We start from the raw sequence: 115,997 nt of genomic DNA on the forward strand, positions 1-115,997 counted from the left end.
GGTCAGTACAGAAATATTACACTATTATTAAAAGTAAAACCAAGGTCTTTCAAGTTTTTGTTTGAGTCACAACAAATGCATTGAGATGGAGCTGAAGAAGTTAAAAAAGTAGTGGAAAAAAAGCTTAAAATGTGCAATAAAAAAGCAATCTTTTAAGCCATTGGCCATTTTGTGATTAAGTGCTCCATCCTTTTGCTTTAAAACCCACTTTGTAAGAAGCAGGACAAGATTACCTAAGTTTTAATGTATTTTTTCTTTTTTATACTATGAAGATCTCAGAAGTTATGACAATTCGTTCAAGACAGCTGCGTCCTTTCTGCTGCAGCCTCTCCCACTCTGGCTGAAGATGATTGCACTCAAGGAGCTGAGATTTTAGGGCAAAGCGGGAAAAGTTTATGTTGCTTGAACAGTGAAATCTCAAAAACAGTAAAAGATATCTAAGAACAGACATACACATGAAGAGTGGAAAGATAGGTGAATATTTTAAAGTTTAAATGAAGTCTGTAAATGGAAGTATGAGGAGGCTGAAACTTCTCAAAGTTAAAAGAGATTTTTCAAGAGAAGCTGAAGTTTCCAATGCATTTCAGATGGAGAATTTTTTTTCAAAAAGCTAAATTATTCAAAAAGTTTAAGGGTTAAATATGAGAAAAGGTATAGTGCACATCTCCAGAAGAAGCTGAATAGTTTAAAATTTGAATGGTGAAAATGTGAGAAAATTTGAAGGAGTAGCGAACCAAAAAACATACGGAAGAATATTGAAGAAGAAGAATAAAGTCACAGGAGAACAAAATGTTGAAATGCTAAATCATCAGTTCAACATAATAATAGTGGAGTGAGTCATTTTAACTTCTTAAGGTTAACAATAACAGTTTACTCTGGATACAATTTATCAGATAAGGCTCAGAGGCTCAATTAGAGAGAACTCTCTTACATCTTTAGTAAAGATAGAACAGTTTACGTGGACTGAAACAGAAATCTAGGGTGGCTGCCTGCCACTGTTGTCATAGAATTCTTTAAAAAAAAATTGAATATTGAATATTACAAAATGCTACAATACTTTTATAAAACTTTTATACCCATCTTATGTAAAAAAAAAAAAAAGTACAATACCAGAAGAGTCCAATCCAAAAACCTTTAGAACAAATATGGAACAGCACTTTAATGCCATCTAGTGGCGCAACATTGACTTACTTTTGGGAAACAAACCAACAGATTTCAGAACATGAGCCTCAGGTGAATTATGATATATGGGTACATCAGACCTAACTTTACACATGTATTAACCACTAGATCCAGAAGATAACTTCTATTATGATAAAAGACCCTGAAGATGGTAACTGAACAGATTGTTAAGGGCTAAAGACTAAAGAGCTGTAAATTTACTGGATGCAACAGAAAAAATTGCATAATACAAAACAAAACAAAAAGAAAAAATATTTATTTATTTATTTATTTATTTATTTATTTATTCATTCATTCATTCATTCATTCATTCATTCATTTATTATTATTATTATTATTATTATTATTATTATTATTATTATTATTATTATTATTATTATTATTATTATTATTATTATTTTATTTTTATTTTTTTTTCATTTATTTTTATTTTTTCTTCATGCTGAAGGTCTAGAATGCTGGTGCTATGATAATATTGATCAACTCAGATTATTTGGGGGTTTTTTTCTGCCTTTGTCTTAGTGTTTTTTTTCTTTTCTTTTTATTGTTGTTATTAATTTTATTTTAATTGTAATTTTCTTTTCTTTTCTTTTTCTTTTTCTTTCCATGTGTGTGCCTGTTTGACACTGGATTATCTTTGTCAAGGAGTAAAGGAGATGCCACCTGGATGGCGTTAGGGATGGGTGTTGGGTTCACAACTCTTGTAAGGAATGCTTTAATGAATATGTCAGTGTTTTCAAGATGGAAAAATGAGAAATAAAGTCGTATAAAAAGTTGCATAAACTAACCAGAAAATGAAACTTAAAAAAAAGGACAAAAAAGAAAAGTGATGCTTTCCATCAACACAACAATTGCTTTTTGAGTGTGTATTTGTGGTATAAGGACTCAGTTTCTAAATTGAAGCTTAATTTTAGGCTAAGACAAATCTGTTCCACATGTTGGAGGAAAAGCTTTAAGTCGAGCACAGTTTTCTAAATCTAAAGGTTAGCTGTTGTTCTGTTTTAAATCCATGATTTTTTTTACAAACAAATCTTTAAATGTAAAATTTGGACAGAAATACAGGAAAGCTTTGAAGCCGCTGTGAAAAATGTCACACTTAAACCGAGCGCTGACCCCTGACTTCTCCTCAGCAGCTCCCAGGCTGGCAGGACAAACAGCCATAAATCGCCTCTGGCTGCTGCACCCAGAGGCCAGAGCTGCTGCGTGGCCTGCTGGCCAAACCGCCGCTCACCATCCCCACTGAAGAAGACGTGTTTATGCATAAAGCCTTCTCTGGAAAGAAAGAAAAAAACAGACAGTCAGATTTATCCCTGGTGTGGCGTAACAGAGACTCTGCATTCTGCTGAGCAGGGTACAGAACAGCAGGGGGTGTTGTTCACCCTATGAACATCAGCTGTAATCAGATCTGGGAGAAATGTTTGAAGCAGCAGTTGTTGATTTTAGAGTTCAGTCTCTGCTCGGATCACGTTACACGGCCCATGCCTTCACATTTTATGTCCTGCACACGCTTCCTAAAATACTGTCCCTCCTCTCAGGAGCTCCCAGAGTTCCTCCTGCCTGCGGCTGGAGCAGCAGACCAGCTCTGAGGAGGTGTCGTTAAACGCTGACCCTGTCGTGCAAAAGGTGCTGTTGTTGTTCGCTCTGTTGGTTTTACACATTGACCGTGACCGTCTGGCCCAGCAGCCCCTTTGGGCGTTCCGGGCCCACGGTTCAACATGTGTGGTGGGAGCAACCGCAAAGGGCGCAGGATGCAAAACAATAAATAAATAAACAACCAAACTCCCAAATAGCTCTCTGGGAATTTGCTAATGAGCATGCATCAGGCGTACAGGACTCCCTGCCAGGTCACAAAGTGGGTCTGAAGATTTTATCTCTGCTCTCCTGCAGCTCTGACACTCACTGTTTCCAAACCAGGAGCAGAACTCTGCTGCCACGCATGTTCTCGTTTATTCAACGTTGTGTCAGGATTAAAGACACTTTGAATCCAGGGTGTAAAAACATCATTTTGCATTGCTTAATGAGTTTAATGCTTTTCCAAAAGAGGGAGTATTTGAAAGCTGGGATGTGTGTGTGTGTGTGTAACTCCCACCTTTGCAGTGAGGCCCTCCACCGCTGCTGTTGGTGCGGGTCCACATGGAAGCGATTATGCCGTGCAGAGAGTGAAATTACAGAGAAAACCTACAGAGCTGGAGCCCTCCTATAACCACTCACTCATTCACTTTGGTTTTACACACATGAACACGAGCTCAGCAGCATGTAAGGCCAAGAAAACACACACACACACAGTCATAGAGAGAGATAGATAGGCACAGGAACACACATTACGAGCTCTACCGCCACCTTGCCTGAAGCTGTACATTTCCACTTCTGGCTGTGTTGGGACAAGGCCGCAGTGTGCCGTCCCACTCCTGGATGAAGTGGGACGGGGAGTGGGACGGGGCCAGGGCTGTAAATTCCTCAGAAAGAGCTGTTAAGAGCGCCTCCATTACAAAATGGGGGGCCTGCTCTCGCCAGAGAGGAGCCGGCTCAATAAGTCATAGAGGAAGCCTGAGGCCTTTCTGAGGCCCACAGGAGACTGGATTACCACCGCCCCCCCTCCCTGTGTAACTCTCTTTGTTTACCTGGAGATGCAGGTGCTCTGCTGCTTTTACAGGCTGATGTGAAACGTTGCTGCTACGTTCACAGCTGCTGAACTCTTCGCCTCTCATTCAGATTTTACCCCCTGCTGCCTGTTGTTGTTATAATAAATTATTTTAATCTTTCACTTCCTCCTTCCGGCTGTTTGGGCTGTAAAAGAGGAGAAACAAAACAATTCTACTGCCAGGTTCAGAAGCCAGAATTACCATTATAGTATTTTCATCCACTGCAAGGGTCTTCAGCCTGCGGCTCTTTGACTCCTTTACAGTGGCTCCTTGGAGCTTGAAAAAATATTATTGAAATAAAGAATTTCTATTTTTCTAATGTGCCAGCTTAATATACATGATTGATATGTGGCAAGACATTAGCAAACAACAAAAAATGAGGAGTAGAGTAATATTATTGATATATTTTAACAATTTCAAGTATTCTTTCCAATTTTTGAAATTTTTAAAATTGTTTTAAAAGTTTTAACTTTTAATCTATTGAATTTTTTCACATAAACAGTCACATTTTTTTTAATATTTCTGCAATGTTTGAAATCTCAAAAAGTTTTGAACTTTAAGCCAATTTTTGATATCCCAAAAAATGAATTTAGCATTTTTTTTTCTAAATTTCTTTTTTTCTGAATTTTTAATTTATTATTTATTTATTATTTATTTTTGTGCATTTTTAAATTGTTTTTTAAAATGTTTCCAAATTTTTGAATGTTCTGTTTTTTTTTTTTAATTTATTTTATTTTAGCATTTTTTATCTTTGATTAAAAAAATTATAATTTTTGCACAGTACTTAACTTTGAGTAAACTAATTTTTGACAAATATTTTGTCATTTATTTAATGCAATGCTAATTTCTGAAATGTATTCTTTTGAATATTTTTGATCACATTTTTTTTTATATTTCCGCAATGTTTGAAATCTCAAAAAGTTTTGAACTTTGAGCAAATTTTTAGATATCCCCAAAAAAATTAAATTTAGCATTTTTTTTAAACTTTTTTGGCACATTTCTAAATGTTTGATATATTTCTTTTTGTGCATTTTTACATTGTTTTTTAAATGTTTCCAAATTTTGGAAATTTCTGTTTTTTATATATTTAAGCAATTTATATTTTCAATTTAAAAGAAATTTAAAAATTTTGCAAACTACTAAACTTTAAGTTTTTTGATACCATTGCAAATTTTTGACAATTACTTAATGCAATTCTTATTTTTGAAATTTATTTTTTTTAATATTTTTTATAATTTTTTTTTATAAATTTTTGCAAATTTATTGAAAATTATTATTTAAGACTTTACAGACAAGCCATTCAATTCATGAATTTAAAAAAAAAAAACATTTAGATCTTTTTTCAATAGATTTTAACCATTTGCAGAATTCTATACACTTTAGTTTGAAAATAAAGTAGATTTTGTGGCTCCTGAATGACTTTTATCCAGGTGAGCTAAGGCAAAATGGCTCCTATGAAAGTAAAGGTCACAGACCCCTGATCTGTTGGATCAGTGGATCAATATTGCATTTTGAATCAATGGATTCATTAAGAGCTTCATGGATCAAATAAATGTGACACCTCAGGAAGAATAAGAAACATGAAGAAACATAAACAATGGTTAAAAGAGACCAATTGTTTGGCTTTCACAGCTGCTAAGATCAAACTCGACATCATCTTTTAGTAAACACACCAAACCACCAAACCACCAAACGTCAGAAACAGTGATTCAGCCAGCAGCTTCAGACAATCAGACGGTCCGTCCTCCCTCTTGTTATCTCTGCTACTTGTGCCGTCACCCTAACAGTTTACGAGAGTGGCATCATGTGTACACACTGTGGTGTCTGCAGGCACATTAACCATCCCTCCTCCCTCCCAATCAAGCCCATTATTATCCCAGGCGTGCTGCATGCAGGCTCCCAAAATATCTGTCACGCAGCTGTCGGCACCTCTCTGCTCAACAGCTGGAGAGCCTCTGAGACACTCCTTCGCTCTCTGCGCTGATAGCAAAGACACAACGGCAACAGAAGAAGAAAGAGACTCCTCTGGAGCCACCTCTGAGTGCTCTGTGCACTCATGAGCTTTAAAATGCCAGACAGTGGTATGCACGGGGCATGGAAATGAGCCACCAAGACAGTTACACCGCATAAAAACTACTATCTTATCAAGTGTTTTTGTCTTGTTTTAAGTCAAAATTGTCTTGTTATTCTTAATGTGAGCCCCGTTCAACTAATTAATCGAGAAAAATATCTTGTCTCAAGTCATTTTTAAGACAAAAATGAGGTCTAAATTGTTGATACAAGTTGAAAATCTCTGCCAGTCGAACAAGAGAAATTGCTGGAAAATTTGCTTGAAACTAGAATAATTTTTTTTATAAAATAAATTTTTCTCTTGATCCATTGTCAAATTTTTTTACTTGATACAAGCAATAAAGACCTCATTTGACTGTGGTGGGGAGTCAGAACATTTGCAAAAACTACAAAGAGCAAAAGACACGGATGCAAGAGCAAAAAGCAGGAACCCAAAAGCTTAAAAACAAGTGCAAGAGCTAAAGACACGAATGCAAAAGCTATAACACGGGTGCAGGAGCAATTATGAGTGCAAAAGCCCTAATACAAGTGCAAGAGAAAAATTTGTGACTGCAAGAGCAAAAATTACAAATGCAAGAGCAAAAATTACAAATGCAAAAGCCACAACACGAATCAAAGAGTAAAAAAACATGAGAGCACAAGCTACAACACAAATGCAAGAGCAAAACACACAAATGCAAAAGCTACAAGAAGAATGCAAAGGCAAAAAAACATGAATGCAAAAGCTACAACATGAATGCAAAAGCAAAAAACATGAATGCAAAAGCAAAAAACATGAATGCAAAAGCTACAACATGAATGCAAAAGCAAAAAACATGAATGCAAAAGCTACAACCCAAATCTAGGAGCAAAACACATAAATGCAAACGCTTCAACACAAATGCAAAAGCCACAACACCAATGCAAGCAAAAATTACGAATACAAGAGCTACGACTTGAACGCAAGAACAAAAACAGGGATGCAAAAGTTACGACGCGAATGCGAGAGCAAACATCATGACTGCAAAAGCTACAATGAGAATGCAAGAGCAAAAAAAACCTGAGACCAAAAACTGCAACCTGGATCACAGAGCAAAACACACAAATGCAAAAGCTACAACCTGAATTTAAGAGCAAAACACATAAATGCAAAGGCTTCAACACAAATGCAAGAGTAAAACACATGAATGCAAAAGCCACAACACAAGTTCAAGCAAAAATTACGAATGCAAGAGCTACAACTCGAACGCAGGAACAAAACGGGGATACAAAAGCTACAGTGCGAATGCGAGAGCAAAAAGCATGAATGCAAAAGCTACAACAAGAATTCAAGAGCAGAACACACAAATGCAAAAGCCACAACACCAGTGCAAAAGCTGCATCACTACTTCAAAAGCCAGAAACACAAATGCAAAAGCCACAACAAGAAAGCAAAAGTTACAACATGAATGCAAAAAGCAACAACATGACCGCAAAAGCCACAACACCAGTGCAAAAGCTGCATCACTACTTCAAAAGCCAGAAACACAAATGCAAAAGCCACAACAAGAAAGCAAAAGTTACAACATGAATGCGAAAAGCAACAACATGAACGCAAAAGCCACAACACAACGGAAGTGAAAAGTTCAGTTTTCCGAAAGGATACGGAAAAGTTGTGAAGGAAAGTTTATGATTTTCTTTTTTAAGTGTTGTAATGTCCTTCATAGTACTTATATTTTATATTTAGTGGTAATACGTCATCTCATATTTAGCTTTATAAATCAGTCATGTCATTACGTTAGCATTAGAGCTACGTCTATCCTAGCTTAAGTTATAAAAGAAAACAATCATGAACTTACTTTCTCAACTTTTCTGTGTCTGTTAAGAAAACTTAACTTCTGTTGTGTTGTTGCTTTTGCAAATCGTCTGACACCTATCAGCCACTGTATCATTTTATCTTTAAATAACTTGAAATAAGACATTTTTCTGGAGTCTAAATAGACAGTTTTTACTTCAACTAAGACAAAAACACTTGATAAGAGTCAGTTTTTTGTGGTGTAGGAAGCTTTGGGCAGAGCTCCTCTCCTACATGTCTTATATATCTGTTAGGATTCAGCCCACATGACCTGATTATCCAAGCAATGAGGTATGTGAGGCTGTTTACTGATTTTCAAACAGCTGGACGTCTTGTACAGGCTGCTGAAAGGGTACACAACACATCACACTTATAAAAACACAAACAAACTCTAAAGAGACATTTGTTGAAGAAAAGTGAGGCTGTTGAAACTGCTCTTCTCTAAGTTCTGAGGTTAAAGTCCAGCAGTCTAAAGTTTTTGGGCATTCATCATGTGTTTTTCTGTAAAATATGGCTGTGAATGGAGAAAAAAAAAGGGCTTTAGTGGACTGAAGATAAATGCAGAGCGCCGGACACCTCCTGGAGTCTGTCAGCAGCAGAATTTATGGCTGCAGGCCCTGAATCAAAGTCAGAGACTGAAACGCACATTCAAACGTTCAGTCTCCTGCCAACTTGTTACACTCCATCCCACTCACAGCTTGTGCCTCTGAAAACCATGATAGGAGGAGAAGGAACATATTGCACTTCCTGTTGAGATTTGAAGGGGGGAGACGGATAGATATAGTAGGAGCTCTGGAAAGTCTCTGCTGCTCTCCTATGGTTAGGATAATATATGACTGCAACTAATCCAGCGTTAGCCTTCGGAGTATGAGCTCCTCTTGAGCGTGTGCCAAGATTTGATTAGAAACAGGCTCTCTACATGTCTGAGGAGTTTTTTCCTCCTTTCTTCTTTTCCCCATTTTTCTCCGCTCCTGATTTCCTTTGTCTGTTTCAGGCCTGACATGATTCCTATAGAGCTGCAGAGCATAATGGTGCATTTATACAAACTCAAACAATGACTCCTTGGTAACACGGAGAGCTCTGGTGCTTGTGACTAACAACATGATCCTTCCCCGACATGCCAAGGCCTCCTTCTAATAAGAGCGACATCATAATATCAACTGGAGGAGCATTCTTCCCGTCTTATCCCGATCCGCGGCTTGTCCTTTCTTGCCTCCGAGCGAGCAGGAAATGGCTGCATGCAAGGTTTAAGATCTGAGATCAACAACATGGCACACAGCTGCCACCACAGGAGCAGGCGCCGACATTAAAGGAGGGAGGATTCATCACACAGCTACCACCTCCTGCACGGTTAATCCCAACAGTTTGATACAGTCGACATGTCAGGGTTGTAAACCTACATACCAGCTCTTCACAGAGCATCGCGTGTGAAGAGTTGGAGTAAACTCCTCCAGATGGGTCGTGCAACACACACATAAAGATTTAATGAGAAAAAATTACGTTGTGAAAACCCTCTTTTCCTGGCACCAGTTCTGTTCACAACATCTGATTCTGTTTAGTTTTGACAATCTGGGATCCAAACTTTTCCCTGAAATATCCACAAAATCAGTCATGTGTCTCCGCACTTCTCCTTTTGTCTTCCTCTTTGTTGTTCACTCCTGGAGGGAGACAAAAGCAAACCAAATAATACTGAAGTTTCCATCACGCTCTCCAAACTCCTCCTTCCCACAAAACCCTAAAACAATCCCACTCCCTTCCACCACCCTCACCCTCACCCTTACCCCACCCCACGCCGCCTCTCTTCATCCTCTCACTCTTCATTCGCTTCTCTGCTTCAGTGCAAAGCCAAACAAGCCAACCATTAAGGCGAGTTAAGCGCAGGAAGTGGGCCTTCGGGCCAGGCGGCACTGTTTACAAGGAGCTAGTCAGGTTTCAGCGGCGCTTTGAAGTGAGCAGCACACAGGAGACTGTCTGTCACTAGGCAAAGACCCAGCGCCGCTCCACTGACTCACCCGCATTCCCCCTATTCCTCTCAACACAGAGCAGGGTGGAGGAGGGAGGATTCATGCTTTTCTCCTCCTTAGAGGGTCTGTTCCTCCTTTTTATAACTCTGACCTGCCTGATTTCACCTGATTTAAAGAGAAAACTCAGCTTCTCCTTCTGCACCAGCTCCTTACAGTGATCTAACCTCTGCAGGACGCCATTCTCCTGCGCCTGTTCCTAGCCCAAAGCTTCGCTCCGAGGCAGGAGGATCAACTTTCCCCCCAACACACCCATCCACTTGATGACATCACCACAGACGAGGTTGAGTTTCAGCCATGCGTGGCTCGGGGGATTCCAACTTGGCACGAAGCAGAGAGGCTCCAGAGGAGTCCAACACCCTTGTTTTCCCCTCACCAAAACAGGCGAGCAGGAACATTTTCACACCTCTGCAGCGGCTCGGGCTCCTGTTGGTTTAACCGAGCCCCCCCTCTTTCCACAACAACAGGAGACGAAAGGTCCCTTGTTTTGTTAGTGCACATGTGTGAGGACGCTCACGGTGCATTCTCACAAGCTGGCACCAGATTCTCCAGCACAAAACATGCAGATGTGAAATATCTCAGAGCACAATGAGAGGGCTGTCTTTACATAAACTAATTTCTCCTGTTACCCACAGAGCTGCAGACTCCAGGAGCTATTTTCCCATTAAGGATTCCAAACATGTTTAACTGTTGCCTGCCAGTCTGAGGCAACAGATGTTCAGGTGTGACACATCAATCTACCCCCTGAGAAAACATCATGGCTGCTTTTTCATCCTGAGAAATAACTCCACACTGCAAAAACAGAAATCTTATCAAGTGATTTTGTCTTGTTTTAAGTAGAAAATGGCTTTTTAGGCCTAACATGAGCTACATTCACCTGAACAGTCCAGAAAAATGTCTGATTTCAAGTTATTTAAAGACAAAAATGAGGTCTGAATAAAAAAAAGTTAAGAAAAATCTGGCAAAGGAAGAAGAGAAAAGTTTGTTGTATTAAGACATTATTCCAGTTTTAAGCAATTTTTTCTTGTTCCATTGGCATTTTTTTTACACTACAAAAAATAAATCTTAACAAGTGTTTTTGTCTTATTTTAAGTAAAAACTGTCTTATTAAACTAGATATAAGCAACATTCTTGTTTTTTTTCTTTTCATGTTTGAACAATTCAGACCTCATTTTTATCATTAAATAACCAAAAACAAAAGATCTATCTAAAATGAGTGGTTAAATGGCTCATATCAACTGTAATTGGACAATTTTTACCTAAAATAAGATAAAAAACACTTGATAGCGTTTTTGTTTTTTTTACAGTGTACCTGTTAAAAGCATTTCAGACCTCATTTTTGTCTTCAAATAACTTAAAAAAAGACATTTATCTGGACTGTCTGGTTGAATGTGGCTCATATCAACTAAAACAAGACAATTTATTACTTAAAAAAAAAAAAATAAAAACACTTGATAAGATTTCAGTTTTTTACAGTGTTCATGCTATAAGAGATTCAGACCTCATTTTTGTCTTGAAATAACTTCAAAAAATAAATTTTTCTTGGCTGTTCAGGTGAATTTAGATCATATTAAGTCTTAAAAGAAATTTTCTGCTTAAAATAAGACAAAAACACTTGATAAGATTTCATTTTTTTGCAGTGTACTTGTCACAAGCAATTCAGACCTCATTTTTGTCTTTAAATAACTAAAAACAGGACAGTTTTCTGGACTGTCTGGTTGAATTTGGCTCATATCAAATCTAAAAAGACAATTTTAACTTAAAATCAGTTAAAAAGGCTTGATAAGATTTGAGTTTTTGCAGTGCTGAAGCTTCAACTTTGAATACACTGCAAAAACCTGAAGTGTTTTATCAAGTGTTTTTGTCTTGTTTTAAGTAAAAACTGTTTATTACAATCCATGTAGGCCACATTCACCTGGTCAGTCCAGAAAAAATATTGTGTATGAAGTTATTTTATGACAAAAATGAAGAAAAAAAAGGTCAAAATTTTACTTTAAACTAAAAGAATATCCACTGGCAATTTTTTTGGGCTTGTTACAAACAATTTGGACCTCATTTTTACTTGACCTCATTTTTTCATTTCACTTAAAATAAGATAAAAACATTTGATATGATTCCATTTTTTTACAGTGTACATGTTATAAGCAGCTCAGACCTCATGTTGTCTTTAAAAAAACTTGAAATAAGGCATTTTTCTGGACTAGTCAGGTGAATGTGGCTCATATGAAGCATTGTAAGACATTTTTTTTTACTAAAAATAAGACAAAAACACTTGATAATATTTCATTTTTTGCAGTGTAACCAGCAATTTAAACCTCATTTTCATCTTTAAGTAACTGAAAACATTTTCTGGACTGACTGATTGAGTTTGGTTCATATCAAGTATATTAATACAATTTTTTACCCAAAATAAGAAAAAACAACACTTCATAAGATTTCGGTTTTTTGTAGTGCTAAAGCTCAAACTTTAAATACACTGCAAAAAAATGAAATCTTCCCGTGTGTTTTTGTCTTGTTTTAAGTAAAAATTGTCTTGTTATAACCAATATGAGCCACATTCAACTGGTCAGTCTGGAAAAATGTCTTGTTTCAAGTTTCCTAAAGCCCAAAAAGGGGTCAAAATTGGTTTTTACACGTAAAATAAATCTGCCATTGGAAAAACTAAAAGACTACTAAAACAAAAACACTTGATTAGAGTTCAGTTTTTTTGCAGTGTATCTACTTTTTTCTTGACCATTGCACATTTTTTGAGTTGCTAATGAGCTTATAAGGAAAAAAAAACTTCTTGAATATCATCAAACAGACTTCTTTTAATCTATAAAGTGTAACTTATAACCAGAATTCATAAAAAAAGTACATGTCTTCTGTTTGTGGCGGTCTTACAGTGCAAAATTAAAGCAGGTATTGGCAGATACAAGAAGTACTGTCTTTAAATACAAATATATAACTTCATGTTTGTACAGTGAATATTTACAAGATGAAATGTTAACAGAGAGAAGAAACTTCCACTGCTCATGTGTCTGCTCCCTAAAGTCCTGGCTGCTGGAGCCGTCCTCCTTTAGAGTTTCTGGTGGCTTTAAATAAAGAGCCAGAAAGGGGGAGGAGAGCATTTCAGCACATGGCATCCATAGCCATGCTTGTTATTTGTTCAGACAGTCAGGTCCAGTCTTTGTTTATCCAGCTTGTCCTTCTGTCAAAGCCTGACCCTCAGCTGGGCATGCATGTGAGGCTATAAAGCTGAGGAGAATATAAAACGCTCTCAGAATCTAGAGCCACTCACCTCTAGACTCTTTAATAATACACAATCTAGTCCAGACGCTCCTCCATCTACACCGTGGTCTCTCCTTGTTTGCCGTTTGTCAGCCTCGTGTAGAACTTGTGCCAGGAATGTAGAGTTTTCCCAGACCAGATCCAGAAACCAGAGGTGATCCCAACTATGAGAGTCATCAGGTATTTGATCATGTAGACGGTGAAGTCCGGGGTCATGCGGGGCCCGGTCTGCAGAGGGCAAGGGATGGCCAGGCCCCTGCAGTTGTGGCTGACCCAGCTGCGCTCCCAGTGTGGGCGGAAGGCCTGCTCGTAAAAGAAGCAGGCGATGACGATGGTGGCGGGGACTGTGTAGAGCACGCTGAACACGCCAATCCGTACCATCAGGCGCTCCAGCTTCTCCGTCTTTGTGCCGTCGTGCTTCATGATGGTACGGATCCTGAACAGTGACACGAAGCCAGCCAGCAGGAAGGAGGTCCCGATGAAGAGGTAGATGAAGAGAGGGGCCAGGACGAAGCCTCGTAAGGGGTCCAGGTTGCTGAGACTGACGAAGCACACGCCACTGAGCACGTCTCCTTCGATCTGACCTATGGCCAGGATGCTGATGGTCTTGACGGCCGGTACCGCCCAGGCTGCCAGGTGAAAGTACTGAGAGTTGGCTTCTATGGCCTCATGCCCCCACTTCATACCTGCAGCCAGGAACCAGGTGAGGGACAGGATGACCCACCATATGGAGCTGGCCATGCTGAAGAAATACAGCATCATGAAGAGGATGGTACATCCTTCCTTTTTGGTACCTTGGACGATGGTTTTAAAACCATCAGGGTTGAAGCTCTCATTGCACACCACTTTGTCGCCCAGGAAGTATCCAGCAATGTAGGCGATGGAAACCATAGTGTAGCAGCCAGACAGGAAGATTATGGGCCGCTCTGGGTACCTGAAGCGCTGCATGTCGACTAAATAAGTGGTTACAGTGAATAAGGTAGAAGCACAGCAAAGCACAGACCAGACCAGAATCCATAAGCGGGAGAAGTGGATTTCTTTGTCGCTGAAAAACATGTTCCCACCACTCCTTAAAGGCTCACATGGTGCTGCACAATCCTTCTCCTCCAAGAACCTGTAGTTCAGATACGGGGGTACCCTGAGCACAGGGGGGCAACGGAAAGGCCTCTCCAGTGTAGGGGGCATGGGGGGCTCTGGGGTCCCTGGCACAGCCATAATTGGGGGAACAGTGGCTGCAGAGGAGTCATTCTGGCCCACACAGATCTGTCCATCCCCCAGCACAGGGAAGTTTTCACAGCGCAGTCGGTCCGGCCACTGAAAGCCAAACTTGTTCATGAGAGCCTCGCAGCCCTGCTTCGCTCTCTCACAGATTGACCTGCAGGGAGGAATGGCCTTCTCCAGGACTGTGCACACAGGCGCATACATGGAGCACAGGAAGAATTTCAACTCCGGCGAGCACTGTACCTTTACGAGGGGGTAAAACTGGTGCACTTCGAGCCCTGCGTCCTCCTGGTTGTAGTGGCCCACTAAGTTTGGCATGATGGTTTGGTTGTACGCTATGTCCGTGCAGAGGGGGATTGAAATCGGCTGACAAAATCCATGCTCTGGGACCACTATCCCGTTGTCCCCATGATACTGGGATGATATAAGCAGAGGTAGCAGGAGAGTAACAGATAACGACTTCCAAAAATGCATTTTCCAAAGTTGTAAACACTTCCAATGCGTAAAAAGTGCGGTAAAATCACTGCGTAACTAAAGTTTCATCAGTCCCGACTCACGATCCTGAACCAGAGGAAGTCAAAAAGTTAAAATCTGTTGGTGAAGAGCTGCACGCTGCTCTCTCGGCCCTTGTTCTCAGCTTTGAACACTGCTGGGTGACTTTTTTCTTTTCCACAACTCCCATTCCCTCACTGGGAGCGAGCCAGCTATAAGGCGTTCAGTTTCCGGAACAAGACTTTCAAAATAAAGTGCTTATTGACCGACTTACCAGCATACCATTGTAACCTATCTCTGAACTCAACTGGTTTACATAGTTACTCTTTTAAAACTTATAGATTTTTTCTGACCATATTTAATTCTTCCTTTAATTCTAAGCTACTGTAAGATATTTAATTCTTGTTGAAAAAATGCTATACAATAAAACTTATCATTTTCTGCCTTTTTAGTACATTATAATCAGGGGCGTGGCTACAATTAGGCAAACACAGGCAGTTGCCTGGGGCCCCCAAAGCATCTCTTAAAAACTGATTTATGAAGTTCTCTTCAATTGAAAGCATTTCTTTTTTCTAAATCTCACTTCACATGCTTCAAAATCCATCCAAAGGCTTAATCTGTAATGATGGTTTTGGGTCCCCGGTCCCCGGTCCCCCCCCCCCCCCCCCCCCCCCCCCCCCCCCTTCTTATTCAATGGGCTATTCCATGTTACAACACATCTGAACATTTGATTCAAGAAGAAAGTGGTAAAAAACACCTTTTTTTCCATATTTTTCTTAATTTCAACCAAGTTGGAAATAAAAACAATGTTGCGCTAAAATCTGAGATAAACATATAAGACTTTTAGGATTTTAAAGACTTTATCTAGCCCAGGAAACAGGATAATTTTCTCAAAATCAAACTTTTGGAGTTGGTGATAAACATTATTGTACAAAATCTCTTTTTTGGATACATAACTCACTGGACAGGGGGTAAAATAAAAACACATTAACTTAAAATATTAGTACAAAAAAGTATGGTAACTGTAAATATCACCTCTTTCGGTAGATTTTTTTTCCAGTTTTATGTTGTGCTTGATATTTACATATATTTTTCTTTACTAAATTATTTTTTTCAATATTCACCTATTGTAATGTTTTTCACTTCATCCTTTCTTGTTTGTTCCTGTTACTCTGTAAATTCCCCACTGTAGGACAAATAAGCTGTCAATTGACCATAAAAGATTTCAAATCGAGGACAAAGTGGACTAAATTATGTATTCACTTTTTTCTAAATCAAACTAAAGTACAGAACTTGAGGAAATGCATTTAGTTGCGTTAAGTTACCATGTACAAGATTAGCACTGTCTCATGCCTTGATTCTGGGAAAGAGACAGTGGACCCAGGGAAGGCCAGTCCAGCTCTGAGGAAGATGAGTTACAAGGACATGGAGGGCTCCAGAGACCGGGTTTGCTTTGGGCCCCCAAACGACTAAATACGCCCCTGATTATAATACACTATTCATCTTGTTTAAATTAAATAAGTTGCACTTATTTATTAATTCCATATATATAATAGATAATAAAACAAAAGAAAATCTTAAACACAGTGTCACAACAGGTTGAATTATAAGCTGAAAGCATCGCTAACTACAACGTATAAAATCATGCTTTTATTTAGAAAGTACAGCCATCAACAGGGATGTTATTCTGACATAAATTGACCAACTTGACTCCACAGCTGGATTGCATTGCCGAACCAAACTTTTGAGAGGAAAAAATAAATAAAAAAGGAAGAAAAAATGCTATAAATTACTTTAAAAAGTGTGGCAATTCTTAAACTTTATCCAACAATTCACAATTCGTGGAATTTAAAAATGTTTGACACATATCTTAAATTGTTTGAATTGTTAATAAAACTTAAATAACGTCTTTCTTATCAGTTCTTTATTTTTTTGAGACATTTATTCTGAATTTAATTTAATTTGATCCAGATATTACACAAACTTGGCATATTGTGAGTAATGTCATATCGCTTTGCATTGGGGCCCGAAAGATGAAACCTGTTGCTATGGTTGCTATGCGCTTTGATATTCTGCCTGAAGTTAATTGGACTAAAAATGAGAGTCATCCAGCTCATCCAATGTCCGTCCAGGCCGCGAGACGGTAAGATCGAACGTTTGTTAATATGCGGGGGGCACGAGCGCAGCCATCAACGGTCCTGTGAAAAAAGTCCCCAACTTCTCGATTCCTCCATTTTTCCCCAAGAAGGTGAGTTCAAGTCCCCCTGTGTTTCAGTTAAATATAGTTTTTTCGTAAACCAGACCAACTTGGCTGTCTTGAAAGTCATTTTTATGCGATAAAAATAAAGGTAACCCACATTAACCAAGGCGAAAAACTGTTAGCTAAATCTACTAACAGTAACGGCTAAGCTAGTCGATAAGCTTTGGCTCTTCTCAAGCAAAGCTGGTTAACCTTCGGTTCAGTTTATACTTCTTTCCCCCAGATCACTGACTTTGATGGCTTTAAGAATCTGACGAAAATCAGAAGAGTTCAGAATGGCTTTTGACCCGAGTACATCTGCATATTCACTATTTCCCACGGTCCAGCATCAGGTAAGCTATAACTTTGTTATTGGATCATTATAAAGCAAGAACAAGTACTTCCTTTGACTAAAAATACCGAATCACTTATTAAAGGCTTAAAGTTAGTTTGACACCCCGTTTTGATAGTCTTTTCACTTTGCACTGTACAAAACACACAGACGAGATTGTGTTGACATATTGTACTGTACGAAAGTCCTTTTTTCCCATTACAGACACAACACTCACACACTATTATCCTTGTCAAAAACTGTATACTGTAAAATACACAAGACTGACCCTCTATAACATTTAAAGGTCTCTTGGATGAAGTTAAATATGCAGTGCTTAACACATTTATTCGACAACCACCCAGTGTAAGGGTTTCTCCAGCGCTGCTAATTTTGTTTCTGTACATCAAAGCATTGAAAAATAGAAAGGCACGTTATTATTTTCTGATGGCCAAATTACGGTCATTAACTTTCATCCCTGAAAAGAACAAAAAGGATTTAGTGGTTGTTTATTATTCTTGATTAAAGTGTGACTTCTCAGAGAATCCCAGTGTGCTGGTGCAAATTTGAGAATAAAAACACAAGTTTGAAATTCCTCGTTACTGTTCAAAGTGGTGAAGTGCTGGAAACTCACTGAGAAGGACTTTGAACTAAAGCTTTTCATGATGCTGGGTTGTTTTCTCATTTTTATGACAGGTGGTCGGATACATTTGCAAAGCACTGTATATTCACAAAGTACAAAAAGTGAAATCAAGTCACTTTTCTGGGATCCACCTCAAAACATCCTGCTCTGGATTACTAATAAGTGACAATTAGGGGTCATTGTGTCTTTGGTGCCTATAATAACTGTAGTTTTTTGCCTCAAAGTGATTTTGCGTTTTTGTTTTCCAGGCCAGTGCAAATGGAGGAGTTGTTAAAAATGGCGGTGTGTCATCTCAGATTCTGAATCCTAGTGCCTCACTTCTGGAAAAGGACCCATCATCAAGTCTGCTCAAGTCTCACAGTGCCCATGAGGATCCGTACGGCCTGATCAGTTATGCTCAGAGCAACATCAAAATCCGGTAAACCATTTAAACTCCCTTTATTAGATCACCTTTTATAAAGATAAACACAGACAGTTGTTATATGATGATTTTAAAGTCATTTTTTTCCTGTCTATTGAAAGAAAAGCTACAGATAGTCCTGGCTGTGATGGGGAGACTGGTCTACAGAGACTCGTATCAAGCATCGTGGAAGAAGCAGAATCACAGGACAGCTTCTTCACTGACAGGTATGTCAGATTTTCAGGTCTGTCTGTTGTAGGTGGATCTTACAGTTTGATAATGAATCAAAAAATAAATTAAACCCTCTGAATTCTCCCTTTAGGAGCAGATCTTGTAATCCCCTCTGGTTCCAAACGACAGAAGATCTGCCAAAATACTCTCAACCAGAGATAAAAACAAAACAGAACCATATCCTTCCTCAAAACCATGTATTCCCCGAAGCTTTCGGTAAAACACGAGAGCAGCCTGTCAGCAGAGATTTTGAGGAGTTTTTCCAGCAGACCAACGGCACCGCTGTTAATCAGCAATGGCTTTTTAATTTACCCAAAGGGGACAGAGACAGTAACGCTCAAAATGCCCAGAAGCTGCCGTTGGGTCGGCCTAACAGCAGAGGCAGCTACATTCCTCAGAGGCAGCAAGGCAGGCCTGATAACACGTCACCTTACAAAGACGGAGTGAATGGTCAGCCTGTGAATCATTTCCCTGATCTCAGTGATGTCTTAGGCTCTGAAAGGGAAATGAGAGGCCCGTGTTTTAATCCTTTCTTCAGCCAGAGCGATGCACAGCTCATTGGTATCGAACAGTACACTCCCCAAGAGTTGAACCAGCAGGTCAGCAGCTTGCAGTCATTCATGGCTGGTGAAAACAACACCCTGAGTCAAGCAGACTTTCCAAACATGCACAGGCAGACTGTAGCTATGCACCATGATGAAACCATGGCTGAACAATGCAAAATCATCGCCTCTGCAATGCTATCAGAAGTGGGTCGAACGCTTGGGACTGAGCTGATGGAGCGAAACGGGGGCGAAAACAACCAAACAGTTAATTATCATGCCTTTCTAGATCAACCTGCATTCAGCCCTCAAAACTCCAACTACTTTGAGCAGCCAAAAGCAATCTTAGCATCTTTAAACTGCTCCAACCAGTACCAAAGCAAAGCAACCATGCAACAAAGAAACATGGAGCAGTTTCCAAAGCAGCACGTTCAGGAAGCCAAAGCACAGAGCAGGATCAGGGCACCTCTGCAGGACGACAAGAGGAGGATGCTCCTGCCCGGTTTTCCAGGAGAAGGTGTCCATGCAAGACCCCAAACCAACACTGACATGCTGAGAGGAGAAGAGAAACGGGGTTTCCCTCAAAACCTGTATTTTGAGCCCCTTGAGAACATGCAGTTTAAGAGAGGGGATGAAGAAAACATGATTCACGCAGCGAATGCACAGAAGCTCCTTCCTCACGCGTGGCCTCTAAATGACTCAAGAAGGACGCCTAACTTTACCTTTAACTCCTCCAACGTGAGCACAAGACCCACAAGGCCGTATGGGAGAGCTGCCTCAGGCGTGGACATGGGGGACATGAGGTCAGCTGTTGAGTCTGCAGCTTTTAACTTCTATGACAGGGGTGTGATGACCCGCCGAGGAGAAAGCAACTATCATGGCAGTGCTCCCGCCATGCCCACTTCAGTGATGATGAATCAAGGATACGCTGTGTTCCAGCTCAACTTCTGCTTTGACGAGTGCAACCTGCAGTGGAGATGTTTGGAGGCGGAGAGAGAAAAGGTACACCAAGACTTCTGTCTTACAGCGCTTTGCTAATAACACTCACATTTTAACAGCATCAGCTGTGTGTAGATTGCTTCAGTTTCAACTATCTGTTCAGACATCAAACTACTTCCTTATTGAGCTGCCAGCTTTCACATGCCTGGATATTTGATGATAACTTTTTCTCCTTTTGTCGTTTCCAGACGCAGGCCATCCTTTCTCTGACATTCCCCGGTAAAAAGAGTGCTCCAGTGACCAACACTAACATCTCCCAGACTCCACCACACCCTTCAAGAGTCGACTGCCTCATTGTTAAACACACCAGAGAACATGCCAGGGTGAGTGTGCTGACAAGTCATTGCTTCCATACTGCCATCTACAGGTGGAGTTTGTAGCTGATCTTAAAAAGGAAAGAGTTCATCCTTTGAGAGTGATTCTATAATTAGAGGGGGATTTTAAGTCCATAGGGATAACTTATCAATTTTACTGAATATTCATTTTTTGATCAGCATTTTTTAAATCAAAATAATCACTTAAAATTTATTCAAATAATCATTTGAGATAAAATAATTCACTTTGTGTGTTTGAGAAATCTGCATCAACTGTGTTACCTGTTGAAAAAAAAAAACCCTATAAATCAGCAATGGTTTGCTCCAAAGTCACATGACCCCAATCAGCTGAGGTCCCATCCTTTTTGGTGTGAACCTTGAAGAAAGTGTGTCATGTTTCAGCTCCTCCTCATCAATATTTCATCAGAATGATTGTCTGTACATGGGGCGCATTAACTGTTCATCAACTGTGTTACCAACATTTTCTGCTCTTCTTACTATAGATGTTAGAAAGACCAAACTGTGAAGAAAAGGAGCAGAAATATGAGCTGATGGAGGTCAGGTGGTGCCATGTTTGTTATCTAGAGCAGTGGTCTGCAACCTTTACTTTTATAGGAGACATTTTGCCTCAGCTCACCTGGATTAAAGTCATTCAGGAGCCACGAAATCTACTTTATCTACACAATAAAGGCTTTAAAGTGAATAAAATTCAAGGCAAAGTTAAAATGTAGTGGATAACTATCAATAAAAGAATCTTTTCTAAATGTCCAAAAATATACAAAAAATTATTTCAAAAATTAAAAAAAAAAAAAAATGTAAAAAAACTTTCAAAAATTAGAAAAAAAAATGAAACAACAAATAATGCAAAAATAAAAATTTATTTATTTCAAAAATGTGCAAAATTATTCAAGAAAAATTAAGAATTTGCTAAAATTTCAAAAACAATTTGAGTCTCCAAAGGGCAAAAAATTCAAGATTTTTTATAATTTAGAAAAATTGTCAATTTAAATTTTTTTTTTTCGTGATCTTAAAATATTAACAAAATAAATAAATAAATAAATAATGTCTGCAGTTATTACAAGGGCCAAAAAATGGAGGAAATGTTGACTGTGTTAGCATCACTAAATCTAGAGTTGTAGAGACAGGTTTCTCTCTCTCTGGGATTTTTGAGCCATAATTCGTTTACATTTTGTGTAAATTGTGATAAAAATGACGAGAGACATTTCAAGGGACTGTAGTCTGACATAGAAATGTTGAATTACTCTAAATTCAGTATAATATGGGTTTATGGTGGAAAATAGTCACGACTTTTGTCTGTAACACAGTCGACAAAATGATGCTCCAAATTTACTTTGCAAACTAATTAAATATGAAACAAAAAAACACCTTTTTTTTCCATTTTTGTGTAACGTAAATGTTTTTTTATTTTTCATAGAGTAGCTGATGTGAAGTGTGATGTGAAAGATTGTAACATTAATTCTTTGCAGGTAGCGAGCCTTCTGGATCGAATGGAGAGCCTGGGCAACTTTTCTCTCCGTACAGACATCCGCACAGCTCTGATCAGGCACAATATCGCTATCTGCTTCACCCACACCAGACGCAAAGAGGAGATAGCCAACATGTCCAAACACCAGTGCCAAAGCTCCCATTTCACCAAGGACAGAGGTAAAACACAGAGGTAGGCACACGCTGTCTCTCTGACTCTGCTGGCACTGACACGCTCCTGTTCCTCCTGTTCCCCTTGTTTCAGACACCCTGCTGATGGCTTTTGCTCTCAAAGACCTCGCTGCCACCACAAGGAAACTCCGCACGGCCCTGTGGTGCGCCCTCCAGAGGACTCTCCCCAAACCTGGCAGGAGGCAGGAGCCGGAGCAGCATGCTGCCAGGAGGAGCCCCTCTCCTTTTGGGGGTTACTCCTTTTTCTGCCTGGAGAGGCAGGAAGTGTGAGCTGCAGATCTGATGCTTTACACACGTGTGTCAAACAGATGATCTTTCTGTATCACCTACCTGAAACGTTTTACCTGCAGCTCTGCGATCACTGCAGAATACTTAACACGCCCCTCGAAGCTTAATGACGGCTGCACTCAGAAACTCTCACTGTAATTTGTTTTATCTGCATGAAATAACTTATCCAGCTGTCTCTTAACTTAATCTCATACAATTAGTGTTTGTTCTAAAAAACCCTGAGTTTAACAATCGTTGTATTTAAGAAAACTATTTATGAAGATGCATTCTTCTTGTTTAATGTTTGAGTAGTCAAAGGTAATTATAAAAACAGCAGCTGATTCAAGAACAACTTAAAAACAACACGCCTGTGTCTCTAAACGTTCCAGTTTCCTTCTGTGGGTTCAGTTTTTCTTATCTAACATAATACGCTGTGAAACAAATCTTATTATGTGAAATTTAGCCTTTTATTTCATACTCTGCTGATTCTAATACCTAAATTATCACAAGTTCAGTGTTTTAAATTGAAACGGTCTCTGAAGACTTGCTCTGAATTGGGATCGAATATGAGATAAATTATAAAACGGTTCTGGAAAGTTCATTTACTTCTGATGTGTGTATTTCTCATGTGTTTATGAGTTGATGGCTTCTGTTTTATCCACAAGTTTGCATCAGTTTGAGCTTTAAGCCGAGCATTTTAATTTTAAATTATTAACACCTACCACCTGATTATTTTAGCGCTGGAGTTACAGTTTGATTTGTATCAGTGGGACAGTTTGTCGCCAAGAGGCCAAAGCTTTAACCCATCACTTCTGCCTTCACGTTGAACAAATGAACTGCTGATTCCCTCATTGTAAAGTTCATGTTGTGTTCTCGATACTTGTTCTGTGACAGAAAAAGTGGAAATAAAGCGATCCAAGTTGCTGAAAATGTTTCTTTATTGGTTTAAAAAGATGATGAATCTCACCATAAACAGTCAAATTAGAGTTTATGTAGTTTGAGGTATAATTCAGGTTCAACTTCTTTGTTCTCTCAGTCAGATCTTTTTTTTTTTTTTCCAACAAAACAAAACAAAACAAAACAAAAAATAAAGGATGAACTCCTGACGTGATTTTTATAACCTCTCAACCTTCAGTTTTTGTTTCAGCTGTGAATAAAATTTGATTTGTTAACTGCGGTCGAAGCATGTTCACACTTCCTGACAAAAACATTTCAATCAATATGACTGACTTTACAGTCTTACCAAAATCTTAAATCATCTGCTCATGCAAGTGTCACAGAAAGATCAGAATTCAGAGCCTGCACTAGAAACTAGAGCATCATATTTTCAGGTTTTATAAGAAGAGGTTTCAGCAGGAAACTGATAAAAAGGGTCAGACGATGATGAGCGAGTGAGGATAGGATGAAGAGAGGTTCGGCTGTTGATCTTTTTTGTTTTTCGTCACGTACGAAGTGTCCTTTCTCTTGCTTTTATCTCTTGCGTTCACCTTTCTGTGTGCGCTTCTTCTCCTTCTCTTTCCTGTCCTGTTTGGCCAGTTTGTCCTTCTCTCTCTGCATCTTGTCCATCTCTTTCTTCTTCTGAGCGTCTTCTCGAGCCTGATCCCGCTTCTGCTTCTGTCTGTTCAGCACCTCCTCCACGTTGGTGTTTTTAAAGAGCGCTGACACACGAGTAAAGGACAAGTGAAAGTACTGCGCTCTGCTTAAATACAACATGACAGATAGTTTGAAACAGCTTTCAGCACTAAACGACTCAGGAAAGGATACATTTCTCATTTGTAGGAAAGTTATTTCCACTCGTTGGCTCTTCCTCTTCAGCTTCAGTGTCTTAGTCAAGGACAGAACAGACATCTTTATACGGAAGCGTATTGCATTCACTTGAAGAAAAAAAAAACTCAGGTTTTTCAGAGTAATTTATTCTTCGGTTTGTTTTTTTGTGAAAATTAATTTAGTTTTTCTGATTAATATTTCTTATTGGTTTGTTTTTTGTTATAACTATTATATTGGTTTATTTTTGTTATAATTATTTCTATTTTATGAGTAATTTTTTTGTGAAAATTAATTTCGTTTTTCTGATTAATATTTTTTTGTTGATTTGTTTTTTTGTTAAAATTATTTCTGTTTTTATGCGTACTTTTTTTCTGTTTTCAGATTACTTTTTGCTGTTTTTCGGAGTATTTTTTTCCGGAAGTATTGAGCTACTTAGAAATCCCGTGAGAACCTCCAACCTGCAGACGACTCCCGTGGATGTGTGGTGGCTCCTGTGTCCCGCACAGATCAGAGATCCTGTTCGGCACAAATATGCCTTATCCTTAACTTTCTACCGGCTTTCCAATGTAGAAGCAATGCATTTTTTTAATGCCACATCTTCTTCTATTCCTTAAGTATTATATTGAACAATAGGCTTATACAAAATATAAGGATAGAGTCGAAAACATAACAAGGGTTTCATACCCTGTGTGTGGCTAATACCTTACCTTTATTGACCCGGTACGGACCGGTAGAAAGTTAAGGATAAGGCATATATGTGCCGAACAGGATCTCTGATCCGTGCGGGACACAGGAGCCACCACACATCCACGAGAGTCGTCTGCAGGTTGGAGGTTCTCACGGGATTTCGAAGTATCTCGATACTTCAGGAAAAATTACTCCCAAAAACAGGAAAAAAGTAATCTGAAAACAAAACAAAAACAATCACTCATAAAAACAGAAATAATTATAACAAAAACAAAGCAATAAAAAAATATTAATCAGAAAAATAAAATTAATTACCACAAAAAATTACTCATAAAAACAGAAATAATTATAACAAAAATAAACCAATAAAGAATATTAATCGGAAAAACAAAATTAATTACCACAAAAAAATTACTCATAAAAACAGAAATAATTATAACAAAAAACAAACCAATACAATAATTATAACAAAAAAAATCTATATATATATATATATATTAATCAGAAAAACAAAATTAATTACCACAAAAAAACAAACTAAAAGATAAATTACTCTGAAAAACCTGAGTTTTTTTTTCTTCAAGTGAATGCAATACGCTTCTGTATCTTTAGGATTTTTCTGAATATAAAGATCATTACAACAACAACAACCTGCCTGTTCAGAGACAAACTCAGTGACAGGAAACGCTGCTAAATGAAGGATATTCCTCTTCGTCTGTGACGTTAGCGTATTGAGCGAGGAGAGCTTCTTTCCTCTTCTTGGACTCCTCGGACACCTCTTTGTGTTTCACCACAATCTGAGCCTGTTTTTCGATCATGCTGGCGATGGCCTGAACCTCAGCTGCAGAAACAGAAAAACAGAAGAAATCCAAACAGTGATAAAAATAGTTTTTCTTATGTCAACTCGCTGTAGGAGAACAAACTTCCCTCCCTCCTTATGAATATACGTTAACAGAAGGATTCACACGGATTCCCGTCTGAGCTCGAGGATCCAGACTGTCTACACATCCTTATGGTTATGTACACAGTAAACAGCCTCACAAACTTTCCTGTGGAAACACTGACAAAACACCAGGAGGAAACTTGAACAGATCACAAAAAGTTTTTGCGGTTAGGAAAGCTCCATATGAGGAGAAGATGTTGATTTCTGAAGTAAGCAGAAAAATCTTGCACTCTGCCCCAAACTTAGAGCAAACATCTCAAAACTCAAAGATCCAGACTCTCTGTTTACCTGGTGCTGACAGCGACTCCGGAGCAAGCTGTCTTTGCTATTTAATCAGGATTTAAATGAGTTGATGAGCCGGCTGACTCTCTGTCAGCTTCACTGTTGTTTATGTTTCTCTCATTTTCTCCTCAGAGATGCATCTATTGTTCGTGTCAGTAAAATAAGTGACTCAACGAAAAAGAAATACCGTCTGCATCTTTTTTGGCTGCCAGTTGGGTGCAGTGCTCCGTCCACCGTTTGATGATCTGTCTGCAGGTGTCTGCCACCGTGTCTTCATCCTGCACACATGTGACAATAACAGGGAAGAAATAAATCAGTTTTTTTCCATATGAACTTTGTTTTTTTTAAAGATTCAAATAAAAATTCTGTTAACACTCATTCATCAACAGCAGTACTCTGTGAGCCCAGAGGAAAACACAACACTACAGGAAATGAGATCTGAAGTCAACACCAACTCCCAATGACTGAAATTAGAGCCAAATAATGACAAATATTACCATCAGTGGAAGCTGGAAACTTAATCCATCCACAAATTAGAATGTTATTACTGATTAAAAAGAGAATTTAAATTGGCAGATTATTGAACAGTAATTAAAGAGCCCTTAAAGAGACAGACACTCACGAAACACAGACTGTCTGATCATAAACTGGCTGTTAAAACTGGTCGGTACAGAAAATAAGATCCATTTCCTCATCACTTATTCAACTTAAACAAATATTAGAGACAGGTTTTTCCCCAAATTTAAAAATTTAGCTTGACTGTTCAGCTGTCAGCCCAATGTGTGAGGGCTGGTAACAGAGTTAGACAGGCTGCTGTAAAAAAACAGTTAAAAATCTGTTATTAGGTACCAAAAAAAAACAATATCCATGTAAATATAGATCATTGTTAATTCATTTTTTGTTTTAATTTTATTTTTTAGTTTATTTTTGACTGATATTAATACTTTTTTTGTTTTTAATATGTGTTTGCTTGTTGAAAAGTTTTCTTAATCCACTTTTTGTGCACTGCACTGCAAAAAACTGAAATCTTATCAAGTGTTTATGTCTTATTTTACAAAAAAGTTGTCTAATTAGACTTGATATAAGCCATTCACCTTAACAGTCTAGAATAATGTCTTAATTTAAGATGTTAAAAGATAAAAATGAGGTCTGAATAGTTGTAACAAGTAAATAAAAAATCTGCCTATGGAACACGAAAAATTAGCTAAAAAAATAGCTTGAAACTGGTATAATGTCTTAATACAAGAAACCTTTCTTGTTCCTTTGGTAAATCTCATTTTTGTGGCTTAAAATAATTTAAAACGAAACATTTTTCTTGACTGGTCAGGTGAATGTGGCTCAAATTTAGTATTTTTTTTGCAGTGTGGCTTTGGCAACTTTTTTTTTAATAACTTTCATGCCAATAAAGCTTATTTTGAATTTAAATATAGGGTTAGGTGATTTCATGACCAGTCCAAGAACAACAACACGCCCATCTGATTAGTTTACAACAGGAGACTCATAAACAGTATGCCAATTGTAAAAACATACAAATGTCTTTAAGAGTTATACTTGTTTTTCGTAGCCGATTTAATCAAGAAGCAAATAGTTGTATTCTCGTTTAATTTCAAATCGTTCAGTTCCCTCTGGAGCAGATCAGATCACATCCAGGTGAAAGTCATAAATAATTAAAAGGGATTTGGTCTGATGAGTGACAGCAGCGCTGCTCTCTGCCTCTGGAGTCTGGACACAAGCTGTTGCTGAATTTAACATCGTTGAGCTACAATTATGACAGCTGAGACTACACCCTGCCAGACCAGACCAGGACCAGACTGACAGCAACACAGGGTTTAAAAAAAAAGAGGAGCCCTCAGTAACAGAGCGAGCCATGCCGCCTCAGATATTCACCAGAAATGCGGATAAAATCCCCTGAAGCGCGTCTTCTTTCTCCTCATCGCTCTCCTCTTCCTGTAGCACTCCTAAAATATACGCCCCGTACACCTCTCGGTCCACTTCTAGGGCGTCCAGTCGATCATTTAACCAGGTTTCAAACTCCCCGGTGTCCGCTGCGGGCGCAGCCATCTTGGCCCTTCGGGGTCCTTCGGTTGTGAGCGGCTGTCCTTCCTGTGCCTGTGGAAAAAGAGGCGCGTGCGTTTGAGTGGGCGAGTTTCCCAATGTAAAGGTGAAGTGTCCATCCAGGTAAGGCTAATAAATCACGATAACATCTTTACCACCTTATTAAAAAAGTAAATACAGTCACTGAACTTCCCCATTGAGGTTTTACGATAGAAATTACGTTTCATGCAAATTTACTTTTCCCGAATTGCTCCTAATTGCTCCTAATTGCTACATGACGCATTAAATATCAACCCTAGCCTAAGCTATCAAGGCTAAGGTTGATATCCCTCTTCATGACAGGCTGCAGTTTTAAAGTATTAATGCCTTAAATTGTGAACAGTATGCAATGCAGTGAGCAATACCTTATAGGTTATTTGTCCACATCACTGATAGGAAACAAATTAAGTTACAACAATTTGATTGAAAAAGCAAAATACTATTTTATTGTTGTTTGAGTGACTGAACGTTAAATACAAACATACACTCAATTTGAAAACATAAAGTGCATCAAGTCACTTAAAATTCAGTGACATTAAAATAGTATCCCAAAATTTATTGTGTGAAAGACATGGTCAGTTGGTGTAACTTGAGGAAAATGGAAAACACATTATATATTTCCAGTTTTGACAAGCCTAGATGTATGAATTAGACTCAAGTCCCTCATATTTAAGTGTTAGAAGCTGTTTTGCTTACCCGCTGAAACTCTTTGGATGTGACAACTTAACTTTTTACATATGAGAAAATGGAACTTTAACGTTTCATAAATTCTCAATCAGTGCCATTCAGTTACCTGCAGTTACCACCTGTTACATGTCAAAGCAGCATCACTTTAAAACATCATATAAAAGACAAACAAGTTAGTGAGATGGCTGTGAGGGTCTTGTAGTCTGGCTTACTGAGACAAACAGCCAGTCAGAGACAGTCAGTAGGGTAGCTGACAATAAGATGACTCCTGTTCTTTGATTTGTCTGCATGTGACTGTGTGTCTATCAAATTAATATGCTGATTAATTAAATAATAAGGAATGTGTTCTTGCCATTACTGCTTTAAATGTCCCTTTTGTAGTAGTTCAAAGGTTTATCTTTTCAATTTTTTCTCAAAAGCTCTGCTTTAAAATGACAGACTAGCTGACGCACATTATGTATAATACAGTTTTATACTAACACCATAAACTGGGATTTAATATCTATACAATTATAGTTTTTCATAGTTCTTAAAGTAGAGAAGGAAGTTAGATAAGATAAATGGTGACAATTTTTCTATTATTTTTCAAGATCTACCTGGGAAGCTTCAAAGATCGACCAGTCGATCGCGATCGACTGTTTGGCGACCTCTGGTGTAAATGTTTTTCATAAAAAAAACGTGATATTGTGTAAAAAAAGTTAAAATTATTATGATTTTATCAGTCTACTACACTGTAAAAATGAAACTTAAAGTGGTTTTAAACCAACTGACCCAAAAATACAGCCTATGGGTGGAGTAGATCTTCAGCACCATCTACCATACTGGAGATGAAGAAGTGATAATTACTTCCAACTCTTCCAAAATGTTAATTTTTATTTTCACTTTAAATATTGATACTCAGAGTTGAAATATTGATATTGTATCAGAGATAAATTGCTGTATCGATATTTTTTCACACCTCTTACATACTACAGGTTATTTATGTATGAGCTTAATTTGTGTGATTGTTTACACTTGTGCAATGACTTAAATGCAGTAGTTCATTGTGGTGTATCTTCATCAATATCCAACTTTTTTACTTGTTTTTCCGCTGTCATTAACTCATCTTGTAATCTTCACTATTCCTTTTTAATTATACAGAGTTTCCACTTCGACATTTTGTATTTTCAAAATAGACACTAGGTCTTGTGTTTTTTTATTTTATTTTCTAATCTTATTCTTTATTCACTTACTGACAGTTTGCATTTTTGTAATTTACCTTCACTAATTTTCTTTTTTTTTTTACTGTGGCGACAAAATTTCCCTCAGAATTATAAAATTGGATCGTATCTTATCTTATTATATCGGATATTATATTATCTCATCTTGTCTTTTAAAGAAATGAATGTAGACCTGAACTAGAACCTGTTTTGGACCATTTCTGATTTAAGCCTCTTTAAAATTCTGCGGACTTATCAGGTGTTTTTGTCTTATTCTAAGTAAAAATGGTCTTATCACACTTGATATAAGCCACATTCAACTTATTGGTCCAGAAAAATGTCTTGTTTTAAGTTATTTAAAGTCAGAATGAAGTGAGTTGATTCAAACAACCAGAAAAAATCAGCAATACAGACCTCATTTTGTCTTTAAATAACTAGAAATAAGTCATTTTTCTGGTGAATGTTGCTCAGATTAAGTCTTAAAAGACATTTTCTACTAAAAATAAGACAAAACACTTGATAATATTTCAGTTTTACAGTGTATATTTTGTTTCTCCCAGTCCCCTTGGATTTGACGGTCACCTTCGGTCACCTTCCCGATGCTGAGAATAGCGCTTTTCTTGTCAATCTGAGAAGTTTGTGAACTGCACCTTTAGGCCTAACACCTGTTTGTGAGCAGCACGGGTCTTGTCATCTGGCCATTTGATGAAAATAGCTGTGATAACTTTGTCATTCTCTTATCCTGGCCTGTTGAAACAGTTTCAGCTGCCAAAAATTTCAGTCGGCGCTAAGCTAAATGCTCGGGCATTGGCAGCCGAGCCAGTCCCCTGGGAAATTGCCACAAATCTGAAAGTTTTGATTGAAAATTAATGTTCAATGGTATCACAGTTTACAGAAGTACTTGTGCACTCACTGGAAGGCTTTGGGCGCGAGGCACGAGTGCTCTAATTAAAATGCTGATTTCATGATTATGAGTCAGAGCCCACTTTTTGGATTCAGTGGGTAGCTGGCAGAGAAATGTCGCTGGCTGAGCGCGATCATATTAAAAACATGTGAAAATAAAGTATAAATTTCAGCACATCAGGAACAGAAAGAGCTCTTCCACAGTTTTTTGTAACCAGGGTACAGAGGATCAGAGAGAAGGAGATAAAGTAGTTGAGGAAGCATTGTTGTAATATCAACTTCTGCCTCTCCGAGGACTCTGTGTGCAAACGAAGGCGCGGATTAAATACAGATGTGCCTCCATCAAAAGCAGCTCAAGCGAGTGTTTGATTCCCCGTTTGGCCTCTGGGTGGAGGTAGAGGACACACATTCACATGCTCCTCTCTGAGGTGGAGTCAGGAGATACAGCTGAGTCTTGGATTTAGCTGCCTGACAGTCGTTTGGAGCTTATTTAGTGTGTGATTCATAGCAAATCGCTCCATGCATGTGCATCAGACTCCATTTGTTAAAGTGTAGTTGTAAGCAGAGCCGCGGAGCAAAGAAATGTCCCGCCAGCTGTTTGTTCGTCCTCTTTCATTTGACACGGGGACAGCAGACAACACCTCCCAGCTGTTGGAATATATTAGACGATGTTTCCATGTGAATGGCTTGATCCTGCTTCCAGAAAGCACTTTGAGCATGGTGTGTGTGTGTGTGTGTGTGTATGTGTGTGTAAAGGGGGTTATTGGTTGCACATCTCATTCACCCAACACCCTGTTTACCCCGAGTACACGTGTGCAAACACACACGCCTTCCCCTCCTCACTGCTCCCACATAATGGCTTCACACGTCGCTGGCCTTGCAGTAATGAAGTGTGAAGCTTCTGTGACACCGCGGGAAGCTACCGTGCAGAACTGTACTCTCTATTTTAGTGCACCACCTTCAGCTCCTTGCAGCTCGTCTCCAGCTCCGTTTGTTTGTTCTGCGGCTGAGATTCAAACTTTTATTAAACATCCTCAGAGTTTGAAAGCACAGTCATCTGGTGACGCAGCGGTTACCTCCTGGTGACGGGTTTAAAACAGGACAGATTCAAGTGCAATCATGTTAACTTTTTACAGTAACAGGTGATCTAATTAATTAATATTTCAAATGTTATCGTCTTTAACAAAGAGCTGATGCTAAAGTCAACTTTTCAGTAACAGATATCACACAGCTACCTGTGAGCGTCTGTGTAACCTCAGTCAGAGACGATCTCATGCAGCGTCTTTGGACATTTTTCCAGGTTTGAATGTGAGGCACAAGAAGCCGACTTGAAAAAATATTAGATGGGGTTACGTCTACCAGAGTACTAAACGAGAGTCGCAGAAGTTTGTCTTTGTTTACAACACATTTAGATATCTGTCCCAGAGATTTTTCCTGACTTTGAACCGATTCTTCTCCTCTGCTGAGAGTAGACGCAACTTCATGCCATGAATCATTTGACACTCGGTTATCACGGTCATCTCTTTGTGAGGAGTCTTAGGGTGTATTCACACCCGTGGCTTGTTTCCTTTGTTACAATTCAGGGGCAAAAATTATACAATTGTAGCGGTTGTCACAAGGCAAAAGTTTGTTGCTCTCCAAAGTTGTAAACAAACACCAGGTGCAGTTATTTTTTCTCTCATTGGTCAGAAATGGTACCCGGAAGGTGGGGAGTTTCCTTGTCTTCATGGAGCATCAACAACGTGTGTGGCTAATTAGCATTACAGCATTTATGGCGCATGTACCAGTGTGTGCTAAATGATCAACATATGTCGTTTTTAAGAGCCCCGACTGCATTAAGGACTCATTTTCCTCAGTTCTTTGGTCTTCTCTTCTTCTGCTGCTGTGGTTGATTCTTCTACTCCTTCTTCTTCTACTGTTTTGACTACTACTGCTCCCATCACTACTAGAAGTTGAACGATATGGGTTTTTTGGGGGCCGATGCCGATGCTTTCCAAATTTGGGCAGCCGATGCCGATATGCATAGCTGATTTTTCCAATTTGATATTCAGGCCGATTGTTGAATAAATATATATTTATCACATTTTTGTGAAACGCAGCAATTTCTAAGCAACTAAAAGAAATCTATTACAACAAGTCGTGTCCAGTCCTCTGAACATTTATTCAGCTTTCAAAACAATTAAATATTTTGTCTGAGTAAACACACAATGTAACAAGCAGTAGTAAACATTCACACTCTTCTTAAAATGTCAAAAAAGAAATTTAAACTTATTAATATAATTTGAACAAAAGTATGTAATGTGTCCAAGTGGTTCCACAAGTTTGAGGTGCTCATCTTTTTTGTGCCTGATAAAAAATTGTGTCATTTTATACAACGGATCAAAAATCGGCTTTTTAAAAGAAAATACGGCCGATGGCCGATAGAGACAAATGTCCAAATATCGGCCGGCCGATATATCGGCCGGCCGATATTAGTCTACCTCTAATCACTACAGTGTGGGCCACAGTTATGAGTCAGTTGTGTCGGTTGTTAGGGCATTTGTGTTCTTACAGGACTCCACCACTCCACTGTGAATCCACCCTTAAGCCCACTTGGTACACACTTTGGTACGGGTTGGATCGGCTAAGCTTGATCCTGTTTGTGTTTCCACAGCCAACCCTGCCCCCTTGTGGTAGGAGGTGTGTGAGCTGGATGTTGATAGCTGCATCAGTAACATAATTCTGTGACACCATAGCAGTGCAACACAGTGTACCCCGCTTATAAATCCAACAAAGAAGAAAAATGTGACACAGTAAACAAAGAGCAACGATGGAAGACATCCAGCAATTCGTCCTCTTTGTGATTGGCATGTGTCTCTTTGTTACAAAGAACAATCAAGCTTTGTTTTGGTCTGCAGTGTTCTAACTCCACCTTCCGAGATGGGATCGGTTTCATCTGGCACCCCTATGGAAGGGTCCCAAAAAGTGGGACGGTTTGTCTCGGTTATTTGGGGATCTGTCCCGGGATTAGTCAATGCGTGCTGAGACGAACCGAAGCTGAAGTGCTTGTGGATGCCTGCATTTTTGTACTTTGACCACTAGGAGATCCTGTTCTTCTAGCGTCTGGTCCACACATCTCCGTACGGTAGGTTAGAAATTTTCAAGTGTATGGCGCAGAAATTTTCCACATGAAAAGGTGCAAAAATGATATCATTTGTCTGCACGAAGCCTTCAGCCTTGAATCGTAAGTGTTGTATCAGAAGAAGAACAGGAGCTGCAGATTCAATATGACTGAGTGCCAAGTGGTCTGTGTGGTTAAAACCGGCGTTTTCAGGATAGAAGTAAATAGACGCCACTTCAATATCATAGATAAAATAAGCCAAAACAAACATGAACATTTTGTCCCAGAGCAAAACCTGCTCAAAAACTGACTTCTTTAGCAAAATTGAAGGTTTTTTTTACGAAGTGACGCAAGAATAACTTTCACTAGTAACTAATTACATTGATGAAGGAGTTATTGAGTTACTAATTCAGTTTTTTTTTTTTTTTTTTTTTTTTTTGGGGGGGGGGGGGGGGGGGGGCAACTAACTTTAACTTATTACTTTATTTTTTTTTTATGAGTAATTTGCTGTAAGTAAGTCAGTAAAGAATTTTGAGACTGTTGCATCCAGCAGAGATCTCAGTCTAATAGCAGCAGGAATCCTGCTCGGTGAAATCAACAGATATTTTTTCACAATCCAAACCTGACATTCAACAAGCTTCCAAAGCTGCCATTTCATTTCTCTTCGTATTATTCTTGGCACTTCACAATTACAAGGTGCATTAATGTTATGTAAGCTAAGTGCCGGCAAAGCGCCCTGTTAACAAAATGTTTTGCAAGTTAGAGTGAAACTGCTCCTCTGACGGCTGCCTGAGTCGTATTTCACCATGAGGGCCGTGGGTCCATGCATAATGCCGTCGCCTCTCTTAGCTCTGCATCGCTTTAGGACGCCTGTCCTATTTATATTGAGGGGCTGTGGATTGATGCGAAATGACGAGGGCCGCGAGGCGACTGAGTGGGTGGGCATCCACATGCTCCGCTCCAAAGGCAGCAGTCTCCTTCTGCACACACACAAATACACACTTGTCTTCATGTCCCAATGCCACCAGCCTCAGAAAAGCCCTACAGCCTCGATGTGCAATGTCCTCTCTATGTCAACATCTCCTCTACCCCAGCGTTAATGTGACAGGATCCAACCAGAGCCCGGACGAGCAGGAAGCACAGGGCGATGAAGAGCAGCATATGTAGCAGGCATGTTTCCTCATCTTCCTCCTCGACCTGCTCCACGCCAAAGGTTTAAAACGCTGCTGAAGCGATCGGACGACGTTTTCTGATTGGACCACCTATACTTTGAGCCGTCAAGTGAACGATTTCCTTGTTGTGCATTAACTCGGAGACGTCTCAGTTAGATCTCTCACATTGTTGGTGATTAGTGTTGAAATCAAATGTGAAAGCCCATCTAATTTAATTGGAAGAACCATTTAGGTCTGATTATCTCTGAGAGCGAATGATAGATGATGTCAGACACGCTGGGTGGTTGAACATCCAATAATCGCTGTGGCTTTATAAATAACTGTTAAGTGATAGGTTTTATTTATTTTACCATCGTTTTTAAGATAATTACTGTTATCAAACAGTGCAGTTTTAATTACGCGTGCTTTAGGGGCAGGGGGTATGAAAAAAAACTTATCTCGATTTTTATTTTTGCAAAATCACAAATTAATCACTTTTTTTTAATCTATAATATTCAGACTACTCTGCTTTTTATGTATCAGTATTAAAAACAATTTACCTTTTTGAAACTAAAAATTAAAATGGAAAAGGATTAAAGACCGTTTAGGTTGAAATTGTTCGACCACTTTTTTTAATTTAGGTAAACAACTTAGCAAACTTGCGGCAAGTAAAATTAAAATCAAACAAAATGTTGACTAATTAACGTTCAGTTTTTAGTTTTAGTCGCAGTCTTTTTTTTTTTTTTTTTTGCTTGAATCAAAATAAAAATCAACTTGAGCACGGCTAGCTTATAAGGCAGGGTATCAGTTTAGTGGCTTCAGCTTGTTTTTTGAGGAAGCACACTCGTGTTTTTTAAATCCAATAAATATTAAAAAAGTACAATAAACAAAACCAAAAATCAAGAAAATCAAGTTTTAAACAACTCTCCTATCAAATAAAAAATTCAGACAATTTTCATTTAAAGCTGAGCAAAATATTTAACTTTCAGGTGTTAAAAAAACATCAACATACCAAATAATGAGAAAAATCAAAACGAAAATGAAACTTAAGTCACTGCTTAGCACTTAAAGTTCAATGTAATACAGAGGAACCACAAAAATCTGAGCAGAATCTGTTTGTTCACTGTAAAAATGAAAATACAGCCGTTGTTTAGTTTCAGCTCACAGATTTTTAGCCATGTTAGGACCACATCTTTTAAAGTCAAACGTTCCTGCTTCAGTCTCATCTTTACAGCGCTGACTTCTTGTGTCATACTTGTTTGTCAACTTGTTTGTTCTGGCTGCGTGGATGACGGTCTGGTCTGCTGCTGGTCTCCTGGGCGTTTTGTTTTGAGTGTTGTCTCTTCTTGTGGTTAAAAAGGTTGGTTGTGTATCCGTCAGGAGTACGAACTTTCTCGTTTCAAACTTTACAAACGACTGTTGTTTGTGTTGTGTCGCTTTGGGAGAACCCAAACCAGTTCCAAACATACGCTGTTAAAAAAATAGACGTCTTCTTGCTCCACTCGAAGTGAGGTTGACACAAAAAGTGCTCCCCCTGGTGGCTGGCTGCAGTGTAGGTCAAAAAATCCATCTACCCAGTCATTCCAGATGGGCTGTGATCAAACTTTAAAAAATTAATACACCTGGTAGAAATGTTTCTCACGTCTGATTGTTGTGGTGATTTGAAGATATTATTTAGCCGCCTTGTATTCAAGTCCTATTTTTTTTAAAGTTTAGTTTTCATTAGTTATTAGAAGTTAGAAACGAGGCTGCGCGTCACGTTCAGAAGTCGACATCAGTATTGTATTATTTCAAATGTGAACGGTACCCATCCAGACTCCTGGTGGGTTAATATGAGCTAAGACTCGTTATCTTGTCTTGATGTTGGGATTTTGCTAATAAAATCTTTTATCAACATTAACAGATCTAGACCTTTGATGCTCTTTGGAAAGTGTGTTGAGATGAGGGATGGGTACCTTTCACTTTTGAAACGATACAGTACCGATGCCCGGTACCTGGCAATCGGTACAGGTACTCAACGGTACCAATTTTTGATACTTTTTTGGTGTTTATGTGGTAAAAATATCAATTTGTTCAATATTAAGACATAAAAAGTTTTTAGCTTCATTCTTCATTGTATAACCTTGCAATGCTGTGTTCATGTCCAACATGGATAATCGCCTACTCTCCCACTCCCTCACAGTCACAAGGATGCATTTAGGTACCTAAACATGGTACCTTTTGGTTTTACGTGAATCGGTTCCTGGTACTTTTGGCATAATTTGGTCGGTACCTATAAAAGTACCTAATTGAGATAAGGTTTGTTATGATTTGGCGCTTTATAAATAAGGATTGATTGATCTGAGATCATCATATCACCCTAAGCATGCTTAACATCAGATCTGTCTCGCTAACATCAGCTCAGAGTAATAATTTAAGAACGGCTCAGGCTTCATCTCTAACTGAACAGTTGAATAAAAGCTGTCGGGAATAATGTTCAACACTTTTCTTCTAAATCTGAAGTGATCAGATTGTTGACCTGTGTCTGAGCTGCATGTTTCTGTCTAATGAGCAGATTTCAGTCATTAAATGAAATGTCTCTCCTCTCTGATTGGAGGATCTGCGCTGAGCTGTTGGTGTTTCACCCTGCGTGGCAGAGCCCACCGACTGCACGCTCCTTCAGAGGAGAGAGGAAGCGTGAGCTGCTGCTAGCGTGGGGAATAATCTGGTTATGTGTAATGAAGGCTCCTATAAGTAGTTATGCGTTTATCAGGTTAAGTGTTCAGGAGCTGGACTTCCCACCTCGCCCTCTCAGGAGGCTCGCCGCGCTCACTCCGCTCATCCAGCTTTTTAGTCTGAATTGCAGGCAATTAAAAGCCCGCCATGCGAGTGTGGAAAAAGGTTATGAATATGGAACACTGACTCAGGAGCGTCCGCAGAGACTCCTCGTCGAGTTCTGAGGGTTTCTGTCTCCAAATCATCGGGAAGCACAAAGACCGTTTGACAGCGTTTCTCTCCGCCCGTCCCTCACGCTCCGCGCGCATGTGACTCCCCAAATGTCGACCCTGAGGTTTTAAAAATGCAAAGCCCGTCCTTTCCAGGTAGTTGAACTTCCCTGACCTCTGGCAGCGAGGAGAAACTTTTTGTCTTGGCTTTGGCGCCCTGCCTGGCTGACCGTGCCAGCTCTCGCCGTGTCTGAGCAGAACAGAGGAGTGACGGGGAGGGGGCTGAGTGGATGTGTCTAGACAGCCAAGTGGATGAGGGCAAATATTTAGCCATGCCACTTGGGGAGGGGATCCAAGCCTCTTCCCCCCACCACGGCACGCCACTTAGCCACAGAATCAGGCCATGTCTCCATCCTGCTCCCCGCGCCGCTCCACGCTCTGTATTCAGGGTCACGGATCTCATTTCTTGGATCATATTTCAAGCTGGCCACAGATGGGGAATTAAATTGAAGAGCGGTCTTGGTATACGGCATAAAGGATGGATTTTGGGGGCTTCTCAGAGAGATGATATGAAAAGAAATCGGATACTGTAGATTTAGCTGTGCTTAGGCTACTTTCAGAGCCCTGAGTGAAGGAATACATGAAACGCTGAGTTGTGTGCTTACTGAAAACAGAGAATCCCCCACAGTCATCACTCATTATCCACAGTGACACATCACTCTCCTGCTCGTTTGAGTGATGTTTGACTGCGCTAGGTGCTTCCAATATTTCCAGTTTCTCAGCTCATACACAATCCATCCCCACGGGAGCTTCCTCTTTCATTTGAATAAGTCCCCAAACTGAAGAATCGCTGTCAGATGACAGCCTAACAAGGCTCCTCAAACCGGGATAAATATCAACTCAAGCGAATCAGCACATGTCGGTTTACGGCGACACCCCGCCTCCGCCGCTCCTCTGAACGGATGGTGACAAAGAGGAAAGTTGGAGCAGGCGGAGATGCTGATGGGCTGAGTCGACCCGGCTCGACTGGTAGCTGTCACTCCGCCGCACATCAGACGGCGTGCCGCGGTCTCACACCACCTGTGTCTATATGATCAGGCTCTCTGGCCTTTACTCCTCTTCTGGCCAATCAGAAGACGGAGTCAGACACTCTCATACACGCAAAACAGCGATCCATCCAAGGTTTCTTTTTTGATCTGTGAGCGGCGATTGATGAGAAAAAGATCAATGAGCGATTACCAATTAACCAATCTGACTTTTCCCGTCAGCTTTTCATTTTGATCTCCTGTTTGGAGCGTGTTCAAAGAGAGGATTTGCCTTGTTTGAGTTTTTGAGCTCAGTTAAATCTTAAATCTTTAAAATCATTTTTGTGTTTCTGTGGATAAAGCAGGTGATGGGGAAATATGATGCAGAGTAGAGGAGTAACTGCAGTTCTCCAAGCGACCACTTGAGGCAGGCTGCAGAGGCAATGAAAACCACGAGTCATGTTTTAATCTGGTTCAAAAATGATTTTTGGTCAGAAAAGCTACTACTGGTTCCTGGTGATACTTTTTGGCACCAATTTTAGATTACATTACACATTTCTGTACAAATCTTGAATCTTATTTTCTAGCTGCAATTTTTTACACCCTTAGCAGTTTTCTTATAAAAACAACAAAAACAAACAAATAATTACCAACTTACCAAGTGATACCCTGCAACTTAAATATTTTTATAACTGTAAATGAACTTTCTTCTGATTTTTTTTTAATCTTTAAAATGTCAAAATAATCCACCTCTATCCAGGGTTGGGACCGCCAAAAAACCCCAAAAGAGAAAAGTGTAAGCACATTTCATTTGCATGCCAACATCTCTTAAGGCTGTAGCAAATGCTAACTTTATCGCTAGTCACTTTTTTCCCCACTAACAAGATGCTAGAGGGGTGGGAGAAAAAAAATGAAAATAAATACATCGTGTTTTTTCTGTCTGGCAATATTAAAATCTGAAATCTTTGTCAGAAAACTTTTTTTTTTCGGAAAAAAGTTACCACTTTTCTCCAGCAGAGGGCGAATTGTTTCTCTCTGACTCATGTGATGTGCATTTTATGGGAAAATATGGCCCCTGATAAAGTCTGTAGACATTTTCATCATCATTTAACTTTTTCACATGGTCTGGTGTTAAAAAAACGAAAAATTACAAAAATTGTACTTATCGAAGAATTGCGGTTTAAATTAAATCGGCGCCCCAAAAGTCGTATTAGACAAGAATAGCATATCGTTCTAACCCTAGTAAATACATTGACAACTGCATGCATTATCAGACCTTGATCATGTGATTCACCCTTTGGGCACCGAAACTTGGCACCAAAAGACAAGGTATGTTCTGATACTTCGTACTACTGAAGCTTTTCAGTTGGTGCCATAAAAGAACCAAAGTTTGGTACCCAGCCCCACTGTTGGTACCAATAATGCTCGCTACGCACCAGGCGCTGGTACCGTGTCATTTCAAGGTGGTCATCTCTACTCAAAAGTAAGGATGGGAATCGAAAACCGGTTCCTGTTGAGAATTGATAAGAAGTGTTTCAATCCATCGATATCGTTAGCCTTTGTGCTTAACGATTCCCTTATCAATTCTTTACACTGTGCCTGAGCCGCCGGGCCTTACCTCGACTAGTCTGCTGCAGCTAGCTTAGCAGTTAGCTAATGTTTCCCAAGAAAACTCTGATTCAGGATTTTCAGCTTGAAGTTTTCCTGAAGAACTGACTTCATAAAGAAATGTACATCACTCTTTCTCAGGAGATTCTTATTCAGTACATTCAACATGGTATAAATCACCTTATTTACTAAAATAACAAAATAGCACAAGCTTGATGCTAACGTATATGGGAAACTGCATTGATATGCTAGCAGTTAGCATACGTCAGTATAACTTCAGCTTCAGGATCTCAGAAACATATCACATCAACTCTTTGTAAAAATACTGAGAATTTCAAATGTCAAAGCTAACAGGCTAATGAAAGGCTCATGGCTGACGGAAAGGTTCCAAACAACTTAAACTATTGCTATAACCACTTTGAGACACTAGATGGCCTACTTCAATTATTAATATATTACATCAACATTACATTGTATGAATTTTTTACCTGTTTCTGTTTAATTACGCCCAGAAATATCCAGACTCAGGGACCAATCACATTTTATTCACTTACAGTATAAACTCAATTAAATGTTGTTGACACAGAAAACCTGTAAAGCTACTTTTTGTACCAAGAAAATTCAGAACAGGAATTGATAAGGGAATGGATAAGGAGTCAGATCAATAAGCAGAATCGATAAGGGTTTAAAAAAATCTTATCAATTCCCATCTCTACCCAAAATAGATGTTTTTAAAGCACCAGTGCTTTCTGTCATCCCTCTGAAGGACATTTTTTACTATCACCAGTGTCATCACATGCAACATCTGATCTCCCACTGAGACTAAACAACATATCCTTCCTCTCCTTCATCTAGAGCGCTGTACTGTCCGTTTTCAGGGTGTGACCCAGCCCTGATGTCATGTGACTGTGAATTCAAACCCGTCATCGGTGTCTCTGTGATGTGAAGCCTCGTCGGGCTCCCCATCTGTCTGCAGTTGTTCTGTTACAGTGTGTCATCGCAGCGTACAGTAGCAGATTACAGCTTATTAGTACGGATACAAGCAGTGACAACATTTATCAGGGAAAACATCTCCTCCTCTCCCTAATTGTTCCCCTCTGGGCCCGCGGTTACGCAGACCCGTATCGACGGCGAGGCAGTCATTAGGACATCACACTCAAGCTGACGAGGAGACAATTTAGGGGACATGTCCACCCTGATTGGTTAATTTGAAGTGAGTAGAATGACACCTCGTCTGCAGCGGGCGGGGTATTTATAGTGCAGGACCCCACCGTGCGTTCTGGATCGCTGATATCTCGAGGGGCCGGGACATGAATAGAGGAGGAGGTGGTGAGGCCAGAGAAGTTTATATGTCAAAGAACAAGAGGGAGTCGCTGATATCTGACAATATCTGTCAATCTCTCCTGGCCTTTGCGGACGAGTGGCGAGGGGCGGAGGTCAGCCGGCCCGTCAGAGCGTCTTTGTGTCTTCCAACAATGGGATCTTGTCTAAAACAGATTCGTCCCTGTCTGTCACATTTTTCACCCGCTGATATTTTGTCAAGTCTGAGTGCACCCAGTGCTGTCCAGCCAGCTCCTGCTCCTCTTATGTGTGTGTGTGTGTGTGTGTGCTGAGATTACCATCTCCAGTGAGGTAGAATCGTCCCCTCTGCTGCCCCCGTTCATGGCGATACCTTCCGCCTGCCAACCTCCACTCCTGGCTGCTAACATCCTCAGGGAGTGACAGATAGAAATCTGAGTCAGGGCTTTCAGCAGCTCAGCAGCCGCTCGCTGTCTGCTCCCAAATGCATGGATACTTTAAAAGGGCTTTGCATCCAAACTGCTCTTCCTCCCTGGCTCGGTTTGCTTTCTCAGTCTCCTACTCGTCTTAACTGTAAGACTGCACACAGCAGAAAGTTCCCCCATCTGCTAGGCCTGGGCAAAAAATCGATTATGTCGCTCAATTTTAGATTGATTTTTTTTTTTGTGGATGATTTAAAAATCCCCTGCTATTGCACACCTCTTGTACCGTAGGAGGCGCTGAAACCGTGTTTGTGCAGCATGATTACAACAGTAACTGTAAGCTAACGAAACAACCGAAACTTGAATGTCATAAAAATGCTCTTGTGCATCTTTGACTCCCAGCATCCAGGGGTGGCGTCATGGGGGGCCCAACAGCCCCAAGCCCACCTCAAATTTTTCTTCCCAAAAAAATTGTTTACCTCCACCAAGGAGGTTATGTTTGTCTGTGAACAACATAACTCAAAAAGTAACAAACTGATCTTAATGAACTTTTAAGAAAATTTTCAAAACAGGATAAGGAAGAAGTGGTTAAATTTTGGCGCTGATCCGGATCACCGTCTGGATCTAGGACTTTCTTAAAGAACCCATTATTGTTGTGAGATAGGGCCGTTTTTCACCATATGTGTATATAACTCCACCATAAATGATGCTTTGCAAAACAAAACAAGACAAGGTCACCATAATTTCTGACAGATGTAAAAGTACGATCCAGATCCTGGAAAAATTCTGGATACTAAGATCCTGAATATGAAATATGTACTGGGTCATCATAACTTTCAACGCTGTCAGGAAACAAGTTATCGGAAAAACCTGCAACTAACACCAAATTGTAGCAGGCAATCTGCTGAAAGGGAGTATAACATTAAAGTCGGACCAAAGTGTTGGTGACAATCACAATATGCTTGGTGGAGGTCTGTGTTCTCTGAGTGATTTTCTATTTTTTTTTAATCAGTTTTAAAGAGGAAGATTATAAAATGTTGTCACTGTCTCTACAAAAAAGAGGTTGATGAGTGGTTAATGTTGCTGCTACTATAGCCTATAATACATGGAAAGTTGAGGTGGCGCAGCCCATTGGTGCATTAGAGCGCCACTCTTTGGCTGATACCATGGAGAGCCATTGCTATCTGTTGCACTAAATGTCTCAGCAAATATTGAAGGATCAAAAAGCAACAAAATCTACTTTAAAACATACATACGTTGCAAAAAACTGAAATTTTATGAAATGATTTTGTCTTATTTTCAGTAGAAAATGACTTTTTAGGCTAAATATGAGCCACATTCGCCTGACCAGTCTAGAAAAATAGAGTAGAATAGAAAATACTTTATCTTTCCCTGAGGGAAAATTCAGAAAGAGTCACAGCAGCAATCAAGAAAACAAAAGTAAGAAAGTGTATAGAAAGTGCAAAAAGCTCCATAAGAAAACAGATGCTGACAGCTTGTCCATCATTGTCCAGTCAGCCAGCCTCCACCTCCACAGGGTCCAGGACTGAGCTTCTTCAGCAGTCTGTTCAGTCTCTGTCTCCTGGATCCTGTCTGCTCACAGCAGGTAAAGTCTCTGTGAATAGCATGATGCTACTCTGCCTTCTTGTATTCCCTCTGTTGCTGGGTTAGCACGGCTAGCTCGTCCATCTTATTGGAGATAGATCTTACGTTCCTGATAGCGATGGATGGAAGGACAGGTCCATGTCGTCACTTCTTAGCTCACACCTGAGAACCAGCATGTCATCCTCACCTCCTTCTCCTCACCTTGTGAGGAAACATCTGGCCTAGCACCAGTTAGCATTGACATGCTACAGCCTGCTAACAGCTGATTTCACATGTAAACAATGCAGCCATGGTTACATGTAGGATCTCCAGACAAACACAGGAGAAAAAATAGTAAAAATATCACTGAAGACAAACCAGTTTGGTGTCCACGACCAACAAATGAGCCATACAAAGGAATGACCCACTCCAAATACAAAGATTACGAAAAAGGGACGAAAAAAATTACAAGGAATGGACAAACGAGATTTACTTAGCACAGCAATTCAGACCTCATTTTGTCTTTAAATAACTTGAAATCAGACATTTTTTCTTGACTGATCAGCTGAATGTGGCTCATATTAAGTATAATAAGACATTTTTTACCTAAATAAAGACAAAAACACATGATAAGATTTGAGCTTTTTGTCTCGTTCACACCTCCACTCTGAGGTTGTATTCTGTAGTTTTCACGCTGAACACGGTGCATGTCTGAAATGTAATCGCTGCAGCTGAGCGAGCTTTGATGTCTGTCAGTGCGATCGGTGAAGCTGCAGAAGCATCTTTCTTCGGCTGCCTCTTGGCGACCAAAGGCCGGGCTGGTGCTTGCAGAAGATAATCAGCCGTTCTCACAGAAACACGATAAAAAAGTGAGCGGATTTACTCCCATCCTGCCTGTCAGGCATCTCGTTGAAGACAGGGGAATTATTTTGGCAGCAGCACTAATGTGGTGATGCTTGTTGTTTCCTAAACTGATTTCCTTAATCCTCCACTTGTTCCACGCTTTGTAAACACGGGGGCTTGATTTTGTAATCTGGGAGGTTCCACTGACGCGCAGACACACACATGCACACACACACACCGATAAGTTGTCCCTCTAACCCCCTCCTCGTCAGCCGCTGCCCTAATTAGTCAGAATTAAGACGAATGCCTGGGCCTCCCACGATCAATTGGTATCGAGCGGACCTTCGCTCGGCGCTGCCTGGGGGCCTCTCTGGGCCGGCAGATCATTTATATCAATCGCTTTTGTTTTTCTTTCCTCCCCCCTTTCCCATTCTTCCGTCCACCAAGTGCAAGGTTCGGTCTATTGGCTGCAGAAACGGCAGAGCCGGGCCGTTAACCGCCGGTCGTATCGATGTCACAGAGGGACACGTTCTCCAGGAGATCTCGGACACAATGGATATTGTGTTGGTTTGTGGCCGATTGTTCCTGCACGTGCTCGTGGGTCCTGTGTCCTTTCCTTTTCTAACAAGCTCAGCCTTTAGAGCCAGGAGCTCCTCTTTTTATCCTTCAACCTTTTTATCTCTGGGGCTTTGTCTGAGGAAGGAAAGGTAACACGTGGCTGCTCTACGTTTGTATCTGCATTAAGGGTGTGCGAATAATCTGTAAAGTAATCGTTTTCTCCTTTTTAACAGTTGGTTTTCTTTTTTTTTAATCTTTTAACAGCGATTGATGAGAAATAGATCAATGGACTCATCTGACTTTTCACGTCAGTTTTCGTTTTGATCTTCTGTCTGAAGCGCGTTCAAAGGGAGAATTTTAAATCTCAAATGAGGGTCTTTAAAAATCATTTTTGTGTTTCTGAAATATGACGCTGAGCAGAGGAGTAACTGCAGTTCTTTAAGCGTCCACTTGAGGCAGGCTGCAGAAGCAATGAAAACCACATGCACATCCTTCAAAACAGAAAAAAGAGTCGTGTTTTTAGTCTGGTTTAAAATCCTTTTTGGTCTGAAGAGCTCAAAATTAAGGATTGGTACCAGATTAGGTACTTTTAAGGGTTCTGACTGAATTACGTCTGTGGTACCAATTCGCTTAAAATCAAAAGGTACCATGTTTTGGTACCTAAACGCATCATTGTGACTTTGAGGAATTGGGGGAGTAGGTTATTTTCCATGCTGGACATGAACACAACATTGCAAGGTTATATAATGAGTATGTTAAATTGAAAAAAAAATATACTTAATTATTAAACAAATAAATATTTTTTATCACATAAACACAATACAATTCGATATACAGGCGACCACAAGTTATGAATAAGTTTTGAATGAGTTCCGTTCCTACGACAGGTTGTAACCCAAAATTCTGCGCAAGTCGGACTTTTACCTTCAATACCCCTTAAATCTCTAAATAACTATCCAAACACATATTATACTTCATGTTCATGGGAAATGATTAGAGCTGGGTCTTGCTAAGAACCTCATGATTTGATTCGATTTCAATTCGATTCCATATTGATTTAAAAGCTTTGATTATTGATTTTCATGCCCCATGTGAACATATGTCGTATGTCACCTCACAACGGGAATAACACGCACACTCCTCATCTGCCAGGAGATGAATCGATTCAGAGGATTTGCTGAATCGCTATTGAATTGGGTGAGGAAATATTTTGATTCATCGATATTTTTACCCACCCCTAAAAAACGATGCAAAAAGGTGAGGATACAGAGAAAATGACCACAATCACGGTGTAGCTGTGTATTCGTACGCACTCCGCGTCAAAAACTAGTATGCTTTGTGGGAAGTTACGAACACGAAACCTTGTCTATGTTCTTACGTTCATAAATTTATTGGTGTTGTAAAGTCGAAACAACGAAAGTCATGAACCACTTAAGTCGAGGACCTCCTGTATTGAGAAATAAATATCAGGGCTGGGACAACATGCTTTTCTCCTAATCTGATTCTTTTATGTTTTCGAGGTGCTGATTCAATTCTATTTGCGATTCTCCGATATTTTTGATAATTCATTTCATTTTATAGGGCTTGGATGAATTGCTATTCTCACGGTTCAATTCTAACGATTTTTGGGGTGCTGATTCAATTTAAATTGTGATTCTTCGATATTTACGATTATTATGATTTTTAGTTTTCTTTTTAACAAAGGCGAAAAAAATATGAAAAAGTTAAATGATGATGATAACGTCTACAGACTATACCAGGAGACATATTTTCCCATAAAATGCACATCAAATGTGAGTCAGAGAGAAACAATTCGCCCTCTGCTGGAGAAAAGTGGAAACTTTTATCAAATCCAGTTTATTGACACATTTTTTGACAAAGAGTCCAGATTTTGATATTGTCAAACAAAAAAATCAAGATGTATTGGAATTTTTTTTCTCTAACCCCTTCTCTTTTAAAACCAGACCATGTGAAAAAGTTAAATGATGACGAAGATGATGTGTACAGACTGTATCAGGAGCCAAATTTCCCCCCCAAAAAGCACATTAAATGTGAATCAGTTGTTAAGATTTGTTCAGGGGATCTAACATCTCACCTTTTTCCGACCCAGCTTATAAACACAGACTAAAATAAAGAATTTGAATTAAAAAAAAAACAGTTTGAATTTGTTGAACAATAAATCCTGATTCTAAGATACACTTTTTTTTTCCCTTAGCCCTAATAGTGATGTTAAATTGAAGAACTTTGATTACTTATTATTGAAAAACAGTCTAATAGTCTGTAAAGTGATATTTTTTCTTTGTGTAACAGTACAGTATCCCTCCTCATTGATTCGTTTGGGAACAGGAAGCCGTGCCGCGGTGTAGCTAACCAATCATTACACTGATTGATATCCAGGTGAATAAATTATATCTGTGTGTAAAGCCAGCTCAACGTGGGATAGCAGTTTGTTTGGGATGGATTTTCGTTCCTTCCTGTGAGGCGTGATTCCTCCTTTCCTCGCTGCTTTCTGTCTCCTCCGTTTTCTTCTCGAAGGCTAAAATCTATTCTCGCAGCTCCCTGCGAAGGAGCTCGTGTGTTTACCCAACATCTCTCTGAGATCCACTCAAACTCCGCTCCTTGGGGGAATTCAATTACAGGACAAATTAAACACAGAAGAAGAAAGTGTTCAGAAGACGCTTTTATTAGTTCCTCTCTCCAAGGTCGACGGTGCAGCCATGAACTTCCTCTCACAACAAAGATCCGGTTTGTCCTCTGTGTGTTTGTCTCCACAGTTCAGCGTGCTTTGGTGTACGGCGGTCCGTGAGAGATGCTGACTGCTTCTCCCCCTGGAGGCGAGCGCGAACCTCCGGGGTCAGCTGCCTCTTCATGTTGCATGCTTTCTGTGCAGGCCTGCTCCACTTGTGATGTTGGATGCTACGCCACAGCCATCAATGAGCTGGCAGCCGCTGGTTAGCGACTTCTGTTCTGTGTGCCACGGCGTGCGGGAATGCGACTTGGAGCCCGGTCCAGAGGAGTAAACCTTGGCTGCTTGGTGGCTAAGCTAAGCCGGACCTCAGGCTGCACTTTAAGCTCGTGGCTGCGCGTTTGTGTGTCTCGTAAACGTTGAAGGGGTTCGGCTGTTTTTCTTTTTCTTCAGATCCCATTTCCTGGACTCGTCCTGGCGTATCGACCCTCTCCTCTCCTCTCCTCTCATACTCTGTTGTTCTCTGATTTCTTGCCACCTGCTATTTAGACTCAGGGGCTGACAGACTTAAACTCTGCATCCTCATTTCCTTCAGATGCTGGCGGAGAGCGCCCTCGTCTCTACAAACACAAACCCAGCTCTGTAGCTCTGTAGCTGTGCTTTGAGCGGTGGGTCAGCGGGGACATAAAACGAGGGGAGGAGATGGTTTGCTTTATAGTGTCTTCATGGATTAATGGAAGGAGAAATGGGACTATTAATCCTCCTTCCTCTCTCTGTGCTGAGGAGTGTTGAATATGATGGAGTGCCACGTAATAATAAGCAGTGTATCTTTTTACACTTTCTGCCCATTCACTGATTTTTCTGCTTATTATCAGCTTTATAATGAGTCACAGAGGAGGAGCACGCTCCCTCCTGCTCCTCTTATGTGCGTCCATGTGTTTGATTGGGTGGGATCTGTGCTCCTGCCTAATTTGCCATTGTGAATACTATTGAGTTAAGTGGCTTAAGTTTGTTTTGCTCCCCAGCTCCCTGCTGCGCTGGCGTTACTACACCACACGGGCCATGAGGAGGAGAAACTGGGATTTACGGGGACGGGGAGCGCAGCATCTTTGTGTTTTATACGTGGAGAGTAAAGTGATGCTGACGGAGAGGGATGTAGCGAAGGGAGACGAATGCCCGGGCCCTGAGGTGTTGTACCAGTCTCAGAGATGGTCCCTCTGAGGCCTCTCAACTGTGGCTTTCCTGTACTCCTGCCAAGCTCTCTGGCAGATGGCTCAGACAGCAGCTTTAAAGTAGCAGGGGACAAGTTATGGATGAGAAAGACACTAATATTTATCCTTCACATATTTGTGTACGTGTCCACAGACGGTGTCATTTATCAGCGCTGCCCTCCAAGAGATAAGTCCTTGAACAAAACTTAAGTACTCCATTTTCCTCTGATACTATTTACTTTCTCTCCATCTTTAGAGTTTAGATCTGTCCATTCAAACTGTGCATTTCACTACATAAGAGTCAGCCTCCTCACTTTAAGACTCAGGCAGCTCTACACTCTCCTACTTGAAGAGGACGCTGCGTTTGAGCACGTCAGAATTTAGGTTTAGAAATCAGGGCTGAACCACAGGATAAATCAACTTTTAACCAGTGAAAGAAAAACTAAAACTTCCCATTAACAAGTGTAACATAGCTACCCATCTCTGTGTGTCTGTGTGACCACAGTCAGAGAAGATCTCATGCAGCGTCTTTGGATCGAACCAACTACAGGAGATGGGAGTGGATTTTTTTGGATTTTTCAAAATAAGACGCAAGTGCAGGACTTGATTTGACTGAAAAATTATTAGAGATCACAGGAGAATACTTAAAATCGGGCAAAATCAAGAGAAATCACAACAAGTTGGGAGAACAATCAGCTCTCCTGATTGATAATGAGTTTATGCATGAGACAGATTGAAAACGACGAAAAACTTAAGACATTCTCTCTATAATTAAGTTTATTTTAGTAAGCTTCGTAGACTCACATTACAATTTTAGATAGTTATGGTAAGTAAAGCCTCGTTTTTTATTAATTATTTCGATGAAAGTGCATTTTTTAACTATTGAAACCCTGTTACTCTTTGCTTTCATTTTTAAAATATCTTTGTTGTCTTCTTTTAAAATTATATCAAAGAAATAACCAGTTTTGTCAGCCTGTGCATGTTGCAGACAAACTTCATATTTACAGTAAAATATTAAGCAAATATCATAACAAGAGAACCGTACCCCCAAAAACAAAAAACAGAACAAAAAAAAACAGGATGCGACCAACTGAGTAAGTTGGTTGCACCGGTGCTACCAGTGAAGAAGTTAGTATAGAAATAGAAATAGAAATAGAAAATACTTTATTTATCCCCGAGGGGAAATTCAGGAGTCACCGCAGCATTTAAGAAAACAAAAGTAAGAAAGAGTATAGAAAGTGCAAAAATGTCCATAAGAAATTAGATGACGACATCCCGTCCACCACTCGTCCACCACTCTCCAGCCCAGCCAGTCTCCACCTCCACAGGGTCCAAGACTGAGCCTCCCCAGCAGTCTGTTCAGTCTCTGTTTCCTGGATCCTGTCTGCTCACAGCAGGCGAAGCTCCTCCAATGTGTCGCGGCGTCCGATGTCTGCTCCGTCAGCCACGTCCGTAAACAGCACGATGCCGCTGGGTTAGCACAGCTAGCTCGTCCATCCCCCCGGAGCGAGATCCTACGTTCCCAACAACGATGGATGGAAGGACAGGTCCACGTCGTCACCTCCCAGCTCACATCCGAGAACCAGCACGTCGTCCTCACCTCCTCCTCCTCAGCTCGAGGGAAATCATCAAGCCCTACACTAGTTAGCATTGACATGCTACAGGCTGCTAACAGCTAATTTCGCATGTAAACAATGCAGCCATGGTTACATGTAGGATCTCCAGACAAACACAGGAGAAAAGTAGTAAAAAATACCGCCGAAGCCACAAAAAGTTTGGTGTCCGTGACCGACAATGAACCATACAAAGTGATGATCCACTCCAAACACAAAGACGACGAAAAAGAGACGAAAAAACCACAAGAAATGGACAAAGACGAGAGAGCTGCTGCAACAGGCAGCTACCCGGGTAGCGCCTAGCAACCGAAAACGAGATAGATAGTATAGTATCTCTATACGAGATAGTATAGAGCCCTGATCGACCTGAACGCTCCCACTGAAAAGTTGGACCAACCATAAAGCTAGTCTGTAGCTGAGTTTTGCCGGATGAGATGAGACGACGTACTAAATGTTGATTAGAATTTGAACTGGCCAGTGTTTTGGGGTTTCCTTTTCTCTCTGGTGTGGAGAGATGTTGCACTGAAACCGGCATCAGAATCCACCTCTGTATCAATGACTCTACTCAGATAAACTCTTACTCTTCAGAGAAAGACTTTATTTTCAGGCCTTTTGGACTATTTTATTTATAGAAGAGAAAACAAAGAATTTCTTTGAATATTATGAACTTTCACTCTTGCAGACAATCATAATTATAGATGGGGATGTTGGATACCAATTTTTTTCAGACCAACGCCATTACGAGTACTCTATGTAAAAGTCCAATTAGAAGTGACAGATCATTTCTAACAAAGACAGCACAGTCACTCTGACATTAAGTCGATTGATCTGATCAGTGCGGATTTCTTTACTTTTGGGGATCAGCAATCGGCCCATTCTTACATATCAAACTGATCTTATATTCCTCCAGGAAGGTCTGACAGCCAGACATTGTTTCTTTTTGGACACTTTATTGGTTTTTTAAGTTAAAACATAAAGATTTTATTGTTTCACAGGTATTGTTCAATGATTTCCAATAAAATAAGATCGGAACATTGAACATATTTGCTGTCAGTTTTTCGATATTGACGATTTTTGCGACTTTTAGTTTGCTTTTTAACACCAAACCATGTGAAAAAGTTAAATGATGATGATGATATCTACAGACTGTATCAGGAGCCATATTTTCCCATACATTGCACATCACATGTTCAGAATTTTTTTTTTCGCCCTCTACTGGTGGAAAGTGGAAACTTTTGTCCTATCCAGTTTATAGACAAAGACTGAAATGAAGAATTTGAGTTTGAAAAAACGATTTTTAGACAAAGAATCCAGATTTTGATATTATTAAACCAAAACATCAAGATATATCGTATATATATATATATTTTTTTTTTTCCACCACTCCTCCTCTTTTAAAACCAGACCAGAAATAAATCCTGATACAAAGACACTTTTTTTCTCCCAGCCCTAATAGTGATGTTAAATTGAAAAATTTTGAGATTTTATAAAAATAGTAGTTAAAAAAAATTAAAAAAATAAAAATTGGTATCAGCAGGACAGGCTTTTTAAAAATCGGTGATCGGACCCCTAATGAAGTCCAGAATAAAAGATGAACGACTCTTTCTAAGTTCATGATTTCTAGAAATGAATTGACAAAAGCACAAAATAAAACTAATAACTTTCAGAGTTAAAGTGTTTTTATAAATAAACTGGATTACAAATAAAACAGTTTACAGTTTACTCTCCCTGGTTCATTCATGTTGTCTGAAAAGGACCAGTGATGTCAAACTGCAGCAAGTGGCGGCAACTACTGGCGAGGAGGACTAACTGGACGTTTGATTTTTTTGCTTTGAGTGTCAGCTGCTAGTATCGGCCCGATACTGATACCAATATTCCTGATTAAGGATGAAGTAAAGGATTTGATCTTGAGTTTTTTGTTCAATTACTGGGTTTAAACAAGTGAAATGAAACCACTGACAAAACCTGTTTAACAGCTTTATTTGTGTGTCTGTTTATTTTTCAATTTATTTGCCCTTTTGATTCAAACCATTTTTGAAAACCTCAGTCACTGTCTGTTCTTTCAGATTTCTTTATGCAGTCCTTATAATAATGCTAAGAGTAAATCTTAAAGGTAAATAAATGTTACGCTTTTGCTTTTATAGCAGATTTCTGGAGCATCAGAATTAGCCGCTGTAGATCGTGAGTTTTCCTCTTGGCCCAAAGCTTGGTGTATTTTTCAGTATACATCTGCATCCTGCTGTATACAACTGTGAGACTTGAGCGTTCCCCTCTCTGTCAGGAGGACCCAGATGCCACAGCGGCTGGTTTCTGTCCTCCCACCTGCTCCTCCTGAGTCTGCAGGAGCCGAGCAGGAGCCGAGCAGGAGCCGAGCAGGAGCCGCACACCCGGAGAGGAACAAAGCAGCAGACAGCCTGTTCCCCGCGCTTCATGATGTATTCACAACCAGAACATGTTGTTTTGAGATCCACATGGCAGATTCTTGTTAGCCCCCATCCTGAATAATCAGTTGTTGCCGGGGCTCCCAGCGGCAGCCTGCAGGGCCACGGAGGAGACGTGCCCGGGGAACCTTTGGGGGCCCCGCCGGGAGGAGGAGGGGGCCGTTTGACTGCTGCGTCTGTCTGTCAGGAGATTTGTGGGGAGGCTCGGGGCACCGAGTGGAGACAGTGTCAGGGCGATACCCTTGACGGTGATGTGATTGAGTAGACAGCTGCGACCCGATCCTTTCTTTACCCGCCACCCATCTCCTCCCGACTTCCTCCCCAACCGCTCTTCCTTACACAACCTCTCCCCCTGCGTGAGCCATCACTTAAAACAGCGCTGGTTATTATACCTAAGCACATCCTTGTAATTTATGCATGATTGCCTGGCAATCTGAGGCCATTCATCATCCTCTTTCCTATCTTTCTTTTTTTAATCTGTTGGTGTCTTGTTCCTCTGGACCTTAATCTATAGGGCTATTAAGAATGCCTGTGTAATAATGGCTCAGCTCAGGTGACAGCGTGACATTGGCGCCGTCATTGCCGTGCAGGTTCGGGGTCCTGGAGGACTTTGAGCTTTAAAAGAGGCCGGATGAGGCTGGAAGCTGCGAGACTGAGCGATGGTCGGCGTTATTTTCATGTTTATCTCTGTTTATGTTTGTTTTCACACGTGTCTGGCATCAATACAGGGAGGCAGGCCAGCGAACATGTCTGTTTCTGTCGCCTCGCCGCGTGTGACACGGTGAATATCCAGTGTGAGACAGAGGTGTGATCAGCGGCGGCAGCACAGCCTGACCCTCCTGTTGTGGAGGAATCCATCTGTGACTTACAGGCATGTCTAATGGATGCCGACCTTGCTCCATGTTCTCCATCGGCTCCGTTCAGCATCCATCAGCCCAGGGATGCATCTTGATTTTCCCCTCTGTCCCTCTGCGAGGAGAGCCCAGCACCAGAGAGCACCTCCGCCTGGTGTAGGCCACTGTAATCTTCCCGGGCTCAGCGAAGGCTAAATTAAGAAGTGAACAGCATGAGCAAGAAGGAGACAACAGAAGGCGGCAGCTCAGGAGACAATCAGACGGGCCAACGGGCCAGCGCCGGTGACCCCGGCTTATCTTTATCATAATCTTTGCTTATCTAATTGGTCTGCTTTCATGCTATTTATTCACACTGCGGGGGCGGAAGTGTCTTGTGTGGCTGGTACTGTATAACATCAGTGAAATTATTCCTCAGCAGCCTGGAGCTCTTCTCTGAGAACACACAGTGCTTCTCACAGCTCTGAGGATCCTGAATGTTGTCCATCAAGTGTGATGGAAGGAGCAGGGATGAGAATTGGTGAGATTTTATTGAAAGTCCTTATCGATCCGACTCTTTATCGATTCCCTTATCAGTTCCCCCTGTGAATTTTCTCTGGACAGAAAGGAGCTTTACAGGTTTCTGTGTCAACATTCAATTGAGTGTTAAAGTAAATTAATATGAAATTGGTCACTGGATCTGGTATTGCTATGAACCTCACGATTCGATTCGATTTTGATTCTTTAGTAGGGCTGCACGATTATCGCAATCGCAATCGCAATGTCAGCACATGCAATTCAGATTTTTCTCCGTGATAACCAAGCAAGTCTGTAGACTCATCATGACACAACTTTTTTTATTAAATCGCAAGCACAATCGCAATTGCAATATCAGCTTCTCCCCTCTAGGCGGCGGTATATTGTTCCAAAGTGCAGAACCAAGCGGTACAAAAATAGTTTTGTCCCTGCTGCTGTTGCTGAGCTGAATAAATTGTAGCCGATTTGCACACGAGTATTTATCTGTTCATGCACTTGCACTTTTCTTCTACCTGCGCTTTTACTTATTCTTTTAGATTCTTATTCTTTAAATTCTTTAGATCTTTATTTCTGTCTTGATCTTAATGGAGGTTGCCTCTGCAACCAACACCCGTACTTCCTGCTTTGATGATAAAACATAGAGCACTTTAATAATAACACTAAATGTTTTATGTTCAATGATTACTTTTTAATTTTTATTAATTTGTTCTTATCTTGTCTTTGGTGTTTTATAATTGTGTGATGTTGATCTCACATACTGCAAAACAAATCTACCTACGGGTACAAATAAAGTAACCTGAACCTGATATTGTCCACCTAATCGCAAATCGCACCTTTTCCCCAAATCGTGCAGCACTATTCTTTATGTTGGGATTTGATTCAATATTGATTCGATTTGATATTGACTGAAATGCTTTGATTTTTAATTTTCATGCCCATGTGACGTTTATGTTTTTGGAGCAATAAAACAAACCTGACATCAGACTTTAAAGCTGAAAGAGCTGCTTTAAGCTGCTGCTGCTGCTTTGGCTGCCTTTTTGTTGTTGTTGTTTGGTATTGTGCGGCCTTCGTCCATACAATAACTCGCACAGCAAGGGATGAGAACCAAATTCGGTTCTTTAATAGGTATCGAACGAATGCTGTCTGTAGTACAGAGTACAGAGTACCGATTCAATTCAAGTCAAAAGGTACCATGTTAAGGTACCTCTTGACTTTAAAGAAGTGGAAGAGTGAGTGATTTTCCATGCTGGACATGAACACAGCATTTCAAGTTTATATATGTTAAAGAATAAATACGTTAAATTAGAGAAATTTTAGATTTTATTATTGTACAAATGAATATTTATTACCACATAAACACGCACAAAAGTACGAAAATTGGTACCGTTAAGTACCGATATGGATTGCCATGTATGGGCATCAGTACCGTATCCTTTCAAATGTGAAAGGCACCCATCCCTACACACAGCGCCCCCCATCTGCCAGGAGGTGAATCAACTCAGATGATTTGCTGAATTGATATTGAATTGGGCAAGGAAATATTACGATGCATCGATTCATCAATATCTTTTCCCACCCCAAGATATCTCTGCACGTGAAAAAATAAAAAGTAAAAGTTGCATGTCAAGAGACGATGTACTGCTTTGTAACATGTTATTGGCTGAAGGAGGCCATCTAGTGTCTCAAAGTGGTTATAACTAAGCTACAAGATGTTTGGAACCTTGCCATAGATACGAAGCCTGTGAGTTTTTTGACATTTGGAGTTTTCAGTTTTTTTTACAAAGACTAACTGTGAGATGTTTCTGTGATGAAAGTTGAAATTCTATCCTGAAGCCAAAGCTATACCGATGCTTGCTAACCGCTAGCATATCAATGCAATTTCCCAAATACAATAGCTCCAAGCTAGGGCCTATTGTTTATGTTGTGTTTTCGGGATGGGAGAAAAAAATTATTGTAAAGTGGTATCGGGATTTTTTTATTTAATGATTTTAAATTGTTTAAAAAAATTTTTTTTACATTTCAAATTTAAGTTTTCATTTTAGTCTTTGTTTTTAAGCTGGGTTGGGGAAAAGTTGTGATGTCGGATCCCCTGAATAAATCCTAAAAACTGACTCACATGTGATGAGCATTTTTCAGGAAAATATAGCTCCAGGTATGGTCTGTAGACATCATCATGTAACTTTTTCACTTGGTCTGGTGTTCAAAAAGCAAACTAACAGTCATGTGAATATTAAAGAATCGCAATTCAAATCAAATTGGCAAAAATCGTAAAAGAATCGTTGAATGTGTTGATTCTGAATCTGGTGTGAAAGAGTAATGTTCAGTAAAACTTCAACCTGAAAATCCTGAATCAGAGTTTTCTGGGGAAACTGTTAGCTAACTGCTAAGCTAAGATAAGCAGGAAGGCTAGTTCTCAACAGGAAGTGGTTTTTGATTCCCATCCTTAGGATAGAACTGAATCCAGTAAAACCCTCTGAAAATGCTGACTTTCACTGTAAATAATGATGTCTTTAATATTTTTATGTGACGTCTTCCTGATCTGTTTTGTTCTCCTCATAAGGCTCGTTTCCTCCTCTCCGCTCCCCTCACCTCCTCGTCTGTTGTTTACGTCTGTTTCCTTTAGTGTAAATGTGTTTTAAGGCCATATTTTCCCTCCATTACATCTACCTGTGTACGTCTTATTTCTTGTCAGGGATTGACACAGATGGTTGGGGTGATGTGAGGAGCACCCAGATGGTATTCAGAAATCTATGAGTCATATTTCAGCGGCTGTGTTACAGTAGAGAGCTGCAGCTCCTCTGGCGAGCCGGAGACGCAGGCTCCTCAAAGTCAAACCAAACAGGTAACACTTCCTCCTCAAACTTTTTCTGGGAGAAGTGATTATCTTTGGATTCAAATGAGTTTCTTGGGAGATCTCTGGCGATGAAGTAATCCTCCTCAAAGACCCCCCTGGTGATCGGTGTCTCGTTTGATCGCCTGTAGATGTGTGTGGCTGACGGTTTGGCTCCTCATTTGCTTCTGTCTGAGTCTGAAGCCATGTGGGTGCATTTTTAGACTGTAACGCCAAATATTTCATCAACACCACAGCGGCAGTCAGAGCATTGATTTCCCATTGGTCGATGCTCGCTGCGTTTAAAGAAAGAGTGTGTTTATAAATGACTCCTCTTTCTTTTTCTCCTGACTGCAGCTGTTGCTCTATTTTTAACTTTTTCCAACAAAGACAGAAAGAAGTCTTGACTTAAGCTGCTTTTCAACCAGAAGAACTTAAAGTACCAGGAACAATTTTGGTAGTCTCAAGGACTATATGGTTCCTGTGGCTCATTTTGTTTGTGTTTTTTGTCACCGTGAGGATTTTCCATATAGAAGCATTTAGAGTAACTGCAGTACGCTGCCAGTCCAGTAGGAGGCAGCGAGAATTAGATAAATGTTGTTCAACAAAGATGAATCTGTGTAACATCGGTTCAATTAATATTCAATTATGAATCAAAAACAAAACATTTAAAAATGTTTTTTCTATTTTTTTCTTTTTTGAAATGAAAACACATAAATGAAAATTAGTTTGTTTTCCAACTTTCCATTGGTTAATATTGATCAAATAAAGGGAATTTGATGTATGGGCCTCGGGCTGATTTGGATTTTTTAAATTTTATTTCTCTGATAATCGTGACCCGGAAATTGTTGCTTCTCTGTCAAGAGAGCGTAGATGAAGCCAGCTTGATGGTAGTTGGATGATGCGTGATGATGGGCAGCCATGTTTTTTTTAAGGACTTAAAGGAGCAGCTCTTAAAGATGACGACATGACAAACCAAAAAAATCAGTACTATCTTTTAGGTTTGTTCATTTTCTTCTAAAATACGCCACAATCCTTGTATAGTTTCTCGCAAACCAAAATCAAATAGTTTTTCAATGTTTTGTTTTTTTTGATTCATAAATAAAAATCAACTGAACAAATGATACAGGGATAGGAATGGGTACCAAATTAGGTACTTTAATAGGTATCCTCCAAATTCTGTTAAAAAAGTACAGAGTACCGTTTCATGTAAAATCAAAAGGTACCATGTTCAGGTACCTAAATACATCCTAGTGACTGTGAGGGAGTGGAGGAGTAGGAGATTTTCCATGCTGGACATGAATAGAATAGAAAATACTTTATTTATCCCGAGGGGAAATTCAGGAGTCACAGCAGCAATCCAAAAAAAAAAAAAAAGTAAGAAAGAGTATAGAAAGTGCAAAAATGTCCACAAGAAAATAGATGACGACATCCCGTCCACCACTTGTCCACCACTCTCCAGCCCAGCCAGTTTCCCCCTCACAGGGTCCAGGACTGAGCCTCCCCAGCAGTCTGTTCAGTCTCTGTCTCCTGGATCCTGTCTGCACACAGCAGGTGAAGCTCTTCCAATGTGGCGCCGGCGTCCGATGACAGCTCCGTCAGCCACGTCCGTGAACAGCACGATGCCGCTGGGTTAGCACGGCTAGCTCGTCCATCCCCCGGAGATACATCCCACGTTCCCAATAACGATGGATGGAAGGACAGGTCCACATTGTCACCTCCCAGCTCACACCCGAGAACCAGCACCTCCTCCTCACCTCCTCCTCCTCAGCTCGAGGGAAATCATCAAGCCCTACACTAGTTAGCATTGACATGCTACAGGCTGCTAACAGCTAATTTCACATGTAAACAATGCAGCCATAATGACATGTAGGATCTCCAGACAAACACAGGAGAAAAGTAGTAAAAATATTACTGAAGCCACAAAAAGTTTGGTGTCCATGACCAACAATGCAGCCATACAAAGTGATGATCCACTGCAAATACAAAGATGACGAAAAATATTACGAGAAACGGACAAAGAAGAGAGAGCTGCTGCAACAGACAGCTACTTGAACACAGCATTGCAAGGATTTTATATTAAATAATAAATATTGTCAAATTGAAAAAAAAAGATCATTAAACAAATTGATATTTATTACCACACAAATATAAAAAAGTACCAGAAATTGGTACCATTGAGTACCAGTACAGATTGCCAGGTACCGAGCATTGGTACCATACCATTTCAAATGTGAAAGGTACCCATTCCTTCTGTGGTCACATTTGGTCTGGACTGAGACCACCTCTTATGGTCTTACCAAGATCCGGCTGTTTGGTCTGGATCAAGGTCCAGGAAAGGTTTCACACCTGTCATTTTGGCTCAGACCAAACAGGAAGGTGGTAAAGTCCGGACCAAACAACGTTGGTGTGAAAACCGCCTTAAAATGCAAAATTATAGAAAGAAGATGGATTTGAAATGTCATGAAAGAAATCGCACAGTGTTTTTTTTGTTTCGGATTATTTGGAAATACTCATCATCGGAGTACATTTTGATCTTTTTTTTTTTTTTACTTATTGTTTGCATTTGTCCAACATTATCTACCAGAAAGCCCAACAAAACACAATCATCTCAATATCTTTGATAGTTTTAAATTCTTTGTTAATGAAGTCTACGTAGCAGATGCCTCTACTCGTCTTTTTATTCTGACAGTTCATTTTTTCCAGCGTTGATCTTGGTTCGAGCTTTAGTCTGTGAAGCGTTGCCTCAGTTTTTCCATGGATTATGATTCTTTCTTGATGGCCAACCACTGTGTTGGACTTGGAGGATCCTTATCGAACCAGTTCCTTGTGATGGCCTTTCTTTTTACCAGTGAGACTCAGGATTTTGAAAAGTTGACATCTTCTTCAGTAATCAAGTCTTTAGGGATCTTGCCCAGATTCACAGTGATACACGAAGCACTGAACTAAGGGTCGACTGAAAACCAACGAGCGTAAATGTTGCATGAAGTTTCGTAGAGAAATACATTTCTGGATTCAGGACCCATTGGATTTGTTTGGTATAACGACCTGAGCGTGCTGGAAGCCGGAGGGCGGTGTTGTTGCTCAGCCCTGTTGGGATTTGGCGTCCTCGTTGGCGTTGCCTTCAGAGCATGGCGGCTCCTCAGAGGCCGTGGTTATGTGGTCCACATGGCGCACCAAGCCTCCTGGACATATAGTCGGCCCCGTGAAGACCCGCTGTGACATTTCCCTTTCATCTGTGTCCTGCCTCGTCTCCTTTCAACTCTCTCCTTCTCCACTTAGGGCTCTCGTGGTTTCTCAGGAGGAGCTCGGAGATGGTTTCAGGGTTTCAGGGTTTCAGGGACAGAATTTATAGGTTTTATTTACAGCTGTGTTTCCTCTTCATGGTAGGCTGCAGCTGCTGTAATCTTCAGTTTGGGTGTCGGAGACGGCCTCAGCGTTGTAGGTGTAAGTGTTTGTGACAAGCTGACAAATTCAGGGGCTCGGTGTCACAGCCCGTCTGATCGCACAAATCCTTTCCAACAATCTCCTGATAGCCGCTTTCCTGGGACGGATGGGACGCAGACGGCCTGGCAGACAGCTGTGTTTAGGGCTTAAATAGGAGACAGATCGTACAGAGGAAGGGGCGCAGACATGCTGTAATCAAGGATGGGAGAATGTTGTCAATCACGCTGTCTGGCGTGGTGGTGGAGGAAGGAGGATGGATTCGGCCGGAGTTGAGGGATCTTCGGTGTCAGAGCAGGAGCCGCGGCGTTCCTCCTCAAACGCTTTTTAAAGAATCAATCACCCCTCATGATAGATGCCCTCACCCTCCTCACGCCGTTCATCATCAAACTTAATCTGTCATTGCTTCCTCTTTGACCTGCTCCCATCTTCATCATCATCATCAGAGGTCTAACTACAAAGTGTCTGACTCTAAGAGTGAGACTTGTCATTTCTCTTTTACAAACTTCCAAACATTAGCGGAGTTACACGAAAGTTTTCCACTTCTCCTCAGTCCGTCTTAAGTGGTCTCTCGAAGTCGCTGGTGTTTCTGCGTCATGTTTAGATACGGCATCCTAAGGAGGGTTTAAAGTCAGTTTTCTGTAGAATGCTGTAAAACCTCACGATTTGATTAGATTTTACATCTTTAGGTTGTGTATCGATTTGATGTTGATTTAGATCAGGGAAGTTCAATACCACTTTTTTTTCAGACCGATATCAGTACGAGGACTCCGTCTTGAGCGCTCACTGATTTTAATTCACAGTGAGGGATCATTTTGCGCCCAAAATAAAAGACAAACCACTCTATCCTAGTTTACGATTTGTTTTAAACATTTTTTTGTAGTTTTTTTACGTTGGCATATTGTATTTACCCCAAAACAAAAAAAAATCCTCCTGTTTTAACAAGATAGTATCACATAAAAACAGGAAAATCACAAATAAACATTTTCTGTTTTTACGAGATAGTAGCAGTGTTTCCATTACAGGAGAATTGAATTGTACAAAACGTAAACATCTCAATGAAAAAAAGTTCATGGAACACATTTTTGAAAAATCTCTTGAATTTGGATAAAAAGTTGTTACACTTTCTTTTTTCAAAAACGTCACGTTGCCATAACAACGCACCTCCTGGTGCAGATGTTTGTGTTTCTGAGCGTCTGTAGTGACGGCATCAGGACGGCGAAGATGATGAGTTTCATTTTGTGTTTTTTCTCTGTTTTGAGTTGGTGAAATCACAGCCGACAGTTTGAGCAGAGAATAAAAACACTTATGTCCATAAATCAGCAGCATCATAAGCACAGCGTCCGGGCAGATGTTGCTTTTTATTTGACTCAAGTTGTGCACAATTCTAGTAGAAATGGAAACACCAGCAAGGCGATATTGTTCTATATCAAAATTCAGAAAGATCGCTTTTATTTTCCGAAAAAGTGAGATGGAAACACAGCTCCAATTTCATAAAAACAGGAAATAAAAAAACAAACAAACCCTGTTTTATGAGATACTACCCTGTAAAAAAAGGAGGACTTTTTCCAAATTTTGGATAAATGCAATACCCCACTTTATTTATTTATGTGTTTGTTTGTTTGTTTATTTACTTGTTTTCATTTGTTTTTGTTTTGAAATTTTTTTGAAAAAATTATTTTAGATAATTTTTAGAAATAGCCTTCATAGAGATAGGAGGAAAATTCAATGTATTTCGGTATCAGGATTTTTTGTTTAACAATTTTAATTTGCAGATTTTTTTTTTTTTCAAATCTAAGTCCTTCATTTTCATTTTTTTTTTTTTTTAGTTGGGTTGGAAAAAAAGTTGAGATGTCAAATCCCCTGAATAATTAAAAAAACTGGCTCACATTGTGAGCCAGTTTTTTTGGGGGAAATATGGCTCCTGATAGAGTCTGTAGACATCAAAATTCAACTTTTCTTAACAGTCTGGTTTTGATAAAAGAAAAATTCCCAAAATCGGAAATATCAAAGAATCAAAATTTAAATCAGTCAGCACCCAAAAAAAAGTTAAATAATCAAATCGGGAGAAAAGCGTGTCATCCCAGCCCTACAGATTAGCAAAATTGCAAAAAAAAAAAAAACTTTCAGTGTTTTTTTTTTTAATTTGTTGAACTATTTGCTCATGCAGTCTCTCACCAAGTAGTTGAACCTCTTCCCATCTTTATTTCTGAGTTTTTTTTTCCTCACTTGTTGCAAATTAAGCTGATTTGTTGGTTTCTCTTGTTGTTCATGAATTATTTTGGGGTCATCAAATTTTGAATAAACACATTTTTTCATGACATCATTTTTCAATGATTTCAAAAACATGAATTTCTGTTTTTATTAATGTTTCAGAGTGTCTCAAATCAGGGTTGTACTTATCTCACACACACGGGATGACAGCAGGCAGCCACACAAGTTCATGGACACACACACACACTCACTAATTGCTAAAAGGAAGTGATGCATTTTGCATTATAGCATCTGCTGTGATACAGTTTAAACTCTGAAATCAACCTAAGAGGAGCAGAGGAGGAGCCGCAGTAACGAACTGGACTTGACACTTTTTTGTTGATGGATCTCTGATTTAAGCCCCGAAAGAGAAACAAACTGAAAAACAACCTCACAGATAATTCGACAAAATGGCATCCACGTTCAGGCGTGACGCCGTGTGTTTGTCAGAGCCTCTGCAGCCCCGCGTCTCGCTCCTCAGTCTGCGGGACTCAGGAATAAAAGGGAATGTGATTTCAGACAGGTGTTTTACCCGCGATCCTCCCAGGACTCTCTCCTGACTGTGCTACTTCAAACCCCCCCTGCAGAAAGAGACGAGGGGCTGTCACCAGCCCGTCCCCCCGCTGGTGTGTCAGAGAGCTTCAAACTTTTAAGGGTTTATTTATTCATCCATATCTGTTTGTGTGCATATTTCATCGTCTGCGCGTCTTCACTGCAGGGCTGAGCCGGGCAGCGTTTATAATCAGTCAGATCAGCTCCTTTGAGTGATTTCCCAGAAGACGCTGGTGCGACTCTGAAACTGGATTCTGTTGGGGGGTGTTGTCCTTTTGTGCTTTGACTCGCTGTTAAATTTACCCTGAAATTAATCAAAGCATCATAATTCAGCTAAAGCAACCACAGCTTCATTTTCTCCTGGTAATGTCCTCTTTTTGCTTTTACGATCACGCTTTTGATTTGTTCGTTTGACGGATCGGCCTTTGGTGCCAGCCGGTCTCTCTGCGGCGACTGTGTGGAGTAATTAATCATAAACACTGTACTCATTCAGATTATTGATACCTTAATAATAGGCAGTCAATTCTTATATTACAGACAGGATATCCTGATGATTTCTGAGTCATTCTGCTTTAAGATATCGACTGTCTTCATCATATTTCATCAGGCTTTTAATCTTGTTTTCCTTTAACTCCCCGGACTTTCATTTCTCCGGTCATAAATATCAGCTTTTTGCTCTTAATTCCCCTCACACAGATTCGACTTCAGTCAACAGATTAGTTTCCTCCTCCCATTTTTTCTGCCCTTCTTTCATTTTTCCAAAATTGTCTCTCGCTTATGCTTCCTCTCTGTGTTCGCGCGATCAAAAGATCTTGATGGTTTGACAGGACGGGCCCTGGAAACTGGCTGCCTCCCTCCAGACCCTCCCAAGTCTCTGCTCCCTCATTGAACTGTTTTCTGCCCCATTTCTGGGTTTTTTCCATGGCAACTCGGAGCCAGCGAGCGTGTGAGCGAAAGGAGTGAGGTCTCCTGTGGAAGCAGCATCTCTGCCTCAGACAGCTGTCTGCTAAAAAGACAAAGGAAGGAGGAAAAAAAGATGGAGGCAAAGTTTGGGAAAGTTGTTTTTTCACCCTTTAACATGAGAAACAACTTCAGCAGCTGCAGATGGCAGCATGGTGATCTACAGCTGCATCAAGTCCTGGACTTTGGGTCTTTTTTCTCATCACATTCATTTCTAAAGCTGCAAGTCAAACAAAATTTCTACCAAACATTGGTATTAACTAAAATAATCCACACATGAAAAGAAATCACAACGTTCAGGTCCATGAATAATGTTTATGGTGAATTAAGTACGATAACACAGGAAAGAAGTATTGAACACACCATGGAAAGGCTGTATACTTTGGACTACTTGGACAGGAAATGCACCATTCCACCTGAAATCTGTCAGTAAAATGTTTGTTTTTTCACCAAGCAGTTAAATATGACACACCTCATGATGGGTAAAGGCAAAGAGCTCTCTGAAGACATTCACAACCTGATTGTTGCTCAGCATCAGAATGGAACTGGTTACAGACTTATATCAAAGCACCTGAATATTCCAGTCAGCACCGTTGGGGCCATTATTCACAAGTGGAAGAAGCACCACCTTACCATCAACAGGCCACGCACAGGAGCTCCTTGAAGATTTCTGACCAGGGAGTCAGAAAGATAGTCAGAAGAGGACTCAACCAGCCAAGGACCACCCTGAAAGTGCTCCAGAAAGACTTGGAGGCAGCAGGTATAATTGTTACAGAGAAAACAACAGGCAATGCACTCCACCACCATGGTCTCTATGGACGCTCAGCCTGCAAGACTCCATTCCTCAAGAAAAGGCATGTTGAAGCTGGTTTAAAGTTTGCTAAACAGCATCTTGACAAGCCTGTAGAATACTGGGAGAATGTTGTCTGGTCAGATGAGACCAAAACTGAACTTTTGGGCTGTCATACTACAGACCATGTTTGGAGGAGAAATGGCTCTGCACATCAGCCAAAAAACACTACACCAACAGTGAAGTTTGGAGGTGGAAGCATCATGGCATGGGGTTGTTTCACATCTCATGGTGTTGGCAAACTTCATATAACTGACGGAGCAATGAATGGAGCCATGTATGGGGAAATTCTTGATCTGAATCTGCTGCCATCCACCAGGATGATGAAGATGAGACGTGGCTGGACCTTCCAGCAGGACAACCATCCAAAGCACACGGCAAAGTTGACTCTCAAATGGTTTCAGAAAAAGAAAATCAATCTGTTAGAACGGCCTAGTCAATCACCTGACTTCAATCCAACTGAACATTTGTGGAAAGAAGTAAAGAAAAGGGTTCACCAGAGGGCACCAAAGAATATTCCAGATTTAAAGACAATCTGTGCAGAGGAATGGGCCAAAATCACACCTGAGCAGTGTCACTATTTGTGGACCTGAACGTTGTGATTTCTTTTCATGTGTGGATTATTTGAGTTAATACCAATGTCTGGTAAATAATTTTGTTTGAATTGCATCTTTGGAAATAAATTAATAATACTTATTTCCCCCACTGTATGTCATCGTATCTTCTTAATGAACGTCGGCGTGCGTCCGTCTTGATTGGTTTCCAGCAGCCCACTCACTCCACGTCGTAGCTTCTGACTGACAGTCCTCTCAGTTTTTCCACGGGCCTTCCTCAGTGGATGTAACCCACATTTCTCTCTATTTAAAGTGTCAGATCGACGGCCTCTCATGTATCAAACAGGACCTGGTTCCCTGGAAATCCTACATGTACTCTTCATCCTCCTCTTCTATCCAGTAGCCTCTCCTCTGCAGGTTTTCCTCTTGAACGTGGAGCGACAGGGCAACTTTAAAGTCGGGTTATGCCCGCTCCTTCTGCAGGATTACACCAGAATCCCAATAGTTTTAAACAGTCACACTCTGCCACTCAAAGCCCGACGTTTCCGTTTATTAAAGGAGCTTGGGAGTCCGCGTTGACAACTGGAGCGTTTTGTAGAAACAGAGTAAAGGGGGGAAGAGGAGGCTGGGGTTTTCCTTTTTTAAAAGTTTCAGGCTTAAGACTCTCAGCGCCTTTGTCACTTTGTTCAGAAATAAAACCACAAACGTCTCCAGGGATACGGGTCCTCAGAGGACGGGGAGGAAATGAGACAGTTAGAGGCCGTCTGGGAGCTGTGATGGACGCGGCTTCAGGGGAAGATTCACATATTTGTGTGTTCAGAAATCAGCAGCAGTCACTTCTGTGCTAATGAAAGGTTGATGATTGCTTTGGCTTTGAATATGTAGAATTACCAGAGGGTGGAAAGAGCAGAGTCTGGTTAAATAAGAGAAAACACATCCCTGATGATAGGACAGCTTTAAAGACAGGGACTTTTTGAAGACAGAGCATTTTTTCTTTCCTTATCTATTCATGCATGTCATTATTTCAATCATTGCAGCTTGAAATCTGATTGGCTAGAGGTACAGACACACACTGACTTAGAGGCTGTTTTCCAAACCACCTCCTTCACCAGCAGCGCCTGTTGTTTCGGCCCAAATCCAGTCTGTATTGGTCAGTATGCGAAAAATTGTCAAATCTGCAGAATGAAAAAAAAAACATCTGGCATGCTGTTTCCCACACGGCGCTAACGCTGTTTGTCTATGCAGGTGGCAGGTTTTGGTGAATTACCACCATCTACTGGAATGAGTTGGCATTACAACTACAATACAACAACACTAACGTTAGACTATTTAATTAAAAATTCAGTCGGGCTGGTTTTTCAGACCAAGGACATGAGCTGAGCACATTTTTAGCAGCAAAGTTTCTCCTGAGCTGTGCTAGTCTGTTTTCTGGTTGTAAGACGCGTCAAACTCTGAATTTTAGCCGCCCTCTCATGAGATCACCCGGGAAAGTCTGTCCAAAACACGTTATGTTTTTCAGTGTGTTGTCTTCAGAAATTATAATCATTAAGCACCGCAGCACAATCGTTGCAGAGCAAACACATTAGTCTGGTTTCTGGACTTGGTGGTAAAATAAATTAATAAATAAATACAGGAGGTCCTCGACTTATGTGGTTCACAACTTACATCGTTTCGACTATAACGCCAATAAATAAATGTATGTAAGTGTTATATAATTTAAGAATAACAATGCTGTGTTCAGGGTTGATGCATGTATGTATGTAAAACAGAGAAGGTTTCAAAGTTACGCTGCTCTGTTCGTAAACTCCTATGATGCGTACTAGTTTTTGACGAGTACGAATACACAGCTACGCAGTTCAATGTGGTCATCATGTAGATTGTCTGTGTTTGAGCTCTGTAATTTTCTCGGTGTCCTCACCATTTTCACATCATGGACACACAAAAAGGAAAGCAGGATCTGTTTCCCCATAAATATGAAGTATTAAACATGTATTTGGATAGTTATTTAGAGATTTAGGGGGTGTTTAGGGTAAAGATCTGACTTATGCTGAATTTTGGTTTACGACAAGTCGTAAAAACTGAACTCTTTCGTAACTTGTGGACCGCCCGTAAATAAATAAATAAACAAATAAATACACAAATAAATAAATAAATTAAAAAAAAAAAAATTACCTTTTCAGACGCACCTGCTCAATGACACAATGCATCGTGGGTTAGTTGCTTAGGTTACGATAGGTCCTGCAGTCAATATTTGTGATAATGTTGGAATATTTGTAAAAACTAGTCAGTGTTAGTAAAAGATGTTTTCCTCCTTGGACCCGAATCGTGATCACTTGGCAGCTGCTTTTAGCCGCATGTGGCCCATTAGACGCTAATTGAATATCGCTGATTTAGACGGTTTGTGAGATAGACGTGAAGTGATGGGATAAAAAAATGGTAAACCTTGTCATTTATTGTTGTAAAAGAGGTGTTTTCTTCTACAAATTCATTAAATCCCTTTATGCTGTCTTCGCAGCATGTGTCGTGAGTGCAACTAGACAGCTAGCAAACAGGGATCTACACTTTTCAAAAAGACACAGGGCTCGCTTTTCTTAGACTTTACTTCGTGTTGAATCTACCACTGTAAAACTGTAACATTACAAAAAATAAAACCAAATCAGTATAAAGTCTGACAAACTAAAGTAACATTCCAGATAACAAAATTTGGATAGCTCAACATTTGTAGAATCAAGCAAAAACAAGCTAACAGATACGTCAGAGATCGTCTATAGAACAGAGTGCGTCAAGAGCGCTCACTACGATGCAACTTTAGAGAACCAAAACATTAACAAAAACAGAGGAGTCACTCTGGCACTTATTTATAAACCGAACTGAAACTGCTTAAAATCAGCACAGCCTTAGAAACCAATAATTACCTTTTGGAAGTGGTTTTTCCTTCAGCTGTAAAACGTAAAAGTTGATCCCTTCCAGATTTGTTTTCAACAAATGATATAACTTTTGGTTGAAGATTAAAAATCAAAGATTTTGCCATGATATGTTAAACAAAATTACTAAAAAGTCAAGATCTACCCACAGTTTGTTTTGTACATTTAAACTAAAGGAAAAAAAAATCTATCAGCTTTAGTTCTGCTTTCTGAAACTGAAAACCAAAGTAGCCAACTACAAAACAGACCCGACAGACCAGCCAGAGACTTAAAATCGGTTTGGTTCCTTCAAAATAAAAGCACTTATGTGTTGATATTCTGTTTGCTCACATGAGAGTTCTTGTTGTCATCGCTTTTTAATTTAGATTCAGCTTTGAAATGTGTGATACCTGATGGTTAAAGAAATCCACATTGCATTTTTGAAAGTCTGCACCATCCATGTCAGGATCTGGAGTTAGCAGCCGTTTGTCTCCACGTTTGATGGTTTAACCAACAGGTTGATAATAAAAGCCTGTGTATACGGCAGCGTGCGTCACCTGACAGAAATAAGCCAACAAAGACGGACAGCCATGTCCTCTCCTCGTCCGTGTTTCCTCGCTGTAATTGACACCACATTCTCTCCGAACTACGTCCTCCGTCAGCGTTAGCGTGTTTATCTTCCAGCAGTCACTCCCTGCAAATATGGATCCAGTTCATGACAATCCATCATTTCTGACAAGTCCACACAGTAATCTATTTTAAACAGCAGGCTGTGATGCTGATGATGCATGGCAGAAGAGGCTGTACTGTGCACACTCTTATGGCCGCGCATATTGATAATCGCTTTTTCTTCATTTTAACCACCGCAGAAAAAAAAAACACGCTCTGTGCAGCACGGCCCGGGTACAGTGACTAATACACACAGTCATTTTCAGTATTGACGCCTCTCACTGCTTACAACACTGCAAAAGTGACAAGAGCTAAATTGAAACATGATGCTTCTAACAGAATGCATTTAGTGGACATCCATCCTATTAGTGTGAGCACAACAGACTGCGCGTAAGTGAAACAGGTAATGAAGCAAACACGCTCAAAGTTTGATTGTTTATTGATCGTTCAAAGCTGCAACAAGCAACAGGAAGAAGAGTTTTACCTGCAACGAGGAGCCACATGTGATCCAGCACAGAGGTCTGTAACCTCTGCTTTCAGAGGAGACATTTTCTCTCAGCTCACCTGGATTAAAGTCATTCAGAGCCACAAAATCTACTTTATCTTCACAATGAAGACAATAAAGAGTATTAATTCTAAACATAGTTGAAAGTTAGTGATAAAATATATAAACAAGAAGTTTTTGAAATTTATGCAGTTGTACATGTGACGCCTTAATTCATAACTTTGAAAAGCAAAAGCAATTTTTCAAAACATTTAAATTATTTTATAAATTTGCAAACATATTGAAATTTCCAAAATTTGACAATAATTAAATAATAATAATAATAATAATTATAATAATAATAATAATAATAATAATAACAATAATAACAATAATAACAATAAAAAGTAATATTATTATTATAAATAGTAAAAATAATACTAATAATAAATACAGAAATAGTCAAACAATTTGGAAATGTCCAAAATTTGATAATAATAATAATAATAATAATAATAATAATAATAATAATAATAATAATAATAATAAGAGAAATTGCCAAAAAAAATGAAATTTCCAAAATTGTAAAAGATGTTAAAAATTTTGAAATTTCAAATATTTGCAAGATTAACAAAAAATGCAAAAGACTAAAATTTGCAAAAAAAAAAAAGAATTAAAATCCAAAATTGTAAAAAAAAAAAATTGACATTTCCAAAATGTGCAAAAAAATTGTTTTTAAATAATTTGCAAACATTTCTAAAAGATTTGAAAAAATGTCAAAAAAGTCAAAAGAAATAAGTTTTTCAAAAATTTGCAAGAACTTTAAAAATTTGCTTAAATGTCTAATTTTTGCAAAAATTAATTTAAAATTAAATTTAAAAAAATGAAAAAATTTCAAACAATTTGTAATTCAAAAAATCTTAAATAAAATTAAATTAACTGCAGAAATTAAAAAAATAATAAATAAAAATACTTGAATTTGATAACATCCTGATAATACTGGCAACTCATCATTTTTAGTTGTTTGCTTATGTCTTGCCACATACTAACGATGTTTATTAAGCTGGCACATTGTCAGTTGAATGAATCCATCTACACAGAATTAAAATCAGTATTTTCTTCCAGATTAGTCTTTTTATAGATGTAGTTATCTTCCCAGGGCTGTAAAACTTGAGGTTAGCCACAGGTGCATGGAAAGTTGGTGGGCTGTTGATGTTGTAGGAGGTGAAGTAGAGCGGTGGCAGGCTTTATTGACAGATGGGATGAAGATTTAGTTCAACTAAATGTTAACACAGGATTATATTTAGTGTCAGTGTCTTTAATCATCAATACCCTCTGTAAGAAAAGGAGTCAAAGAGCTGCAGGTTGAGGACCTTTGTTCCAGCTTGTCCTTTGTGTGAATATCTGTGACGACTACAGGAAGTCAGAGTGAGTCGTGTGATCACAGAATTAACCGTCTGCGTCACATTCAATCCTGGGAGTGTGGATTTAAGCCTCTCTGTGCTGCTCTCCTCGATTTCCCTCGGACTGATGAAGGAAGTGGCAAATATTGCCATGGCAATGTGGCAACTGTCCAACTCCTCTGAGCAACAGTTCTGCTTGTTGCCCACGATGTCTCAGATTCTAGATGTGTGTCGTTTATGTTGAGAGAAAACATCTATAAGCTTTTTTTCTATGATGAGTAACGTCCTCATCCTCACTCCCTCGTCCTGCGGCTCTCTGTGGCAGAACGCCGGTGGATTCCAGACCATTCTGTGGAGATATCTGTGCTCTTTCTTCCTGCTCCCGGCCCCTGTTGCGACAGTTTCAATCTGCCTGCCGTTTTGAAGGAGCTGCCAGGTGCTTCTGGCTCCACCGTCTGTCCTGTGACACTCCGTCTCAGGGACGGGAGTGAGGAGGGGTTAAAGAGGAGGCTCTCTGGAGCTACCTCTGAGAACTCCTCTCCCTCAGACTCAGTCGACTGACACGTGGCAGAAACACAACCACCAAAACTAAAACCTGTCCCTGACTCTCTCCCTGCGCCGGCTCAGATATATGGATGGCAGGGAGTTTTTCTCTGGGTCTCCACGGGGTCGGGGAAACAGATCCTATTTCCGTGAGCCAGTTGGCTTGGTGTGGCGCAGTGACCGCATCGCCATCTCCTTCTAAGAGTCTGTCAGTCAGTCACGGTCGACTGGGCCGCGGATACAGTGGTCAGGCTGGAGTTCATTCTCCTCTGGTGTCTTTGTCTGAATGTGTCTCTCACTGCCAGACTCTTCTTTCAAGTCTGAAACCTCAGTCTGGTCCTCTGTCTCCGTTTCCGATCCAGGTCTGTGATTCTGCGCTGAACCGGTCACACCATCAGTCCAGCTGCTCCTCCTGCCTCGAGGTGCAGCCTGTGAGCCCGCTGATAGTTCTGCTTGCACAAAGGCGCCATCGTAGCGCACACAGAGCATTTCTGCTCAGATGCATGCACAACAGAGCTGAAAGGCCTCTACAGCAGGGCGGCCGTGCAAACAAACACTAAACGTCCCTTTGGTTCCCGTCCTAAAACTCTGCACTGCATGATGATGAGATCAGAGCTGAACGAGGAGCAACCTGAGATTTTATAATGAGGGGAACATTCAGGTTTACTAAAAAGTGGAAAAATCTGAGCTTTTTTTGCTTCATATTCTGTTTGTTTGCAAAGTATAAACCTGGAATATACTAAATTCATTAATTAGTAGTTTTGTCAGCTGTGTTAGGGACAAAAGTGACTATTTTTCTGCATAAATCCATTTTATACTGAATTTAGAGTTATTCAACATTACTATGTCAGATTACGCTCCCTAGAAATGTCCCTCATCATTTATGTCACAGTTTAGACAAAATTTAAAAAAATTATGGCTCAAAAATCACAGTAACTCAGCTGACAGGTCAAGAAGAGAGAAACCTGTCTCTACAACTCTACATTCACGCTTACACAGCCGACACTCCCTCCATTTTTTGGCCCTTGTACTAACTGCAGACATTTACTTATTTATTTAATTATTTATTTATTTATTTATCATAATATTTTTGAGATCACAAATATTTTTTTTAATTGTCAAATTTTCTAAATTATAACAAATCTTGATTTTTTGCAAAATTGTGAATTTTTTTCTGGTATGGTTTTGCAAATTTTTGAAATTCATTTATTTTGCAAATATTTTTTTATTTTTGCACATTTTTGTCATTTCATTTTTTTATTATTTTTTTGCAAGTTTTTTTTTAAATTTGGGAATTTTTTGTAATTTAAAAAAAAAAAAATGGGTCATGTGACTTTGGTGCAAACCATTGCTGATTTATAGTTTTTTTTTTTTTTTTTGAATGGGTAACAAAATTCATGCAGATTTCTCAGACATACACAAAGTGAGGGTTTACAGCTAAATAACTCTAAGAATAATATTCTGAAAAGACCCTTGTCCCCCTGAATATCCTCAGTGGATTAAAGAGATTATGCAATATGTCAAGTTTGAGAAGATAAGATGCTCTCTTCAAGGGTCTGCCTAAAGATTTTATAAAACATGGATGCCTTTCTTTTTCAACAGAGTTTATATTTAACTTTTATAGTACTGTACAATCCATTAAACGCCCCTGACTCCCACCCCCCACCCACAGTAACGTTGAGGAAACCACTGAATATCAAAGGACATTTAAAAAAAGAATTAAAGAATTTACAAAAAAAATTACAAAATACTTCTGGAAGTCTTTCTTGGTGTTTGTTGAGAAGGGTAGAGAGTGTAATCCCATAATTTATTGTACTTTTTTTGTGTTGGCTAGTGTTAATGTGGGATGACTGATGAATATATTATCTGTCCAGTGGGTGGGGCTTTCTTTGATAGTTTGTCGGGCTGAACGATTTTGAAAATAAAAAATGTACTACTTACTTTATTTTTAAAATAATCTTAATGCAAATTTTTGGACTAATTGTGATTGAGATTTAGTGTATGCTTTTTTAGATTTTTTGACTCAACCACTAAAATATGTGAATTGCACTTTTTAAATTCACTTTGAAATTTTTTATTTTTTATTTTCTATTTCAGCCTTTTCCATTTGAAAATTGCAATTCAATTTGATTAATTGTTCAGCCCGAGCTTATATTAGTGTTTTTCTATTTACTTTTTTTGTATTTTGCAAAAGCTTCAATAAAGAGACCTGGATTAAAAAAATAAAAAATAAATATATATATATATATATATATATATATATATATATATATATATATATATATATATATATATATATATATATATTTATATTTAGATTGTTTTTAAAACAGCTTTGTCATGTTTTAATAATTACTTTGATGAAAGAATGCTGAAAATGATAAACAGAAACATTTATTGTAGTGTTGATTTTGAAGGGCAAACTTGACATTTAAAAAATCAGATGGCACAAAAACTGCAAATTCCAACACATGATTTACATTTTTTGCTTAATAAATGATAAAAACTGTTTATTTCCTGTATTAAATGAAATTGAAATATCAGGTCTTGAATGTCCCCCTAATTACCAAACCCCTCCCTTATTAACAGTCCGCTGTGCTCTTTGTCTCTGTCTCCCAGAGGTCTGGGCGGCCCACGCTGTCCTGAAGTTCCAGCGCTGCAGATGTATTGTGACAGACTTTAAATGTGAGGAAGAGGAGCCCTCATCACCCATCACCTCTGCCAGATGAAAGGCCCCGAAAGCAGCAGCAGCCACCCTGCTGGACACAGCTCAGCTGTTATACCAAGTGTTTGACAGGAGTGGCAGGTACTTGACCTTCTCCCCGGCTTTTTCTCTCCCTCGCTTCTTCCTCTCCTTCTTCTTCTTCTTCTATTTTCCCTGCACTCTCCTGCTCCGTGTCACTGCCTCGCCACAGGCTGACCGCTCTCTGCTGCTGTCAGAGAGCTAACAGTCCCAGCGCTGCAGCACGCCTGCTTTCCGTGTTTGTTTATTCGCTCCTTTGTTCGATAAATACAAGATCTGCTCTTGTGCTGGAGCTGTCTGCCTCGCTGTTTCACGCGGCTCCAGGTGTGAGCAGAGTTAGCAGCTTGAGGTCAAAGGTCAAAGAGTCAGGGCGGTTAAAGGGGACATATCATGCTTGTTTCTCCTTTTCACTATGCCAGACTAGGATGCCTGTAAAGCATTTCTGCCCTCAGTACAAGTCATTTAGTTCCTTCATTGCCCCACAATAGCGTTCTCAATATCCTCATTTTAGGCCATTCTGAAGATCTCGTTGAAACGCTCCGTTTGGAGAATGACCTCCAGTAACCTCGCAACGTCACAGCCCTTTGTGCTCTGATTGGTCAGTTCTATCAGAGGGGCGGAGGAGGTAGAGCCAGGGGGGCGGTTTTTGCTGCATGGCAGTATTTACAAAATCGCCATATTGAATGGAGCAGACCGAGTGAGTTTGCTGTTTGCCAAAACTTCACCGTAAGGCATTGATAGCACTAATAAAATGGCAGAGTGTAGGATACGTCCTTTTGTATTGGACCCCGAGTCAGACCCGGACGGTTCTGCAGCTCAGGAGGAAAAAAATCCACCTGGACACAGATCATCTCAGGACGCTTCAGTGTGGTGAGTCAAAGCGGTACTGTAACATGTAGAGTTTATACGTGGAAATATAGGCAGACTTCACCAATAAACTATTTCTATAACAGGGCTCCATCCTGCTCCTTCACTTTTCTCCGTCTGTTTTATCCATCATGCTGAAAGTGTAGTCTAAAGATCGCCTCTACCGTCAGTTCCTCACTATGTTATTACCGCAGCATTATTGTGGTCCAGGTTCACAGTGCATGTCAGAACAAGCATGCAAATATCACAGTCTCACAAGTATTACCACGTCTGCTAAAACTACAGTGTTTTAACTGCTAATTCACCATGTAAAGCCGAGCTGCTCAGCAGAGCAGAGTCCCTGCATCCAGCACTCAGTCAGTTGGCTCTTGGTGGGTGTATCCCTCGGTGGCGGTTGTGTGACTAACTGACATCACAGAGGAGGAGCTGCTTTATCAGATTGCTCCAATAAGAAGAAAGGATCCTCGTGTCGTCACAAAGGTTGAAATCTCGCGGTCATACCGCAATGACCTATTTTCAGAGGCATCAAATCTCGTTCTAGGATATCAGAAAAAATACAATATCTCTTTTTTTGAAAATTCAGGGGGTGAAAGGTCTTGTTTTCAAATTTATTATATTATATGTAAATATTAAATCAGGGAGCAGCATGATATGTCCCCTTTAAAGAGAGGAGGTGCAGAGTGACGCAGGAGGTCTTTCTTTCTGTTCTGAGGTGAAGTCAACACAAAGATTAGCAAATCAAAGGAGACGTCCAGCTGCATCCTGCTGTACTCTGAGTTTACATCTGCATGTCTGGGGCGGAGAGGCCGCTGAATTTTTAACATCCTTGATGCACATTTCCATTCCTGCGGCAGACACTGTCCCATGTATTCATCTCTCCTAACAATGGCGAAATGTCAGCGTACTTCCAGGCTGCTCTAAATTAAACATTCATCCCCCCTGAGCATGCAGCTATAGGACTCTCCTGCAATGCTATTTTTCTGTTTGCACAGCGCAGACGACCACCAAATGAAGATCAGGACGCTTCCTCTCACTTTGCAGCAGATATTAGGAGCATAAATCTACATCCTCTGGTTTGAAGTGTGGTCGCATCCCAAACGTCTGCGGCGTTAATACGTGCAATGGCCGAGAAAGTTGAAGACAAGACTTAAGATGGGGAGGAGGATATTTTATTAATGGGGACTATTAATATTCCATCGCAGTGGGACGATGGTGTGTTTCTTTTTGCAGAAGCATAATGAATAACTGAGCGCCTCCATGGTACCCGATTCCTCTGCATGAATATTCAAGCGTTTGGTGGAGCATCATGGGAGTGTTGAGAGCCTCTTCCCCACCCTGCAGAGCATCTCGCCTCACCTTCCTTATTTCCTCGTTTGCACACTCAGGCATGCAGCGAGGGCTGGTGGCACCTGGGGACCGGCACCTATAGATCTGATCCCCGGCTCTCGATATCGGTTCTCCACGGAGGCCGGATTGATTGATTACGCTGCTGTGGCTTTGTGTGGGTTTTTAATTGATTGATTAATTGTGGGTTCGGGCTGAGATGTGATTGATTATGAGTAGCAGCAGCGGGCTGGAGTCGAGGGGTGAGAGGTGAGCCGGTGCGGCTGCTGTAAAATGCTTTCAATGCTCGCTACTTTTTGTGTCCTTGGAGCTCCTATTTCCCTCCTTCACGTTTGGAGCTTTGTGTGTCCCGTTCCTCGCTCAGGAGCGCGCTCAATAATGTCAGGTCTCTGGCATTCAGCAGATACAACAAATGGCTCCTTGCAAACCTTAAAGACTTATTTCTCAAGGAGCCCACGCAGGGAAGGAGCAGAATGGAGTCGACAGAGTTCAAATATAAAAAGAAGTGGGACAAAGAGGGGTGAATAATGGAGAATGCATGTGACGGCGCGGAGTGAGAAAGAAGAGCGTGACCCCACTCAGGAAAGTCTATTCAGATGTGATGGCGAATAAGAAAGGAAGAGGAATGAGAATAAGACGGAGAGAAGGAATCAATTTGATAATACAGAGCAGAAGGAGTGGAAAGTAAAAGCAGGGACAAACAAACATCTCAAGAGTAGATGTGTCTGTGTCTCAACCGGTGATTTAGCGTCCCTCTGGAGCCATGAATAAGAAACCGCTCTGTCGACCTGTGCTTCATTTAGTCAGAGATTAAGGACAGTCTGGGTGTGATGACCGAGACAAAACGCCAAGCAGCGTCTCCTCCAGCTCGCGTTGAGTCACTGTTGTTTCAGGATGTGTGACAGATTAACAGATGAATGAATTAACAAAAGAACAAACAGGAAACAAATGAATCAACAAACAAAAAACAAATGAGCCAACCAAAACAAAGGAGCAAACAAACAAAGGCGAGAATAAATGTCTTCATGAATGGACCTCAGAGTCTGGAACAGAGACCAGGTTTTATCAGACGCAGATCGACTCGTCAGAGGAGCATGAGCCTGATCCGCTCCACGCGTCACCGCGGGAACATCAGAAACAGTCAGGAGGACGCCAATGATGTGTTTTCTAATAAATACCCCCAAGCTGGTGTGGATCCATGTTAAAGGTTAAGGAATAATCTTCAACAAACACAAACACTCGATGCATAAAGAGCTTTTTAACTGATGAGACCTGAGGCCAAATCATGAAAAGGTCACGCTTCAGTGTCTTATCATGAAAGGGAAAAGAGAAAAAGTTTTCTTTCCCTCGATTGAAGCCGCAAAACTTTGAAACATATTTTAACCTTAAGGCACTGATACAAAGTTCAAAGTTCATAATTATTGGGTTATAATTTTTGCTCGAGAATCACCCAAATTTGATCCAAATGACACACTAGACTAAAGAGGAAGCTGCGTTTAATGACATGTTAGCGTGTAGGGATGGGTATTTCAAGCAAAAGATTTGTTCAATATTCGCTCATAACTATCAAAGATCATGCTCCTCCCAACAAAATCAACTTTATCTTCATAATAGAGACAAAAAAGTGTATAAAATTCTAAACATGGTGAAAATCTAGTTAATAATTATCCAAATGCAAAGTTTTTTCATGTTTAAAAAATTGTACATGTGATGTCTTAGTTTCTTATTTAAAAGAATAAGTTAACAAATATTTGGTGAAAATTTGAAAAATTTGTAATGTCATTATTTTACAAAATTAATGAAATACTAATAATACACAATCCACAAGAAATCCCTAAATGTTAAAACTACAAAAATTTGCCCAAATTTCACAATTTTGCAAAAAAAAAAAATGTAATTCAAAAATTTAGCAATTTTTTTAAATTGGGTTGTCTTCTCAATTTACAAAAATGAAAAAATAAAATACAATTCAAAAACATTTGCAGAAAGTAACAAAAAAATGAAAGCTTTTTTTGACAGAGCAAAATCAATGCAATTCCAATAATTTGCAAACTCCGGAAATAAACAATAGAATTAAGAAATGTTCCAAAATTTTTAATAAATCCCTCAATATTAAAATTACAAAAAATTGCCGAAATTTCATACATTTGAGGAAAAAAATAAAAATTTCCAATTAAAAAAAAGTTGGCTTCTTAATTTACAAAAATGAAAAAAATGAATAAAATAAAATTCAAAAACATTTGCAAAAAGTAAAAAAAAAATTGAAAGCTTAATGAAATTCCAATAATTCGCAAAAACCTAAAATAAATAAATAAATAAAATTAACAATTAAATTGAGAAATGTCCAAAAATTTACACAAAAATGTCTGAATGTTAAATTTACAAAAAATTGCCTACATTTCATAAATTTGCAAAAATGTGCTTTAAAAAAAGTTGGACTGTCTTCTCAATTTACAAAAATGAAAGGAAAAAAAATCAAAAACATTTGCAAAAAGTAAAAAAAAAAAAAATAGAAAGCTTTACTTACGGAGCCAATGCGTATTTAGTCCAACAAAATGTGAAAAAATGATTAAAATTTTTTTTTGTATCTTTAATCATCAATACCTGCTGTAAGAAAATAAAAATTCTTTATTTCTTTTTTTTTATCATAAGCTACAAGGAGCCACTGCAAAAGAGTCGGAGCTGCATGAGGCTCCAGAGCCACAGGTCCAAGACCCTTGTGCTAGCCTAACCTCGCAGAGTTTGCACTGCACCTCATTTTCCCAAAAAACCCCACAAGAACGTCAGCTGTGAATCATTAATAAATGTGACGTAAAGAGGACTTGGATACGAGGCAGCCAAATGATATCTTCAAATCACCACAACGATCAGATGTGAGAAACATTTTTAGGTCATCTTGAATGACTGGGGAGACAGAGTTTTTGACCTATACTGCAGCCAGCCACCAGGGGGAGCAGCTTTTGTGGGGACCTCACTTAGAGTTGAGCAAGATTACGTCCAGTTTTTACAGTCCATGGTTGAGTCCTGGTCAGGATCCGTTTATTATGGCGGTTTGTTGCTGTAGTCAAGTTAAATATGATCTGGTTTGCATTGCAAGCATTGCCCATCTCTGTTAGCACGCATATGAAAGCTACCACATGTCCCCTGTATCTGATACCTGCATAAGCTGAGCATGTTCTCAGATATTTATCTAATGGGGAAGCAAGACACAGAACAATGAGAAAATGTCAAAAAGAGAAGGTTATTAATTAATTAAAGAGAGATTATCCACAGTTCATGGTAGAAATTTGACATTGAACCTTGCTCTCTGCTGCGCCCCCTGGAGGTATCCTCCAGTAAGACTTCTGGTGCTGATTTCAGTGCGTGTGATTATACGGGAGCTGTGTATGCAAACGAAGGTTAAACAGCGAGTGTATCTCCACAGACTGGCGGATGCAGCGCGTCCCCTGGTTTCTCATTGTCTTTCACAGCCGTTAAAAGGACGTCCGCTCCTGCCTCCTCGTTCTTTGCCCTTTGAAAAGTCAAAAGGGAATTATTAGACATTTGCACTCTGAGCACCTGGCTCCTTTTTGCTTTTTTTAATTGAGCATTTAAAAGAAGGAATGAGTCCTCAGACAATTAAATCTCCCTCTGTGTGGGTCTAACTTCTGCTGATCTCAGTCTGAGCGAGGCTTCGGATTTAACCGACTGAAAAATAAACAGCTAAGTTTCCATTTCCTGCTGGGGAACAAACACAATGCATGAGCATTTATGTTTCATACAAGATGGTTTTACATGAAACCCAGATAAACCCGTTCACTTATCATGTAAAGCCTGATGGAGCTGATGAAACTGTTGGAGGAAGAAGACAGAGACGTGAGAAATGAGGTTAATGATACTGATCAACTTTCCCAGACCTTCAGAGTAGCGTCAGCACAGCGGTCTGAGCGTTGATGGAGACGATGGCCTCAGCGTGCTGCTGATGACAGCCCTGACCCACTCTCCAACCCCGTTCCTCACATTGATGTTTCATGGGCTGCGACCGGACATGCTTCCACGCTGCAGACAGGAGCGGCTCCTTTTAAATCAACACCATGAACACATCGCCTCAGGTCTGCGCTCAGACGGATCTGCTGCTTTAATTAACTCAGCGTCTGTCTCAGAGCTCGGACTTCCATCTGCAACTAATAAACAACCTTCAGACGGTTATTGGTACTCGTTGACATTTCCTGCGTTCTAACTGGAGGCCAAACTTTAACTTGAGTTTTTTTAAGTGCTTCTTGTTGAGTTACAGCGTGGACAGCGTCAGTTGATTCTTGCATCATTAGCTCTTTGGTTGAAGCTGCTTTGCTGCTTTCTTTATAGCATTTTCAGTCCTCTTAGGTCAGCAACAGATTAATCGCTGCACGCTGCACTCAAAAAAATAACTTGTTATTTGAGCGTGATAAAATTATAGATTAGAATTTCGATGTAATTAAAACACTTTCATTTAGCAAGAGCCAAATTTGTTGAACCACTAATTGTAAAAATGTTGTGTGAACATAAAGTATTGAGGGGTACTTTAATAGGTACTGACCAAATTTTGTCAAAAGTTCCAGGTATTAATTCACGTAAAATCAAAAGGTACCATGTTTAGGTACCTAAATGCATCCTTGTGTCTTGGAGGGACTGGAAGAGTAGGCAATTTTCCATGCTGGACATAAACGCAGCATTACAAGGTTAAATATTGAAGAATTAATATGTGAAATAAAAAAAAAAGGAGGGTCCACATTTGATATAAAACCTTGCTGTACATTGAGCTGTTGGGGAACAGGCAGTCTGTGCACCACAGCATGGACCAGCTGTGTAATCTTCATTACACTTCATTTAAAGGGACTGTGAGGAGTTTGCCAGGGCTACCAGCTGTGCTAAATATAAACAGCTACTAAACTACAGTACAAGAAGATGCATATTGCCAGTACTGCTCTGTTTGTTTTATGTTCTGTTACTTTTTGTTTCGGATATTTCTTTTTTGTTCTTGTTTTTTTTTGTTCAGTGTTTTGTTTGTTTTCTTGTCTGTTTAGTTTTGTTTTTGCTGAGGATTTACCTTAATTATGAAGTTGAACTGGTGTATAACTTGTATAAAAATCTTTCTTGTTTGATGAACTCTCGTTTGTGTATGTACCCCTATACTTGAATTTTACGGGAAAGTATAATTGTACTCTTCAGCTGTAATGCCAAGGTTATTTAGATCGACAAAATTTAGGTTTATCCTGTGTACACTCTTAAAAATGCAAAATAAAAAGTATATTTATATTAAAAAAAAACTATGGTACAAATTGACTGTGTTTATTTGTTGTCATGTTAGCTTACAGATACGTCAGAGCACCAGGCTAACATATAGCTGGCTGTTACAATGTTTGCTTGATTTCACGTTTCAAACTGTAGCGCTACGTAACTGTACCTTACTTCAGTGCATTGTATCCAGTAAAAAGTTGACTTGAACAAAAAAAAATGTTTTGATTCGATCTCCATTTAAGTCCAAAACAAACACATGCCTCGTAAAATGTCATTTATGTCAGTGTGCGGAGACTCAGGGCCACAAGGTGGCAATCAAAACAGACTCTCCTCATAGCATCTTTAAAAAGATTAGCCAACATGGCATAGCCCATCAGCACATCTAGTTTTATCAACATAAAACACACTGTAGAGATCCTTTGGTAGCTACATGGGCTGAGCCATTTGGAGTACAAACATGCAGGTCTGTGCTGTGGAGCACAGACCTGCATGTCTGTGCTGCAGAGCACGGACATGCACGTTTCCACACCATGTCAATGCACAGCAGACTATCATATGCACTGCGCTCCCTCCTCACTCATGGTTTCAATGAGCTGTCACAACAAAAATTACTCACTTAGATTGTACCAATTATAAAATTTTTTTTTTACAAAGTTTGTCCAGACAAACCTCTGGCAACACGAAGTGGATTGTTCCCCAGCTCTTCGGGAATTTACACCCTTAGATGATGCAGACATTATCCAGGTTATCCTCTGGCTCTGCTCTCTGGTGAATAGGACCTACTGCTCATTACTGCCACCTCCTGCTCTGGAGAGGTGTTGCAGATGAGATTCTTACCTGAACCTATTAGATTAAGTTTACATAAAGCAATCCTGCAATTTTTATGATTTTGTTTTACCTCCTAAACATGAAATAACCTAGAAAAAGCTGCAACTTTGGGCACATGAAGGGATGAGATCTGTGAGGTAAAACATGGATTTCAAGGCTTCTTCCACCACATTTAGAGTCTGACAGAGTCAGAGAGGTGCACCAAAGTTTAGAGAGTCTGTTTCCTGCAGATATCGGCGTGTAGCTGTGCTTTGTGCTTACGGTGCAGGATGTGAGATCCTGCATAGATCTGCTCAGTTTGCATCACTGCTCTTTGGTACCTCTGCCCAGAACTTGCCTCAACAACAGCTGAAGTCACACGCGAGTCCGACCCGTGGTGTTATAAGACGCTGTGGATCAAGAGGTGCATCAGGCTTCGGCTCTGGACAGTCTGAAGGTTCCCTGAGGGGCCTGGCAACAAACACAGAAACACAGCGAATGCTACCAACCCTTCCTGCTTCCATTAGAGGCAGAAACTAGAGGATTACTGCCAGGGGCAAGGCTAATGACTGTCATGGCCACAGAAAGCCGATTTAGGAAAAACCGTGGCAGGGAGGCGTGAAGCCAAAATCTCCCTCTAAGACCCGATGTGAGGGGCCTTAATAGAGGAGACACTCGGCTCTGTCGCTGGCTTTTTAAGGAAAAGTTGTTCAAATCCCAAAGAGTCTGAATCCTTTACGCTCCTCTCCAGCTTACAGTAAAACATCTGCATTTAGAAGTTAAACCATATTTCAGCCGTATCTCCTCGGAGGAAAAAATAGTCCCATCATGAGACATAAATCACCTGAAGTGATAGTGTGAGGTGTGTGGGAGCACGCCGACAGTCGCCGACAGTGAGGCCGGTCTTTGTTGTGCTAACAATGAACGACGAGTGTGATGGATGTGTTTAAATGTTAATGCTGCTTCAGGCTCCACACGTTCACGTCTCCACTCTGTGGTTTTACGAATAAAAGCCTTAACTAGGACGTGATGGTTGAAGAAAGAGGACGATTTGATGGATTTTTGTTCTTCTCAGGGGGAGCAGGAGCAGGGGATGCAGCCGGAGTCGTCCCTATCGCCAGGACGCCTTTGTATTCCACACGACGCCATCCGGAGACACTTCAGCTCGGTGACATTTAAGAATATCTGATCTGAGGAGTTTCTTATCGTTCACCGCTGCTCCTCTCATTCCCTCCGTTTTCTCTTCCTCTCGCCGCCCTCACAGTTGTCCTCCCCTGCTCCCTCTTCTGTCTAAATAACATGCACACACAAACACACATGCGGCGGCATTGATTCGGCGAGTTCAGAGAGTACAGGGGCCAGGGAGCGCACTCATGGAGAAGTTTGTACAATTGATCTCTGGAGGGCTGGAGACGCTGGACCTTTTCTCTCCTCTGTCTCAGTCTGGCTCTCGTGTAACCTCTCACGCTCCCTCTCTGCGCCTCCTCTCCCGGCGCTTTGTTTCCTCTGGCTGAATATGCATTTTCAGGGGAAAGTGAAGACAAGTACAGGAGGAGGGAAAGGAAGGACTTAGAGTTTGGGTAAAGGATCTCAGCTGTGAAGTTTGTACTAAAAAAAAAAAAAGTATCTTGCTTGACTTGGCAGCAGGACTTAAGGATGTTACACAATGTGTGTCAGCGAGCAGATTAGCGCTTTTTTCCAGCAGCTCCTCTTTGAGGAAATCCAGGGTGCTGTGAGATTAAAACAAGTGAGACTTTATGTAATTTAGTTAAACATGAAATGAACCTGCTCCGTCTGACTCGTCCTGAAATGATTCTTCATCCTGAAACCTTCACTTCCTGAAGCTGAAGAGTGTATTTTTATTTTATAGATGAATCACATTACTGCGTCCCTGTTAGACGGTTTATTCAGCGTGATAAAAGCACAGACAGTTGTTACCTGACTCTGCAGTTCCTCACAGCCGTATTGGGCTTTAAAGCGTCTTATGGCTCATTGTTCCCGAGCCAAGCCTGAAACTGCGCTGAATTGTTTCTGGCTGCAGGAGCAGCAGCGTCTTTTCGCTGAGCAGCAACCTCTGAAACCCTGACACACACCAGCAGATTACACTAGAGGACATTTGGCGAGCACAGACCAAAATCAGGGACTTTAATGAACATAAAGTTTGTTTTTATGTCACAGCAGGACTCCTACTGGAGGCTCATATCTCTTCTTTAACTGCTGGGTGTGCACATCTGTGTTTAAAGGTCGCTATGGCAACAGAAATGTGACATAAAGGCAGTTTAAACTGTTTTTTTTTTTTTAAATGTTGCTCTAGAGATGTAACGGTGCATCATAAGAAAGTTAAAACTGATACAAAAGTGTAAAAATTCAAATTTGCTGAAATAAAAAATAAATTGCAATGCCATGTTTAAACAGCAGGGGGCACATTTAGTTATTTTAACGTAATATTTGTTTAATTTTTTTAAAATTTATTTTTTTGTTATTCACGATAAAATATGATTTTAAGTAAAGGCTATACTTTGTTTTGCACAGTTAATCCTACCTCAGAGAATTAAAAAGGAAATTCTTTAAATTTGTTTAAAATAAAAAAAATAGATTTTATAGTTTTTAAACCATTGAATATATTTGTGCTTTCATTTCATGGTTGCAGGAATAATTGAATTTTTTGTCTGAATACAGAAGCGTATTGCATTCACTTGAAGAAAAAAAAAAATCATGTTTTTCAGAGTATTTTATTCTTTGGTTTGTTTTTTTTGTGGTAATTAATTTTGTTTTTCTGATTAACTTATTTTATTAGTTTGTTTTTTGTTATGATTATTTCTGTTTTTATGAGTAATTTTTTGTGGTAATTAATTTTGTTTTCCTGATTGATATTTTTTTATTGATATGTTTTTGGTCATAATTATTTCTGTTTTTATGAGTAATTTTTTGTGGTAATTAATTTTGTTGTCCTGATTAATATTTTTTTAATTGTTTCTTTTTTTTTAATAATTATTCTGTTTTTATGAGTAATTTTTTTTCCCGTTTTCAGATTACTTTTTTACTGTTTTTATGATTAATTTTTTCCTGAAGTATTGAGATACTTAGAAATCCCACGAGAACCTCCAACCTGCTGTTTTTCGTGGTAATTTTTTCCTCCTGTTTTTAGGAGTAATTTTTTTCCTGAAGTATCGAGCTACTTTGAAAATCTTGCGAGAAACTTGTTGTCGAGTTTTTGTTTTTCAAGTGAATGCAATATGCTTCCGTAGTCTGAAAGCTCACTCTGTTAAAAAAAAAAAAAATTGCAAGAAAATCCCATTGTTAACCCAGGATCGGAAATCATATCCAATCGTGAGTTGAGTGTATCGTTACATCTCCTTTTTGCTGCAATTTGCATATCGGTGCATCCCTATCTGTTAAACATATTGTGATAAACATCAAATATATTTCGAAGGAATCAAATATAGCTCTTGTTTCCAGTGATAGATCCTGGCCCAACTCTCCAACCCCAGAAGGTGAAGCTAGAAACACTGCTGTCCATTGATTGGTCCAAGGAATTGTCTCTTCCTGTGTGACAGCGGCTGAGAAACACTTACTGATCCAACCGGTACCAAACTGAACTGATCCAAACCGGACCACTTAGTGGAAACGAGGCTTTATTTGAACCAAAGGAGGAGGTCGTGGCTTGTTTATGTCTCTGATTTCTTGTTTCTCTGTGATGTTTAATTTATTCAACAACATATATTAAGCCGTGTGTCATTATAATTTCAGCAGCTCGATAAATCTCGTCTCGTACATTCTGCTTAAATGTTTCATGCTTGCACATGTCGAGCAAAGTAAACTCCGAGTCAGATTCCTCCAGCAGGCCAACAACGCTGATCCTGATCCTAAGAGAGCGCTACCTTGTTTTTCACTTCAACTCCGTGTCCTCGAGTGAAGACGCTGACTTTTTAACACTTTTAAAAACTGTATATCACAAGCTGCAAGGTTTTCTGCGGCCATCTGATGTCTGACTGCTTCTTCTTCCTCGTATATTTGTGAAGGAGGAAAGTCTGGCAAAGGATTAGGGGAGAACAGCAAACTGCCAAAATCTGCACAGCCTGTCAGAGTTTGGAAAAGAAAGAGACAGGAGAGGAAAAAATGTCAAGAAGGAGACTGCAAATGAGGCTTGTTTCAATAAGGGGATCGATGGGGATGCAGGAAAAGATGTTGTGTGCATCAATGATAAGTGTCCACGGGCAAACACGGGGGGAGGTTATGGAGGAGGGGGTGCGTGGTGTGTGTTGTGTGTTGGGAGGATGTTGTCACTATCTGCAGTGCAGAGAAACAAAAGGTGGAGGCTGGAGGAGTGTGTGTTTGTGGATGAATCTAACGAGGAGGAGAGCTGGTTGGAAATTGGACGCAGTGTGAAGAAAGTGACGGAGAAATTTATCAACAGATTTTTTAAAAGTCTGCTCCAGCGCCGTTTCTTTCTTTCTTTCACATCGTGTTTCCTCAGATGTGAAGCCTTGATGGTGATCGTTGGTGGCTACTGTATGACGACGGGGATCTCCACAGGCTCTGGCGTTATTTTTAGGCCGCTGCCCTTTGTGTTACTCTGTTCCCTGGTCTGGCTCTTGTGCTGGAAGACGTGATTGTTGGGGACAGCCCTTCAGCAGCTGTGCATGTCACGGAGCCTTTTGGGGGGGACGCGCTTTTCACCAGGGGCCCATCACGACAGAAGCAGTCACCTTATTGATATGAGCCTCCGCTCCAGGACTTGATGATTCCTTTGCTCTGACTTCAGCGTGTTTTTCAGACATGCATCTGTTGGGTGTCTTTTGAAGAAGAGGAAACCTTTGTTTTTCCTGCTTCCAGCTCACATGTTGAAAGGTGCTGACCCTCAGAGCTGCTCGTCTCATCTGCTCATGATGCAATTAGTCACTGACGGCCTCTGGAGGTGGATGTAACCACGGCTAACTGTTGATGATGAGAACAGTCTTCAGGCTCCGACATCAAAGAATTTCTCTCACCTCTAAAAGCGCGTTGTGGTTTTCTATTATGATGACGTTAAGACGAGGGTCTGCGGCTCGTTTAATTCCTCTGCAGTGGCTCCTTGTAGCTTAAAATAATATTATTGAATAAAAAATTCTATTTTTTTTTATTGATGATTAAAGACACTGACACAAAATAAAATCCTGTGTTAACATTTAGTTGAACTAAATCTTCATCCCATCTGTCAATAAAGCCTGCCACCGCTCTACTTCACCTCCTACAACATCAACAGCCCACCAACTTTCCATGCACCTGTGGCTAACCTCAAGTTTTACAGCCCTGGGAAGATAACTACATCCACAAAAAGACTAATTAAGACTTATTAAATTGATAAGAATATCTAAATTTATTAATTTAATACATTTAAATTTTTCCCCAAAATTATCCATATCATAAATTGTATTTTTTTTAATTTATATGTTTTCTAATTTCTCTTTTTTTAATTTCAATTTTTATATTTGCAACTGTTTGAAGTAAAAAAAATGAATTTTTGCAAGTTTATACAATGACATTTTGCAAATTTTAACAAAATTGAGATCTGCATTTTTTGGCAAATTTATGATTTAAAAAAAACAGCATTTTTTTTTTCAAATTAAAAGAAAACATTAAACTTGCATATTTTTTATTTTACAATTGTTTGAAAATTTGCAAATTTCTTCAATCCTTTTTTTTTATTTTTTTTTGCAAATTTTCATTAATATTAATTTTTTTTTTAAGTTTTGTAAATTTTGAAATTTGCAAACATTTTAAACTTACATAAAACATGAAAGTTTTGCAATTTTAATAATTTCCAAATTTTGTGAAATTTTTGCAAATTTATTAAATCATTTTTTTTATTATTGGAGAAGTTTTGTTTTATTTTAAAATTGTTTAAAATTTTTGTAAATTTTAAATTTCAATATTTGCAAAAGTTTTCAAATTTATCAAAAATATGAAACTTTTGCATTATCTAAGTTTAAAAAATGTTTGAAATTTTTGCATTAAAAACTTTCTTAGAAAATTTCTTTTATTTTGAAATTGTTTTAAAGTTTGTTTACTTTAAATTATAAAAAAAATGTTTTAAAAAATAATAATTCTAAATTTATATTTTTTGTTATTTGTTTTTAAAAATATTTTTTGGCTTCTTATTTCTTTAATTGGATAGTAGAGAGGACAGTGGATAGAGATGGAAACAGGCTTAGAGTTGGGAATGACATGCATTAAAGAGGCAAACCTCATGGAGCGTGGCCTAAACCCATTTGGACATCTCTCCTCTGATTTTGTATTTTAGTTTTTTGTTTTTGCAAAGTTACGGAAATCAATTTTTTTTGACATCTCATATACAATTTTAGTAATTAAAAAAACTCTTTGTTTAGTTATTCCCTTGATTTTAACAATGTATAGAATTTTTACTTTCTTGTCTTTATTGTGAAGATAAAGTAGATTTTGTGGCTCCTTAACGACTCTAATCCAGGTGAACTGAGGGAAAATGGCTCTTATGAAAATAAAGGTTGCAGGTTCCTGTGCTAATGGATCAAAGGGGCAGCACGGCACACATGTTAATCGTGCAGGTACTCAAATCCTACCTAACCTGTTCACTGAATACTACAGATTAGTTCCCACTGAGGTTTTAAAGTTTCTTCAAGTTGTATTCTGATAAAAGATCTCCTCAGAGTATCTCTCCACATGCCATCCTGTGTGACACTGAGCCAACATGGCATGTCATCTCTAGGATCCGCTCTGTGCTGACGTCTCATCATCGTACAGAGGAGACACATCGCTCGTCATCGTCTGACGCTGGTCGACCAGGTGTGTGTGGGTGTGGTGCTGTTTTTTGATACAGACTGTGTGAGCAGATTATGAAACTTGTAGTTTCAGTTAACAATGGAAATCCATAAAGAAGTTACGCCTCTTTACAAACAGTGGAGAGGTCTGTAGCTACAGATTGAGAGTCAGAAATGAGGAAAGAGATGAGTCACACAAAAAATAACCTTTCCTCTGCAAAGCCCCCCCCCTGCAAATAATGCCTCTAACGATCTAATGTAACACCCTAAACCCATCACAGCTCCCCGCTCCGCTCTGAACGATAACTCTACAACAGCAAATCCACGGCTGCCTGAAGAGGGAACAACGGGATCCTTTGAGACACTTTTTGCTGAATGAAGATGGAGACAGCAAAAAGCTCCATCACCCAAAGGTGCTCTCTTCTCCGTCTCCTGTCTGCAGCAGCAGCAGGGTGTTCACACACGGCCACATCCATCTTCTTTGGAGCCCAAATTACCGCCTGCCTTTGACTCTCCCGCCGTATAAATGAAGAAGGTGTGAGGAGGCGGGAAAGCGGTGCGCCTGGTGGATCCTATTAAAGGTGTTGCATTGATAATCAGGGAGGAGACAACAGAGATGGAGGGAGAGGAGGAGGAGGAGGGGGAACAATAGAAACGCCTCGATTCCCAGAGGGAGCTTGGACGCAGAGAGCTGGAGAGAGGCCGAGGAGGAGCTGGAGGAGCTTGTTGAGCCTGCTGAGACGAAGGAGCGATGTCACTTTGGTTTATCTCCATCAGTGCGTCTCGCTGACCGAGGAGGCAGCGCCACATGTGAGCTGAGTGAATCTCCGTGTTTATGAAGGGATAAACGTCTCTCACTCCTCCTCTCCTCCGTCTCTTTAGGAAGTGAGGAGGTGCACATCTTTATGCATCAATAATGGAGCTCCCATATCTTCCACTTGGCCTGTTTAGTTACAATAACCTCATGATTCCTCTGACTCCCTGTGGGCTCCTCTGTCACCACGGAGGAAGAGGAGGAGAGCAGGTTGTATATTCCCACCCTGACTTGTTTATCCACACGCTGAACGCCATCACCAGCTCCACGCTGAAGGTTTCTGTGGGTTATGCCTCAGCGCCGAGCAGAGCCGGCTCTGACAGGGGACCGGTTGCTTGGAGGGGGCAGGCTGTCTGTCATCCCTCCATAGGATCATCTCCACCTGTTTACCTGTTTGGCCTGAAGGAGGAGCACAGGGGAGGAGGAGTGAGGAGAGACGGAGGATTGTGATGACAGACGACTCAAAAAAAGAATAGTTTGTGTTGTGTGAGAAGGCCAAACTGGATGATGTTGTTTTATTATAGATAGAAAGAAATCCTCAGGAGTTTTAGTGAAAAATACCAAAGATGACTGCTCAGTCAATGGAAACATCATATTTTTACCTTTCCTTCTTTTATTTCCTGGGGTTTGTAAATTGTTGCGCTGACAAACAACCAAAACGCATATTTAAAGGAGCTGTGAGGGGTTTCTTGGTGATCTTGAAAAAGTCTCACTTCTAGTTATCTGCCTTATTAAAATGAGATTATCAGCACCAATAAAGGTTTTTTCAAAATGCTACTTCCTAGTTTCCTGATCAGGTCGAGCAAGACTGGATTGATTTAAGTCTCCATGACAACACAACACTGGATGACCAAGTTTAGTAGAGAAAAGAGTGATCTGTGTTTTTCTCTGCTGGAAATTATTTCTGTGATTAATTTTGTAGTGATGGTGGACACTGGAGCCTAACAGACAGAAAAAGGACAGAAGAGCAGAAGAAAGATAAACAGGAGAGAGATAGAGCTTGAGCTAAAGGCTAAAATAGGAGCTAAATGCCAAAACACAAGCTAAAGGTTAGTACAAGGTCAAAAGGCTAATAAAGGCAAAAGACTCAAACATGGGCTACAGGCTAAAACAAGGGCTAAAAGCTGAAACAAGAGCTAAAAAGGTTAAAACATGAGCTAAAGACCAAAACAAGGGCTAAATGCTTGAACATGAGTTAAAGGTTTGAACATGAGCTAAATCTAAAACATAGGCTAAAGGCTTATACATGGGCTAAATGCTACAATACAGGCTAAAGGCTAATACATATGCTAAAGGCTAAAACATGGGCTAAAGGCTAATACAAGGGCTAAAGGCTAAAACTTGAGCTAATAAAGGATAAAACATGAGCCAAAGACCGAAACAAGGGCTACATTCTAAAACATGGGCTAAAAGCACAAGCATGGGCTAAAGGTTTAAACATGAGCTAAAGCTAAAACATAGGCTAAAGGGTTATACAAGGGCTAAATGCTAAAACACAGGCTCAAGGCTAAAACATGAGATGAAGGATTATACAAGGGCAAAAGACTAAAACATGGGCAAAAGGCTTGTACATGGGCTAAAGGCTAAAACATGGGCAAAAGGCTTGTACATGGGCTAAAGGCTAAAACATGGGGCATAGGCTAATACAAGGGCTAAAGGCTAAAATGTGAGCTAATAAAGCACAAACATAAGCCAGAGACCAAAACAAGGGCTAAATTCTAAAACAAACAAGAGCTAACGCTAAAACATAGGCTAAAGGCTAAAACATTAGCTAAAAGCTAATACAATGCAAAAGGCTAAAACATGGGCTAAAGGCTAATTCATTGGCTAGAGGCTAAAACATAGGCTAAAGGCTGAAACAAGAGCTAATTAAGATTAAAACATGAGACAAAAACCAAAACAAGGGCTGAATGCTAAAACATGGGCTAAAAGCTTAAACATAGGCTAAAGGTTTAAACATGAGCTAAAACATAGGCCAAAAGCTTATAGACAATCTAAAGCTAGAACACAAGCTTAAGGCTAATACACAAGCTAATAGCTAACAAAAAACAGGCTAAAGGAATAAACACGGGCTAACACGTGAAACAAACTTTTAGCTAAAAAGGTGCTTAAGGCTAAAACTTGAGCTAAAGGCTAAAACTTAACCTGATGGCCAAAATTGGGTAAAACTGTTTGTGATAATGTTCGATCCAACCCAGGGATGGGTACCTCTCCCATTTTAAATGATATGGTACTAATGGCGACTAAACTATGGTACAAACTGACTAAGTTAGCTTGTTGTCACGTTTCAAACTGTGGCTCTGCCTAACTGTTGATAAATACCTTACCTTGTGGAGTTGGATCTGGGGACAAAAATATCCTGAGCAAAGAAAAGTAGAGTTAAAAAAAAGATCTGATTTCCATTCATTTCCAAAACAAACACACGCCTTGTCGCCCTTTTGTTCACATGTAAACAATCATTTGATAAAAACATGGATGGTAAGAGCTGATGATCTCTGCATCTCCTGTTTTCCTTCTTTCCTGGATACTCCTCTCCTCCTCTCTCCTCTCTCCTCCTCTCTCCGTGGATTAAAATAGCTCCCATGAGGCTCACTTTCCTTGTCGAGAAGTTGACTTTGAGGTGATGTGGGATCAGGGAGGAAGAGGCAGCATTTGGTGCTTGTACAGGAGGTATTATCCACACCCCGGTACACTGCATGCTAGAGGAAACACACTGAGCCCATGAGCTCGGCTTTATTAGATGCAGGCATAAAGGCTTTATGTAATCAAACGGGCTGAGACAGTCAGGCAGCTGCAAACACACACACATACACACACAGAGGAGCACACACACTTTAATATTTACTGTTAGGGAAATTTTCTGTTGAGTTTTTCAGACTGAAATCAGAGTTTACAGGGAGAAAAACTTCTTGAAACCTTCATCACACACTCTCACGTCTCAGTTGTTGGACTCAGCAGCTGCTGTTAGAGAGTGAAGACACACTCAGGGAGCACAAAGGAGAGAGGAAGTGTACAGACAACAACAATGTGACATTTAAGTTCCTCTCACATCATGCGGCTCCGCGCTGGATCACCCAGGCACCGTTACAATGCTGTTTTCTTCTGTAAATTACACATGAGGACTCAGGGTCATCTCGTATCCGCAGAGCGCACAAACATGTCACTCTGAATTAAACACACTTTCACTGTGCTGCTGCTGCCTTCCTCCTTTTTCTGCTGTTTCCACCTTTTGTCTGAGAGGCCGGCACCAGGGACTCATTGTGTGGTTTAAACCGTCATAATTATTCCTGATGATGACTTAAAAAGCGGCGAAATGCAGATTCTCCTGAGGCAGAGGCGTTGAATGAAGACGTCAGGCGGCTTTGTTTTGATGAGCCAATCTTTATTTTACAGATTTCTTTTCATTTTAATTCAAAAGTGGAATCTCTTTATTGTGAATCAGGGACTAATTAAAGATATGTCACCTCTAAATTCAGTCAGAAGTAGAGAAAAGTGATTTATTTTCAGGGTTTAATGATCTGTTTACACTTTTTAGAGGTTCACTCAGGGCTTCACATTAACTTGTTTTCCCTATCAGCCACAGGGGCTAGTAGTTTCCTAGGGTTACTAGCCACTCAGTGTTTTTACTAGCCATAATTTTGTTATTAGATGATCATGTTTAAAATGTTTAAAGCTGATGATGTCATGCTAAAGTTTACCTAAAGTGAATTTACAACTTTTTAAATGTAAATAAGCCCAGTGTACACCCAGATCAAGACTAAATGAGTGTTTGACGCTACAGGTCGTTATCAGGTATTCAGTCCTGATCAGGTTGTTTTAAAGCTCATTTAGGCTTTTTGATTCTTTAATATTTAAAAATAATGTTCAATGCATCAGACAGCAATTGCTCTCAATGGTATCTGCCAAAGAGTGGCGCTCTAACGCACCAATGGGCTGCACCGCCTCAACTTAACAGCAACATTAACCACAGTTAAAAAAAAACACAAAAATTCTCTAGTCTGATTCATAACTTTTATACCAACAGGCTCAAAGTTTGCCAAACGTGGCTCATTTCATAAAGACAGTCTATCTAACAGTAAAAAAAAAGTGTGAAGTGATACATTTTATTATATCTATCTTTAAAACCAATTTAAAATAAAATAATAATAAAAGCAAAATAAAAAAAAAAAATCTAATTTTCTTACAAGGAAAAGTTTGAGGTGGGCCTGGGACTGTTGGGCCCACCCATGACGCCACCCCTGCTATAGGGTCATTCTCATAGACTGTAAATAAAATGGACGTCTGTTTACTCAGGGTGTTGTGGAGTGAGGTCTCCACAAAAACTGCTCCCCCTGGTGGCTGGCTGCAGTAAAGGTTTAAAAATACAGCTTTCTAGTCATTCGAGATGGGCTGTGGTCAAACTTTAAAAAATTAATACACCTGGTAGAAATGTTTCTCACGTCTGATTGCTGTGGTGATTTGAAGATATTATTTGGCTGTCTTGTATTCAGGTCCTCTTTCTGAAAAGTGTCATTTTTATGAGTTATTCAAGGTTAAAAACGAGGTTTTACGTCACGTTTATCGATGATTGACAGCTAACGTTCTCGTGTATTTTTTTTTCAGGGATTGTAAAATATGTCTGGAGGTAGAGTCAGGAAGTGATTAGACTCTGGAAAGAAAAAAAATATATATTTTTTTTTTGTCACCCAGCTCCACTCAGATTCTCCCAGAATCCCTCACAGTCTCTACTGCACAGACTCTGGCTCCAAACTGCTACAATGGTGGCGCCTGAGACGGCGGTATTTTTGCTTCAAAACCGTACAATGATAAATGGCGGAGCCACGCTGTCCACTCTATATACAGTCTATGGTCATTCTCCTTTTATCTAAAAATATGCACTCTATTAATACAAACTCATAAAAGTAGGATTTCATTATTGTTTTCAATGACAGTGATGAAGGTAGAAGATGAATTGAAAAGATAAAAGCTAAACTGGAAGAAACTTGGCCGGAAAAAGTGTCTGCCTAAATATTTATTTACAACAGTCATTTTACAGTTATAAAGTAAGTACCAAACTTTCTGGACTATAAGTCACTCTGGAGTATAATTACACATTTTTTGAAGTTGTATCAGTCAAAAATGTGTCATGAAGACAAAAACGACACATATGAGTCACACTGGACTATAAGTTGCATCTATTTAGAGTTATTTTTTTTTTTTTTTTTTTTTACAGGATTTCCAGAGAAAACTGTTTTACATAGTGTTGCTAGGCCCCTCTTTGTTGGTTATGGCTGCCTGTTGCAGCAGCTCTCTCTTCTTTGTCATTTTTGTATTTGGAGTGGATCATTACTTTGTATGGTTCATTTATTGGTCGTGGACACCAAACTGGTTTTGTCTCTTGTCTACATGTGAAATCAGCTGTTAGCAGCCTTTAGCATGTCAATGCTAACTGGTGCTAGGCCAGATGTTTCCCCACAAGGTGAGAAGGAGGTGAGGACGACGTGCTGGTTCTCAGGTGTGAGCTAAGAAGTTACGACATCGTTATTGGGAACGTAAAATCTATCTCCAATATGATGGACGAGCTAGCTGAGCTAACCCAGCAACAGAGGGAATACCAGAGGGCAGAGTAGCATCATGCTATTCACAGACATGGCTAACAGAGCTAACACCAGACACCAACACCACATTGGAAGAGCTTCACCTGCTGTGAGCAGACAGGATCCAGGAGACAGAGACCGAACAGACTGCTGAAGAAGCTCAGCAACAAACTTCTGGAGTGGTCCAATGAGCAATCACCGTGGCAGGCAGTGCTCATGGGAGTTGTAGTGTCGAAGTCTCAAAAACTACAATTAAATAATTCAACCTGCCAAAGAGGCTAGAAGGAGTGATGGTTTTACCCACCACTGCTGGTCACTCTTAAAAAACTTCTTTATTTTTATTGTTCATTAAAAGTCTTGTCATAAATGTAAAAGCATAACTCCTCATGTGTCGTCATCGTCCTGTGTAATACGTCTGCCTCATGCATATTGTTTCTGTTGGTTAAATATCGATGCCATCGGACAGCTCCGTGTCTTTAAATAATGGAACAAGGTGTCATCTTAAATCTTTCAGCGTTACTGTCAGCGTTTGCCGCTCTGAATAAGTGAGTCACAGATCGTAAGCATTTGACATTTCCTGCCTCTTGGATACAAGGACTGTGATTACAGAATGATACAGCTGATAACTCCGCGCCACTAAAATATCTCTTTAAGTAGATTAATGAGCCTTGTGACATTTGTGTGAAGTTGATCGTCGAGACTGTCCTCAAACATTTATGGATGAAAATGTGCGTCCGGATTGATCGGCCTCATTGATTTTTACGCCGGCCGCTCCTGGATGTCTCCAGAAGTCGCCCATTAGCTGAAATGTGAGGAGATGTATGTTTGACTCCTCCGGGTGTGACTGTAAGTTTCCCTCCTGCCCCTCCTGAGTCGGTGGAGCGTGATGCATGTGTACGGCGCCGAGCTGTGCCTCGGCTCTGACACAAACGCTGCGACACCCTGCTCTGCAAATGTCACTCCCGTCCAATTAAACGGTTGAGTGATGCCGTCTCCCACGAGGGAATCCCAGCGATAAAGTTCTCCGTTTGTTATCGGGCCCGTCTCTTGTTTTAGCGTCGTGTCTGAAGAGACTTTATGGACAGGATTTGTGCTGGAACATGCCCCTACAGTACATGGACGACAGAGAGGATCCGTGAGCTGATACAGTACGGCGTCTCATGGTGGAGGAACCTCAGCATGTTCCTCTGACTCTCCTGGGTCACGTCTGTGCTCGGTGTTCATTTGCAAGTAGTTTTGACCACCTACACACGGCTATATTTACCACAGTGTCAGTCTGAAGTCTGCAGCGTTGACTCCTCTTTGATTATTGGTTGCTCCGCACGCTGTCGAGCACCCACATGGTGCTGCGCGGCCGCGGTGATGAGATTCATCCCTACAGTATTAGCTCTGCTGCCTGTTGATAGATATTGAATATCACAGACAATATTCCTCCTCACTATTTTTATGCTCATTTTTGCCGTCTGATGCTGCTGCTGATGCTGGTGATGTCTTTTGTTTCCTTGGTGATTGAGATAAAATTGAGTTTAACATTTGCTTCTGTGGAGTCTTTGGGTGCAGAGAGTTTCTCCATCTCTTAGTTTACCCTTAAAGGGCAGATGCAGGTTACATTTTTCTGTTATTCAACTAAAAAGGACACAAATTCAGAGGAAGAAGGCGTCTGTTTTTGTTACAGCAGTTTAAAAAGCTGCCTTTAGCCAATGTGAATAACAGGTGGTAGTGAGTAAGATCGACATTTCGGGTCATGTTTAATGTGTTTTTCCAAAGTTTTGTTTAATTTGACCGTTCATACAGATGATTCAGATGCGTTTGTATAGATGGAAGCAGAAATACTTGCTTAACAAGACATAGAGTCCACTTTTTTTCAGACTTGATGGACTTAGCTTTTGAGCTTGGTATCGTTTCATGCAGGTGACAAGACGGGACTTTATTTCTGCATTGGTCACAAAAAACGCAGTTGTCCATGGCGCCCACTTCTCTAAAGAAAGATTGATTTGATGGGGTCTATTTTATACAGTCTAAGGACGGAGTTCAGGATGGGATTCTTGAGCCAGGCCCGGATGAAACTAAGAGAGATTCAACCTGACAGAAACCTGAGCTGAACACGTAGCTAAGTCTTGGTTTTCTGACTCTGGATCAGTGGATAGACTCTGATAGACCTCTCTGTCTGTCTCTCTCTTTGGGCTTCATCGTGACAGCTCAAAGCGCGTTGCTTTATGATCAGCACTTACTACTTATTTTTCAATGTCAGTGTATCTGATTTCAAACTGTAAATATGTTGACGTGAACACAGCATTAGCTAACAGCGCTAGCTCACCTGAGGACCATCATATGGATATAAACACAGACTTTCTCCCTCTACATTGACAGGAGAGACATTCTGATCCATGTGTATTCATTTTAAACAGAAGCAGAAGAAGACGCTGCTCTGTGACGTCACCTTCAAATCACAGTTTCTGATGAAGAAGCAAAAGGAAACATACTAAAATGTCACCAGGAGACCCAACAGAAGAGGCTAAGGGCCACTGTTAAAAAAATGTCAATTTTTTTTCTTGTTAAATAATATTGTTTTCTGAAAAAAAAAATCAGGATTCTAAAAGTAAATCAGAAAAAGTATCTTTTTTCTCAGGATGCACAGTTTTGTCTTTATTCTAAGAATTCAGATTTATAATATTAAAAGAGTATTCTGAGAAAATAGTCAGAAAAGTGACTTGTTTCTCAGAACTATAACTTTAATCTCAGAATTCTCACTTTAATCTGTGAAGTCTGACTTTTAACAGAATTCTGATGTTTTTTTTTTCCCTAGAACTCTGAATTTAATGTCAGATTCATGCCCTTAATCCCAGAACTCCATCTTGAATCTCAGATTTATGACGTTAATCTCAGAATAATGACTTTATTCTATGAATCCTGACCTTGATCTCAGGTTAATGCCCTAATCTGAGATGTTTGACATTAATCTATGATGTCTGACTTTAAACTCAGAATTCTGAATTTAATTGTAGAATTATAATTCTAATCTCAACTTTATGACCTTAATCCCAGATTTCTGACTTCAATCTATTACCACAATCCCAGATTTACTGTCTTTGATCTTTAAATTCTGACCTTTTTTCTCCAAACTCTGACTTCAATTTCTGATTCGGAATTCTGACTTTAATCTCAGATTTCTAACTTTAATCTATGAATCCTAAGACTTAATCTCAGATTTAAAACCTTAATCTCAGAGTAATGACTTTAATCTTTGCAGTTTGACTTTTTTTTCAGAATTCCGGCTTTTTTTCTAAAAACTCTGACTTCAATTCCAGATTCATACCTTAAATCTCAGAATTCTGACATTAATCTCAGAATTCTGATTTTGTTCTCAAATTTATGACCTTAATCCCAGATTTATGACTTTAATCTATAAATTCAGACTTTTTCCCCCAAAATTTACTTCAGTTTCAGATTCATTACTTTAATCCCAGAATTCCAACTTTAATCTATAAATTTTGACTTAAGTCTCTGAATTCTGACCTTAATCTTAGAGTTTTGACCTTAATTTCTGAATTCTGACCTTAATCTTAGAGTTTTGACCTTAATTTCTTAATTCTGACCTTAATCCCAGAGTTCTGACCTTATTCTGAATTCTGACCTTAATCCAAGAGTTCTGACCTTACTCTGAATTCTGACCTTAATCTGAGAGTTTTGACCTTAATTTCTGAATTCTGACCTTAATCCCAGAGTTCTGACCTTACTCTGAATTCTGACCTTAATCCCAGAGTTCTGACCTTACTCTGAATTCTGACCTTAATCCCAGAGTTCTGACCTTACTCTGAATTCTGACCTTAATCCCAGAGTTCTGACTTTGATCTCAGATTTCTGACTTTAACCTCAGAACTCTGACTTATAACGTAGAACTCTGAGTTGTTGCTCAGAAAGTTAAGTGATAAAAAAAGATTGGATCTATATGTATGTTTTTTTGTTCAGTGGACCTTACTCTGTTTTGTAGACCCTGTGTTTTGTTTATTTCAGAATTTCCTTTAAAATATTATTTTCACTTTATTTTCCTATCAGTTGCTAAACTGCTGTCTTTAACCTGCTGAATGCCCTTTGAGAAACTTTCTTCTGAAGACGTTTGGAAATCCTCGGCACGCTAAAACTTTTTGTTAAACATCACTTCTGTAGAGACGTGTGTGTGCGTGTGTGTGTGTGTGTGTTTGTGTGTGCGTGTGTGTGTGTGTGTGTGTAAATACCCTAGGAGCCAGGTCAGCTACATGAAGTCTGAGAGCACACTCTGTGAATCCACTGATTTTTACGAGGAGGAAATCATTCCTCTCAGACTCCAAACTATAGCATTTTGTTCTTGGCTGGCAGTCAGAGCAGAGAGGGGTTATTGGCTGAGGAGAGATGTGTGCTTGTGTAAATCCCTCATTACCCACCACAGCCATTTCCACATATTAATTAAGCCAAGTTAAAAACCTGCTGCTGGTAGAAACTGTGCCAATCTGCCACTCTAACAACGAGCAGATAAGGCGGGGGAGAAATGTGCAGGCTGTCTGCGTCTCCTTCCACTCAGGTTCTTAATTGGTGAACTTACATAAATACTAACATGTGCTGCTTGGATCTGGAGGCAGATCCTACAGATGCTAAGCTCGGTCCTGCCCTTCTCTGATGGAGGAGGATACACGTTTCACACCCCGCACTAAACTCATTAGCCGAAGTCCTTCACACTTTGGCATGAAGACGCTCTGCAGGAAAGTGATCTGAGCGCCATGTTGAGCTTTTTTCCCACACTTGGCACTCTCAGCTCGCCGTTTATTCCCTTTGAAACTGCGACTTAGAAATAGATTCAGACAGTCATTAAAAAGGGACAGGCCATTATGGGAACATTGGAAGTTTTTAGCTCCCTAAAAGGAATCTGATGTTCAGTCCAGCATGTTAACAGTCCCCCTCTCTGAGAGGCTGGAGCACATTACAGGGAGTGTTTGGGAGAGGGGCTGCTCTATGGGTCAGTGGGTAATACACAGGAAATGTTCAGACATGTATTCAGGGCATGTCCTCCACCTCTGAGTGCTCTGCTGCCGGGGGAGTAAGGAGGCCACTGTTTAAGAAACGATCCTGCACCGTACGACATATTTACATGAGCGTTTGTTGGTTTGATGAATCCATTCAGAGGTTTTATTGTGAGACTGTGCTCAATGAGCCCAGCCTGGAAGACATTAACAGTCGAACGCTGTTATATTTCTCTGTCTGACTTATGAAATGTTGGCTAATTGACAGAGCAGCGGCCTTGCTCCAACACCCTGGGACGACTTAGCTCTGTGCTAGAAACAAAATGACAGCAGTGTTTGTTTTTTAGCCTCATCATCAGAGGGAGGAGGGGGGAAATGATTCAACCATCATTTCTACAGAAAGTCAGGACGCTGAATTATGTTTCTTCCTTTTAATATCAGTCTCAAAGAAAACACAATCCAGATGCTGGCGACATATCTTGAACACATACAGCGTTACATGTGTGACTCAGCGTTTTGTCTTGGCCTAACTGAAGATACGAGGTAGAAAAATGAACAGGATAAAAACTTATGACTTAGACGCAGATATTAAACTTGTAAACCACAGAATAACTAGTTCAATGCTTAACTAGCCCCTTTGGCACGTCATTGTGGTGAAACCAGAGTGGAGAAGATTAGCCTGCTAACGGCCAAAATGCTAACTGGAGATTTGCTCCCATTAAGTTTTGTGGAAGGTGAAGGCTTCAGAGAGCTGATGGAGTTTGTTGAGCCAGAGTCGACGCCACCTATAGGCATCTACGAGAATGGAAAAGATGGATTTAAAGTCTTTAATTATGGTCAGGGAGGTCTGTGTCCAACTGTCCCTATTTTTGTTTACGGTTAAAACAATTAATAGCTTGCGAGTGTCAGGAAAACTTAATTAAACCCAAATTTTTTCAATTTTTTATTACAATAGGTGGAAATAAGATGAATAGTGACATATAATAAAATAGGTATCAGGTAAAAAACAAATAAGCAATTACGTATCAGTAAGAAACCAGATAACTATGTACATAAGGAGACAGACAGAGCAAGATGAACTATTCTGTTACTGCTCGAAGTGAAGGTATTAAACAGAATATAGTGTAAATGAACACGAGAGACAGGTATTGCAGGTATTCGAGTATTCATTCATTAGATTTTTATTTTTTATTTTATTCATTTATTTTTTTATTGTGCAGCTTTACAAGACAGTGACATATTTAGGCTAAAGGGCTGTAAAGTGGCGATGGCAGTGATAGTTGTGGCAATAATGTAAACAGAATGGCAAAGAAAAAAAAATAAGACAAGAAAATAAACAAAAAAGTTGATGATAACAGTGTTGACAGAGTTTTGTAATGCTATTGGTATTTATGATATTGTATTGACAGTGAAATTGATAACTGGGATATTATTGTTAAAAGCAAGAGCAGTAATAATAGCAATAATAATAATGATAGCTAATGAACAAATGATATAATATTACTATTTTTATTACTACTACAACTACTAATAACAACAACAACAACAACAAAATTAAAAAATATAACATTCATAATAAAATGAAAAAAAAAATGATAAAAGTAATAATAAAAATGTAATCACAAATTTTAAAAAGTACGGTACTGACAGAACTAATAATCCAATCCAAGTGTGTTTGTTAAATACTTTAAAAACAAACAGTTGACCAAAGTGAAAAGAAAAACAGAAAAATTAAATAATTAAAATCAAATTAAAAAAAAATAAAATAAAATAATATATGGGGCTAATATGGGACAATATGTACCCCCCCCCCAAAAAAAAAAAAAAAATAAAATAAATAAAATAAAACAAGTAAGAATAAATAAGAATAAATAAATATGAAATAAAATAAAATAAAATAAAATAAAATAAAATAAAATAAAATAATAAATAAATAATTGAAAATAAATCATAAATAAACATTAATAATTTAAACACAATTGAAAGACACAGAGAGGAGCAATTAGATAAAAAGAAAATAATAAAAATAATAAAAATAAATAGAATGTGGGATTACTGTGTGTTAAAAGCCAGAGAAAAGCTAGAGATGGGTTTTAAGAAAAGATTAATAATGGTACCTTAAATAAATAAAAATATAAATGTTAATAGAACTTTATTGGAGGAGAACTAGATATTTTGAGTATGCAAAGAAATTACTGTGAATTCCCATTCCATAATATGTGCTAACATTAAAACATGATATGGCTCTAAATGAGACCTTACTGTGGTCTGATTTTTAAACCTGTTCCCTCAAAGTTGATGTGATGAAAATGTAATTACTTTCTTTCAACTTTCCAAATTATAAGAACAGCAGAGGACAAGCTGACCTGAGTGAGCCCTCACTGAGGGAATAAATCCATTTACAGAAAAGTCCAGACAAGGCTGTTTTATGCTCTGCCAAAAGTGTTTCTGTGATAGAGGAAAACGGTCAGAGCAAACCTGATATCGAGTGCACGAGAAATCTTTGAGGTGGTGTTTAATGTTTCCATCTAATGACATGAGTGAGTCTTTGGTCTATACTTCGACACAGCTCCAATCACTGCTGAGCATCTCTGGGTTCATTTTTAGTGAATGTGTCACGTTAGCGCCACGCCACCAACAATAGTTTTATCTGAATTCAAGAAGAAGCTGAAAATCTTCAGCCCAAACATTACCGACGTGCTCATGTGTAGAAACATTAAATTGATGGTCCTGCAAAGCTGAGATTGAATGAAAACCACATTAGGTCTGACTTTCAGATTAAAAAGCAATGACTTGTACAGCGAGCTGAAGTAGACAAATGCAGCGAGTCCCCGAGGGGTTAGCAAGTGTCCGTCAGCTGTCGGAGTGTGCCTCAGCCTGCAGCTTTCCTCTCCTCTATCAACTCCACTGCCTTCAAAGTGTCACGTCAGGGGAAAGTTTCTGGAGAGTTTACTTCTGGGTGCAGCAGGAGCCTGATTTCTGGAATGATCCGCAGCCAAATCTTCCTGATATTTTCTGGTAATCACCTCAGTGTTTTAACGCCAGGCCGCGCTCACTCCTCTACTTTCTGAAAGCGACAAACAAAAGCTGTTTACAGGTTTTAGTCAAACTCATCTCTGCAAACCGTCGCCCTTTGGTCAGTTATGTAAGAGCCTTTCATTAATCACCGAGTTTGGATTGTATTCATGAGTTTCCCGTCGAGACAAAGACGGTATTCAGCTTAAAGTTCCCTCAGTTTAACAAGTTCAAACAGACCAACAGCCTCGAGGTCCTTTCAGCCATTTCACGTGGCCTCATCTGAGAGCTCAATAGCACTCAGGGAGATCTTCAGCGTCTATTTCTAGTGGAGTGGCTCCCCACTCCTCCGTACACAATTATTTGTCTTCAGCTGCGGGAGTTTAATCCTTGAATTAGACCCTTTTGATAACTGAAGTTTGGAGCGGCATGAAATTTAGCGGGGAGATACTTTAGCTTCTTTGGTGTCAAAACAGTTGATAAGACTTTTTTTTCCAGACGCGTGTTTTGTCACATGTCCTTCCAAGAAAACTCTGCTGTTGTGAGAAAATCGGTGCAGTGTGAGGGACGGTGAGACAATACTTTGAACTTACAGAACATCAGGAAAGTATTCACAGTTTGCTGTGAAGCTCTGAGCTCAGGTGCATCCTGTTTCCATCCTTTAGATCAGAGATCCCCAACCCCTGGGACGTGAGTCACTTGGCACTGGGCCGCACATTAAAATACTCAACTTACACTTTCTCAGTTTGATTTATTAGCTGATTCTGAACAATGTTTTAATTTGAAAAATGACTCGTTCTTGACGCCAAACTCCCAAGCAACATCTTTGGAAAGTTTCTTTAGGCGGTGAGGAGAGAGAAGAAGAGGCGGACCGTGAAAATATCGTCTGACATTAAACCGATCGGTGGTGCAAGAAAGGTTGGGGACCACTGCTCTAGATGTTCCTGCAGCTTAACAGGAGTCACTTTAAACTCATCTGATTGTACCTGTTTTGGAAGGACACACCTGTCTATACAAGGTCCCACAGGTGACAGAGTATGTCAGGGTACAAACCAAGCGTTAAGTCAAAGGAACTGTCCGTAGACCTCGGAGCAGGATAGATCTTGAGGCACAAATCTGGGGAAGGGTCGAAACACATTTCTGCTGCTTTGAAGGTCCCAATGAGCCCAGGAGCCTCCATCATCTGTAGATATAAGAAGTTCAGAATCGCCAGGACTCCTCTAGAGCTGGACCCCCATCTAAACTGAGGGATCAGGGGAGAAGGGCCTTAGTCAGAGCTCCAGCTGTCCCTCATGGAAGGTGGACCTTCCCAGAAGGACAACCATCTCTGCACAATCCACCAATCAGGCCTGAATAGCCCCGTTTCCACCAAGTGGTTCAGTTCAGTTTGGTTCGTCGCAGCACAGTGTGCATTTTATGGTGTTTCCACAATAGACTGTATAATAGACTGTCACCCGTCTGTTTCTGAAACGGTAAATGAAGCAGATCGGCTATAGCGGCCATATTGGTAGTGGCAAGGGCTTCACCTACAGCCATAGGGGGCCTGTCGGTCGCGTGACCCTCAGCTGTGCCTCTTATTGGGGGAGCTCACGATCTTAATATCATCTGAACGGCCGAGTTAGAAAAAAATTCACTCCCCGTACAGAGTGTGCCGGTTGTAAAGTTAGCGACTCAGACAGGAGACGTTTTTTGAAGCAGGCTGTAAAAAGGTTAATTTCTGCTCTGAAATGGCTTTTTGGCTTGTTGTGTTTGTTACTTCTGCCACTTCCAGAGCCAGCCTCAAGTGGACACTCGAGAAACAGCAAATTTTAGCACTTCAGCATTGTCTCATATTCCCAGACTGGAGGTTGCCGCTTGGTTTCCACTGACTAATCACGGGATAGATCCCAGAATAACCAACCCTTCCGTAAAGGTGCCAGACCAAATCGATCCGATCCCGGGAGGTGGAGCTACAACACTGCAGACTGTTGATTGGTCCAAAGAATCATCACTTCCTGCGTGACTTTAGTAAAGAGCCACATGCCAACCACAAAAAAGACGAATTGCTCGATGTCTTTACCATTGATCTTCGTTTACTGTGTCCCGTTTTTCTTCTTTGTTGGATTTCACGCTATTGTGTAACTAATGCGGCTGTCAGCATCTGGCTTACACATCGCCTACCACGAGGGGGCATGTAAGCTGGCTGTGAAAACCCAAACATGACCAGGCCGATCTAAACCGGATTGCTTGGTGTGAACAGGACTTATGGCTGAGAGGTAAAAAGCTCCTGAAGGACTCTAAGACTACGAGAAAGAAAATCCTCTGCTCTGATGAGACGAAGATTGAACTCTCTGGCGTGAATCCCAGGCGTCATGTTTGGAGGAAACCAGGCGCCACTCATCACCTGGACCATACCATCTCTACAGTGAAGCATGGCGGTGTCAGCATCATGCTGTGGGGATGTTTTTCAGCCGTAGGATCTGGTAGACCAGTCAGGATTGAAGGAAAGATGAATGTAGCATAGACATCCTGGGTGAAAACCTGCTCCAGAGCACTTCAGACCTCAGACTGGGGCCACGGTTCTTCTTAAGACCAGAGACAAGTTATCAAAGGAGGAGCTTCAGGACGACTTCCCATCTGACCCGATGGAGCTGAGAGGAGCTACAAAGAGGAAACGTCTCAAAGAAGAGCTGAGCTCTAAAAAAACATACAAAAAACTATTTTCTATGATGTCATTACGGGGTGTTGAGAGTCAAATTTTGAGGTGAAAAATAATTAATTCAAATTTAGAAAGAGGCTGTTTCTCAAACTGTGGGAAAAGTGAAGCGCTGTGACTTTGCTGATGCTCTGTCTGTTCATCCGGATCAGTTTGATGCACTTCTCTCTGCAAATCGTGTCTTTTTACGCCACACCTTGTAAAACAATTGGCTATCAGACTTCTGAGCGCGCTCCGTGCGGCTTATCAGAGAGTTCAAAGTCTGACGCCGTCTATCAGGGTGAGACATCACTTTCTGACTCCTGCACTGTGCAGTCGGACTGAGATCACATTTCTGATAGCGTGGAGATAAACCCACAGCTGCTGCTGCTCTCCTCGGCTCGTTTGTTGTTCTGCAGAACTGATAACAAGTGAGGATCAAATTATCATGAAGAAGTTTGGAAGTAAGTTAGTCTGATAAACCTGTACCACATCGTCAAATATAACATGGTTCCTCCTGCATACCAACTTAACCTGCTGTATTTTTGCCCTATTCCTTTTTTAAAATCTTTTATTAAATTTCAATTCAGCCAATGTAATATAACATCCTGATGCAGCGTTACATTCGTGAGAAGATCTCAAGCTCAGGTATTCATCTACAGAAAAGTCCACGGTCGACAGAGAGATTATTTTATTCCTCCTGTGAATTAAAAATCAGTTTGTCCAAAAGTCACCAGGAAAGAAACGGAGCAGTAGGTGTCCACCTCTTCTGGACGATGCCACGTTGCCGTTTCAGGTGATTAAAAAATGCATCAAGTTAATCACACATTTCCCTTGGGCTTCATAAAGTCTATAGATACAATCTATCTATAGAAAAACTACAGCTGTCTTGAATTTAGTTTTGAGTGGTGTTGTCAAAAGATAAAAATACTGAATTAGATTTTATTCTCAGGGTTGCTGTGGATATAAATCATGTTTCATTCTGTGTGAGCAAACAGACTCAAGAAAAAAAGGAAATATTTTTGCACTTCACGTGTAAATTAAACACCTTCAACAGTTCATGTTAAAAAAAAACTTTGTGCTTCTTGATGGATCCTTGTTCAGTGCATCTTGAGAGGCAACTCGGAAAGATTTTTAGAAACTCCATCCTTGATGATAGTAATGGGTTTTGGAGTTTGTTGCAATCCACTTTGCAACTGTGTCAATTGGTCCGAGGTAGACTGACTGAAGCTCCAAAGCAGAAAAGAAAACTCCTTCCTGAAGAGTGAGCATAAGACTTTATGTCGGTTGGCTTTTATTTCTTCTATTCATTTTCTTTTTGGACAGACTGCCCAAAATGCCTTGCCAGAGACGTTTCAGGGATTCTGAATCATGCAAAGCAGATGAGTTAAATGAGTTAAAATTTTTAATCAGATTAATCCTAGGGATGCATGATATTATCGGCACAATATCGGTATCGGCTGATAAAAGCTTAAAAACACGTTTATTTACATGACTATCGGCAGAAATTTTCATATCTGCCGATAGTCACAGCTGATAAGGTGCTATTCAGTTAGGATTATTATTATTTTCCATCTGAAAAATAAGCACCTTAAATAAAACATAGCACTTCATTTATTTGCACTGCAGAGCTCTGTGTCTGTCACCAGGTTGTTACAGTAGCTCTAAAATAATCAAATGCAACTTGGTTATGTTTAAAAATGCATTGTACATTTAAAGTTCATGTGATCTACTGAATGTGTTTAGTTTGAAAAAATAATACATTTCTTATTTATGGTAAAATCAAATGTTTTTTTGTTTTGTTTTATGTGTGTTTCTTTAACAAATAAGACCGTCACAATAAGAGTAACATATAAATTCCAGTACAGGATAGACTTAGCTTTCTTTACAGTGAAAAAAACAAACAACCTTGTGATTATCGGTATCGGTGTCGGCCAAAAGGGGTTTCGAAACATCGGCATATTGGATATCAGCAAAAATCTAATATGGTGCATCCCTAATTAATTCTGATGACCGGATTAATCTGATTAATTCTTTAACTTTGACAGCCCTAATCTTAACTTCTTTTTAGTTTTATTTTGAAAATCTTTACAATATGATGCTAGTTTATCTGATGATCTACCAAATTTGTCCATCACTGTCATTGCTCTACTTCCTTCTCTGCAGGATTATTCCCAGTCTGTATCTGAGATTATAGGGCCAGTTGTTCAAAGGTAACCGGTTATCAGGATTGGATTAAATTCTAAAAATGGGCCGTTCAAGATCGGATTATATCAATCCAATTCTAGTTTTAATCCACATCAAATCTACAGTTTGTGTTTTTCAGAACTTTTCTGCAGGATTTTGATTAGTTTGATCCAAAAAAACAGGATTATCCTAATCCCAACAGGGGGCTGGATTTCAAGGTGGATTTTAGGATAAAAATGTTGTAAAACTTCAAAATTGGTCAGATAATACAACATTTGTACAATTTAGTGTCATCACTTCTATTTGTATTTTGCACTTGACTTGTTAAACCGTTACAGTGATTTAGATAAAGTTAGTTAGGCTAGCCTCGTTTTCTTTCTGTCTTTCTTTCTTTCTTTCTTTCTTTCTTTCTTTCTTTCTTTCTTTCTTTATTTATTTATTTTGAACATTTCAGACATTTTTAAAATATCCACTTGCTATTTTTTATGTGTATTTGTTATTTATTTGTTGTGGCTCAGAGGAGGGGTCATAAAAGAAATTAAAAATAGAAGTGGATGGTTATGTTTTTTTCTTTTCTCAAAATAAAAAAAAAAAAACACCAACAATGACCCCATGTTGGCTCTTCCACCTGTTGTTCATTACAGAGCCGGTAGCCCACATTATGATATGCTGTCCCATTAAAAGCACTGGTAATCTTTTGGTAATCATCATTTATCATCATAGTCAAGCTAAATATGAACTGATTTTAACAAAGTTTGTTTTATTTTGAAAGTCTCTGAGTATTTCAGGTAGTTTTCTGGTCACAACTTCCTGTCCCGCTCGATCTTCCCTACGCTGAATTAATGCGTCATCCACACACATCCGGTAAAAACAGGACGGCTGCGTAGTACCTGCGACATGACGGATCCAGTGTGAGTTGACAGATCGACTTGAATAGAAACCTGTGGAGACAGACTGCAGGCACATCTGGTGTATTTCAGCCGTTAAAGGTTATATTTATGTTTATATTATCAATATGCCATATTTCTTCAGTAAATCTGTTGGCTTGTGTCGTAATTCCTGCAAGAAATCTGCTGGAACCGGCTCGTGGATACAACACATGGAGAAATGTTGTTTTTTCCGGAGCGGTTAATGCAGCGACAGGTTTGTCATTATGTCTCGGTCTTTGTGGCCTTGGATTAACCTAAAGCAGCATAATTTGCTCCTGTATAGATTGCAGGGGTACAAACAACAAAGCAATGAGCACTTTGAAAAGATCTGAGGTTTGATAACGCTAAGCTAACTCTGCTCTCAAGGACACTTTTTTCTTCTCCCCCTCGTTAAAGAGCACATGTATGATCACTTCGCCCCACTTATTCATGTATGATGAAAAGGTTTACAAGAGTAGATCTGAACTATTCTCATTTCTCTATGCTGATTATGGAGCTTGGACTGCTTTGTGTAAAGCTACAGTGGGGAAAATAAGTATTGAATGTATCAACTTTTTTCTCATTACATTTATTTCTAAAGATACTAAGAGATTCCAACAGATAGATTTTCTTTTTTTGAAACCATTTGAGAGTCAACTTTGCCGTGTGCTTTGGATGGTTGTCCTACTGGAAGGTCCAGCCACGTCTCATCTTCATCATCCTGGTGGATGGCAGCAGATTCAGATCAAGAATTTCCCCATACATGGCTCCATTCATTGCTCCGTCAGTTATATGAAGTTTGCCAACACCATGAGATGAGAAACAACCCCATGCCATGATGCTTCCACCTCCAAACTTCACTGTTGGTGTAGTGTTTTTTGGCTGATGTGCAGAGCCATTTCTCCTCCAAACATGGTCTGTAGTATGACAGCCCAAAAGTTCAGTTTTGGTCTCATCTGACCAGACAACATTCTCCCAGTATTCTACAGGCTTGTCAAGATGCTGTTTAGCAAACTTTAAACCAGCTTCAACATGCCTTTTCTTGAGGAATGGAGTCTTGGGGCTGAGCGTCCATAGAGGCCATGGTGGTGGAGTGCATTGCCTATTGTTTTCTCTGTAACAATTGCACCTGCTGCCTCCAAGTCTTTCTGGAGCACTTTCAGGGTGGTCCTTGGCTGGTTGAGTCCTCTTCTGACTATCTTTCTGACTCCCTGGTCAGAAATCTTCAAGGAGCTCCTGTGCGTGGCCTGTTGATGGTAAGGTGGTGCTTCTTCCACTTGTGAATAATGGCCCCAACGGTGCTGACTGAAATATTCAGGTGCTTTGATATAAGTCTGTAACCAGTTCCATTCTGATGCTGAGCAACAATCAGGTTGTGAATGTCTTCAGAGAGCTCTTTGCCTTTACCCATCATGAGGTGTGTGGTATTTAACTGCTAGCTACAGATTTCAGGTGGTTTGGTGCATTTCCTTGCCAAAGTATACAGCCTTTCCATGGTGTTTTTAATACTTTTTTCCTGTGTTATCGTATTTAATTCCACATAATCATTGTTTATGGACCTGAACGTTGTGATTTCTTTTCATGTGTGGATTATTTGAGTTAATACCAATGTCTGGGAGAAATTTAGTTTGAATTGCAGCTTTAGAAATAAATGTGATGAGAAAAAAGTTGACGTGTTAAATACTTATTTTTCCTGCTGTAAGTTAGCCGTCCGCTAGCTCCAGTTTCCAAACTTGTTTTAGATCAGAAGCAGCGTCACATTAATCCGTACAGATGCCGGCTCATTAAAGGGACTTACCACAAGTTGCATCTGAGCGATCAGCTGGGATGACACTGACAGGTATTTGTAGTGCGTTCACCGTCGCTCCTCAGGTATAAAAGTGGCGTCTGAGAGGAGGTGTAGGATGAAGAGGGGAGTTAAAAGCAGCAGAAGATGAAGGAGGGAGGAGAGACAGGGAGACATGCCTGAGGTAATGGGAAAGCCTTCAAGTGAGACAGTAATCTGGGTAATATGTCAGCCCGCTTTCCGGGGAGCTTGACGTTTTCCCAATTAAGCACGGGTGCAAAGGCAGCCTTTTCCCTAATTGTTTAACATGTAGCCGAGCGGCCCACAAGCATGACCCACGCGCCGGCTTTGCAGATCACAGCGCGGTGATTGACACGGACATCCCTCTGGGCTGTCTGCGCCATGAAGTTCACCGGCCTCCGCTTCGCACGCGGAGGAGCAGCCGGGGCTCTTTGTAAAACGAGGAGCCGAGGAAGGAAACGGAGATAATGAAGCTGTTATCAATACTGAAGGTTATCAGACATGAGCGCTTCAGGTGGAGCCCATTCATCTTCATTACGGCTCCAAACACGTCACTCTCATCCATTACGCCCCTTTCATTAAACATACGGAGGCGTTCAGGAGACGCCGAGGAGCCGGCTCCGTCTGAAGTCTTCATCCTTCATGAAACACTTCTCCTCCTGTCCGCTCTTTGTTCCTGTAAGTCCTGCAGTGTGTTCAGCCGTTGTCGCAGAAGCTGTGGGGCTCAAAGAGGGGAAACGTCCAGTTCTGCGCAGTCGTCTGTCTCCGGCTGGGTTTGAGAGGCTGATCGCTGCTGAGTTTCGCTCTGTTTGGCCAGCTTAATGAAACCTTGATTTCCCAAACTCCCCCTCGGTATGTTTCTTCTCTCATCTCTCTGCCCAAAGTCTCTGCGCCTCAGCCAGTGCCAGGAGCTGCCATTTGGTTTTGTTTGTCGAGTGCTCATAGCCAACTGAACCAACAAGCCGATTGATTAAAATGAAAATGGGCCCTCACTCCCGGCCCTCTATTTCTGCCTCGTGTTTTCTCTCCTGCTCGGCGTGCAGGAGGGGGGAGGCGTGCTGCATACATCCTGCTCCCTCGACACCAACAGCTCTGCCACTTGAAATATAAACTTAATAAAATATTAGAATTGTGTGGATGTCAGAGTGTGGAGGCTTGCAGAGCGGAGAACATGCAAAAACCTCATCCTCATCATCCGAACACGTGCTCCTGCAATCTCTCTGTGGTTTTCTGCAGCTTAAGTTAATAATAAGCTTCCTATCTGAGAGGTGGAGCTGGTTCAAAGAGGCTGCTGACTCTTAGCCTCCAATTAAAACCCGACGACGAGTCGGGCCGAGGAGACGCACAGCGATGACGACAGTCTGTTAAATTACATCAAATCTCCCAAATGTTTATTTCCTGACAGATTCTCTTTTATGAAAACTCCACGGGACGGCTTCCTACAGACTGTTGATATATATTTTATTGACTTGCCAGTCTAACATCTCGCTCAGAAGATTTTCCCCCTGCCAGACAGCAGGTGTGCGGATAAAGGGGGGTCTTAGGAGGCTGGTGGTGACGTCAAGAGGAGGCTGTAAGGCAGAAACTGCTGTCAGAGTGTCAGTGTTGTATTTGTGTAATAGAAAAACACGCTAACAAGCAGATTAGGGTTTGAGCAGCTTGTTTTCTGCATGTGTTAAGATCACACATCATTGACTCAGGATTTTTTTTTAGTCTGCGACTCTCGAAATAACACAACCAGAGATCAGGAAGCTCTGCAGTTTGGAGGCAGCGGTTTAATCTTGAAGTTAAAATTCAAATTATATCTATATTTTTACAAGAAATAACGAAACAAAACAGAAACAGAACAATTAATTAATCTCTTGCTGAAATAATTGGCACCAAATCGTTAGAATAAGGAGTAATACTAGGATTTAAACAGCCCAGAGTTTATCTTTGAAATCAATGTACCATCAAAAAACTGCAAAAAAAAGAAATCTTGTGAAGTGTTTTTGTCTTATTTTAAGTAGAAAATGTCTTTTTAGACTTAATATGAGCCACATTCACCTGATTAGTCCAGAAAAATGTCTGATTTCAAGTTATTTAAAGACAAAAAAAGGTCTGAATTGCTGCAACGAGTAAAAAAATCTGCCAATGGAACGAGAAAAAATTGCTCAAAAAATTTGCCTGAATCAAGAATAATGTCTTAAAACAAGTAACTTTTCTCTTGTTTCATTTGCTGATTTATTTACTTGGCACTGGGGTTGGGAGAAAAAATCGAAAATCAATGTATTGGGATTTTTTTGACAATATCAAAATCAGAACTTTTCCTTTTTTTAAAAAAAAAATTCAGATGTTTCATTTCAGTCTTTGTTTATAAACTGGATTGGAAAAAAAATCCCACTTCTCTCCAGTAGAGGGCGAAATGTTTCTCTCTGACTCACGTGATGTGCATTTTATGCGAAAATATGGCTCCTGATATAGTCTGTAGACTTTATCATCATTTAACTTTTTCACATAGTCTTGTGTAAAAACATCATACAAAAAATGGCAAAAATCCAAGATATCGCAGAATCGCAATTTAAAATCGAATCAGCACCCCAAAAATCATAACAGAACCAAAAAGTAAGAATAGCAAATCGTCCCTGCCCTACTTGTTACAGCATTTCAAAGCTCATTTTGTCTTTAAATAACTTGAAACAAGACATTTTTCTGCACTGGTCAGGTGAATGTGACGCATATTGAGTCTAAAAAGACATTTTCTACTGAAAATAAGACAAAAACACAAAGATCTTTTTTGAATGTGTGTGTATGTGGTTTATAAAGCTTTTGCAGTCAGCCCCCAGTGGACACTTGAGAAACTGCAGTTTAACATTAAGGCTGCTTGTTGATAAAAAACAAATGCACACAGTTTCAGTTTAGTTTAGTTAGTTTTAGTTTATTAGTTTATTTCAATCATATTTTAAAGTATACCAACCAAAGCGACACCACTGAAAACCATGTTGACCGAAAAGGTTTAGGCTAACGCTACTTAGCTTATATGTGCCTAACCTTCTTACTGTACAACATTTATACAGAGCAAAACAAAACGGCAAACAACACAATCTAAACAACCAATGAATAATTAGTTCTAAGTTTTGTCCCTGATTGGGTTGAGAAAATAAGAATTTCTTATATGTTTTCAGTACACTGATTTTTTTTTTTTAACACCTGGTAAGTTTTCATTTTTTGCAGTGCAGTGGATCAGTCTGAAAACAAACAGTAAAGTCATATCTTATGATCAGATCCTCAGAATTGTCTTTCCCTCCCAACTTATTTTATAATCCCTGGAGAAAATACACAAGAAACGTCAGCTGTTAATCATCGTTAAACGGGACGTAAAACCTCGTTTTAACCTCTTAAAACTAATGAAAACAAAACTTTTCAGAAAAAAAGAGGACCTGAATACAAGGCAGCCAAATAATATCTTCAAATCACCACAACAATCAGACGTGAGAAACATTTCTACCAGGTGTAATAATTTTTTAAAGTTTGACCACAGCCCATCTGGAATGACTGGGTAGATGGATTTTTTGACCTATACTGCAGCCAGCCACCAGGGGGAGCAGTTTTTTTGGCAACCTCACTTCGAGCCGAGAAAGATAACGTCCATTTTTGTACAGTCTGTGATCTCGCTGTGGAGATTTTGTATGAGTATTTATCTGACATTATCAGCACCAAACTTGTGGAAACGGATTTTTCTTTACTTGATCTTATTTCATGCATCTTTAAATCTTATTTCACTGTTTTCTCATTTTGCAAAAATTCCTTATACCCCTTCAAAATGTGCAGCTTTAGACCACTCTAAATCCTTATTTGTCTCTAACTTTTTGTTAATATCTGATCAGGGATGTGATGTGATCTGAATGGATTCACTTTGAGACTTTTGACATAACCACCGATTGTTTTTGCAGCCTTTACGCAGATTTGGGGAAGTTTTCCAGAGTTTGGTGTATGTGTTTGATTAATTTCCACAACATGTGATTGTGTTAAGTCTGAGTTTGCAGTGAAATCA

At 39.9% G+C, this 115,997-nt stretch overlaps 2 protein-coding genes across 3 annotated transcripts; both read right to left on the minus strand.

Moving 5' to 3' along the window:
* Positions 1-12,558: 12,558 nt before the first annotated feature.
* LOC141810014 (frizzled-2-like) lies at positions 12,559-14,907 on the minus strand. Its single transcript, XM_074697311.1, has one exon. The coding sequence runs from the start codon at positions 14,691-14,693 to the stop codon at positions 13,056-13,058; it is 1,638 nt and encodes a 545-aa protein (XP_074553412.1). The 5' UTR covers positions 14,694-14,907; the 3' UTR covers positions 12,559-13,055.
* An 8,516-nt stretch (positions 14,908-23,423) lies between these two features.
* ccdc43 (coiled-coil domain containing 43) lies at positions 23,424-111,982 on the minus strand. 2 transcript variants are annotated; one of them, XM_074695862.1, is made up of 6 exons: positions 111,956-111,982; positions 27,921-28,142; positions 26,221-26,311; positions 25,514-25,649; positions 24,119-24,174; positions 23,424-24,012 (listed from the first exon to the last, which is right to left on the minus strand). In XM_074695862.1, the coding sequence occupies exons 1-6, from the start codon at positions 111,965-111,967 to the stop codon at positions 23,825-23,827; spliced, it is 705 nt and encodes a 234-aa protein (XP_074551963.1). In that variant the 5' UTR covers positions 111,968-111,982; the 3' UTR covers positions 23,424-23,824. The 2 variants fall into 2 exon arrangements, with proteins under 2 accessions (XP_074551963.1, XP_074551962.1); XM_074695861.1 differs by lacking the exon at positions 111,956-111,982 and adding an exon at positions 28,247-28,323.
* Between the last annotated feature and the right edge of the window lie 4,015 nt (positions 111,983-115,997).

Source organism: Halichoeres trimaculatus, unplaced genomic scaffold, assembly GCF_033239565.1.
Source record: "Halichoeres trimaculatus isolate MK-OKI-2021-1 unplaced genomic scaffold, fHalTri1.1 fHalTri1_scaffold_20, whole genome shotgun sequence".
Lineage (NCBI taxonomy): Eukaryota > Metazoa > Chordata > Actinopteri > Labriformes > Labridae > Halichoeres > Halichoeres trimaculatus.

Coding starts and splice junctions, on each gene's coding strand:
- LOC141810014 (XM_074697311.1), bottom strand. CDS start 14,693: ATGCATTTTTGGAAGTCGTTATCTGTTACTCTCCTGCTACCTCTGCTT.
- ccdc43 (XM_074695861.1), bottom strand. CDS start 28,315: ATGAAACGTAATTTCTATCGTAAAACCTCAATGGGGAAGTTCAGTGAC. Junction 28,143..28,246: donor GTATTTACTTTTTTAATAAG/GTGGTAAAGATG, acceptor CTTTTTCCACAG/GCACAGGAAGGACAGCCGCT. Junction 24,013..24,118: donor CTTTCCTACAAATGAGAAAT/GTATCCTTTCCT, acceptor CTCGTGTGTCAG/CGCTCTTTAAAAACACCAAC.